Here is a 130,009-nt window from a genome sequence, read left to right as displayed (position 1 = left end):
ACAGACCCCATGCGGCGCGCCTCTATTGATGGCTCTCACAAAGTAGCTTAGACCAATTTTAGCGCAATTAACCAGTGGGGAGGGCTCTCTCGACCATTTACATCCATTAGATGGGCAGTTTCATCCATACCATTCCTTGAGTTAGGAAAGTTGCGCCCGAACTGGAATCAACAACAAAGTTTAAAGACAGGTAAGAGGAAAGAAAGACGAACACGAGTGAAAAACACGTTTTATTACAAGGATAAAAAAAAAAAAAAAAAATAGATAAGAAAATGATTCTTAACATCTGTGAATTGATCTAATCAACATAAAAAGACGCAAATAAAGAGAAATATACAAGAAAACGTGTGCAGCCAGTAGAGAAATTGATTAGGGATGACTGTTGGTCACACAGCATTACAGCAATTTAAGGCCTGTCATGAGCTCCTCTCCTGCACAATGGAGCCGGTTGAGAAGCAACAGGCGTTTTCTTTCTCCAGGTCATACTATTTATAAGCCAGACAAGTTGTGTTCTGCAAGGCGCCAGGCTCGGCAGGATCAAAAAGGAAGATACCTCAGGGAGAAAAAGGCAACAGTTAACTCCACTTAACCAATTGTCCTCCAAATATTCATAGTCCACTGCATGGAGCTGCAAGGAAGCGGTTAACTGTTTCAGGTCCTGGGCAAGACGAATGACTGACTTTAATTTATTTCATTTAGACGTACATATATTTAAATGCTGTAATAAAGTCTCTGGCGTTTTGGTGAGAACTCAGCTGGTGAGAGCTCACAAGCAGCCTGCATTTACTTTTTTATGTGAATCTGTTCGAAAATCATATGAAAAATGAGCCTTTGACTCCTTAATGAAAGTGCGTGAGATCAAAATTTAGATTCTTTGTTTAACTGTCATTCACAGTGTAAATTGTGTCAATTTTGTAGGAAAAATCCTGCAGATATCAGAAAAACAGGTGTAGGCAGAAACCAAAAGTTTTCCCCTTTTTATACATTTAACTCTGTTCATGTTTATAACATTAATAATCAGTCCTGTTGCTTGATATTTCATTATTATTATTACTGAAGAGATTGTATTGGATTTATTATATAATAAGTATTTTAGCATGTGTATTTAAAAAGGTTCCAAATCTCCATGACTCTTGTAGGGATCAAGCAGGAATCAAAGATGGATCAATGGATGGATTACTAATCTTCTTTCCGCTAAACAGCCTGTCAGGTACGTTTTATCCCACTGATGATGTCTTGATTCTGTTTCCTTTTTAATTCCATGTTCTCAGACTTAAAAGTTTAAAAATCCATCTTTCCAAACTCAGATCTTTTCAGAGAGATGTGTTTTCATGCGAGACCATGTGAATTGAGAATATTTAGATTTTTTTTTTTTTTTTTTAAAAAAAAGCAAATTAAATAATGAAACAAACTGTATTTTGAATTTCATTGTGAATGTCTGCTGGTTGACACTCTCAGTGGTACTCAGGTATTTTTGCAGTTGCTCACAGCTCTGCAGTAAATCCCTCGACGCTGTTGATGTTAATCATTTGAATTCTTCCGTCTCAACATCTCGGAGCAGACGTGCTTTAAACGCGTCAGCTGCGTTCTGTGGCCTCCAGCCTCAGCAGAGGCTCCACAGTCATCAAACAGCGGATTAGCGAGAAGATAAATGACACTACTCCTTAAACCCCTCGCCCTCTTACTCCACCACATTACTTTATAGCACCTTAATGACTAATTGCTCAATTGCATGAAACAATGAAGAATTAACCCATTAGACTTTCCTGGTTCAGCAACCACAAGACCTTTATGCTCCGCAGCTGCATCTCACGTCTGACTCAGCGTCTGACTGTCATGCAGCTGCGAGACTCTCTATCAGCTGCTGTTTTTCCCCAAAACAAAGGAGAAAATGCGAGATCGCCGATGGTTGGGCTTTCGAAAGAACAACTGGCTCCTCGTCAGGTGAGAGGAACAACTCTTCGGTTGATGTCTCAGCCTGAGTAAATCCTGATGTTCGGTCTTGCTCCCTCATTTCCTATCTGATGAAGCCAGCCCTCTGTCTCCTCGCACACCGCGGCCTCTCGTCACCCACCTGGTTCGTGTTTAGGTTTAAATGTGCCCCCCCCCCCCCTTCCCTCCGTCTCCCCCTCCATGCGAGGGATGAGGGAAACGTACTCATGCGGTGGTTCATCCGATACAGGTACATGCGAGATAAACCGGGAGACGTACAGATGCCACCCCACCCCTGGCGCTTGGTCCGGTATATTTAACTCCGGACCCCTTCTCCCTTCCCCAAAAAGACATTTCTGTAACAGCATGCAGGCGAGTGAACTGTGTCATGAGGCGTTAGTGAGTTTGAAAGCAGATCTGCTCCTCAAGGTTGATTCAAGCGCAATGGGAAGCACTCTCCCCTCAGCTGGCACCAGAAATGAAAACCTTTTCTTTTTTTTTATTTCTCACATGCATGAGCACGGGGCCATTTTCTCATTACTCTCATGCCTCAACGAAACCGTTTAGCCAAATCATCGAGTGTGAGGGCCAAGTGGTGGCACATTGAGCTACGTGAGAAAAACAGTTGGAGGCTACAGAGTTTACGTGGGAATTTCTAATCACATGTTTTTGATCAGCGATCCCTCAAAGCAAGATTTTAACGATGTTTTCCATCTCAGACCGCCTCTCAGTTTGCTAGCAACTAAACTCGGACTCTCCGCGCTTCCAGGTGAGCCGGTGTCCGTCTTCCATCGACAATAAAGCGAATTCCCCACTGCGGCAAACAAACACGTCATTTAGTGGAGCGAGCGAGCCGTGGAACCTAATCCCTGTGAGATGTGTCAGCCGCGGCACAAAGACCTGTAGCTACCGGCCTCCACGAGACGGACACTTTGCTGACGTGACAGACTGCGGAGCGGACAGCGACACGTGAGCGGACTATCACAACAGGTCTCTGCTCGCTGTCACCAGTGGAAGAGAGGCGGGATGTTAGTGCCTCATATGCACTTTTTCAACCTGTTGCACTGTCTGAGGATGATATTCATTCCTACATTAAAAAAAAGGAATTCATATCCATTCTTGTGCTCCATGTTCTGTCTCTGTCAACACTTCCGTATATTCCGCCTCCATGTGGAGGCCAGCATGGCACTCTCTGTTTAACGGCACTTTAAAAAGAAGTTATTTGTGTGGCTCGGCACTCTGGAAAATATCTTTGACCTTTCATTTGACTTAACAAGTTGATCCAGTCCACATCAGACCAGCTTCAATCCTGCACTTAAACGCTGGTTTGACATTTTCTGCCAAAGCCACTTCCTCTTGTGGCATCGGAGTGCCCTGTGCTTGAATGTCGGGTAATGAGGGAAATATTCTTGCCGTGCCGGCGCGAGGGAAGCAAATTGCCTTCATCATGGCTTCGTTTTTGGACTGTAAAAAAGCAATCAAGGCACTGAGCATCCTGCGGTGTTACTGCTGCTCTCTCTGACTCACACCGGTTCTATTTATTTGTCGCCGGTGGTGGAATTTGCATTTCGAACTCGGTCTTCAGTTAACGCTTCCTCAAGTGCAGATACCAGCTGTGTTTTCAACGCGCCGCCGAGGCTGTGCGCTCCCCTCCTGTGTCTTGAAAAACATGGAGAGTTCCTCCTGAGCTCTGCTGCCAATAAGGATTGTTAGGGAGCAAAAACCGCAAGAGGTGACAATGCAGTAGGCAATTACTTGCGGCTCGCCATCGGCCATAGAAATCCACATTCTTGAGGAAAGTCTATAGACAATGCGAGTGGGCGAGTTCGGCTGAGCACTTGGCACCGAGGAACTCTGTGTGGCTACTCTGCGGTCTCATTCACAAACCCAAGAATGTCGCCACAATCTCATAGACTCTTCGCAGCCAAAGCTGCGATGCAGTGTATCTGAGGAAAAAAGAAAAACAAGGCAGCAGCATCAATTTTCTCTTTTACTGCTGGCTTTAAAACTCAGCAAGGCCAAAACCAGGAACCATTGTATAAATTACAGCAATTTGGCAAAAGGTATACTTTTGGTACTTTTGGTTTCATGTCATAAAAAAGTATTAGGTGTTATTTAAACAGGATATATATAGATATAGTCACTGAATGATGTATTTGCTGCTGACAATTTAAAACAATTTAAAGATGGATTACACTTTGTTTCTCTGAAAATAGATAATTAAAGTAAAGACAATAAATCAGCAATGACTGAAACGGTTTTGAGCAACAACAACAAAAAAAATAATCCACAGTTTAATAGCATGAATACGTACTTTGCACCAGATAAATGACAATCTTGTGGCAATAAAAAGTCTCCATGACGTGAAGGCAGTCGCATTAAAAAAAAAAAAAAAAAAAAAAAAAAAATATATATATATATATATATATATATATATATATATATATATATATATATATATGTATATATATGTATATATACATATAGGTAAAAGCCATGAAGTAGATCCTGCTAGAAATTTTTTCCATTACATTGATTGTACGTTTATATTTTGGTATATTTAATAAACAATTTCTTGAATTTGCGATGAAACATAATCAAATTAAAAAGCTGCTTTAATTTTTCTAACTGTCAATATATTTTTATTTCATGCATTTCTTTAAAATCCTTGTCTTAACTGAAGCTTTTATATACGTCTTTATAGATCAATAAAAGTAGGACTCCTGAGTGAAACGTGGCTGATTGCACAGCGGATCGCCGCTCGTCTCATAGTAATAATGTTATTGCAGGAAGCAAAGGTCAGAACAAATGTGTGTGTTTGAATATCCTGAGATTACAATTTCAAAGTCCTCGCCATGAGACGTGGAACAATGGCGAGGGTGGGAAGTTAAAAAAGCGGGGTCTCTTTCAAATAAACAAGCATGGGTCGGCGCTGAATAGAGCTGCTACTGAGCAGCCGGATTGGTTCTCAGAAGATCGAGACCAGCGACTTTGCGGCCTTTCTTCCTCCTCCTCCTCTCCTCCTCCTCCTCCTCCTCCTCCTCCTCCTCCTCCTCTTCAGCTCCAAAACAAACCCATGTAGTAAACACAAACAACCCGATAGAGGCTCACAAGTATAATTGAAGACTTTGCTGCATTTCTTCATCCCACCTTTCATCTCTTCTCGCTCCCCTTTCTCTCGCGGCTGGGCAGAGCGCGCACGGGAAAGTAGAGCTCCCCTTTTTTCTGTGTTATTGCTTAATGAGCCTGAAAATACAATTGCACTGTCCTGACTGTGAAGGTAGCCTGCGGGCTCCTGTAAATTAGCAGCGCGAGGGAGCCTGCAGGGCCGAGTCTTGAATAGAGGGATGCGGCGAGAGGGGAAAATCCCGTTAGGACGGTGCGTGTGAAGGAATCGCGGTGCGTTTCTGACCCCGGCCGGAGCTCTCGGAGGCCACTTGTTGCAGGGCTGAACCCCACTCTCGGCCTCGAGGCCAGAGATTTATCGAGACCGGACCCTCGGTATTGGCGAGCATCATATGAGACGCCGGTTATTTGTTACATTTCAAACCCATAATTCCACGAAGCTCCACACAATGGGTCTTTTGATCCGCTCCTGCAATCATCATTCAATTTACTTTTCTATTCTTCTGGAGATTCCACGGAGAGGCAGCGGAGGCCGGAGTCTCCCACACTGCATATGTCCTCTCATGAGCCCGAGATGCTCTTTTGACCGCTCCGCTCGGCATCTGCCGCCCATAGCCGGATTATATCTGCATTCTAATGCCCATATCCTGCTGGGATGTTAACTTTAGGCCCTCGGTAATTGATGGCTTCCACACTTCAGCCGAGTCCCCCCCCCCTCCCTACTTCTTCCATCTCCCCCCGTCGATTGTTGGTATATCTCTGTGGTTTGGGGGTCTTTCAGTCAGCCATTGTTCTTTTATGGAGGAATTATAATAGACTAAAGGAGAAGGAGAAAAGACAGAGGGGAGGAGGGAGAGAGGGGAGGAGATAAAAAGAGAGTCGCTGCTGATATTTAGTGAACTCCGAAGGGGGAGTTTTCATTCTCATTCTGCAAGTTTGGCACATGCCTTCTGTTACTAAGTGGCAGCGCATTGAAAGAGCTTCTTGCATTTCCCATTCTGCGGCTCCGCTAGGTGCCTAGACTTACAACCCTGGCAGCTGTTGGGCCTTCTATGCAGCTATAGAGTCCTCTCCACAGGTGAGCCCCCCCTACCAAACTCCCAGTCTCCACTTCACTCAATAGGGCCTTTTTCAAGCCTTTCAGCAGCGGGCAGAGGGTGACTTTATGTGTGTGCCACTCACAGGAGGGCAATGCACCACTCTCCAGATAGCAATTAATGTTATTCATTGTGCAACACACAGTTTGATTCAGCGCCGGGGATGATTTATATCTCGTTTCAGCATCGTCTCCCCGAGAGCGTTTAGCTCCGTTTGATGTGTGTGTGTTCATGCTAATTGTGTGAACCATCAACAAACAAACAATCAAACAAACACAAGCATCATGCAAACACACCCTTGCTGTGGTAACAGAATTCAACTTTTTCTGAAGATCATCTCAAATAAACAACTCAGCAAAACCAAAACAATGAAAATAATATGTCTCATTTATGGAGCATTTAAAAAAATAAAGATAATTTTCACTCTAATTTCTCCCAAATTTACAACAATATGATGTTGAATACAACATGATTTTTGAGTAACATGTCAGCCAATGTGACTGGTGGTTGGATCTCGATTTTAGTAAGGGAACAATTAGTTTAAAAGCTATCGGGTGGACTGGTAAACCACTCTAAGTGGTGTTGTTGTTTTGGTTTGGGATGGTTTCAGCACCTTTTTCCCCCTCTGAATTCAGTGGCAGACTATCCACTTGTTTATTTTCTTCTACTCCCTTTTTTCCCCTCCTCTCCGAGATGTGAGCTGTTACATATTACTCCTAAGGTGTGGTGCCTCTTCCCTGAAAGGCCTCCACTGTTTCCCCCAAACTGCTGCCAAGCTGGGCTATCTATTCATTTGGTTACTTAAGTGTAATTGCTCCCCTTTGAAGCCTCAGAGAGGCAAATCATTTGCTTTGGCCCGAGGGCAGTAATGGTCACCGAGCCGGCGACCCCCTCCCGGTCCGAGAGCGTCGGAGAGACCGCGAGAGGCCAGCTCCCATACGGAGAAGAAATAATACGGCCAGGGCCGCTCAATTTCACCTCCCTTTTCATCCCATTCTTTGAAAACTTTTTATTAACAACAGCTTTCTCTCTCATACCAGGGCGCCAGGAGGAGGGGAGGGGGGTTGGTGGTGGCATGAGAGGATACCGGCCAGGGGAGGAGGCTGTGTCCCCCCTCCCCTCACCCCTCCACCCCCGCCGTAGATGTCTGCTGGATTCTCACACACTCTCACGCACACGCATGCACACATACATCAAACCGCGCACATACACACATCATCAATAGTGACAGGTCAAGGAGGCATTGAGAAAACAGCCCCCACCCCCACCAACTCCCCCCACGGTTTGCACTGCTAAACAGCGACTCATGTTTCATATGCTGCAGGAACCTCACACAAATACACACACACACACACACACACACACACGCACTGCATGTGTGTTTGCAAACAGCAGTGAGTAACTCCCGTGCTCCTGTATTTACACACATGCGTGTGTGTACCTGCTCGCCCCATTGTGCACATGAGAACGCGTCCGACTCCTTCCACCTTTCAGGCCGTGACAGGCCGCGGAAATACACGGCCACGGAGCTCACAAAGACCCCATTTAATGCCGAAAATTACTCCACCACTTACTGTAATTGTCACAATTCTGACCACATTGACATTGTAATCTCATAATAAGGTAATGGGGGCTGAAACTGTGTACAGGAGAGCGATTAGAAGGGTGTAGCTCAGGAAAAAAAAAAAAAAAAAAAACGGTTGAAAAGTGGTGGCTAAATTTTGTCTGTGTGTGTGTGGGTATATATGTGTTTTTTGGAGGGCCGTATCGATAAAACCATCCAGAAACAGAGGATCACACTGCGCTCTTCCCTCCTCATCTCTTCAGCATGTCATAACTTAAAGCATTACCACAGGTCACTTTCGAGAGGGAAACGAACAAATTTCACGAAGAACACTCCACTTTAAAACAGGAACTGTCATTCTTTAAATCTGATGCAGTATTCCAATCCTGCAGCACTTTCTGGAGGAAAAAAAAAAAAAGATTGCTTCTAAATAACCCACGTTATCTTCAAGACTCCGTGGAGCCAAATCAGTGTGGACAGGCGTCCATAAAACGCCAACCTGGTTATGAATGCTGCGTTCTCCTTGTATCATTTTGACTTTGAGGTTTTTAAGAGAGAAGCATTCCCTGCAGTCAAGCCAGATGGTAACAATTCTTAGACATATTACGAGCTGCTCTCTGCCAAATAGCATACCTTTGGGCTATGTTTTCAGTGGGCTATAAAAGCCAATAATGTAATTTTGATCTATTTTATCAGATATCACCCGAGCTCCAGCTACGTTTATATAAGACAAAGTTTAAAACAGGACAAGAATTCTTCCCCGCTTTGCTTTTCATTCCCTAAAAGTGCACGATTTCCAATATCTGACCTGCTGCGTGACTTTGCTTGTTTGACTTCTGCTTTGGACTGAAAATGCGGCGCGGCGCTCGCCTCCATGTTGTCAGGCATATGGCACTGGGTTTATGTAAAAACACGTTGAACTATAGGTGCTCTCCGGCCCACAGGATGACTTTGGAGCGAGAGAATAGGAGATTCTTTGTTGAAGCACTTAAAAAAGTCTGACCTTGACGTCTCTTAATGTAACAGTGACACAGTAGCGAACGATCCCAGCGCCGCACCGCGCTCCCCAGTGGACCGCCATCGGCTCCATGACTCACCGCTGACCTTGCAGTAACTTTCCAGCACTCCTCCAGACCCATTTAGGAAACCTTAAGGGACGCACATTTCAGTTTCCCTTATGACAAGCCATAGGAAACACTAAACACACCTGAAAAACAGCGCGGGTCTGCAGAAACGGTGCGCATACGCACAGAACCGCAGCGCCCTGGGACCCAATCCCATCTGTGGGCACTTCTCCCCCCCATAATGTCTCAAGAATGTAATTGCACCACAAAACAACCACAACAAGGTGGGACAATCGGGGACATTAGCTCAGGTTTTCCATTGTGTGGCTTGTTGTTTTCTCCTCGGCCCGATCACATCCACAACTGGAGGCCTGCTGTGCAGAATTACTCGCACTAATGGCGCTACACACACTTTTGTTACAGGAAATCGGACAGCCGCGCTGTAACTGCTAAAACGGTGATTAAAAAAACCCAAAATTGCATCATGATGTTGGGCAATTCAGCAGCGGTGAGAGGGGGGGGGAAGCTCTCCAAATGAAGCGAATGGGATTATTGACCAGTTATGGGATGCATAAAGTTGTCGTGTGAAGCTGCAGTCTGGTCTATTGGATGTCTTTGGAAAATTAAGATTTTAAAATAACTTTTTCCAAAACTGAGGGTGCTAGTAAAGCCTAATTAAGGTTTGCGATATTAACTCTGTAATTTGCTTGTCTGTGGGGTCATTAAGTGTCTCCCTGGCCGGGTTTAATGGGAAACAAACTGCAGTTAATGAGACAAATAGTTAGCTGTAGTTACGCCTGGCTGAGCGTCGGCTGCAGATGCGGCGAGGAACTCAATTTGAGATTTCTCTGCTGTCCGTGTGTAGAGAGTCACTGGCTGGATCATGTGCATCATTATGTGTTTTAGATCAGTTTATATAGGGTAATTGATGGCGGAGTGTGAATACCTGAGCCGTGAGGGAAAATGGGAGTGACTTGCTCGATTAAAAAGAGAACATCTAATGCTGCGTGGTTCGGTGCCACTGGGAACGGGGAAAAACAGGCTGTGATCAAATAGCTGCACCAGCCTGTATTCATATCTGACCTTTTAAAAATGTGGTTTTAATTTAACATCAGAGGGAGGAAAGTACAGTGTGGATTATTTTGAGGTTGTATCTCCTCGTAGTCATATCCCCTCATTGCTTGTGGTGCTTGTTAAAAGCCATTGTCGATAACAAACACAGTTTCCCCCGTGATAGAGTGAAAAAGACAGGCGAGCCTCGTCGAGCTGCTCCGCACAAGACTGTCTTTGTCTCTCATCTCCAGCGGCCGCTCACAAAGCCGAGCTTTTCCCCGATGACTGAGGCTTGACTTAACTAAACATTTTTTTTTTTCCCTCTTCATCCCCTTTTTCTCTCAGTGAATTTGTGGTCGTGTGCAATCCTTTAATGAGCTCCATCTTTGACCTGGGTTGTATGTTTCCAGAGATGTCATGTCTTGTAAGTCAAGGAAAGACTTTAATGTCCACATGATTTAACATTAAAGGGGAATGATTTCAAAAACAGGGCCCGGTGCCAGAGAGGTAATAATATCCCTTTAAATGAGAAATTGTAAATGCAAAATACATCCTACAGATGATGGGAACGGACCGGGAGCAACACTTTGAGTCCAGATACAGTGGACTCTGTGTTTCTCTTTCACATGTTTTACATGGAAAGAAACACGCCGAATGTTAAAACCTTCATTAAGTCTGATTTATTCAACTTTTTGACTCTTTTTATTTCCACCAAATGTTCCCAACATTTGAATCCTTACAGTACATCTACACAAAAGATGATAAATCTGCTGAATCAGCTCATACTGTTTTAATGTCTCTCAAAATTAGTGTTGCTTTTTGTTTACATTGCACATAAATCAGAGCTCATGGTCTTTTTCCAGCTAAGCTTAACTTCTTTTTTCTTCTCTGTAAATTTGTTCTGTGTGTTTCCTGTTAAAACACATGACTTATGTCTTTATTCTTAACTTCTGATCATGAGGATGAAAAGAGAGCGAGCAAGAAGGGAAAATAAAACAGAGGAGGACTTTGGCTTGTGACTGGAAGTGACATGCTTGCCACGGCATTGTTTGAGGTTTTTGCAGACCTGTAATCAAATTTGGGAAGGTTTGGAAACCTACCGTCATGGTGCGCTCTCCAAGACAGGATGATGTCCAGTAAAAAAAAAAAAAAAAAGAGAGAGAAATATTCACACATATGCACGTACACACATTTACTATGCTGAGAAAATATCTCTCTGAAAAAGAAATATGCCCCCCAAAAAAGCAATTTCCATGCACCATGAAAAACGTTCCTATTACAAATACAGTTGTTATGTCCTTAAATCTGTTTGTTTTGTCATATTGCTCCGGGGTTGTTTCTTTTTCAAGAAACCCTGCTTCAATTAAGTGTGATGGAACACATGTGTCCCTTATCGGGGGCCAGCATCTTCTACTGTTGGCCTTTGAAACGACACCGGCTCCACGGGGTAATTGGGTTTTAAAGGCCCGTCCTCCCAGGTTGCCACTTCTTGTGCCTGTCGGCGTGGATCAGCTGACGCCCGCCTCGTCTACGGACTTGTTATAAGTGATGGTAAGTGGTTGTGTATGTCGCTGTAGCTGCAGGGATGATAGTGATCCCAGGAACTCGGACTCTTTTATGTGAGGCCCCTGGCACACGCACACACACACACACACACACACACACACACACACTCAGACTGACACACAGACTGACACAATGCTCATCAGTGTGTGACTGAATCTGATCAAATTATATGGTCCAGCTTTGAAGTTCCACATTCCCGGCCGATTGTCGCGATGGAAAAGTGGAAACCTCACACATTTAAAAAAGCGGAGATTTGCTGTAGTTTGGTGTCTGGATGCGCCAACGTCGACATTTCGCCCTGTTATTTCAAAGCTAACCGCGGTGAATTGATGGCTGTAATAGAATACACGGTGAAATGGAAACGCTGAACAGTGAGACTGCTGCTTGTGTGAGACTGATGACAATGCATAACAGGAATCCAGTGTGCTTTTAACACTTTTTTAAAGCTTTAAATGTCATCTGTGTGAAGTAATGCTCTTCAGATATCACTCTTTTCATCGTTGCCCCCAAGTTTATGTCCCAAGTTTGCTTTCTGACTGACTTTGAATTAAACCCATGGAGGCAAATTTCTATCTCTACGGTCCAAAGTGAAGGAACGTAAAGGAGATGTGATGATTTGTAAACCCGGCACTGCGACTTACATTCAAGAGTTAACACAATGCTGGGTTGGTCCCTCCACATCCTCACACACTCACGTGTCCGCTCGTGACTCAGCGGCTTGCCGCTCTCCAAACATCCACGACAGAGATCCCACAAACGGAGCCGTGTTTACCGTCACGCTCCGCTTGCATCACGTCACAAAGACGACCGTCCGCCGTCCCAACAAAAGACTTCAGGATAAAAGTTTGTGACAGAGGAGGAAAGGGAAAATGATTCGAATGTTTACCCAACTCACTGGAGAAGATAGGTTTCCTCTCAGAGGCCATTGTGACAGAGCGCGGAGGGGAAAGCTGATTCCCTGCAATCATCTGCTGTCATCTTTGTTGCACCAGTCTGGCCCTCGCTCCAATCACTCGGGTGCGGAGCGCTCCTTTGAACACATGAACTCCTTCTAACCCGTTTTGATTTTGTTTACTTTTTTTCTTACTTGTTGTGTTTATCTGTACTCGTTCCAGTGACTTAAAAGCACGAAATAAAGGAATCAATCACTGCTTTGTGTTGTCTGCAGAGAGCAACACATGCTTTAACTTTTTTTTTTTAAAGAGCAATTTCTGCTAACTATGGAGATCTCCTAAAGCGCTCTCGTAATAACTCCTGGACTCAGAATAAGGTTTTGGAGCTGCCGGGGGCTCAGAATAACTGCGCGAGCCGTCAACAGGAAGAGCGTGCTCCGCCGCCGCCGGGGCCAAGAGCTTTAATTGGCTGTCTGCAGGAATTTCTGCTCCGGCAAACTAATTGACCCACAACTCCCTGGTGCTTCATCAACACGGGGAAATGCCACTGGGCCGATAAGCAGCCAGCCTTGTAAAGCCATCTATAACCAATGGCCAATTTGAAACACGTGTTATTGGCTATTTTACAACAGGTCCCCGCTCCGGCTTCACTGAGATGTGAGAGGTTCAGACGGAAACGCTCTGTGACTGACGGATTAAACGGTGGCGAGGTGAAGCCGGTGCGGGAGAAAATGTTAAATCCAGGTTTGGATAAAGCTCACGTTAAAGAAGGGACTTCAGATAAATCAAGATGTCTGTGTTTTACTTTGTAGATGTTGCTTTACTGGCGTCATCCAGCCACGTACTCAGACTGTGATGTGTGATTTACAGTAAGTGTTGTTTCTCATGCAAACAGAATAACAAGCTTGACAACAGCTTATACATTTTTTTCCATGGCTGAATCTAAAATGGCCTTGTTTTTTTTGTGATATTAAAGAAACAACTATGTATTTATGCATTTATTTTTAAATTTCTTTCTTTCACTGTTGTTCTGTGAAGAAAGTAATGTTTTAAAAGTGCAAGACAAGTTTTATTTAAGACGAGAATCTGACTGCCATTAGCCAGTTTTACTGAACAAATAGTCTTTTTAATTCTTAATTACAAATACATATTTTAAAATCTCTTATGTTAAGAGAAGGATAATGTGGTTTTTGGTAAATTTCAAACAAACAGCAGTAAAAGAGAAATTCAGAGGGGCTATCTTTAACTGGAAATGAAGGCATGTTTAATATCGACTGCAATTCATTGTGAAAAGTGAAGATTAAAAACAAATCAGTTTCAATTTGGTGAAATTCAGTTCAGTGAAAAGCAGTGTAACAGTGCGGATCACAGACTTTCTGGTTTGAAGGAATTTATGGACGCAGTCATTGAAATCTCAAAGCTTGAAGGAAAGATTTTATATTACGTTTTTATTAGTTTTCACTTCTAACACTTCTGTTGGGTGATTTTTTTCCAAGGTGTATTTTTGAATTAAGTTAAAAAAAAAAACTCTCCCAATTTAAGCTGCACTATTTCTTGAAAAGCCTCTCTAGCTTGCTGAAATATACTTTTGAAGTGAATTTTATTTTAAATCACATCATTTTCACTATAACATCTAAAAATAATTAGTAAAACTTTAAGTTTTTGCAGTGTTAGCTTCACCTTTTATGAGGAAAGACTAGATTTTTGGTAAATTCCACATCTCTTCCTGTCCAGTGAAAGGGCCAAAACATTTCATTTCAAATGTCTAATGTATCTTTAAAGTCATATTTAGGCTCCTTTGTTGCAAAGTGCACTTTACATTGTCTGATATTCTACTTCAGCAGTGTGTAGACAGTGACAGATCCATTCAGTGTTTTTGTCAGAATGTATGAAATGTCTAAGATTTTGTTCAACCTCTGGCTTTCTGACACATTTTTGCATAGATAAAAGGCAAATAGAGGCATTAATATTCAGTTTTGACTGTGTGGCTTTGTTTAGGAGCGACTGTTGGTCACTCTAAACTAGAAGCACAAAAGTAGTGAAGAAACTGTGGATCCTCTCCTGCTTCAAGGATCATTTAGTGTGAGTGGAGTCAAGTCTTTACCTGGCCCACTTCATGTGAACTCATGCGTGTGCAGCTACCTCTGCGCCGCCCGCCACACGTTGACACAACGCACGCTGTTAGACATGACGTGATGAAAAGACGCGGAGCGAAAAAAGGTCCGCTCCGTTCTCACAGGGCTGGAATTCACTCTGAGCCTTTCCAATTGACTTCAGAAATTATGCCATAAAATCTTTTGAGCGAGTTTGACAGGTCCTGATCAAGACCAGCTGCCAATTAACTTAATGACTGAGGCTATCACATTCAATTAGAGGGAGGCTATGAGCTGTCAATCCAGCCCCTCGGCCCGCTCATTAAACAGAAACGCAGCCAGAGCACGATCACTTCGGGAGGCATGTCTCTGTCTTTGTGATCCTTATCTGACGGGCCCTGCATCATATTTGAGCCGGGCGGCCCTGACAGGTCCCACGGATAAACCGCTGTATGAGAGGGGTCACCTCAACCTCTGGAATCCATCCTCAGCTTTCTGTCTTATGCAGCTGACAAATGGCTTCAAGCGGCATTCTGGGGGCTTTAGAGAGGTATTCCCTGATGTGTGTCTGTGGAAAGAACAAGGAAAGAGTGAGCAGAAACAAAGCGAGGGGGGGAAAGGGGGAGGGGGGTACGAGATGAAGAGAGAGATCGAAGCGAGATAAATGAGCCAAAGCAAAACAAAAAAATGAGAACCACTTTCACTCAATTGGCTCCTCGCTTTGGCAAAAGACCTACTGTAATCCCCCCGAGGAGGGGCTATCTGACAGGGGTTTGCTCCATGGTCAGTGTCTTTAACCCCAGATGATAACACTTAGCCTGGCCATAAAGAATAGGCCCCTTTAACTGATCCATTAGTGTCCGATCCCTGAGAGTGGGCCCGCTGGTGTCTACTGAAACTTGCCAGGAAGCCTTGAAGGAAAACAGCATGGCAGACATGCACCGAGATCAAAGACGGACCCCCTCCTCCTCTTCTGCCCCCATCCTCTCCTCCTCCTCCTCCTCCTCCTCCTCCTCCTCCAGCTCTTTACCTCTATCTCTCTCTCTCTCTCTCTATAGATCTTCCAAGACCTTTTCTCTGGCTGAAACTCCCAGGAATCAACATTGTTTTGAGACATCTGTGATTGGTTATGTTAATTTTTTGTGTTTATTTGGTAAATCATAAAGAATTACCAGTATAGAAGGAGGGAGGTTTGTCCATTATAGTGATGGAAACATAAAGTAGAGTCTCCAGAGGCACTGTGAAGTCCAGACCACACTGTGGTTGCAGCAACTCCAGTGAAGGTACAGTGAATAAATGATGACATTAAAGGAGTCCTTTATGGATTTATTGAGGCACACCATCTCAAAAGGTTTTCCACATTTCTTTCTATCAAAAAAATAAGACACAAGTTTGTAAATATGCCACCTGAGTTTTGAAGCATTTTCTTTCCTCACGAAGGACGACTTAACAAAGAAACTGCAGCGAAGCTCATAATTGATCTCTTTGGGAATCATTCTACCTTTTAACTTTTAGATTTATCGATTAAAAGAATGTAAACATCAAAGATAACCACTTTCTTGGTTATTGGACATTAAAAGATGAGCTGCTGGTTGTGGTCCAGCAGTGCTGTTTGGTTTTACTCCAACAATCAGTGTAAAAAATGAGAAAATGACACTGCCGCCTGTTCAGCACTGCTTTTTGTGAAGAGTCGTGGGATGTTTTTCAGGAAATGAATGGAAAGTGGCTTCAGACACAGCCTGCAGTAAACATGGGACACTTTAACGTTCCAGACGAACCATTTGCACTTGCATTTTGTGTTTCAGTCATGTTATGTTGGTGTTAAACATTAAAATATTAGTGTCCTGGGAGGCATCCTGCAGGTGGTTACAGGTGTTATGGGACAAGCAAAAGTTTATAAACAGAACAAGTCTAAAGTCATACAGCAGAATTGAAAGTTTTGGGTTTTTTTTTTTTTTTTGTCTTTTTTACTAAAAGGTGTTATTTCAGAATAAAACTGCTCAGTTCTGATTCAGCCTTTCTGAGAGGATAAATCAGCTCGGTTCTCGTGTAACGACACCTTTCAAGACAGCAGCAGAAAGAGTTTAACTAACTTCTCCGGTTGGCTCAGACACCTTTCTTTCCACTGTGGGCTGCGGAGCACACTTCTCCCGTTTGCTGAGCAAAGGAAAGCGAGACTGCAGGAACCGAGCAGTTTTTCCGCCTTGGATGCAGAATATTTTTCAGGTTTAGTCAGCTCACAGGGAGGCTGGGATCCAAACTGTCCTGAACCATTCGTCCACAGCCGCTGCCCCACCTCTCCGCAGTGTCCTCTCCTCTGGCATCCTCTTCATCCTGCCTCCTGTCTCCTCCTCTGATTTCCTTTTTTCCCCCTCTCAACATTCCTGCTGTGCTCAGTCTCTCTCTCTCTCTCTCCTCTCTCTTTCCTCCCTCTCTTTATGACCAACATCCCCCCCCCCCCCCCCCCCCCCCCCCCCCCACCTCCGTCTTCATCCCCCGGTGTTTTCAATTTAGCGCCACTACGAGGCAGTTCAGATTGTAACGCTATCAATTAGTCAGCGACTCCAGCACATTTATTTAACGGGGTCGAGAGTGAGCTCTGCTGATTTACAGGCTGCGAGGGAGATGTAAAGGAGAGATGTGCGGGCCCGGGCCTGATATGGTCGTTTCTGGGTCTGTGGGAACCCGGCCTGTGCGCTGCGCACCTTCAGGGTTCGGCCCCTGTGGTTTGAAGTCTCCGCAGTAATGTGGCGAAGCCCAGCGTGAGATGAAAAGGTCTGCAGAGGAAGAGGAGAAATGCAACAAGGAAAGAAAAAAAATGTTTAAGGTTTTCTGGACAGCGAAACGCTTCTTTTCTTGCGTATAGGATTTCAACCACAACCTCTTTTTTGGTCCCCCCACAAGAGCCGCAGTCTTGTGATATGCTTTGGAAATGCTTTAGACACAAAACAGAAGGGAGAAATGTTGCATTTTGATTTAAATTTCCTTTGAACTTAAATCAGGAGTATGGCTTCAGATGACAGTCGGTATGTCGGTCCTCACTGCCGACATTTGATAGTACAAATCGGGAAGATAAACAACAGTTTTGTAGACATTTGTCTTGAAAATGAGAATTTTAAAAAATCACTCTCGTCCATATTTCGCTAATTAAATATGATCACATGTTTGAAGAACGTGGAGACTGAGATACACAGATATGAAACGGCCTCAGGTAGTTTTATTGATGGAAAACATGTTGAGTGCTGCAGAGTCGACATGTTTCTGTCTGATCTGTATGTTTTTTTCAAATGATGCACGTAAAATGATTGTAGACTTTATGTCAATCGTCTTCAGCACAAACTGCAGCGCTGCTCAAATTCACATTTACATATTTGGATTTTAACGTTCGGGCCTGTGCTGGAAGTTTATTGGAGTGGATAAAACATGAGAAACAGACAATTCAACGAGACCACAAACTGCAGCCACAAAACTTACTGTCAAATTCAATAAACAGAACCGATCAATGAAATGTTGCACAGAATATATTGTTGATATTTTTTAGCACTGTTGATTTAAAGCAGGGGTGTCGAGCCCACTGTAGTCCAGGGGTCACATCCAGCCCCATTCTCTCTGGAGGGGGGTCAAATCACTAAAATAACTATTTACAATGAAAATTAAGTGTAACTTCAACATTATGCCATTTGTAATGATGCCTCCGAGTACAAAACAGAGCAATATCAGAAAACCAAGTCCTCTGATTTGCAGTTGTTATACATGCTTTTGCATGTTCATCCTCGCAGGAATGAGGATAGTTAAACAATATGGCCGGTGGGTCAATCCCATCATCCTTTGCACTGTGACGTTGCCCAGCCGTGACGCATGCACAGGATCCCACAGGCAGTTTCACACACTAGCCATCAGACGTCAGCATCAGAAATGGGTTTGTAAGTGAGACTAATCGAGTTTTTGGGTGTTTCTGTGTTTCTTTCGAAGGAAACGAAAGAACATTCTCCTTGTTTAGAGTTTGATCAGGAAGAAATGAGCAGCGTTGTCTCCAGCGTTGACCATACTGGCTTTGCCACTGATATTTTTGTTAACTAAACAGTCAGGGCGAATTTGAAAACACACACGCTGAAGAGTAGAAATCATTCGCCTGCAGAAGCAACGGTTTTTCACTTTTAGCCTCAAGAAAAACTTTGTGGTCGATGTTAATTAAGACCATAAACGCAGTCAAATGAAGCACAAAGTCAATAAAGTCTCATTTTAAAATTCATCTCCGTGGAATTACTTTGTCAAAATGGTACAATGATGAAATGTTGTTTTTCTTTAAACAAAAAAAAAAAATCCACAATATTCTACAGTAAATAGAAAAATGTTCCTATAAACAAACAATTCTTTGCACTGAAAACAAAGTTGTTGTTATTTTTAGGTCAATATTGCCGCTCCGACTCGCTTGCGATCCCATTGCGCTGCATGTGGCCGCTGCACAAAATAACTTCACGGTCCTCGTTACAGAGCATCCTCCTAATGGATAACTCAACTCGTTCAGCTCAGTCAGTGAATCAATCATCAGACTGAATCACACAGTGCAGACCACTCCGCTCCTGTGCCCCCGTGTTGAGGCAAGTCTAAGTAAGGGAATTAATTGAAAGTAAACAAGTTAATGCATCCTTTTTTCATGAATAGTAGTTTTAGATTAACTTGCATAAAACTGATCGCAACCTCCTAAAAAATGATGGCGAGTTTTTAAAAATGACGAGTAGGATGCAATAACCTTGAATGATCTTTGAGGGGATCTAAGATATTAGATGAAGCGGTCTGAAACGCGGTTAGTTTGGACGCGGCCGGTGTCTCAGGTGGATGGAAAGATCTCTGGCGTGTTTGAACAGAGCTGGAGTGATATTAGGGAACCAGAGGACTGGTTTGTTGGCTTGTCGGTACAACACAGCCAGTGCCCTTGCCGCCTGTAACCGAGCCCCCGCTGCGTCTCTACAGTGTCTTCCTCTTAATTACCCATCTTCCTCTCGCGGCCAGGCCCCTCCAATTACAGCACATTGTCTCCCGCCGATCGCCTGTCATCACGCGGCTCCACGTTTACAGAGCGCGGCTCATTGTGGATGGAGCCCAGAGCGGGGGGCCGGGGAGGGGCTTCTCTGTCAACACCATACACCGGCACGCACACACACACCACAACACCACACACACACAATCACAAGCGACACACAGGACCTTCATGTGTCTACGGTCTACGTTCTACCACACACACACACACACACCACACACACACACACACACACACACACACACACACCAAACACACACACCACACACAGATGGCAGGGCCCTTAGCTCTGGAGCCAGCTGACTCTGTGACCCAGACGCTTTTCTGCCATGTCAGCAGGACCAAATGACAGTGCTATGGTAGCAATACCCCCCCAACACACACAACACACACACACACACACACACGGGCGTACACACAGCGTTCTGATCCTCTGTGTTTGATCAGCTGAATGAGTGCGCCGCCCCCGGAGATGAGTGGAGAAGAAGATGACCCCCTGTTGTGCCGTCAGGCAGGTGGAGACGACAGCAGCTACAAAAGGTTCAGTGTCTCAGGCCGAACGCTCCGCCTGGCAAATGGAAGTTCAATTTTTTTTTTAATCCGTGCTGATATTTGCAAAAACAGTTGGCGGTTGCTTATTTTCCATAAAGTCTAGCAAGCCGTTTTCTTATAGTATTTTTTTTTTTTTTTAGCAAGCGTGGTGTGGGGTGTGTGTGTGTGTGTCAACTAACAGTAATGAAGTGTAAAGACTGATTTAACTACCCAGGTCAAGGTCACCAGTCCCACAGAGGACAAACACACACACACACACACACCCTTCAAAGATCACTGATTGAAGACAACGGCATTTTGCAGACTGTGGTAGGAAAGTGGAGTAACCGACACACACACGGGAAGAACATGCAAACTCCCCCAGAAAGGCCCCAACAAGACTGGAAATGTTTTATACAGACAAATACTGCGTTATTTCAAGCTTCTCACTGGGTCCGATGAAGGAAAACAACATATTATCAGCGTTTGACTTCCAGTACTGCAGCCTATATGAATATATGTCACCACTCTTGTAAAGCTGGGACACACATGACAACTAATATGGAGTCAAATGTTCTGATTCAAGCCCCCTGTGCTAGTTTTATTTATTTTCTCCAGGCCTGAACTGTTGTTGGACCTTTATTGCACTGAGCTTCTCTCCCTCTCTGTATAAACATGCATGTCTCTATATTGCTGTGTCTTTCTCTTGTACTCAGTGCTCTCTCTCTCTCTCTCTCTCTCTCTCTCTCTCTCCTCTCTCTCTCTCTCTCTCTCTCTCTCTCTCTCTCTCTCCTCTCCTCTCTCTCTCTTTCTATCTCTCTCTCTCTCTCCTCTCTCTCTATCTCTCTTCTCTCTCTCTCTCTTCCTGCTCTGTCCCTTCCTGCAGGATCAGTGGACCCGGGAGTTTTTGATCTGTTCTTACAGTCTGTCAGCTTGTTTGTTTGTTGCTTTGTCTCTGGCCAAACCTTTTTCTCTTTTTATCCTCAAAAACCATTCAGAGAAGCTGAAAACCTCCACCTCTCTTCTAAACAGTTGTTCCTGTCAAAACAGGATTTTTTTCTTCTTCTTCTTCTTCTTCTTCATTTTGTGTAAGAGCCGTTAGATGTCTATGTTATATTTGGTGTTTTATAAGAAATTCTTATTTAATTGAAAATGGCCATCTGCAAATTCAGAACTGCCATTAATAATCTACTGAAGAAGAAATGCTGCTGCTTTCTCAGGGTTTCAAGTGTGTTCCTGTAGTGTGGCTATGTGTTTTTTTTAAACAAAATGTCATGTATTGGTTGTTATCTTAAATACTCAAATCAGTACTAAGCACAAAGAGCAGACTTTGACCACGGAAAATGAAATTCTTCGATAAATCCTGGATGCACAGCACAGGGAACAGATCTAACAGGACTGTTCCAAATGAGCCCACCAGAAAATGTACGAGCTGCGCTCATTCAGTACATTTTTGAATGCCAGCATAGATATTGTGATTAATGACATCAAATCCAGAATAAAATAAAAGACAAAATGTTCTCAAGGCAAAAAAGGAGGGTAAAAAGAAGCCGTCAGGCTGAAGATCCGTTCAATCCGGTGACATTGAGACAGTACTGGAACCGTCTTTATACAGCCTGGAGGGCTCAGGTTCAATCACTCCTCTTTATGCAGAATATATAACAGAGTTTTACACCAATATATTTTACAAATGGAGTCTATAACTCTGCTGTACTGTGTTGTTTTGTATTGTACTCTGTATGATACTATTCTCCAATGCTAAACAGCATTTCCTGCTGAACAGACATCTATAATATACACTCAAATTAGGAAATACTCCATCTTTCCATTGATTAAACTCTTTTAACATTTTTTTTTTTTTTGTCATTTCACAAAAACTACAATAAGACATTGTTTTGTGTCTCAGAAAAAAGATAAAGGCACACATAAAAAAATAGTATTAAAAAAATGCTATCCTGAGAAGCTGTAGCAGCAACTTAACTTAATGTGATCGTCCTCAAACTATTTAGTGCAAATGAAATTACTAGCAAATGACATGGGATGAATAAAAATGATGAATTTAAAACAGGACAATATAAAAATGGCAGCCTTGGTGAAGATACGGCATTTTTACGGGGTGTCAGGTGTGGAGGTCTCAGCTCTTAATTTGATCATAATCTGTTTTTGGTTTGATCGTCCTCAATCTTCTGCCAGAGGGAAAGAGCTCAGACCTGACGTGTGCAGGGTGTGGAGCGGGCTTTCTTTTGGAGTTTATTCGGTGGCAAAACACAGCGGTGTTCATGTTATGAAGACATAGATGAAACAAAAGTGTCCATTGTGAACATTTCTCACAGTAGCATCGTCCCTGAGCCTTAATTCTTCTTCCTTCTCGCTCTTGGCTGCTGCGTTTGTCCTGCAGGAGAAACTCTAGCTGCTCGCAGCGTGCGCTCGCCAAGCTGTTGCATCAGCCCAACATTAAAAACCTATTGAAAAACAAACACATTGTAAACTTTAATTGTAGGCATTTGCCGTGGGTATGAGGGCGAGCAGCTTTACTGGTTCCCTTCTCTTATTAAAACGCAGGCAAAACACTAATTATTAATCGCTAGCATATGCCGGGCGACTTGAGGAATTCTTTTACTGTGGCATTAGGTGCAAATGAGATTAAAAGTGCAGTAATGGCCGTTCGGGTCCTTCATCCAGCATGTTCACTTCAAACGCCGGCTTGGTTGTGATCATAGCGTGTTGAAACTTTATTAAACTTATACTTTATAAAAGCATAAATTAGTTAATTAAAACAGAAGAAAACAGCCTTTCCGATCAATTTTTTAGTAAAGTAATACAAGTTTTTTCCCCTGTTAGTGCTGCTGATACAACACTGATCTGCCATGTGCGTGAAAGATCCAGCACCCTGCAGCGCCCAAACAAATACCTCTTAATTATAAGCAATTGGCCCTCTTTCCCACCAACCGCTGACTGCGACACATGAAAGCATCGGTAATTGTAAGAGTTGCTGCGTTTATGTGGAAGGTGGGGGGGGGGGGGGGGGGGGGGTGTAGAAAATAAAAATGGAAGGCTCTCATTGAATACAACGACTTCCTTCCTCTCTGGAGCGGCCTGTATCGTCCACACTTGGAAGTGAGAGGAAGAGAAAAAAAAAACCCTCTCCATTTGGCACTGATTAAGGAAGACGCAAATTGGAAGGAGGGGGGGGCGCTTGGAGACCACAGGGGTTACACACATGTATCTGAAGCCACGACAATCTGGGCCCCCTCTAATTTAGATGTCTAAGAATTTGCTGTATGTGCTGCCTCATGCCAGTAAGTCTCAGCCTCACTGTAAATAAAATGGCGCGGGGCAGTGTGCACTCACCCCCATTTGTAAGTCATTAAAATATTTTCTGTGTGACATATTAATTAGAGCGTCCTGTTCGTCCGTCTTCTCGGTTGTACGGAGAGTCGAACGGTTTGAGCATGTGTGTGGATGCGTGTGTGGTTGCTTCATTCACACCGCAGTGGACAGGGACCAGGTTCATCTGCACCACATTTAGCGATACAGACGTCTCAGAGCTCCATTTAAAATGGATTTCAAAGGAAGCGCCCAGCAAAAAAGAACCAAGTATCAGAATTATTTGCTAGCTAGGGAGCGACAGATAAAACAAAGAAAGGAAATCGGATAAAAGAGCATTAATACAATAAGTGGAGTGAATATAGAAATGTTGCATATATGGAGTGAATGTTGGCTGCTAATGTAATGCAGACAAATAAAATGTAAAACCATCGTAAAAGATGCAGACAGGCAGCAGCGACCTGAGGGTGTTGGAGGCTGCCGAGTGCCACGGGAGGATTTCCAAAGCACTTCTTTAGCAGTTAATGTTCGCGAGAACAGTACCCAATTTCGTATTTCTACTGTTCAACATTCACGACTCAGTCCCAAACTATTCGAGGAGTCATAATACACCCCGCAGTGTTTACAGATGCCGTGTGAAAATGAAAAGAAAAGAAAAGAAAAGCTTCTTCTTGGAGACGTTTACTGGCAGAACCTTCCTCATCAAGAAATTAAATACAGCAGTTAAATATGTTTCTGTTTTTTTTTTGTTTTTTTTTTTTTTTCATTTGAATGGTATTACTGGGGTTTCCCTGGACAGCAATCGTAAAACCTAAAACTAAAATGACAGATTTTTGTGACTTTTTGGAGGCAGCTGAAGACATTTGCATAACGACGCCAGCAAACCGTTGCTCGTCATCCCATCAGGCAAACACGAAGCAGCTTCAACTTTCTGTCCCACGCGTGTCTCTTTTCATTCACTAATGAATGCTAGCACAACAATCCTCTATCTGGGTTTGTATTTACCTCCCCCACAGAGAAATATTTGCTTTTCTGTCTTGAAAGCAGCTGCCCAGAAACCGAATCAAAACTGTGAAGTTCGAGTTCATAAAACCAAAACAATAAACTGAAAGATACTAAAGATCCGTATGACTCATATCACTAAAGCTTTAGTATATTTAACCAAAACAGCAGAATTAGGAGAAAACATACTAATAAGATGCTGAAAGGAGAGGCAGCAGTCTAATGCAATGTGGTGCAGATTTATTGCACTTCAGTCTGCAGGCCTTTAATGATTGTAAGTGTAGCTATGTAATGTCATTATGAGAGACATGAAAGGACTAGTCAGTCATTTTACTAATTACAAGAGCAAAAGCAAAGTCTATTTCTGCTCCAAGATAATAGAAATTGAATTAGTAAATCTCTGAATCTCTCTCTGTCGCTGACACAAACACAGAGCTGATTTGCCCGGGTTTATCTTCCCCCTCCTCGTGTGGATTATCTCTGTATCTCGTGGCCCGCTGGAAGAATTATGGCTCTAATAACTTTCATTTGAGGCCCCTGTAGCATCAGTAAAATGTTTACTACAAGGAGGCAGAGGGGTCCTTTGGTGAAGCCGTGCGTTTGTTACCGAGCCTTTGACTCAATTCAGTGTGTATAAATATATCCATTTCATTATAGGAGGCCAGTCAAATATTTGTTTCAGCGGTTTTCCCCCCATATAATGTAAATTGCTGCAAGCTGTTGCACTTGGAAAATGTTTTCTCATAATGCTTTTCTGCCTTCACATAAATCACAGCTAAATGTTGCATTCAAATGACTACAGACAGGCAATTTATTCTTGGCTTCGCTCGTCCCCCTGGAGAGAGGCTTGTGGCGAGGGGGTCGTTCTGGCTTTTAATAGCGACTGTCATTATTTGTTGACAGTTCTTCATCATCTTTTCCAAATTTATTGTGTTTTTCTCAAAGAACGTTTTCTCTGCACTTGTGACCACTGTCAAATGAAGTGAGGGGTGAAAACATGTCAAGAATTAGGCCTCGGCGAGGCAACCAGCACATGATGTGACCTCCTTTTTCTTTTCTTTAATACTCTGAGGTTAGAGGGTCGTCCTATATTAAGCTTGCACTGCTGAGGATCTTTCACAACTGAGAAGCTCATAAATATCTCTTCAATATGAGAGTTTATTGTCTCATATTTGGCTTAAAGCGCAGCCACGCAACAAGACCCAGCAAGCTCCAACGCCACCTCCAATCGACAGTGACGTTTTTATTTCCTTTTTAAAAAGCCATCGTTGATATATCATCTCTGAGCAGAGAGATGATCCTCTGGTGAGACGGCGGTTGTCTTGTAACATAAGAGCTGGATTGTGAGTTCAGTGTGAGCTGGATGTCAGCGTTGTTTTGCTCAAACGAGTCGCCCCCACTGAGTGGATTTTGGGGGAATCCGTCGGCAGAAACAATCAAAGTTAATCCTGCGTGGAAGCTGCCTGTTAACCGAGGTCCTACGTGATGTGGAGCCGAGGGAAAGGTTGTGCACAGAGTGGCCACACCTGCTCATTCATAAAGACCAAAAAAAAAAAAAAAAAAAGATTTAACAGACATCAAGCAGTTCGCCGACTTCAGATAAAAGTGAACAAAAAAGCATTAAACTCACAGAGATGAGTGAACCAGAGGGAGATTAAAGGTTACTGAATGAGTAACGAGGGTCCAGGTAATGCTGATGTTTAATTACATTGTTCATGATAAACAGATGACGACCATCTGGATCAGAGTGAAGACTGAAAAACAAATGCCTAAATGGAGACAAACATAATACGATGTGACAAAACATTTAAAGCAAACACAGTGAATAAGACACAGAGTTGAACTGATGAAGAGTTTTCAGTAATAAGTGCGAACAGACCCAGATTCGGAGCGTGGCGCCCCGAGATAACCTCGCTTCCAGTCCCTCACTTCTGCCTCTTCCCATTAGAAAACTTCCTGTAAAAAGCGGTTGTTTGTCTGGACTCAGAGCTGAAGTACAGACTCGGCACACACTCCAGGAAGACCATTGAACCTGTCACCATCCACACACACACACACACACATACAGTAACGATGGTTTCAACTCACATTAACAGTGGCTTTAAAAGACTCCAGGTGACTTTTTCAGTCTTACATTATTACTTGCCATATTGTGCGATGCAGATTTCATAAACTCGGGTTTGACTGCACAGTTTCTCCAGAGACGCCTGGCGTCCGCCGCTCGCGGCAGCAGTCACATTGTGCAATGTCGTGAGACACTGGTAGTAAAATTTCTGACACTGTCAGATGATGATCTCCAGCTGTCTCTGGTCACATGACCGTCACAACAACCCCACAGGAAACCCCTCTCCACTGCCCAGGCTGAGACCACAGACTCTGAGCCTGCGTTGAGACACAGGAAGCCACTTCTCTTCATAAAGGGTCGCAGTCTTGTGCGGTTCGCACGTGTCTGTGATTCCACACACTTGATTGTAATAAGGGGCGGTTGTGTTATCAGGTTTTCTGCAGAGCATCATGAAGACACAGTCATTGGATTCAGATGTGTTGGAGCAGGAAGACGGGCAAGCATGCAGGACAGAGGTCGTCCGGGACCTTTGCTCTGAGACGACCACATGGAAAACCTTTGCTAAGTATGTGTAAACAGCAATTTCACAGATTCACTCCGACGCTGCCTTTCGCCAACTGCACCGCTGAGAAGCAAAAAGGTTCAACTCATAATGTGGTCATATTTGTTTTTCATATTTAGAGCATTAGTAAAGCTTCTTTTTACATCCTTTCCAGCTGGTAATGAACATGGAAATACTTTTTTAAAAGAAACAATGTGTTTGCATGTAAGTTGTTACTCTTGGTTTCCTCATCTGCTTAACTCAAAAAAGGAAAAAGAGAAAAGCGGGAGAGAGAAATCCTCAAATCTGAGGTTGAAAGTTCAGTCCGTGTTCAAATCCTCTGGTACTTTGGTCCTTCAGTGTGAAAATGTCTTTCTTGCACTTAACTAGGTAGAAGAGCAACGAAACAACAGCACTAAAGCTTCGCTGATAAAGTCACAGCTTAGACTTAAAAATAAAAAAAAATTGCATCTGCTCTCCTTTAATGTGTCCCGAGCAGACTGATATAAGCAGTGAATGAACTCCACGGAGGGATTAGTGAAAAAAGTGTTTTTATGCGCAGTTCAGCAAACTGTGGTCAGTTACAACATGCTGCTTTAAACAGAGCATTTTTTCTACATGAAGTCTTCAAATATTCAACATTTCTTAGTCTTGATATGCCACTGAGTGGCTGCTCCAACATTACAAGTGACATTAAAATGCTTGAGACAGCGCACGGTAGAGAAATGAACATCCAACATCGTGCTGTGAGATAAAACTGCGTATTTCAGAGTGGCCTGTTGTTGCCGCCTCAGACACACCTGTCCAGCAATCCTGGTGTCTGATCAGCATCTTGATCTGCTACACCTGTGAGACAGAGGGATTCTATGAGCAAAGGAGAAGTGCTACAAAAACAATGATTTAAAGAAGTTTGTGAATGATGTTTGAGAGAAATAGGCCTTTCGTGTACATAGAAAAAATCTTCAAGAGAGACCGAGAGACAAAAATCATTAAACTTTTTGACACTCTGTTGTTGGGTGCAAATTAAACATATACATTAGTTTTGAACCATAAAGTTAAAAAAAATGCAACGTGATTACAAGAAACACATCAAGGGAGAAGATTTCATCCTCCAAGAGAAGCCCACAATTATTACGTAATAAATGATGATAACAGGCTGCGGCTCTGGGTTCAGTGAGTGACAACAGCAGCAAATTGTTACACTCCCATAGGTTTAGGGAGACATTTATAAACACACACGCATACGCACACCACTTTTTTTCATTTTGCAAAGTTTAAATCACATGACCACCGTGCCCTTATATATTTTTTATTTCAATTAATCTCTATTACATTTCCAATTACAATTATTTAACAAAAACTAATAGGAGTATAAACCAGGCATTCTGGTACAGTAAAGTATATTTTGAAACACAAAGAAATACATATTTTGAAATACAGATCAGCTCTTGGTTCCTCTTTAATACAAAATCGACCACACCGAATAGAAAAATAAATGTTCATCAGAGTGAAATTGGAGAATAAAATTCAATTTTGAAGTGAAACTTCCACCGAAAACACCTTTAGGTTAAATGAAAAGAAAAGGGCAAATCATTTAGTTTTTCTGAGTGTTCACCAAATAGTTACTATTAATTATGATGAACTGCAAACCTACAGACAGCATATTAATCTCCATATAAATCCTGATACCACAGATCTGGTGTTACATGACACAGAAGCCAGATCTCTTGTCTGGATACATTTATGTTGATGGGGAAACAAATGTCAGGCACAGGAAACCTATTGTGGGTGGAGAAACAATTTGTGGAGAAGAAAAAGTTTTATATTGAGTTTCCAGCACTTGGCCTTTCTGCTGCATCATGCTTTGAATTTTTTCGTGCAAATGTCCGGGTGCTGATAACTCATCCGCCGTCACATCTCGGCCGGTCGAGTCACAGATTCAGCAGATCACCATTAATCACAGAGTGACCTTCCTCTCAACCGGACCCATCTAAAGCTCATTCATCCCCATTTGCCATGCAGCTCTGCGGGTCGATAATTGGCAAAGCAAAACACAGATTAAACCCAATTTGGAGGGTTTCGACTTGAAGCTTAGCAGAGACAGGCAGGCTCGGGCTGAACCGGAGTTCACTGCACTCTGGTGCTCCCTGCCTGTCTGAGGCTGCACCAGAGGGGGACCGCAGAGCCTAAATCAAACCAGCCTGCTTTCTATTTGTGTTTGCGTGTGTGTGTGTGTGTGTGTGTGTGTGTGTGTGTGTGTGCTTGTGCAAAGCATGCAACGCTGCACTTTTGCCTGTATGCCATCACTAATAGAAACCATCTCCCAGCATTCAAACTTCATTTGTCTCATTAACCTATTAGCTTAAAGTTTAATTGCAGGATGTCGTAAAATGATTTGGTCTATGAGTAATGACAATATTTCTGCTCCGTAATGGCCAGAACAAAGCAAACTCAGGCTAAGCTAAGCACAGACGGTTGTTTTTCTTCCTCACGACATGTCTGGGCTGCAGCTTTGGGCCTTTACCTCGCAATGTCGGCCGGATAATTGTTTACTGGTGAGGTTTTTGTAGCATGAGGGCAACATCACGGCAGGATAACAAACTAATGACTAATTTCATGGCTATTGAGTCATTTTTAAAAGACTGTCCCGAGGATCGAGTTGAAAAAGGAACCGTGACTGATCTCATGTCGGGTATAAAAGGTGAGGTCTGCGAGGTATAATTACACTTTACAGGAAAAGAACAACATCAGCACATCAGTTTTTTCTTTTAAATGGTTTGGGGAAGTTTGAAAATATAATAATTAACTTTAAATCTGTTGTAAAATTAGTGGATCAAAACAAGAAATAAAGAGACTCCCTGCAACAAAGAGACACGACCCCTAGATGGCAGCGTATCTCATGAAACTCAGACCAATCTGACTACATGCTCCAATTATAAAACACCTTCAATTGAACTTGCGTCTATTTGCCCTGCAGGGCAACCGGAGCGGGCGACCGTGCACACGAGTGCTCGATAAGTTACGATCAGCCGCCCCGGCTCTCACTCGAAACCCTTTAAACAGCAGCTTGATAGGATCTGTGAGGCTTGCTGAGCATGTATAGTGTTACTCTCATCAAAGGGGGCTGAATGGGGGTGAATGGAGGATGATGTGTGTACTGCCTCTGCTTAGTGGAGGCATTTCCAGCTGGCGCCAGGGCAGAGGAAACCCACTGAGACACACAACAACACACACAGACACAGGGGTCAGCTTGGATTCACCCTCCTCCTCCTCCATGCCTCTTGGCCTCCTCTTCTTCTGCTCGAACCCCCACACCCCCCACCTTCACTTCCCAGGCCTCGCCGCCTCTCATCTGCTCTTTCTCTCTCGTTCACCTTTTTTTTTTCCCCCATCCTCCCCTCTTTTTCTCATTTTGCTCTCTTTGGTTGTTTTCTCCTCCTCGTTTCCTTTCCTTCACATCTGAGCAAAGAAAACAACAACAAAAAGAGCAAACTTGGAGTGAAGAAATAGTTTACTGAGTGCGAGCGAAAAGAAACTTTTATGAGAGACCTTTCTCCAAAGAGGGAGAGTGACCTTTAAGAACCACTTTTAAGTGATCACATGATTAATCACATGTGTGCTCTTGGAGCGGATGGCCTATCACGGTGAAGGATTTCTTTTTAGTCCAGCTGGGAACTGGGACAGTTACTGTTGGGAAGATCCCATTTCCTAGTTTACAGAGTTCACATGACAATCACAAACATGGCCGCCTCCAGCAGTAACTTTACAGCTGCAGAAAGGAGACAAACAAGATGAAGTAGCTGGAAGGCGTGTCACCATTGATGTGAATGTACATAAAAATGAAAGATGAAAATGGGTTATTCATGCACCAAAGATGCATATACATTAACTCTGATAAAGGCTGCTAACATGTTGATTGAGATCAGACACTCTTCTGGGAGCTCTCCCAGTTTGACTGCACTGAAATGGATTTTTTCCTCCTGGGAAGTGGGCCTTCTTCTACTTCCCAATTACTTAACAATATTAATTCACCCATAAGTTTGAATGATTGGATTCAACCTTGTAAAATAGAGACCGGAAACAATAAAGAAATAGCTGCCACTCTGATTTCAAAGGTAGCAAAATGCACCTTTTAACAGCTTTCAGGTTCAGAGATTAGTGATTTATATCTCGTTAAAATAATTCGTTCATAAAAACGGCATTGAAATGAAGAATTCCTGTTTCATGGAAACTTGTACCAGTTGGGTGGGGAAGGGGTCTCGTTGCTAGAATGACAGGGAAAAAGGTACCAGGAGGTCAGGAATCCCCATCGGCTGCCTGGTTATGCTAGGCTAGGCTAGCTGGGTGCCGCCTGAGTGGCGTCACTCCGCTGCTCACAGTTTGATTTTTTTCCAAATATGCCTGCAATCTCGTTATATTTTGATACCATGTAATAGAAGGTGTTTCTTCAGTGCAGCACACCTGACTGTACACGTGAAATAAAGACAGGAAGACTGGACGTACATCAGTGTGAAACTTTCAAGTATTAGTGACAATGGGCTTGAGTGGAATGAGATTCTGGTATGATGCTAAATGACTGTTGGCATCAACTCTTACAACGTACACTGGGAACGCTTTGGTGGTTGGGGGGTGCGGGGGGGCTGTGGAGCTGTTGGGACAAATTAAAAAGCCAGCCCGCTATTTTACTGTACAGATCTGTTGATGCTATAAAACAGGGAAATGGGCTTGGCGGCCTTTACGTGACTGCTCGGGTGATTTTACGTGATTTTCCTCCGGCCCTGTATCTAAGCCTTTTTGGCACAACATGCTGTGCCTTGACCAAGCGGGGGAATCTTAAATGCCCTAATAAATATTTTTTAGCACTTTATTTAATTCCATGCCGTGGGCCAACAGCATCTAAAGTATGTCACCCAGTAACGGTGGGGAGAAGAAAAGAGCCCTACAGGCCGAACAGGGCGTAATGTAGATTTAATTAACAGGCTAAGCATGGGTTCACTCGCTGCAACAGACACAAGGCGTGTGTAAACCTCAGCAGACACACACACACACACACACAAAGGTTTAAGTTAATGATTTCATAGTGACACACGCACACACTCGAAGCCACACATCCCTGGGTTTAGAGCGATGGTGTGAAAATATGTGTGTGTAAATGAGATGCAGACAGGCTCACAGCAGCGAACCCAGCAGAGAGGGAGAAGCAGATGTGGCTCGGCGTTGAAGTTTGCGGGAGCCATTCTTTGAATTCTGTGCATTCTGATCGTAACAAGGTGGATCAGGAGCCGTGCAATTCTGATGGCAATTTAGCATTAGATTTTATTTCAAATGAGCAGATATTTCCGATTACAGTTTAAAAATGTCGCACTCCTTTCATGGTAAAAACAGACCTTTCAATGAACTATCATAACTGTGACATATATTTTTACATATAATTTCATACTGTTAAAAGTGATAACAACTGCAGGAAGCAGGTATAACTCAATGGATCTAAGAACACTGAATGATCAGAAAATATCAAATCTGCGTTTTAAACATAAACTTAAGATACATTTATGTTTGGTGAGTGCACAGACGCTCCAGATCAGTTAAATTTCCTGTTAAAATTCCTTCTTAATTTCTGTAAGTAGCGTGTAGCGTTAATTTGCGGTCACGCAACACTGAAAAATGTCGTCCTCAAACAGAAGCTGGAGAATAGACCGTCCCAAAATACGCACGAGAGGTTAAATGGCTTGAGTGTGTGTGGTTGTGCGTCTCTCCTTGTTTGTCCTGTGATTGACGGTGGTGAACTCCTCCATCGTCAGCTGGGATCGCCTGCAGCACCTTGGTTTGAATAAAGCTGTACAGAAGATGTACAATTCATCTATTATAGTAACATTTCTTGCCGTAAAAACACCTCATACATTGTTTCTGTTGATGTAAACCGCCCAACTTTCATCAGCCCCGGCAAATCGTTAGTTCAGGTCATTGGAGGCGAGGAGTCAAGAGGCCTGATTGTGAATGAGGGAGCTCAACACTCGGTCTTTTATTTCTGTTCAGCTGCTGACTTCAGAGCAGATGGGCCTGATGTAAACGTTTGGCACTTGAACCCGGCGGACAGGCTGTGCTGTGATCTCACTCTGGTCCAGCACAGCTATCCTCAATAAGACGACCACTTTTGAACAATGAACTCTGAGTTAAACGTAAGAAAATAGGTCGGAGGAAAAAAAAAACAAGACTCACCAGGCAGCTGTGGGTTATTTGTAGTTGTACAAACAGTGTTTTCAGCATTTTTAAAAGATCTACTTTACAGGTGTAATACCTTTAAAATTGACAATTTAAAGGGAAAAAATACTTTCCAATAAAAATACAATAAACAATGTACATATAAAGACTAAACACTGTAGAAGCTGTTAGTACACTGAATAAATAAAATGTTTATATGATGATGATCAGCAGTAATTCTACTTATCTAATGAGGGATTAAAGCAGATACAAGATACATTCATATAAGGATTTACCTCCGCCGTTAGTCTACTGTACAAGTTCATTTACACGAGCGTTACAGAATACTTACAGCCACATAAATCAAAACCTGACCAACAAAACTATATTTACAGCAACAATCAAGTAAAATGGGCACACTCGGTTGCATCTACATGAACATACAGCTGTGTGCAGACATGTAGACTGTGTCTCTAATAATACAATCTAAACTCTTTAGTAGGTAGCTCACGTTATAATGTAACAGGAGTTATCGAATGAAGAGAAATGCAGTCTAGACAGTTACTTCAGAGTAACCAGGAACCTGTAAGTATCCAAGGTCACATTTTGCTCTTGGTTTGATGTTATCTTCTCTGAAAAATAACTCTACTCACAACAATAGGTATGGATTAAAAACCGACATCGCCATGAATGATCTCTATTTGATTAAGAAAAAAGAAAAAAAGAGTGAAAGTAGATTTTGATGATGCACTTTATCCTTACATTTTCCTCACAAAAGAGCAGATAAGATGTGGCATCAACTCACTCCAGCTGAATCAAGACGTTCTGCTCTCAGATAAAATGAAAAGACGCCGCGATAACGAGAGAGAACGAAGGGGAGAAAATTCACAGCAACTCATTAAAAACTTGACATATTCAATTCTCACTGCAAGTCTCACTCCTCTCCTCTCACCTCCAGCTCAAACGCAAATAGCATGTAGGCATGCACAGATTGCACAGGGATGCAGATATGTATGAGTTACAAGCACATAACTCACATGTTTATGAGTGTCCATCATGTCCACACACACACACACACACACACACACACACACACACACACACACACACACACACACACACACACACACACACACACACACACACACACAAACACACACACTACACAGATGGCACACTGCAGTCGTGACTCAGTAACACTGTGAAAGTCAGACAGGCACATTCCTGCATCTAACCACAGTAACTCACACCACACACACACACACACACACACACACACACACACACACACACACGCACACACATGCACACACACACACACGCACACACACGCACACACACACACACACACACACACACACACACACGCACATGCACACACTTCAGTAATTAATTCCAATACCTTTAAATATCTTGGCGTGCCAACTGTTTCAGTAGTAATAATGAAAAAAAAAATCTAACCAAAAACACAAAATAACTGTATTCTCATCCTAATCCTCTCCTCTTATATCTTCACTTGCATCGATGCCTCACTCCTCCCCCTCCAGCACCCCTTTCAGTGATTCGCCGTCTTGTTTTTCCACCTCGGCCTGCTTCAGGGCGCCGATGACTGGTAACCATGGCGATGGCATCACGGGCCCGGTCCTCTTGACCTGGTTGAGGTGGCTGAGAGCAGCGTACCGCGTACAGTCGTTGGTGCTGAGCTCCAGCTCCGCCGCCTCCACCCCCTCCTGCTGCTGCTGCTGCTGCTGCTGCTGCTCTGTGTAGAACATCTCCAGAGCTGCAGGCGTACAGTGCTTCTGCTGTTCCAAACAAAACACGAGAGGAGCATCCTCAGTCCCGCTGACTCAAAACAATCCACCCTGCTACAAAACAATCATTGCATTTCTCTATAATTGAAAGATCATTTGATACATTTTTAATCAGTGACTAACAAACTTGAGTATGCACATCTGTATGTTGCTGAATGCATTCAGCTCATAAACACATAGACAGCTTATTTAACTTTTCATTGAAATGTGATTCTGTATTCTGCTTCACGTCAGTGCAAAGCAATAAAAAGGATGCCATAAACAGAGACCTCATTGCAGTTGTTGACATGTCAGAAAATCCAGTGCAAATGAGTGCTCTGGTTTTCTGCTCCAGGGACCTAAAGAAATTCAAGGTAACGTGCAGCCCTGATCACAGACTCTGCTTGTCGTTGCGCCGTATGAGAAAAGTTAGGTTTAAGTCCTGGTTCAAGTCCCGGTTGAATAGTTGTAATGAAATTCAAAGGAACAGCTCATTGTAAAACTCAGATGAATCCAGGACAAAGTGTTATGAGAGAAAACCCTTTAAATCCATGCAGATAACTAACTATCATGTTTTAAAGTTAATTATGATTCTTAAAAAATCAGTTATTAAGACAATGACACGAGAGACTTTTGATAAAGAGCAACATCATGTGGATTCTTCTGCTGCTAAGACAGAACACGACTTGAGCAAATGTCAAATAAACACTTTGATATCAATATTGCAGCATGATTGACTTTTGTCTTTGAAATCAAGAAAATATACACAGGTGACGTTGATATATGCAAACTCTCAGACAGTATTAAATCACTATTTACAAAAATGAATGAGATCTACAAGTTAAAATCAAAATTAAAAAAATGAGGTAAACTGGTGTGTATAAGAGACTAAACTGAACATTGGCATGAAAGGACAAAACACAACATACACACAAATTACCTTCTGAATGCATTTAAACTTTAAATGTAAGGTTCATGTGTTTAACAAAGATTAAATAACATATTGTAAAATCACAGATGCACTGACAGTATTTCTCCGATTCCTTTTTTTATCAGGTTTAGTAGAAAACCAGATATAACTTTATACAACCCCCATGTCTGCAAGTTAAATTAAAAATGGAAGCCTCACTTGGAAAGAAGTATCCTTTACAACATTTATCATTACTTCTTTTTTTGTATTTTCTGTCGAAGATTTCGTCCATTGGTCCATCTTATATCAGTTTAACCACTTCAGGCCTTGTTAACTGTGGACCATCACTAACACTCACTATCACACACACTCACTGTCACCTACAAGTGACCGATCAAGCTCGCGGGCCAGTTTTTTGTATGCAGGAGTAAACTGAAGCAGCTGAAGAAAAACCCACACTTCGCACACTGAGAACATAGCCTTTCACGCCAAAAGGCCTGGTGTCAAACCCGTGGACTTCTCCCTGTGAGGCAACAGTGCTAACCACTACACCACAAGATATCGTGGACAATTTGAATCAAATCAAAGTGGATGCTGGTCGTGTTGGTGTGTTTAGAAAAGATGAGTGAACTATCCAGTCTGCAGGATCCACAGCCTGACCTCTCCTAGCAGCGAGGGGTCGAGCTTTAAAGGCACGGCGGCGGCGGTGCAACCCTCCATCCTCTTTGTATGTCTGCAGCAAAGAATTAGCAGGGGAAAAAAAAAAGAAAGAAAAACCAAAAGCAACTGTAACAGAGAAAACTTCAAAAGCCTAGCCGGAAGGTCCTCCCCGACTCCCCCCTCGCTCTCCTCGCTCCCCCCTCACTGTTAAGCCTTTAATCACAGTTTAGTCACGCTCAGTCCTAATTAAAGACCCCTCCGATTCACAGGCGGGCATCCCAATCTCTGCCTGACCAGAAAGCGGGCTCCGTCGCGCCCTCCCCCCTTCCCTCTGTCTCTCGCACTCTCTCATTTTCCTCTGCGAGACTCTTTAACTAACACGCGTGGCGGCACTGCTCCGTTCCACCGGGAGACTCTGCTGCAGGGCGGCAGTGAGCTTCAGTTTCCAGATTCGCTTTGAGAGAACCCTCTTCTAATAACCGAAGTAGGGAAAAGGAAACAGCAGATGAGACAGAGCGAGTACTGCGAGTGGGCGTCACGCAGACAGAGATGTTGAAGGGTGATTGAAGGAAACGCCTCCGAGAGAAAGTGTTTTCGCTGCTTACATGAAGATGATAGAAATGTTCTGCATTCTTGAATTTCTGTAAATCACATCAATCTATGCGGCGCGTGAGTGTATGCTTATTTAACTCATGTTGCGGAGACATAAATCTTTGCACGATGCCCTGATGTGGGAACTTGTCTGACGTCTGGAAACATAATGTAAGTTTTGGTGACGTCAAACAGCATATTTTAAATTCAGTTATCTTAGACGGATGAACCAATTACTGTTTATTTCACCCACACAGCCAGTTTGGTATTGCTGTCAGAACTGGTCAGTAGATCCTCCAGGCAGCAGTCTCCCTCTCCGAGGCAGCAGGACTCATGTCTGCCAGTCTCAAAACACTGAGGTGTGAAGATGGAGAGACGTCCGCTCGCAAAACCAACACGGTTTGATACATCTTTAATTCATGAAATAAGAAAAAAACGAGGTAAAGAGACCAAAAAAACCCACTCCATTGAAATAATCCAAAACCATGTCAAAATCAAGCATTTTTGATATGAGAGCAAAAGAAATGCTGCAAGAATTTTTAGCCACACTCATTCTAGTGAGACATATTTACACAGAGACACTGCGATCGCGCATGTCTGCCAGTATATTGTGCCTCAACACAACACTGACCTACACCCGATACATCTACCACTCAACTTTGTCCAAGGTTAAGCCGTCAAAGAATTAACGGCATCAATACAAGGTGCTAACCTGTTTAAGTTTTCTGGGTTTTTCACACTGATTGGAGTCTCACTGAAATCCTAGTTTAGCTGATGGAGAAATTAATTGGAAGGAATAGTGTAACGTTCTACTACAGTAAAAACTACTTTCTGGAAAAGAATTTTTATGACCGTGTGCATCTGTATGCCTGTGTGTGTCACGAGCCATGTGCACGTGCCACACATGCACGTGCGTGTGTCACGTGCGCGTTCTGCTTACCTTTAGGACGAACCCCTCCGGGCAGGTGAGCTGGTCATACCACATGGCTTTGTACATGAGCAGGAGCAGCAGGCTGGTCAGGAAGGCCAAAGAGATGAGGATCAAACCTGTGATCTGAGCAACAACACACACATGAACACACTATTTCTGACAAATATTCACTGTTTGTCACATACAGCAAAAAAAGCCCAAAAAGACACAAAGCTGGAACATTGATAAAACCATTTAAAACTGGCAAATTGTTCTGTTGGAAAGCTAAAGATCGTTATTCATTCAGCATCAAACATTAACCTTCAGCCTGACTTTAAAACATACACTTTTCTGCAGAGCAACAGCATTTCCTCTGCCAGTGTTCCCTGGTAATAAAGGAGCTTATCTGTTTGTCTCTCAGACATTTATACAACAATGCAGCTCTTTGGCACAGAGGGACGAGATGGAATAGGATTTGGAGCTACATTCATGATTTTGTTAGCACAGCAGAATCCCTTCATTGTTGGTTTTTCTTGGGTTTTATCAAGAAAAAAAATAAAATAAACACAGACGATATCACCAAGCTTACTGAAAAGCAAGTATTTGTTCAGATCTCCAGGAATCAGACTGTTGTACCTTTGCTTTCTCTGAGACGTCGCTGTAGAAGTTGATATTCAGCTTCTTAATGTTGGGGATGTAAAGCTTGCTCTTCTTCTGGTGCAGCTGGTACTGGGTGGACGTCTTCACAATGACCTGTGAAAGCAGCAACGCGCCGTCACTCCGACCGTCCTGGAAAAAGCTCCTAATTATGCATCATGACCGGAGGACGATGTGGTCCGAAGCGTTCCGTGTGAAGCAGTTTTTGCACGTCTAAAAATACACAATTTAATCGATTCCTCAGAAAGACATCAGGGAGTTCAGAGTGTTTTTATGTTAATGCTTCACCATCAGCTTGTGTAACATCCTGTGCAGCTAAGTGCATCATCCAACCATAAATATGAGAGCGAGTGCTTTTTTTCTTATTACATCATGCCTTTAAAAAGGTGCCTGCGTTGCGTGGACTCGTGCCAAAGTTTGAACTATATGGCAGGTGAGGAAAGGTAACTACAGCCAGCGCCGTGTGGAGTGGAGTGCAAGGCAGGATGGCGTTCCCATGTGAATTCTAACGGTCAGACGCATAAACAGATCTGCCAGCTCTGCTTACCTTGTCTGCAAAAGGCTGCTGGAGCTGGTTCACCTCCAGGGGTGTGATGAGGGGGATGTTATCGAAGCCATCGTCCGCAGATGGCTGCTTCTCCAGCTTATCGGACAGATTGCTCCCCAGTTTCACCATGGCTGCTCGGCTGCCTGAAAACGCCCAGGCGGATCTGGATATCAGACAGAGACGAATCTGGTCAGGGTGACTCAGACGGGGTGCTTTGTAACCAAATGTGGCAGGACACAAAATCAAACCGGCAAAGATAATGAGAAAAACAAAGCTAGTCAACCATCACTTAAATGAGGAGAGAGCGACAATACACTTTATTACGGAAAAAAAATGTGTTTTATTTATGCATCCATATAAACAGTCGTTGATTTGTCGGACTGAAATAATGTTTGATATTATGCAAACAAAATACAATGCAGGTCTGCTTGTGAAGGAGCTTTAATCATTATAAGGAGGAGATAGAGCATATATATTATATCCCTCCATGCGCAAGGAGGGACATACAGACCACATGTTCCTCCCATCCTCACTAAAAAACTACTTTGACTGAAAAAATTTTGACAATCATGCTTTTTTCCAGTCAGAGCTGCTTCAGGCTCCACAGCCACTCAGGGGGCGCTGTGTGAACGCAAGGTGGGCGTGTCTGTGAACATGGTGTCAAAAAATATAATTTAGAAAATAAAAATCTTAACATTATCTTTTCTCACATTAATTTTTTTTTCAACAGATATTTAATATTTTTGTTCTTTAGATATTTTATGTCATTCAGAACCTTCCAGTTGTCAAACAAGAGTTAATTTTAAACTTTTCAACAGTAAGTACAATTCAGACACACAGTATGCTGATGAACTTTAAGTTCTTCATTAAGTAGTGAACTATTACCTTTCATTCCTAGATAGGGTATTTTTAATTGTCACTTCATGAAAATGTAGGAAAATTAACCTGAATTCGACTTCAGGTTTCCTGGATGACACTGTGACCAAACATTCCTAACTGGTTTGTGATTAATTTAAACAACATTCTAATTTTCACCGGTCCTCAGGTCATAAGAAAGTTCATTTCTAAATACATCAGGAAGTGAAAAGGCCGCCACCAGGTTTCTGTGTGTGGATGATAATGGCACAGAGTAAATGTTAACGTGAGAAAAGATCAGAGATGGTGAACCTCATCGATTGTCCAGCCACACCCTTTGAAATGAGGGGTTATGTCAGACCATGACAGGCCTAACACTGAGAAACAGACAGTAATACACACAGTACAGCGTCACGCCTATCAGAGTAAATGAACTCAATAAGCAAGTATTATGACAGGAAGTTAGATCACTCATCAAAAATATGCAAACTCCACATTCAGACAGCTGGGCGGGTTTGAGAAACCAACATTTCTATTGAGGTGATAGATTCTGACCACTGTGCTGTTATGGAGGATCACTTTATTTACCAAATCGTCTATTTTCACTCTGAATTCTTTCTGACTGTATGGTTTACATGAGCACTGAATGAAGTGATCACACCCTCATCCCAATCAGTCAGTGGATCATTCCCATGATACTTTGCACTGTGACTTTGTTCATTTGTAACACGCTTGCTTCTCTGCCTTTTGGCGAAGACGGCGGTCGTACGGGTGATGAAATCCTTTTCCTGGATGCGATGGCGATGACTTAAAGCGATACTTCAACATTTTGGCAAATTGGCCCATTTAGCGCAATTCCTTAGTCATTTCGAACAGCATACTTACTTTTTTTGTGAGGGCGAGCTGTTGTTTATTCAGAGGTGAGTCGGGGAAGGTTTTCGGGACGGACACAATGGAGGTGAATGGTATTTTTTTGTCCCCCTCGTCAAACTCATTAAATACAAAATCCAACAACCCCAAAACACTTTGGTGGACACGTTATAATCTGCACATTCACTACACTGTGAAATATTAATGCAAAATTATGAGATTGAGTTGTTTATGCGAAGATTGCTAAGACGGAACTACTTGCATCTGGGCGTAGTGATTTCAAAAGAAAAAGGAGTTCCCAGTATTTGCTTCAGTGTCGTAACGCTACAATATTATTTGTTGGTGTTCCACAGCGTAGTGAATGTGCGGATTATAACGTGTCCACCAAAGTGTTTTGGGGTTGTTGGATTTTGTATTTGATGAGTTTGACCAGGGGGAAAAAAAATACCATTCACCTCCATTGTGTCCGTCTAGAAAACCTTCCCCGACTCACCTCTGAATAAACAACAGCTCGCCCTCACACAAAAAAAGTAAGTGTGCTGTTCGAAATGACTAAGGAATTGCGCTAAATGGGCCAATTTGCCAAAATGTTGAAGTATCGCTATCGAGGACATTTATTTTTTCCGGACGTAAGTTTCTCATCTGCAACTTGTTCCATGTTGGAAATATTTCCTGATGGGAAACAGTTTTGTAGCAGATTGAAGGGAGCTGTTTCCTATAGTTTCCTTTCAGTCTGCTTTTACTCTTTTATTGCTGCTTTTTGAACTGTTTTTATCCTCTTTATTTTTTTTAACCTATTCATTGTGATTTTGACAGAAGGTGTGTTTGGTTCCTCTCGGACAGATCCGAACTGTGTCCCGATCCTGCCGTTAAGCAAAGAACTTGATGCAAGTTTTTTGTTTCAGTCTCCTGCACGGGACTCCAAACATCACGCACGAAGCTTTGCTTGGTGATTATTTTGTAACAGACGTGCAGAAAGCTGTGAATGTGGTTAAAGCGTTGCGATGGGTCATTTACATGGACATAAATACAGAACTAGGGTTACTCCCCCTCCTCCGGTCACCTTGTAACTTCAATCAGATAGAGCCGATCCAACCAAATAAATGTGTTTACGTGATGTAATTTAATCAGAACGGCGTTTGACTGCATTAGATTGAGAATCTTCGCGTAGAGCATGGTCACTGTGAGCATACAGCTCCAGAATGCTGGACTTTTATCTCAAAATCACATTGAATAAATTCATGTTTGACATCTTATTTGCCAGTAAACAAAGTATGCCCACAGAGTTACAATATTTAAAGTGTTAAAAGGTACAGTTTATACATTTTAAGTGATGCCACTTTTTTCTCAGAGACATTATTCAGTCTGTTGAGTTTCAGCACTTGACAGATTTCTCAAGTCAAAATTTTCTGCTGCTTCTTCTTTTCTTGAACTGAACAGACAAAAAGTGACTCTGCAGCGTTTCTGTTCTGCGATTGACTGATGAGCTTCGTCATTTGGGATTTCTCAGGTATATCGCAAGAAAATATAACACACTACACCTTTAAACCCTCGACTGTTAAGTTTTTGGCATGAGTTCAGCAGAACGGATCGAGCGAAGTCATTGGTATGCTTTAAGAGATGCATAGCAGTAAATTGTGTTGCCTCTCGGCTGAGCGGCTCCACATTTTCCCTCCGTTCTGAGTGAAGAAACAATAAGCTATGACATATTATATGACTCAACAAGAAAGCAATCAAGCTTTCCAGCGTCAGTATGCCAAGCTGTTCCTTCAATAATGGCCTGGTGAATAATTTAGAGAAGTGATGGTAATTAGCAATGTAGCTTGGGGACACGTTCAGACGACACAGGGGAGTCTGTTTTGATCCCGTTCATCCAATCCGACCTCCTGGAGAAAACATGTTTCATAACTTCAGTGTAATATCGTATCGAACTGAGCCCCATCTCCTTCTCCTCCGAGTCTTTCCTCCTTATTATTTGTAATCAACATCTGAATCTGACTGCCTCTGAGCTCTGATAGCACTTCGATTTTCTCTGCTCTCATCAAATAGTCCCAGTGAGAGGAGGGAAGAGGTGAGGAGCCACTTACCTCATCCACACACTGCAACACAACACTCCCCCCAAGCAAAGGGCCCCACCGCCTGCTGACGCCAGTGACTCACAGTGATGATACACACACCAGGAGGCAAAGAGCTATAGCCTTTTTTTTTTTAATGAAGACATTCCTGGTGCAAAGAAAAGGTGTATTTGATGAAGGCTGATTTCCTGAGGCCTCTATTTCTGCTGTGAATGAATGAATGAATGACACCACTGAGAAGAAAGGAGGCAATCTTAAAGAAAAAAAAACATGTATAAAAATAGAACAATTCTGAAGTTCTGCACTTGTTTGTTGGGCAAAAATTGTTATATTACTCATGACAAGAGCAAATAGCTCCCCACGTGTGGGTGGTTAAAGTGGTCATCTGCGCAGACCACCGTTTCTCCTCCCCACAGTTGGAGAAGTGTGGGTACGATGAATCATCCTGGATCTGTGATTAACAAATGAGTGGAGTGTTGCTGTCTAACACTCAGTGTTCCCACACTCCAGTCAGGGAACAAGTCCAGCAAAGGAAATGCACAGCCACTACCAGTGAGTCACATTTAATCTGCTGTCAGATAAAAATATTGATGCTCAGAGATAGAAATTGTCTCTAAAAGGCTGAGATGTGTGACAGAGCAGGGTGGTTTCTGAAGGGCTGCTGTGGGGAATAAAAAAAAAAAGGTATAAGAGCAGAGTTCCTGCACCTGTGCTTGTCAAGTTCTTCAGGGTTCACTGCTCATGCATAAGAAGTGACTGCATTGAGGGCTGCTGCAACAAATACAGGCAGGAGAGCTGACATGAGCAAACAAATGTTCAGGAATTACAGAATCCTTATCCTCTTTGTCATTGTGCAGGTTTCCTAAGTGACTTCAACACTTGATTAATGTCTAAAAAAAACCTCCGGGATGAACAATGCCTATTTAATCGCAGGCTCTTATATAATGTGGAGTTACATTAACGCGCATTAGAGCGCAGGTGAACGGGTCGCAGCCAAACACAGCCGAACAACCGGGACCGAGCCTTCCCCGTCCGGTCTCCGGAGCTCAGCTTTCAGCCTCCTCAGCAGCTTGTGATAGAAGTGATTCTCGCTCAGAATGAAATATTCCGCAGCACGGCGCTCAACCACATCTATCCGTGCGCACGAGCAAACAAACAAACAACAAACAAACAAACAAACAAACAAACCTCGGGCATAAAGGCGAAGCAGGGCGCTGGAGGGGGAACTTACCGTGGCTCCGGCTGCTCTGCTCGGTCCGGTGTGGCAGGGCTCGGGTCTCCGGTTGTCGTGGTGATGAGTGATTCACGGCAGGACTGCGCATGTGAAGCAGCCCGGAGCGGCTCCGTCCTGCCCGCCGCCGTGAGGGCTTCAGGGACCGGCGCCCCGCAGGAAATCACGCTTCTGCCGACAGTCGGAGCGGATTCGCCGAGCTTTCAAAAGTGAAAGGAAAGTCCCAGACTGCGTTTCCTCTCATTGAGCAGAGGTGGAGAAAGTGCTGAAAATCAAAAAGTACAACTACTGCTTCATTAGTTTGAATGTGCTCAATCATGACTAAAACAGCCGCTTGGAGAAATGTTAGAAAGGCCACAAATAATTCGATTAAATCTAATCTAATTTAATATAATCAATATATTATCAGTGTCAGACACAGCATCTCTTATCAACCAGATGCGATTTTAAATAATGTAGCTTTTATGTAATTAAATACATAAATATGACCGTGATTTTTTTAACGTGACATCTGATTTTTCTCAAAGTGACCAAAAACACAGTAAATTATAAAATTCTCTTTTTTTTTTTTTTTAATAAGATTGTGCTGGGGCTACTTTTTCAGGCATTTCCAGGTTAAGTTTGAGTCAGATGTGTGACTGATTCTGGATCCACATCAAATTACACAATAAGCTGATATGGATATTGGCAGGTTAAAAGATGTTTTTTCACATAAGTGCAGGAATATTTGAAAACACAAACTCTGCTAAAACTTTTTTTAAAGGATTAATCATCATTCACTTAATAAAGCTATACAGTATTTAAAGATAGTATGTTTTTCACCAGAGTGAGTGTGTTTTTGGCCTTCGTGGTTTCATTGTAAGGAAATCGCAAAATATGAACAGTATATAGGGATTCAAGCATGGTTTGAGTTTGTGAAGATAAAACCAAAGTCAAATAATAACAGACACAGTGAAGCCCAGCTGCTTTTGACCTACTAACACATATCCCATGACCTGGATGACCCGAGGAGTCTTCAAAGGCATATTTAAACATTATTTACTCTTGATCCAAAGGTATCTAGCTGTGAGCAAGCGTTAGAAGTAGGGTTTTTGTTGTTTTTTTGTATGGTTGTTCACTTTTCTCCTTCACAGTGGAAGTGGGGAGGAGGTGACGACGGTGATGATACGGAGGTGTTTTTTTTGAAGGGAAGTGGGAGTTATTTCTGAGCATGTATTCATGCGTGTGTGAGCGTTGGAGGGGGAAAGAAGGGGGTGATGTGTTGGTGAAGGAGTGGGAAGAAGGAGCCAGCCTTGCCTGCAGATTTAGACCAACCTTTTCATGGAGAAAGGACTCACGCTGCTTTCCTCTTTGACCGTGCCTGACTGTATGAATTCATTAGGCCTTTAGGGAAGCGCTCGTCCAAAAATCAGCGGCGAGCCCCCCACGCCCCCCTGCCAAACCATCAATTGGGCCTACATTTATTATTTTGACCTTTCCTTTGAGGGGGAGTGACATCAAAGTGGATCCTGGACTGGGTCCTCTGCGAGGAGACGGAGGTGTCATCCTCACAGTGTGAGAGGCAGACTGCCGGCCTGCGCTGGTTTTGTTTTCCGGGGAAGAGGAGAGACAGAGTCTGGGTCAACATAATTAAAATGAGAATCAATTAGGTCGCCTGTATGGAGGGGAAAACGAGTCAAACCAGGCGTGTTAATGTGTTTACTTGTGTGTTCCCTGTGTGAAAACCCTATCTATCGTCTGATTTACCCCTTTATAAGACACTCATCACTGCATGTATTTGAAAATTATACACATCATATGAAATTTTGAGGGGTTAAAATACAATTTGACTGTACTTCGAGACTTTAAAGTAACTTTAAAGAAGCATTTTTAATATTCCAAATACACAGTCTTTCAAAGTGATGTAAAGCTGACCAAAATCGCACACGCTTAAATACTTGTTAATAAAAATGATCTGAATGACTTTACTCCCCTTAACTACATTCTTTACACACTTGAGCATTACTGTACTATCCCTGTGTTATTTAAAATGTATTCTGTCTTTTACAGTAGTTTTCTGCTTGCAATATGTTTTGATATTGATGAGATAAATTCATCAATCAGGTGATCTAGGAGGGAATAGGAGAGACTTTGTGAAAGGAAATTGATGAAAAATACTGGCGTTATTTCTATTGTAAGAAACACTACAAAAATAATGCCTATCCTGATAATTATAGTTGATCTTTTTTCCTTTGTTGTAGCATTTTCTACAATTGTTCATCACCAGCACCACACAGCATTGGCTTGCGAGTTCGCTGTTACATGATGTAAGATTTCAAATGTAAAAAAAAATTAAAACATAAAGCTGAAACTGCAAAAAAACCTTTACGTGACTCAATTCAATGTCATTTCTCCACAGCATCGACCTGTAAATCACAGCCTCAGCTCTGCAGTGGGTTCAGGAGGGTCTGTGAAGCTCTGCGCTTCTCCACCCTCCTCCAACCAAAAACCACCTTCCAGACAAACATTGCCTTCTTCCAACAAAATCACTCAACCAGTCTGTGGCCTTCAAAACCAACTCATCTGTTTCTCTGCTGCCGTCTGGAGCTTCTCACTTCTTGCCCTGCAGTCACACAGACATGACTGCCTTCTTTGATATTGGTGTTTGTGGTTCTTTGTTGCAGCAAACACAGCAACTTATTCCAGCATCTTTTAATTGTGTATAAAACAAGCATGTTCCACTGGGTTGGCTCATTTCCAGTGAAGATATTAATGTCAAACAAATATCATGGAGATAATACAGACTTTAGTCTGCACTGTAATCGATGGTAATAGTTTTTTTTTTTATTCTAAAAGCTTTTATTAGTCAATTTCATATCCTGTTGGTTTGAAATTAATAGTACATAACATTTATATTCACACCTGGAAAAATTATCAATACATTAGTATTTGTTTCAGCAAATAGTCTATGATTTCATTTGAAGGCCAAAGCGTGTTTTTTTTTTTTTTTAATCAAATGAATAGCCACAATGAGTTACACAAAAAGTTAGAAATGTATTAAATGAAAATTGAAGACATAAAATTGTTTCAGGTATTTGAAAAACAAAGAGTAAATTATTTTTGTTATTTTTGCTAAAATATATGTAGACAGAATAAAGTCATGAAAACAGAAGTTAAAACAACTGAAACAAACTAAAAAGCACAAGATAACAGTAACAAAGTAAATTTGACATGTGTGACTGAATTCAGACAAAAGAGGAGGTTCGTGAGACAAAGCCTTTGTTCTTCCATTAAAAATACACTACATGACAAGTATGTGTACTTGAAAAAAAAAAACCATGAAGGAGAAAAACTGTTGAAGTAATAAAACGTGTTCACAGAAAAACAAGTATCTTTACAGGTAGCGCCATCTAGTGTCTGGATCATCACATGACTACCGCAGCAGAGACAACAGCAGAGTCAGGGACTTTTCCTTTGGGAAAAACAGAGAAGTGAGCAGCTTTATGATGGGATGCAGGAGATTATATCAGGTAATGTAATGTAATAACATTCAGTAATGTAATAAAAAGGCAAATGATTATTTTAGTATCATTGTTGAGAGCGTTGCTGAGTGTGTATCTCCTATGAATAAATATGACTGTCCCATCCACAATGTCTATTTTTGATAAGCAAACTGCACAACACCTACAAGAAGCTATTATTTTCAAGAAATGCAATGCATTATTACAATATTGGCAATACTTTTTTTCTCTTAAAAGCTAGTCCTTAGTGTAATAATGTATTAGATTATTTTTAAAATGTTATTACAAAAATAGTTGAAATATTCTCTTAGTATGGGCACTGGATTACATTATTAGCTCTCATTACTGGTTGCTACACCTACTATAAGAAGGCAGCAGCAGAATGAACATTATGCACAATATTTCCACTGAAACTGGTTTAATTTGACTTTCCTTCTCTGACGTGTGAAACCAAAACTGCTGTAAAACAATCCAGACATCAGCTGTTCATGACAGACATTGAATTCTTCCTCTTTTGTGTTAATCATTGTCATGTGACCTCAATGTTGAAGTATAGTTGAGAATTTTACCCTTTGTCTGCAAAAATACAGAGAGCTTGATCTTTGTTTTATTTAAAGATGTTACTGTTCCGGTTGAAAGATGTCACACTTCTTTTAAGATGAATGAGTCATTCAAAATGTGAAAATATGATTTCAAAAGTCACAAATCTGAAAACAAAGCCCACTACACATTAAAATGACAAGACTTGATGTGGTGATTTTACCACCTCTATTTAAAAGAAAGAAACAATCGCTAATAATGCAGCAACATGACACAGCTGGTATTCATGAGAGTTGATAAGTTTGATGATGATAACCTGAATATTTATCAACGAAAGGCCAGTTACAGGGTTGAGAAAGTATTCATTTCAAAATTCCCTTAAGTTTCTGTCTATTTTTGGGTACATTTTTGAAGGAGAAATGAAAAATAAGCCTGTATCAAACTGTACCAGTTTGATTTCTTGAGTAGTTTTAAAAAATCTAATCTGAAAATGTGCAATAAATTCAATTTGGAACAAACTGGTAGATGAATTTGATTTGCATTGAAACTTCATAGTTTGCATTAAATTTGAAATAAACACTCAAAAACTTATCGAAGTATTCTGTATGCACAGTGAAATTCAGTCATGTACCATGCCTGCTGCGTTGGGGGCCTCGGGGACTCGCTCACGCCTCCGATTAAAGTCTGATAACACTTGAAACCACAAGTGACTTCCAGTCAAAGGTGTTAACAAACACACTAAAGAACAACACATGATGCAACAATATCCACATCGATGCACTTGCATCTCAAAAGCATGGAGTTAAATCTGCAATTTAAAAAGTGAAAGCGACTTTATCTTCACTGTATGGTAGTTGAAAACTGGTCCAAAGTCCCTTCATACAAAGAGACGAAAAAGAGAAAAACTGATAGAAGCTGAACATTATGACAGGTGCAGGTGAACATTACTCCATCACTCCATTACTACATCCATTGCGTTGGATGGAGAGCGTCTGTGAACAGCTTTTTTTCCAAGTCTTACCAGAGATTCTCAACTGAATTAAGGTCTGGACTTGTGGACTTTGACATGTTCATTTTAATACCTGGATATTCTTTGATCGGAACCTTTCCATTATAAACTCTTGCTGTATGTTTAGGGTCATTGGTCTCCAGTCTTTTGCAGACACAAGTTCCTGTTATTCCATCTGAACTGTGACAATAAACAAGTTTTTGACAATCAGCTTGGATCGAAACAGGACCAATGCCTCCATGGAGTTGGTTGTTTGTTTTTTTTTTATGATGAAGTGAGACGTTTTCTATTCATTTTTTGAAGTGATGCAATGAAGTGCTTCCTCCGCTCATGTAGAAATTATCATCATCATCATCATCATCATCTGAAGCGAGTCTGTTGTTTGTGAAGATACCGGGAACAGCATGACGTGTGGGTTTCTCTAATGAGAGAACGTACATTTATGGGTGATTTGGAATGAGAAACACCAATGTGGGAAAATGCAAAGTAAAACTGAGGCAATGAAATTTAGAGAGTGTTTGACTGTTGACTAAATATGCCCTGCCTTGGCCAAAGTTTGTGTGTGTCGTTGTTGTGACAGACCAGTGATGGGAAAGACTGTCCCATTCAAGGCCACTGCTGTTCGGACTGAAGGAAGTCAAGACTATACTTTCAGGGATCATTTCTATAGTTCTTGACTTGAGAAATGTGTTTCTAAAGTGTCTGGTCTCGCTACCCACGATGATGAGATGTAATATTCCCTCCCTGAGCATGAAGACGGCAGAGAGTAGGCCTCAGTTCATATGCTCTCTGCTACTGATGATTGCTCTTTGCTTTCCAAGTGGGCATTGAGGGAGGGAATATGTTCAGAGTGGAAACAGAACTTACTCGGGATGTTATGTTAAAAAAGAGACTGAACCATTATCAGAGTAGCTCATCACAGGTCACTCAAAGTAGTAATGCTCACTCAGCTACAAATGTTAATTCAGTGATTGTTGAAGACAGAATTCCATTCAGAATAGCCAAAATTCATGTGTGAAAGAAAAGTTGTACTTCCAAGGACAGTGGTTCTCTGTTCTTGTATTTGTTTTGATGTCTCACTATAGGATATTCCTCTGCATATGCCTCAGAAGCATTTTTTCTCATGACGCCAACTCTCATTGGCTGGTGATCATGACTAGAATGGAACCACCTGTTTATAGATTGGAGCTAACTCAGCTGCTGCTCCATCGCTGAACGCTAGCAGCCACACCCACAACCCTCCTGCTTCACCACAGCCTGGACAGTCGACTGCCGACCACACCTGAGGGAAGGATTGTTATACGCTTTAGGTCAGCAGCTGATACCATCCTGGTCAATTAGCACACCAGCTAATTCATGGCGCCTCAGGTCAACTAACCAGCTTAACCATGAGTTAACTATCCAGAGCTCCTGGCCCTTTGGGCCTGGCCCCTGAGTGGTGTTAATTTAAATACTGCAAGGTTCTCTCAAAATGTAATTGAGACTGTTTCAGAGTGCTAGAGCATCCCCTACTAGGTCTTTATGACTGATAGTGGAGGTGTTTTTGAGGCACATGTCCTCTCAGTGCATTGACATGATTGACAAATAAAAAGTCACTCCACAAGAAAGGTGTTTCTGGCTGCTGTTCCAGTTATGCCACTTCCTACGCTGACGTCAGATTTTAAAAAACTCTACTTGACATGAGAATGAGTGCACCGCCATACACTAGTTTTTAACCCTGGTGTATGAAGACCCGACATGTACAGATGGTGAGGTGGAGAGTTGAAACCAGATTCATCTCATTCATTTATTTCATCACATATCGACTTGTCAAAGTTCCAAAGGTTTCATGCAGCTTTTATAAGAAAACAGCAGCATGTTTCCAATTTTTTTACAGCATCTTAATTAAGCTGCATTTCAGACAGACATCACACCGCGACTCCAATCAGGACTTTATATAGCTGTTAGAGAAGTTTCCCAGATTGACAGTGTTTCCCTGCTGCAGCGCTGTTTACATATCAGCTTTCTGCCTAAATAAATACTTTTGTTTTGTACGTTAAGTGTTCCCCAACTTGTATAAATAGTGCTACCTGAAAAAGTATTTTCCTTCTCTTTCTTTCAAAAACAAGTGTCATGTTGCTCGGAGCTCAGAGTGTCATGATCAGGTGTACCCCATAATCTTGATCGTGCTGAGCTGGGGGTTATGTTATGTAAAGGTAAGGTTAAGGTTAAGGTTAAGGTTAAGGTTAAGGTTAAATCAATTTTCATGGATGTCTGAGCATTTTCACATGCGTTAATATTTTAAAATCATTGTGTGAATTCTGCCGTTAGGAAGTACTTTTGAAATTTGTCTCAACTGGACCTCACTCTTTACTCAACAAACAGCAACCCCGTTTAAATTACATAAACACATGAAACACTCTGACATTATGAAGCATTAAATTTCTGCAAATCATTCTGGGTCATTTCAGTTTGAACTGTGATAACAGAGTTTCCCCTACATACACTTTACTTGGGCGGGCCGCCCAAGTAGATTGACACCCGCCCAAGAAGATGAATGAAAAAAAAAAAACGCGCGGTCTGTCTCTCACACTGGGTGTCAGGCTCGCGCACCCCCGTGTACTCTGATCTCTGGACACATAGCATGGAAGCATGCTAGTTTAGCTGCTACCGGCTACAGGCTAACAGCCTGCAGGCTGCAGATTAATGCTGGTCGACCGTCCCGGACAGTAAAACTTATAATCAGCTCGATTGGCTGATTTTTCCTGCAGAAGCTCCTCATGCTGTTTTATTGAGCAGGCTGTATGTTCTGGTGTTGTGTTTGTTTATATGACGCTGCGTGTGCAGCTCCGAGTCCTGCTCCGTGTCTTCTTCTCTATTTTGGAGTTGCTGTGTCAGAGTGACAGCGCCATCTGAAGGCCTGGCGGGTGAACTACATCGTTTTGAGTCCTTGTTATGTTGCGTGGATGTAGATATTTCCTGAAGCGATGCTGTATGGACAGGAAACTGAGAAGGAGATTGTAAACAAATAAGTTGGGCTCATTTGTAATTCAGGGACAGGTAGACGTCCAGTTGTGTTCCATTCTCAGCTTTTCAAAACACCACATCACACTGGAATCATCTGGAACCACGGAACATTAATAATTTTCTATAGTCTTCCAGTCATCGGATTTTCCCTAAAGCCCACAGAGAAGACATTTACATTACCAGCAGAGTTCTGTCGGATTTGGACGTCTGTTGCTGTGAAAGTTAGGATACATAGATATGTTTTGTACCCTAATCTTGATAAATGTAATAGCATTTCATGAAAATTGACCCCATTTAATGAGAAATAAAATAATAATAACGTTTGCACCACCTGAGCCCACAGTAAGCTGTCATAAATTTAATACAGTACAATAAAAAGCTGTGATTAAATGCCCCCCCCAAGTAGATAATTATCATCCATTTATCGTTATCGAGGTGAACTGCTTAATATTATCGTGATATTGATTTGAGGCTATATCGCCCAGCTCTAGTAAGTGATTTAAACCATAATGCATAAGAGCACAATGTGAATAATTTCAGTTAATTTTCTTGTGCTCTTTTGCATTATGGTTATGCAAGTTTTTTTTCTCTTTTAGATCAAAACTGAACTGAGGAACAGGCTGCAATGGGAGCATCTTGCTGCATGCATGCGCATCAGCATAAATGGACCTGACCCCCGATCCTTTCCTTACTGAAAGGCATTGGAGATCTTTTTTACTAAACCAAGAAAAATACACTGCTCTGACACAAACGGTCAGCTTTGCAACTAGCTTTGCAAGTGGCTTTAAATGGCTATTTTTCCTTCATTTTTTTTTATTTCACTTTTCTTTTGGTTCTGTTTATGTTAAAGCAGGCTTAAAATGTATCTAGAATAAATAATACATGGTTCATAAACCAGTTTGACTAGGCTATTGTGAATGCACTTATCAAAGACCGCAACGTCCTCCTACACCGCCCGGCCCACCACCACAAGTAATTCTCAACCTAGGGGAAACACTGGTGATAATGAATGGGGCGTTTGTCGAGCGGGCTGTGTTTGTGTTGTTCGAGTTTGTATGTTGTACTTTGACAGACCAGTGATGGGAAAGACTGTCCCATTCAAGGCCACTGCTGTTTGGACTGAATGAAGTCAAGACTATACTTTCAGGGATCATTTCTATAGTTCTTGACTTGAGAAATGTGTTTCTAAAGTGTCTGGTCTCGCTACTCCCGATGATGAGATGTAATATTCCCTCTGAGCATATGAAGACGGCAGAGAGTATGGCTCAGTTCATATGCTCTCTGCTACTGATGATTGTTCTTTGCCTCCAAGTGGAGCATTGAGGAGGGAGTATGTTCCGAGTGGTAACAGAACTATTCTGATGTCATGATAAAGCAAGAGATTGAACGTTGTCGTAGTAGCTCACTGCAGGTCCCTCAAAGTAGTAGTTCTCACTAAATTTTCAGATGTCCAATTCAATGGTTGTTGAACATGTCATTCTATTCAGAATGATCAAAACTGATGCTAGTCATGTGGTGGAATGAAAAGTTCGCTTTAAAAACAGTAATACTCACTCCTAGCATTTGTTTTGATGTCTCCTACAGGATACTCCTGCAGCAACAAGATATCAAGCCAACAACTCCCAAGTTCTGGCTGCACGCCGGCAGGCTGTGGAGGTGCCTGGGGTCCCAGAGCTCCTGGCCCTTTGGGCCTGGCCCCTGAGTGGTGTAATTCAATACTGCAAGGCTCCCTCAAAATGTGATTAACCGCTATTCAGAGTGCTAGGCATCCCCTACTAGGTCTCTTCATTTCTGATAGTGGAGGGTGTTTGAGGCACATGTCCTTTCCCGTGCATTGACATGACGACAATGGAAAAGTTTTCTCCACAAGAAAGGTATATTGGGGTATATGTGGGGTTGCCAGTTTTTACAGTATGATTTACTGGCTGTGTCAGTTGGTCTCATACCGAGGGGGCGGAGCATTCTCCACGGGCCTTATGATAGTAATTTACCATTCAAACAATCTTCATGCTACCATCAAACAACACACTAATGCTCACTTTTATTGAACCAAGCAAACTATATGCTCAGAAAGCAGAATAAAGTCCCAACCAGTTCACAAACTTGTTCTGAAGGTCAAAATCAAATGCACACCACGCGCACGCACACACACCACACACACACCACACCCACACACACACACACACACACACACATACACGCACAGTCTTGTATTTCTATCCTTGTGGGGACCGTCCATTGACTCCATTCATGTCTAGCCCTAACCCGGACCTTACCCTACACCCTAACCCCACCACAACAAGCCTAACCTAAAGAAATGTTTTGCACTTTTACTTTTTTCAGTAACAACAACATGGTCAAGAAAACACTGTTTTCTCCTACTTAGGACTGGAAAAAGGTCCCCCACAAGGCACGTCTTCCACGTTTTGCTACCTTGTGGGGACATTGGCCCCGACAAGGATAGAAATACAAGAACACACACACACACACCACACACACACACACACACACCACACACACCAAATACACACAAATACACAAATACAAAGACGGCCTGGGCGGGTGTCAATCTCAGAGCATGCCTGTCCATGGTGCTGAAACGTATTTAAAAAAGTCACGAGCTAAATCTGGACCATCTTTGATACAGCTTAAATATAAAATGAACACAGCTGGTCTAAAATTACACAATCTATTCAGATAGATATAGACACAGCTATCTATATCTTTTGGAATTCACGTATATTAGAAAAAAATAGACTCGGCGTCTCTTATAGTTAATAGCAACACAAGGCACATTCAAATATCCAGGTGTTTAAGACCACAGCATTCTGATAAAGATGATATTTTTGAAGGTTTCACTGACTCACCAATGGCTCCGATGTTAGGTTTTGGGTAGTACCGCTAGCGGCTAGCATAGTGTTTAGCATACTGTTTAACTTCCCTCCAGAGAGTTCAGATCAAGTGCAAAAGAAAAAACTCGTTCATGCCGCACAGCCAATCAGCGCTGGCTTACAGCTCTGATGCATTCATGGACAGTCGTAATGTAAGAACTTGAAAATTGGAGCCCACAATCATATGCGTATACCTTCTCTCACACACTGCACATTTATTATAATAATTAATTTCTGATTAAATGTGAACACATCACATGAAACGGGGGCCCTATGACCTTGTGGGCCCTGCGGCGGACCGCCCCCTTGCCCCCATTCTGGCTCCGCTACAGGGCTGTTTATGATGTATTATGACCTTATATTATGACCTTTTGTAACTCTGGTTCTCAGAGTAGCATGAGTCAGATGTCCTCACCAGACAGTCCTTGTTGCTGGGTGAAGCAAGAAGATGCGCTTCTTGTGAGCGATGCTGCATGGTAGCATAAGCTATATAAGGGCAGGTGGGGTCCATCCTCAGCAGGGTGTCATGATCGTCAGCAATCAGGATTGGGGAAATGAGATAAACGCTTCTGAGGGATATGTAGGGGGTGTACCCCATACGAGGTATCTGATCATGCTGAACTGGGGTTTATGTGGTGTTAAGTTTATGTTCAGCAACCTAAAATTTTCTACTGGGGTAAATCAATCTTCATGGCTGTCTGAGCATTTTCACATGCATTATAATTTGAGATCATTGTGTGAATTCTGCTGTTGTGTTTGTGTTGTTCTAGTTTGTATGTTGTAGTTCTGACAGACCAGTGATGGGAAAGACTGTCCCATTCAAGGCCACTGCTGTTCGGACTGAAGGAAGTTAAGACTATACTTTCAGGGATCATTTCTATAGTTCTTGACTTGAGAAATGTGTTTCTAAAGTGTTTGGTCTCGCTACCCACGATGATGAGGTGTGATATTTCCTCCTGAGCATGAAGACAGCAGAGAGCATTGATTCAGTTCATATGCTCTCTGTCCTTGATGATTGCTCTTTGCTCTCCAAGTGGAGCATTGAGGGAGGGAATATGATCTGAGTGGTTGAGAGAGTTACCCTTGTAACAATCATGTTTTATCTCTTGAACTTCTCCACACTACCCCTGACATTACTGAAGAGAAGCATAATGTTGGGGAACTGTTCAGGGTGATGTGCACTGTCATCCTGAAGATACAAGAGCAGAACTCTTAATAAGTCTTCATTTGTTTCAACAAGAAAACAAATCTTAAAATTCAGGAACATGTGAGTCACATCATCAGATATATATATAAGGTGTTGTGAAAGCTTCAACTTCTTAAAAGTTATGATTTGATGTTTTTTTTTCACACAACGGAGGAAAACAAAGGTTTTGGATATTTTTTTTAAAGGTCACTCTATCCTTTTTGTAACATCTCTCAGACGATATAAAAGTAAATTAAAAGTAATGGGTCTTCAACTTAAATACAAAATACACTCATCCTCTGTTTACTGCTGGATATTGCTTATGATCCCAGAGTGGATAGGAGCAGGCTGTTCTCTGGGATGGCTTTTCTTCTTGTCCAACATAATGTGTAAATCACTGTAAAAATCCATGACTGTAAAATTGTTTTTTCCCCAAAATAAACAAAACCATATCCTAGCTGGGAACCAAAGCCCAGTTTCCCACATAACTGGTGAGAACTCTGCCACTGGACTGCAAGCAGCAACCATCATAAATTCTGACTAGGCTTTCCTTAGTCTGTCGCAGAAGCCGATAGAACCCACACACAAATAAATAAGTTAATCAATTAATAAATGTCCTGAGAAGCCGCTTCCTGCTCTCACTTCACAGATCCAGATACTTTTAAACCAGCTGTCACAGCTTCTTTTACAGCTTTTCACACCTTATACAAACTGTTCGAGCATTTTACTAAGGACCCTGTTGACAAACCCACTAAGTCACAGAGCTTAGTGGGAAACTCTGGGATTTCAACCACACATTGATTTGAGGAGCCGCTGACTTTTATATGTAACTTTATAGATTATGCAGTACTCTATAATCAATATATTCAATATCTTCAAGTGCTTCCAATGCACGAACAAATCAACTGAATAAACAAGGCAATTGTGTCATAGCAGGTCATAATCTACAAAAAACAAAACAGCAACGCACATCTGCCAACACTGGCCGAAGGAAAAGAGGGGGATTTTCTTGGGCGATGGTTGGTAAGCTCCACTCACAGCAAGCCCACCGCGATGTGAACAAAATCACTTTTAATGAGCTTTAAATCCACAGAGACACATGTACTGCAATGTATCTAACAAACTGACTCTCCAGAAAAAAAATTGCAAATTTGGAGAAGGGTAAGAGAAAGGGTTGAATATCAGGAGACTCCCACATAAATCGGGAGTGTTGCAGGAAACTGTGAATGCACATTTTTAGGGGCCGAGCAGTGACGGTGAGTAGGATCCAATGGGTGAATGTGGCATTTATCATTTTTCCTCTTTTGGTTTTTCACCTTGGCTACGCTTAAAATATAAAGCTCACAATCAGCAGCCTCCATAAAAGCTGTATTATCTCAGCAGAAGCCCTTCTTCTCAGAGTGCTGCTGACTGGAGGCTCCTGGATACTGTAAAATGGGAGGCAGAGCTTGAAGTCAGCAGGCAACACTGGAAAATTGCACTACTTGATAACCGTTGCATCAAGAGTTTATTATTTATAAAACAAAACAGCAAAAACATTTGTACATTTATACAGCCTTGTATGATGGAGAACTGAGGAGACGAACTGAACAACTGACACTATGTTTGCAAAGAAACAACAAAATGAAATTCTGTGAAAGTCAACATTAAAAAAAATATGAAATAAAAAAAACAAATATGATCAAAAAAAAAAGAAGTTGTTGAGGAGGTCATCTTTTGGACGAAGACTGATGCTGCGGGAATTCTGCAATGAAAAGAAAATCACAAAAATTATGAAGATTCAACGTTTCCTTTTATTCACAGTGGAATGAATGGTAAATCAGATCTTTTTTAAACATTAAAAGTATTCAGTTACAGTGTCAAATTGATACAGTTTAGCTTTAAATAAAAGTAACATATGAATTATTATATTAATAACCAATAAATTAATCAATACCTGGGATTTCATGGGGCCAAAAGTCATCACATGCTGGGCACCGAGGCTCCACTCTCCCTTTGAAGTATCTGGCCACACATGGGTTGTGGATTTTGATGCCACATGCGGGATTGTCACAAATTTGGCACTGAGGAAAAATTAAAATCAGACAAATCTGTGAGCTGACAATAAATCACATTCAAAACATTTATTTTCTACAACACAAGTTGGTAGGAGCTGGAGATAATAAACTTTATTTGTAAAGCACATTTCATATAATAAATGCAGTTCAAGGCACAATATGCATGTATAAACACTCTATAGCAGACAAAAGTACGAACTGCACTATTTACTGCAGCTGATTGCACTCAGTCAGAACCATAAAAATCAACATCTTTAGGAAACTTTAACAGTAAGGACATGTCAGAAGGCAGGTGAGATCATCACAAAGAGACAAAACAAATCATGATGATTGTAAACATTCAGATCTGTGTGCCATAAGTCCCCACTTTCCATTGAAAAAGCAATGCAAAATGGAAGAAATAAATACAATGAGAAAGCAGGATGTGATGCAGTACCTCTACTTCACTGAAGGGGGCAGTGCAGCTTTCAAAATGAAGAGGGAAGGTGGATCAATGGACTCTATGCACAACTTCACCACTTCCTGAACTTCAGGAGGCTCCTTGTTTCCTGTCTTTCATGATAGGATGAGCTGATTAATGCAGGTGTGTCTGACCTCTGTAACAACTTCAGACACACCTGCATTAATCAGCTCGTCCGATCATGATCATGAAAGACAGGAAACAAGGAGCCTCCTGAAGTTCAGGAAGTGGTTGAGATGTGCATAGACCCTATTTCCCTGAGTCTTTGGATTCTACATCTATCATCCATAGTCAAATTTACATTTAATATTAAGACTTGAAATGTTAAAGAAAAAAAAAAGCCTAAAGATTTTTATGGTCACAACAAAAAGATTCAATAGTCTTTTAAAATTACTAAAAATAAAAGTTTGCTTCACAGGAATTATAATGAAGACCAGTAATCACAGCTGATTATCTTCAAAGTAAAAGGAAGATGACATTTACCTGGAAAGCAAAGTTGTGACAGATGTGGCACATTTTGACCTGGTCCTGATACATCGCACGGATATAAGGCTCCATCTCGATGATACACCTGGTGGACAAGGTGTATTCCCCTTGATTCTATAGAGAAAAATGGTGTTAAAGTCCACACTGAAGAAATCCAAGAGAGGGAAACAAGTGGTGCTTATTATGTGAAACACAAAATATACCAATTCCAGATTCATCTGAACATCAGACTTCTGAAAGTCTTTTAATCTATTTTGTTAATGCAGAATAACTACTGTGCTGGAAATGTTCAATTTGTCTTCTTCAGTCAATACAGTTGAAGGAAGTGACACCAACATTACAAGAACACAGTCCTGACAGCCTTGTTCATTTCTACCATTTTGGAGTTAAAATCCTGTAAACACACAAAACATGTTTTACTCACATCCAACGATTCACAAAACTCAGTTTGGTTCTACTAATATGTGACTTTTGGCACTAATAAAAGTCTGCCAAAAGTCACATAGTTGCAGAATTATTTTGGGATTTGAAGAATATTTTTTTGTAATTGAAGAAATATGTTTCTTTGTATGTGTACAACATCTATCTGACACATGACGTATTTATTTTTTAGGTTTTTTTCTTATTTGCAAAACAAAATGCATTGGTTTGAGAACATTTTCAATTTGCAAACTACACTGATTTTGTTTGTGAATCACTGGGTGTGAGTAAAATGTGCGTTTGTGAAGTTTTGGCATGATTGGGAAGCTTTTCAAGTTTCACAAAGCTCTAAATATTCCAAATGAGATCCGTTTGCTTTATAGATGACCCAACTAAAGGATATATGTTCTAAAGTTGCTGAGACAAATATCTGTCAGTGTTTGAACTGCGTTTACAAATCAAACCTTGTGGTAGAATCGTCCTTAAATTGCTGGGTTTTACCTCACTGAGCCACTTGTCGCACACAAGTCGCTTCAGGAGCTGCTCCGTTTCAATCTTCTTCAGTTTTTTGGAGGTCATGGTGTCAGTGCAGTTCAGTATATCAGTGGAGGAGGCTTTACCATTCTCAGAGGATATGATCAGGTCCATCTGAATCGCAGCAGAGTTCAAAGTATTAACCTCTTTACAAACGAGTCTCTCAATACCATGAGTAATGCAGAAATAGTAAAGAATGCACAATATGGATGAGAGATGACTGCTTTAACTGATCAATAGTGACATGAACATGAAGATCGATTTATAGAATTCCCATTCAACATTTAAATGGCCTTTGTCTCCAGAGCATCGAGTGAAACTATGATGATGTTTCACGCCTTCATTTCTGGAGGAGCCATGTGTGGAAAAGTGTCTGTGAAGTTTCTATAATCTTTAAATACTGCGACTCACCGTTTTTCTGAACAGTTCCAGTTCATTGTCGGCGTAATCTGAAGACATCCTGGTGACGTCAGTTTCAGCCGTGTTCACCTGGACATCATTAAAGGGAAACAGGCGGGTTACAGTTTATCGTTACGCTAAAACATCTAAAAATATGGATAGAAATAAAGGATGCAGGTGATGGTGCTGACCGGATAAATCACAGTTTTTTTTCTAATTGTGCTCTACCTGATGATGCAAATTTGTGAAATAAAATCCTGATTCTACAAACACGAGGAGAGACCACTTTGACACTACATCCCAGAGATACTCACTAAAACATAATACTGGTTCCCGTCGTCTTCGGACATCCCTTTTCTTATCTGCATGAACAGAGGCTGCAGCTTTGAGTTGATGGTGTCGATGAAAGAATCCAGTCTGTCAGGCGAATGTTGGGCTGCAAGAGAATCACCGTGTTCACAAGCTCATCAGTCCTGGTTTAGATATTTTGTAGTCATTTTTTTTATTATTGGAAAATGAGGACAGAAAGGTGGACATTCAGTGGAATACATAAATACAAGTTTGGGTGCTCAAACCCTTGAAGACAATCTGCTCTACGACTCACTTTTATGTTCTTCACAGCACCGTCTATGCAGAGTCTTTGCTCCTTGACGGTCGATGACCCCAATGGTCATCATGGCCTGCAGAAATCTGCGGTGACTGTCTTCCATCCGCTGCTGAGACATGTTCCTGTTCTCCTGCACACACAGCAACAGTAGATAGATAGATAGATAGATAGATAAAACTTTATTAATCTCCCAAGGGAGAAATTCAGGTGTCCAGCAGCACACAAATCATTCACATGCAAATAATAAATAACAACAGTACAATAAATAAAAGTGCTCGTAGTGTACTTAGTTTGGCTCAGGCACATCTGTTATACAGCCTGATTGCCGAGGGGATGAACGACCTCTTGAAGCGCTCAGTTCTGCAGCGCAGTGACAGGAGCCTGTTACTCCGCTCACTCTTTTGAGCTGCAACTGTGTCGTGCAGTGGATGTTTGGAGTTCCTCAAGATACTCTGCATTAGAGCCCCCATCCTCCTCTCCAAGACTGCTCCAACAGAGTCCACCTTCCTCCTCATCACAGACACACACCTCCTGATCAGTCTGTCCAGCCGATTGCTGTCTCTTTTTGTCATACTGCTGCCCTAACAGACAACCCCAAAGAAAACAGCACTTGCAACAACAGACTGGTAGAAAATGTACAGCATGTCACCACACACGTCAAAGGACTTAAGTCTCCTCAGGAAAAACAGCCTGCTCTGACCTTTCTTATACAGGGCCCGAGCCTGCTCTGACCAATCCAGTTTGTGGTCAAGGTGCACACCCAAGTATTTATAGGTGTGAACAACCTCAATACTCTCTCCGTCGATGATGACAGGTTGATGAGAGGGCTTCCTGCCAAAGTCAATGATCATCTCCTTCGTCTTAGTGGTGTTTAGAATGAGACCATTGTCCCTGCTCCAGGTGGTGAATCCCGCGATGAGCTCCCTGTACTCTTTTTCATCCTTACCCTTCACACATGCGACAATTGCAGTGTCATCTGAATACTTCTGCACATGACACAGTGGCCGTTATTCATCACTCATGATTTCAAAACATGACTGTTGTCAGATTTGGAACTCTTAAAATCTAGAAATGGAAAAGCTACCTGAATGCTCATTCAAACAAAATATTAATGTTAACTAAAACATTTTTAAGCGATAATAATTCAACAGTTGGAACCACGTTACGTCTTTAGTCAGAGCGAGGCGTCACTTCAAACCAAACGCTTTTCTTGACTCTCTGTTCGGCTTCAGATCATTTCTAATGATAACGAACAGTATAAAACGAGTGTTTTGGAGAGAAAGAGTAAATAAAGTAGAATAAAGTCTACCTGCACTTGTTTTGCCGCGCCTTCCGCCTTGTGGAGGATTTCTTCTTCTGCTGCTGCCTTGAAGAGTCGCTGCAATGTCACAGCGCCCCCTGCTGCTCTGGAGGACCCAGAGCGCCAACACTGCCAAACTTACAGCGTTTGTGATAATCATGATTTGTTTTGTGTTATTGTGAAAATCTCATCAGTTTCCTCACATGTCAGTTTGCCTCTTTAAAGTTTTTTCATGTATATTCACTGTGAAATACTTGTTGTTGTAGTCACCCTCCTTGACCTGCATTTATTATATGAATGGATATGGGCTTGACAAATAAAGTTTATTATTTCAAGCTCCTATTGTGGAGAATAACTGCAATGAAAAGTATTTCAAATACAATACAAATCTGAAATATTTTCTTTCATTGTCAAAAAAAGGAGAGAATCCCATATCTGGCTTAAAAATCCACAACCCGTGTGCAGCCAGACACTTCAAAGGGAAACTAGAGCCACGGTGTCCAGCATGTGATGACTTTTAGCCCCACGAAATCCCAGGTATTGATTATTTTATTGTATATCAATATAATGTTTCAGTTAATATGATGTGTGTGTGTCTTTTTAAAAGAAAGTGCCACTAGAAAAATTACTGCCACTATTGTGGCCTAGACATCAGCTGACTTGACTTTCTTTCAGTAAGAATTATGTCCTGAAAGGATCTTTTTATTTTTCTAAACACAGATTTTATGGGTGGCAAAGTCTTTTCCACATTTTCACACTCTTTTTCGCACATCTCTCTAAATTTTGAACCCAGTCCAGAAGGAATACACTGTATTTCTTCATCAAGCATCTTATTTTGTTTTGTGAGGGAATAATTGTTGGCTCTGTTAGCCGAGATGCTGGATCCAACCAATATTGTCATAATGCGACCGTTTTTGATGTAATAAAGCCAATAATAACAGTAATTCTGATTGGACTCAGGATTTCCCAGTGACACCCTGAGGACCAGCCAAGTGAAGCTAAAAGGCCACATTTGGCCCTCGGGCCTTATGATGTTCTGGTCTGATGCAAAGCGCATCAATCTGCCACTGGAACTGAACACTGGAAAATAATTTAGATTTTGTAGTTCATTTCACTGTGAATAAAAGGAAACATTACACTTCCGCGAGCAGTGCCAGTCTCAGTTTAAAAGATGAGCTGCACTGAATTATATTTCTTTTCAGGTGTTCCCTGACATGCAGGGTTGTGCAGATATTTTCAAATAAACTCGATACAACAGTTGTCAAATTTATTGTCGTGCAGTTTTCAAATCATAAGAACCTGTTCTGAGCTCATACCCTCCATTAGAATTTTTTTTTTTAATGTTTGTGAGTAATATTCTCTCTGAAATCAGTAAATAAGGGTCAAATATATTCACATGAATACATAATAATAAAAAAGGCCCACTTGAGTACAAGAACCTCTCATTTTTGTCTGGATTACAGTAATATTTCAACAAAGACAGATGAAGATTGAAGAAAGGAATAATCAAAAGCCTTTAATAGTTCCATAGTTAGAAATAAGAGCAAGACCACATCAGCTTACATAAACATTTTTTTTAATGATCTTCAGGATGAAGTTGATCATGTTTCACCTTAACCAGCAGTAAAACTACTCTGAAGACATGGAGTGACTCGATTTAAAGAAGCTGAAACTTTCACAACGTCTTATATCTCATGACGTGACTCACAAGTTTCTGAATTTGAAGATTTGTTTTCTGACGACAGTTAAAACAAATCAAGACGATCACAAACTATTAAAAAATAAAACACGATACTTCACATCCGGTCACCATTACATGCCATTTAAGACATTTTAAGCTTCCTCCTCTCGTTCGGTCCGTTTCATGACAAACGCTTCACGGACACTTCAAAGTATGTTTGCCTGACAGGAGTTCTGCTCTCGTATCTTCAGGGTGACGATGAGCCACGTGGCTTTTCTGAACCACGGGTAGAAGAAAGCATATATCAGAGGGTTCAAGCAGGAATTAAAGTACAGCAGCCAGGACACGACGGTCCAGGACGAGCTGCTGTTTGAGATGTCCTGTCCTGCAAGAGAGGGATAGTAATACGGAAAGAAAGTCATCAGAAACACAAATATGACAATGCCTAGAGTCTTGGCTGCTTTCTTCTCAGACTTCTTTGCAGTCACCCTCACTGTCTGGGCTGTGCCAGCGATCTGCAGGTGCATGGAGCGGGCCTGAGACGCGGCCACGACGAAAACCCTCATGTAGAGCAGGATGATGACGGAGCAGGGCCCGATGAAGGTGAACACCAGGTCGACGGTTCCGGAGACGTAGGTGATCACCACCAGGCACTCCCCGTAGCAGGTGTTGTACCTGTCCGGCTGCCGGAGATGGTCCTTCAGGATCAGCCCGTTGTAGAGCAGGGAGCAGGCCCAGCACAGACACACACCCGCCGCCGCTCTGCCGCTGGTGATTTTGGAGGGGTACTGCAGAGGGTAGCAAATGGCGACGTAGCGATCGATGGATATCAGCACCATGTTTCCCACGGAGGCCGACGTGAGCGTGAAGCCGACGATGTAGGACAGAGCGCACATGAGGTCTCCCAGCAGCCAGCAGGTCTCTATGAAGCGCAGCGTCTCCACCGGCATCACCAGCAGCCCCACCAGCAGGTCGGAGACGGCCAGCGACAGCAGGAGCACGTTGGTGGGGCTGCGGAGCCGCCGGAAGTGGGAGATGGAGACTACGACCACGAGGTTGAGGAGGACGGTGAGCACGGTGACGCAGGAGAGCAGCGCGTAGAGGAGGACGGCCTCGGAGCGCGGGCGCATCAGGCCGCTGCAGGAGGCATTGGCGAGCTGCGGGTAGCAGAGCTCGGGGCCGGCCGGGCCGTCCATGGATCGGGACAGCGGCGAGGCCGAGTCCCAGCAGCTCTCTGACGCACTCCGGAATCATTCTCTTCATTTATGTCCGATCAGTCTCGTCTCCTCCTCCTCATCTAGAATTAACTTTTTTTTTTTTTCCTCCTCTGCTGCACCCCATCTCCCAAACCTGTCCCCTCCTCCTGTTTACAACTCCTGCCATCACCCTGCTGTGTGATGCATTACGGGAGTTTCTTACTCTCTCTGAACTTTGAGGAGTTCTAAATTCAGTAGTAGAAACAGTCATTCAACAGTATTTAAGTTTTCATTTTAAAACGTTCTGACTCGTTTCCCATGTTGTCAACAAATTAAAGCAATATTCCTGGACTCAGCTCAGGGATAATGTGCAGATTTTCATTGTTCATTTCATAAAAAAAATCATTCATTTCAATAGCTCTGATCTAAAATCATTTGCAACTTCATAGTCTAAATGTTATAACTTTTAAAACTATCTTATCTATTCAGGGAAAGCTGACGATTTTAAAATACATCAATGATTACTTAGCATCCCACTGGCATTCAAAAGGTTAAAACTGATCATTATTCACTGTTTGACTGGTGTTAAACAAACGAACCTCTACTATTGTTACTTGACATTTGATCAATTCTATATTACACAAGAGGGTGGAGTTTTTTAAATAGTATTCTATTCATATATTGAAAAAACCCAAAGCTGAATACCAACATTTGTTAAGAGACTGAAGAACAAACAAGTGCAAACAGCCAAAACGAAGGTCTGATCTGGATTAAATATGTATCCAAATGGAGAGAAAAGGGTCATAATAAATCCAACATAAAGCTGACTTTATGATCAGAAGGCCGATTTCTCTCATGCAGTCTCTACACTGACACTTGATTTGTATTAATAGTGACTCTGAACTATAAAGGACCGACAAGGTGATTGAACTCCAGAAATATTCGTTTTCTCTTGTTTTATTTCTTTGAAGAACTTTGGACCAGTTATCCACTTTCGTACAGCGAAGACAAAGTTTACTGAACTTTCCGGACTCCTTACTTTTTAGACACACGCGCATCGATGTGGAATATTGTTGCATCATGTGTTGTTCTTTAATGTGTTTATTAACACCTCTGACTGGAAGTCACTTGTGGGTTCATGTGTTATCAGACTTTAATCGGAGGCGTGGGCGCGTCCCCGAGGCCCCCCGACGCCACAGACATGTTTCCGGAGTGTTTATTTCAAATTTATTGCAAAAAATATGCAACAACGTTACTGCAAATCAAAATACTCTACCAGTTTGTAGAGGATTTTATGGAGTGTTTTGTGGGGTTTCTGTCAAACAACACACACAGGATTTATTCTAAATGCTTTATTACTCTAGCAAATTAAATAAGAACTTATAATACAAGGTGGCTGAGTCTTTGATTACAATATAGCCTATTATTAACAATATTTAAATACAGTATCCAATGTCAGAGTTTTAACTGCAGCATTTTACCTAATGATCCTCATCGTTATCCCAAATCTTCCGAGGCTTCGTTTTCATCCAAAACTCATCAAGTTCAAAAGGTGACGGAAAATGGTCGGGCTGTCACAACTTGTGCATGTCAGGACAACGGGGCGCTCAGTGTGGTTGCATCAACACAAACAACTGGTTTCATTTAAATTTAAGGAAAGCATTTCCACGGTTTGAATTTGAACTCCTGTTGATCTATAAAGGAACAGATACGTATAAAAAGGGAATTCATTCAGCTTTTTTCTGCTCCAAAAAAAAAAAAAAAAAAAAATTACCAATAACCGCTAACCATGTTAGCAACTTGTTTACTCGCGACCTTCAACAAGCTGAATATAAATACAGTAAATCTTAAGGCAAACAACAGTCGTTAATTTTTCTGCTATTTGGTTTATGCTCACTTTGAATCAATTGAAGTACAGCAGATGCGTAATTTCGGGGCTGTGAGACTTCCGTCTCCGCAAATTATCAACGTTTATGCAACATTACCGATTTGCAGGCTTCTGGATTTGCTCAGTCAGAAACCCGACAGCCTGATGAAGAATCATCCAGTTTCCACCATTAAAATGCACGTTGAGGTCTGACAGCCCGAGTAAAGGTCTCTCCTGGACACCGACCTGACCTTGCTTCTTGTGTCTTTTGGTAAATCTCAATAATATTTTGATATCTTTCAACCAGGAATGCGATTGATTTCCACTTACATTTTCCGAATGTGCACGGGGAAATTTCTGCACAGTACGAGTGAATACGTGAAAAGAAAGCAAGGACCGGTCTGAGCTCTCACAGGTGGACAGGAGAGACTTTAGCAGGTCACAATCACTTTATAGTGATATCAACTACATGGAAAAAAAAAGGTTGGGAAATACTGTGCTAAAACAAAACTCAGCTTTCTTCCAAATGTGTTCACATCCACAACCACTCTGTATAATTCAGGTGTTGAGTACTCCACTGAATAATGGGACACACGTCCCATTGGAAAAAAAAACCCAAAAACATAACTCTTTGTCATCACCGTCAAGTCAAAACTGGACAAACAGAATGTGCAATAAAATTATCCACAATGTGATCGATCCTTAGTAAGGAGACAATAGAGACGAGTGTCTCCCCCAGTCGCTCATTCTCACAGTTTTGGCCTCATGTGGTGACTTCAAAGGTTTATCCATCTTTTTTTCTGTTGCAATTCAACATCAACAGTACTTTTGTTACTTTTTTTTTTTTATCTGTCAAATCTGGACACAACAGGCTTCTTATTTTACCCCAGGATTTCCGTCGGCATCTCCCTCCTAACCCAAAGTGCCTGCCGTTGATTCAGTGTGCTTGTCTGCCCCGATAATGTCTTTTCCTGTGATATTGGCAGCAGTTGGCTGAAAAAACACCAAACCTGTGGAGTAAAGGTCTGAGGTGAGGAGAAGCAGCGAGACGGAGCAGATCACCAGCGACAGCAAACTGTCACATTACCCTGTGTTCTAATGACTGGTGGGAAACTGTCCGTGTGTGTTGATGGACTGTTGCAACTTCTCCTCTTTGGCCCGTCTGCTGTGGCAGAGCTGCAGAGAAACACAACCAGCATCAGCATCCTGACTCCACACATCCAGAACAGACGCTACACTCCCAACGTCTCACCGTTCTCTTTTCCATGAAGCTGGTCAGGAACTCGTCGATGTCGGTGCGTCCTTCCAGGAAGTTTTCCGCCGTCTCCTCTGACTCCTCCTCTGCCTGGTGGGCTGCGACTTTTAACCGAGCCTGTAGAGTGCTCAGGCTGCAGCTCTGGAGGGGTAAAAACAGCAAAAATGAAAGACTGCAGATTACAGACCACGGACTTGACTGGTCTCCTTCAGTGGCGAGGAGTGAATGCACAGCTTCATCTTTTGTTCCTGGCTCGTCACAGCATCAGCAGTTCAGGCTTTAAGTCTCATGTTCGCTTCCAGACTGCTGAGCAGAGTGATGGGAGTTAACAACTAAAGCTGTGTATCAACTTTGGACGTGACAAAGAGAATAAAAAAAGACCTCTCCAGAAAGGAACAACTGTAGGATGCTGACGAGGGAACAGCATGCGTTATTTGGAGGTTGCATCGGACGAGGGCTGAATTAATTATTAACCTACCCAGATGTGGGACTGACTTTATTTTCCTCAAGTTGAAACTAGGACAATCACACATGGGCTTCCTGGTGCACACAGGTGTTCAAGTGATGGAGGAAATGGATTTAGGATAATTACAACCCACACATCTGTTTGACCGAGATTCAAACCAACAACACGACAAGCTAGTACAATGCATAATTTTACATGAAAAGCATAAAAGTGCAGCAGAAGCCTCAATCAATGGCAATATGCTCATAAATAGGATTCATTGGAGTCATTTACCTCACTGAGCTCATGCTGTCTCTGCATCTTTGTCTCAAAAGCCTGCTTCATCTGAGTCAGCTGTTCGTACTGTTGGCAGACCAAAAGCAAAAAAACTCACGTGAGTAAAACAGACTGTGGCGTGGATTTAACGTGGATGAAAAGAGAAGAGACAATAACTCACTTTATAGAGCATCTCTTGTCTTTTGCCTTCCAGCTGGGGCTCCATCTGAAGGTTTTTCTCTGTGGAAAAGACAAAGCCCTTAAAACATGGTCTTGATGGCAGCCCAGGGAGTTTGGTGAGAGGTGGAACAGGACAGAAACTTACTCGCCATGTCCACGATATTGGTGACCAGCTCTTCTTTGTCAGTGGTGACCTGTTTGAGTTGAGGCAAACTCACAAAGAACTCCAGTAAGACGTCCTCGTTTTCAGACATGTCTGACAGCTGGGTGACGCTGCGGCGAGGCGCAAAGCAAACACAGAGCAGGATGATAAAATCTATTAATCACAAATATGAAACACGTCTTCTTACAAACAAAAACAGGTTTTTATAGTTTAGGGCTTATAGTATAAGGAAGAACTTTACTTCATGTCAGAGAGTTCAGGAAAAGACTCGGGGATCTCAGGCATCTTGTACATGTGTCCATTCAGTCCAGCCTGAAACAAATCAAGACACCAGAACAGTGGAAATTCTGGTAAAAAAAGAGTAAAACTGATGCAGCCTGGCCCTTCATCCAACTTCAACACATTACAGCACTGTCACACTCTTCACATGAAGCCACTTCGCAAAGTAAAAAACTCCCAAGTATTAATTGAGGCATTTCTATGTTATCATCTGTTCATGAGAAACTGATGTGGGATATGAAATGACTTATTTCTTTATCCAAGAAGCAGAGGTGCTCAGTTTTATTCTGTCATGTTAAAATAGCAACAAAGCCAATGGTACATCAATTAACCTGGGAGTCCACGGTGGGTACAGGCAGCGGCAGGTCAGAGATGAGTCCGTAAGGTGCCGGGGCTCGAGGGGGTCCGTGGGCGCCGTCGGCCCCCGGGTGAGGCATGGGCGTGGGAGCTGGGCCCGGGCCAGGAGGCGGCGTCTGACTGGGACCCACATGGCGTGCGCCGTAGTGGAAGGACTGAGCGGGATATGGAGCCATGCCGGATGGCTTGTACATACTGCTGGGAGAAACCACAGGGATGAGTGTGTCAACAGAGGCAGGTCACCTGAACTTCCTGAGAACGTGACGGGCAGTCAGAGGAAACTCACTATGAAAACCCAGCGGGCCCAGCAGACATCAAGGCAGGAGGACTTTTCCAGAACTCGTCCAGCAGACTCTGAATAACTTTCCCCAGATCTGAATGCATCCCAAACTGCAAAACATTCAAATGAAACTTAAAGAATGAACTTGGAAAATTAAAGTAATATGGATTTCATTCAATACTGTTGACCCTGAAAGAAACCCAGTATCCCTGTCATCTGATTCAACAGCTGTTTCATTTAGGATTCCTATTTCCTATTAATGCCAATAATTGATTCATTTTTAAAAATTGCATAGTGAGCTGTAGGATATGTGGATAAATGTCCATGTAGATATTGTCTTAAAAAGCTCAGTAGATTTGATCAAACCTGCTGTTTACATGTGGTGTGGTGTGTTTTTTTTTTTTACTGCATCTCTGTTTTAGCCAGGTATATCTTAAATGTTTATTTACACTACTAAATAATCAGGGTGTCACCTAAATGTCAAGAACATTGCAGTTCTGAAAGCATGAGTAGAATATCTTATTTGGGAGTATGGCACATATATTAAAGGCTGTGTTTGAAAGATCAAACTTAAGATTGACAAACGATCACATATTCCAGGAAAGGATCATGAATACAGAAGGAAAAATAAAGTTTGTTGCACAAAAATGTATGAAACTATAAAGGCTCTAGTCACAGCACCTGGACAAAGATTGCAGAAAAAAGAAAAGCTTTGTTCTGAAAGAATTTGACACATTTATTTCAGCTTCAGTTAAAATATATTCAATTTTATTGACTGTGACACTTCATAATGATCTTTACTTTCAGTTTTGCTTATTGCTACCACGGTTTTTATTCAGCTTTAAAAAAAGTGATGTTGTGGAGGATGAAAGCCCAGAGGCCAGGATCGCTGGAGTCTCAGTGGCGTTTATTGAACTCCAAATCAGCCAAACAGCCATGACATCACCCGGAACCAACACCTTATATCCCCATCAACACCTGGAAGGACAACCCACATTTTCTGTCCTTTCAAAATAAACTCCTTTGTGTGTGACACCTAAAACATAATGTGCACCACAATATATGTCTTAGTAGTCAAACTCGTGTCCCAAATATTCCTTTACCAAGACTGACTTCAAATATTATTGACCAGATCATGAAATACTAACTGATATTTGCTCTTGCCATATCTCAACAACAGTCTGAATGTTTCATTTCACGTAAGTGGGAAGGACGACACACTCTCCTTGACGCTAGATGAATACTCACATTACTGATGAGGGGGCTGGTGATCATGGTGCCATTATTGCTGTCAACTAGATGATGACCCACAGGAGGGTAGACGCTAACCACGGGCTTCTCCTGGGGGAACTGAGGAGGCAGCAGACTGCCAGAGGGAAAAAAACAAACAAAAAAACCCCAGAAAATTAATTTAAGGGACAAAAGACAGATGACGTGACACACAAGCTCATAAATACGAAATTGCATTTTCTAAATTAATGTCTACTGAGGAACGGACGACTGGAGAAAGGACAACCAGACCAGAGACTGATATTTTGAAAGCAATCAATAAACTTTGGTAGACACTAGGTCGAGGCAACAAATTACACACGAGGAGTAGAAAATGAACATAAATGCATGCCACATATCAGAACAGTGTGCTGACTGTATTTCAACACTGTAAACGATGCTCAAGCTTTCAGTCAGAACTCCGTGAAGCATAAAGGTTTCACTCATGAGTCATGCTGTACGACTGATGACTGGCTTCGCTAGTTTAACTCGTTTCTTCTTGAGAAAAATGAACAATACCCGTCTTCTAGAGTAATGCTTTGAGTTTTCACGATGTAACAGTGAAAAATGAGCCTGCAGAAGCCAGTTAGCACGAGGTTATAGATACAGAGCTGATCACTGTCCAGCAGGTGTTGCTGCCCGGAAGGAAAGCTGGTTCTGACCACCACCGCCGTCACCTATGAAGTCAGTTCGGTGATGTGTATGCAAGATGGAGTGCCTGTGATATTTGCTGAAAACCCTGATTACACGTGTCAAAAAGAGTACTCACATGTTAACACTGATGGTGGAGTTGTTGACTGTGAACGGTATTCTGTACTCCACATCTTTCTGGATTTCTGCAAGACTGAGGAGAAACAGGAATGCAGGGATGTTACGACAGTGAGACAAAACAGAGTCAGCTTCATAAGACGAAATATTTATGGAATATTTTTATTTATTGCCAAAACAATTGCTTGAGCCAATAAAGTGTTGAGAAGCAGAAGATGAGCTTAAATGTGACCGCTTGTCTTTTTTGTTTGCTTCTTGTTTTGACTCAGCAGCAAAGTATACAGAAAACTTTGTTTTGAGACCCTTTTAATCAGATTACAGGTATTTCAACACTTATCAGGCTGTTTTAAAGTTTACCAATTTAACAAAAAACAACTCTTGTTCATACATCTGCTTCATGTTATTCAAAAAACAATTTATATTCATGAAGATAATCGGTGTATCTCAAGAAATCCTCACTTCATCCTAAATGACTTCCTCCTGAGGTTTTATTTTTTGAACACTCGCTGCCACGGTAAAAGCACATTATCACAGCATATTAGCTTCAGGAATCACATGAGCTCTCACTCACAAGTGAGGTTACTTCAGCAAAGGTTTATTAGCTGATGATGTTGCTGAAACCTGAAAGTTATCTAACAAGTTACAGATGTTTTAGATAAGTGGATACTTCTAGAGCAAGATCTGTAAAATCTCTACTGCTTGAATGAAGCAGCTTGGGTTTGGTTGAGGATTACAGTAGAAACTGGCTGGACAGTCTGTTGTTTGGTTGATATCAGCCTGGATGCAAACAAGTTGTCAACAGGGTATAGCACAACAACTGGGTGAACAAAGGATTATACTTTAAGCTGCACATCTAAGTAATAAGCTCACCCTTAACCTACGCGCGTGACAAACACTGCAGTTATCACACGACAAGACGAGTGTCCAGTCAGCTACAACCACAGTCCTCAGCCCTAAAAATAGACCCACACAACAGTCTCAGACTGACTCCATTAGCCAGCGGCTGAGCTAACAGCACACTGACGAATCACTTCCAGCTAACTGTCTCCGGGGATGTTTTATTGAGTAATGGAATGAGTCCGCTGAGCTTATTCAAGTTGTCGATGTCGGTAAACTGAAAGTATGAGGCGATATAAAAATCTTAGCAACAAACGATAAGCTAGCAGCTAGCATGACGCTTATCCAGGTGGCTAGCCGAGTAAACACCGGCTGTGTACGAGTCAGTGTGTCCTGCCATAAGGCAGAACCGATGAACGTCTGTGTAAAAATAAGGCGGATGTAGCACCATAGTCGTTTTTTTTTTTCACTTTACCTGGGGTGAGCGGACTTGAGCGACTCGATCTGCCGCTGTCTTTGTTGCTGTAGGCTGTTGAGAGGGGGGAGAGATCCGGAGCCTTTGGACAGGGGGAAGAGCCAGTTCATTCTCACCCGGCGACACCGCGGACTGACAGAGTACAAAGGCCGGCCACACACCAGGGAGAACGTGGAGGAAAAGCGAGCATGAGCGGCGCTCGGTGTGGAGATTTGCGGGGCTAACCTCCTGTTAGCGGGCTTACTGAACACTCGGCTTGTTGTCCACACGAGGCTGACTCTGTAGCTACGTTACGAAGTCGGATGGCATATCCTTAAGCGTCGGATTAAATGTCAGTTCCGTTTTTTATTTCGGGGAGTCTGTGTGTAATCTCAACCCCGTCATTAATATTACTGAGGCGAGTCCACGAAGGAAAACAACCCAGGCTAATAACAGCTTGATCAACTTATTGACGTGTTACGTCACGCAACAAGTCCACGTCAAACGCAACTTCCGCTTTCCGCGTTTCTTCACGATAAAATATGGTATAAATATATATATATATATATATATATATATCTATATATATATATATATATATATATATATATATATATATATATATATTTAAAAATACTACTTGATATAAAATGCATTAAATTACGGTACTTTAAAAAGTATTTAAAGTATATTTAAAATTTGGGCCAACAGGATATACAATCAGTCAACTGAAATCACACACCAAACACACAAGGATGATAAACATGTCCAAAATGATTACATCCACAATAATAAAAATGACTTTCGTTAATTATGACGACTTTCGAAGAATTGGAAAATTTGTCTGCTCTACATTTCACAGTCTATGGAATGTTTGGAGACCCTTCTATGTGGAGTTTCAATGTTCTTGCTGTGCTTGGATTGCCTCAAGATGCACCTTTTTTTATCCCACAGTTCAAAAACCTGCATCAGGTTGATTGGAGACTCTAGTGCTCTGAAATTTGTCATTGGTAATGGCCCTTGGCTTCCGTGTTGAGCAATGACATTGAAAACAAGTTAACAGTTGTGATACGATCATGCTATGAATAGAGTAAAGGTTTTATGTCATCTTTTTTATATCCATTCATCTTCTTTCTCACTCAGTCCACTCTGAAATATATATTCAACTTAATATTTAACACCATGTTAAAAATGAATTGTTGCAGTAACACTGGTAGTTTCCTATGTTAATCCCCCTGAGCAGAAAAAAAGTCCCAAACACACACACACACACACACACACACACACACACACACACACACACACACACACACACACACACACAACCAGCATATACAAGTATTCACATTCACTTTTGACTTGACTCTGAAAGGAATATCACAACTCAAGAGAGTTCATATCCCAATGTTATGCTGACATTCACATAACAGTATGATGGCATCAGAAACAAGAGGGACATGTGGAATGTCATCTGACTGAGCTGGTCACACATCAGTTGTGCTTAATGAGCACTGACTTACAGTAATCAGACTAAGGAGGAGAACTCTGGGACTTTCTCTTTCTGTTTCTTTATTAATGTCTTCTTCTCTGTGTGTGTCTATCGCGCATTGCTTTTAATGCTGCCACTTTGACCAGGCCAGGTTTATAAAAGAGATCATCTGATCTCAGTCAACTATCTGCCGAAATAAAGTAAAAAAAAATAAAGAGGTTATGAGTCCCACAAATGCACGTCCTAGTTCACTCAGAATGATCTGAAACACACTTGCAGTCAGATGGTCACTGACCTTCAAATACTGCAGCAAAATAGGCATTCCATTTTTAGTAAGTTTGTACTGGGGTACATCACTCTCCATTCTGCGTGTCTGAGCTTTTCACAAGTATTAATATTTTTCGTCATGAGGTAAGTAGTTCAACGAGCAGCGTAGATGGACAGCAGGACCAATTACCTATGTGGAGTTGGATGTTCGTTTGATTTGTTGTGTATGATAGGGAAGATGTTTCTATAGTTGGTGTTGTTCTGACAGACCAGTGATGTGAAAGACTATACCACTCAAGGCCACTGCTGCTTGAACTGACAAGATTTAAGACTATACTTTCAGGATCATTCTATAGTTCTTGACTTGAGAAATGTGTTTCTAAAGTGTTTGGTCTCGCTACCCACGATGATGAGATGTGATATTCCCTTCTGAGCATGAAGCGCTCAGGGAGTAATGATTCAGTTCATATGCTCTCTGTTCTTGATGACTGTTCTTTGCTCTTCTGACAGAGCAATGAGGGAGGGGATATAATCAGAGTGGTGTTGTAAGTTTGTCTAATATCAATTTTCTCTGAAGATTTAAGAGAGTTGTATGATACTGGAAATACATTAATTCAGAAAGGTAAGTGATCCTAAAATGAATGCCAAATTTTTGAAGGAGAAGTTTGGTTTAAACAGTTTTCACGTTGTTTATAGAACGAAGTAGAACAATATACTCACCCAGAAGGGTTTTCTGATCCAATAAGTGGTTTGGGAGAAATTTAGATCCAGAGTTAAGCTGCAGACATCCGTATACTGTTAGCCAATGGGGCATGTGTGGCGCTGGCTCCCAAAACGGCTTTAATCGTCCAAAAACTCTTTAGTTATATTTCCTCATGGTCCGCTCACGCCACTCCTCCATGACAGCCCGGTGTCGCAAAATACATGCTGTTGCGGTTTTACAGATCTCTGAAGTGAATACGGCGATTTTAAATGTAAACTGAAGTACATTCACCAAGAGACACAGTAAGTGGCGCTGTGCACCTAAGTGTTGGTTGCCACCTGCTCCAAAGAAGAAGAAAATCTCTGAACTGCAAACATCTTCTTCTTCTTCTTTGGAGCGGGGTGGCGACCAACAACTTACGTGCACAGTAGTAGACGAAAGGGCCATAAACCAAATGAAGCTGGGGTCCACATAATCTTAACAGCAAGTGTGGTGAACATTTTTAGACTTTGCCCTCTAGCATGTTGTTTTTACGCGAGTCTCTATGATGTGTTTTACCGAATTTTATAAAAACAAAAAAATGACAATATGACAATCACAATGCAATATAACATTTAAACGTTCTTGAAATGCTGTTCACGTGTGTGTGTTTAACTCCTAACATTTGCCACTTGTACAGCAGACCACCTGTATTAATAACACAACTGTGCTTTCAATGGCGCCAATAACATATCAATCTATTGCCCTGTATTATTCATATTTGACAGGACTGTGCTACCACTCTGATCATACTCCCTCCCTCAATGCTCAACAAAGAAAGCAAAGAACAGTCATCAATGACAGAGAGCATATGAATTGAATCATTACTTTCTGCCCGCTTCGCGCTCAGAAGGGAATATCACGACTCATCATCGTGGGTAGCGAGACCAAACACTTTAGAAACACATTTCTCAAGTCAAGAACTATAGAAATGATCCCTGAAAGTATAGTCTTAACTTTCTCTCGTTCATGGAGGGGAAGGAATCCCCGGACAGTCCACTTCAATAACGGTTCAACGCACTATTAACTCACATTCAAATAAATCCAGAGAAACAACAAATCATAACCACATTACACAATATTATGATGTATGTGCTGGTTAGTTCAAAAATTATTTATTTGATATTCACAATTCTCCTTAAGGGAACCCAGAATGCTTTGCAGCATTCACAGCTCCCCACAAACCATTTCTTTTTAAAGTTTCATTAAAAGCATACTTTGCTCTGCTCATGTTCAGATCATGTTCACATTAATTTTGCTTAGAACATCATGAGATACCGCATTGTTAGAGCTCATAACAATATAAAAAAATTGGCCAACGGAGATGTTTCTATAGTTTGTGTTGTTGCTGTGAAATACCAATGATGGAAAGGACCGTCCCATTCAAGGCCACTGCTGTTTGGACTGACGGAAGTTAAGACTATACTTTCAGGGATCATTTCTATAGTTTTTGACTTGAGAAATGTGTTTCTAAAGTGTTTGGTCTCGCTACCCACGATGATGAGATGTGATATTCCCTTCTGAGCGTGAAGCAGGCAGAGAGTAATGATTCAGTTCATATGCTCTCTGTCATTGATGATCGTTCTTTGCTTCTCTTGTGAAGCATCTGAGGGAGGGAATATGTTCAGAGTGGTAGCACAATGCTTTTAAATGTTAATAGCATAGAAAGATTATCAGAGTGGCTGCACATTCAGTCACTCAAACAGTTGCTGAAAGTGATTTGCGAAATCGGTCTCCAAAGAAAATGTCTTTAGTTTCGTTCAAACATTTGAAGGCCAGTGACCATGTGTTTTTAAATGTTTTTTAGTCATTCTGGAACACAGTTTAGAATAGTTTGTGTATTTCAGTGGAAAGTGTGACTTTGAGCATGTTGAAGGAAGTATCAGTGACACAAGAAGAAACCTGTGAGACACTCAGTACGTTTACATGCAGCCAATAACCCTTTTCAAACCCTTTTCAAACTCGAATGTTGGCAATAACCCAATTGCGCGTGGCGATGTAAACACCCACCAAAACCCGGAAAAGCTCATTTTCGAGATTTGTAAAACCCGATAAAGACCGCTGGGTTGCTCCTTTTCAAACTCAAATGTGCCGCCGTGTAAACAGATATCGAGTTAAGGGACATTGCTTTTGGTTCTGTGCATGCTCCCATCTGCAATGAATCATGTCTTTGAGTCCAGCAACAAGTAGGGGCGAAACTCACCACACTTTTGTCCGTGTGAGGCTTCCGTAACGCACGATATGAACTGTTATTCTGAGCGCGCGCATCAAATCAAATCAAATCAAATCAAACTTTATTTGTATAGCACTTTTTCATATTTATAAAAACAACGCAAAGTGCTGAACAGTAAAAACAGTCATAAAAACAAAAGAATAAAAACTGCACCATCAATAAATATACACCACACACACACACACTCTGAATTATTTGCATACAGCAGAGGAGACATGGCATGGCACTAAGCATCATGGGAAAACACTACCAGTGGGGCCGTTCACACCAGGAGAAGGTGTAGGTCAATAATATTGGTGCCCCAGCGCTCGACCCCCAACCCTGCCAGACCAAGGGGACCCCACACACTGAAGTGTGGAGACCCCCAGGCCAGTCAGGACCAGAGGACTCGAGCGCAGTGACCCCAGCAGAGGACCAGGACCAACTCCCGGTGTGAAGGACCCTCCTCAGGAAACACTGGAGTTAAAACAGCTAAAGACATAATACAAAGTTAATAGTAAGATAAGATTATAAAGTAAAAAATTAAAATAAATTAGAAGTACATAATAAAAATAGAATGAATAAATAGGATAAATAGATTAAAATGAAAATGATAATAAAAAATAAAAATGATGGAGATAAGAACTATAAAGGTTAATTTAAAAGCCAGATTAAAAAGGGTGGTTTTTTAACCTCTCTTTAAAAATATCAGTCTCTGCGTCCTGAGGTTCTCTGGCAGGCTGTTCCACAGGCGGGGGCCGTAATGGCTGAAAGTCGCCTCGCTATGCGTCTTGGTTCTAGCTTTAGGAACACACAATAAGGCACTGCCAGAGGACCTCAGGGCCCGCGAGGGTCAATACGGTAAAAACAGATCAGCTAAATAAGAAGGCGCAAGGCCATTAAGACATTTAAAAACTAATAAGAGAACTTTAAAGGGGCTGTATCACGCTTTTTTAGCTAGTCCAAACTCTAGAAATGGCATTAACATGGTTATAGTTTATTTTTGGCGCTAAGGAAAAGTCATTTGTGTGAAATAAAGATTTTCTGGGGCTAATTCTGAAACCCGGAAGAGAAAACGCTCTGTTTCACTGAAATCCCGCCTCTCCCCCTGTGGACTTTGACTGACAGCGTACTTCAGCCAATCAGCACTTCAAAACAAATACGCTAGCTAGCTTTAGCTCTTTAGCTCTAGCTTCTCTACACAAAGACACGTGAAAACATCTTTTCCTGTTAGAAACTCACCAAGCGCAGACCCTTCAGACTCTTGCTCCTGCTTGATTGTTGCTTTCAGACGATGGTTAAAGTTTATTTCCGTAATCGGAGTTACAAAAAGCAGGAACGCTGATTGCCGAGGGCCTGCGGGAGGGGGGGCTCAGGGGAGCCATCTTCACCGTGTGACGTCAACGTGGGAAACAGAGCGTTTTCATGGGTGCGGGAGGGGCTGCCTCTCTGAGCAGCACAAACACGAGGAAAGCTCAAACACGCAGGCACGAAGGAAAAAAAAGGCTTTGGGGGTGTTTTTGGTGAGTACATAACTATATAACAAGGTTAAAACATACAAAAAGTGATACATGATACAGCCCCTTTAAAATCGATCCTGAAGCGGACAGGGAGCCAATGCAGCGACTGTAAAACCGGTGTAATGTGGGGCCGCCCCCTGGTCCTTGTCAGCACGCGTCTGGCTGAGTTTTGTAATAGCTGTAGGTTTGAAATATTCTTTTGGGAAGACCAGAGAACAAGGCATTACAGTAGTCTAATCTACAGGAGATAAAAGCATGCATGAGCACCTCTGTACTGGCCTGAGAGAGAAACGGGCGGACTCTGGCTATATTCTTAAGATGATCAAATCCAATCTTAGTTATGTTTTTAATGTGTGGAATGAAACTTAGCTCAGAGTCAAAAATCACGCCCAGGTTCTTAACTGATTGTGCTGGTTTAAAATCTAATAATTTGGGTAAAATTTTCTCTCTCTGACCTTCGGGACCGATGACTAAAACCTCAGTTTTGTCCTGGTTGAGCTGTAGGAAATTCACTGCCATCCATGACTTGATGTCTGAAATACAGTTAAAAAGGGTTTCTATTGGCCCTGTGCAATCAGGGGACACGGCGATGTACAGCTGAGTATCGTCAGCGTAACTATGGAAACGGATGACGTCCCCAAGTGGAAGCATATAGAGATTAAAAAGTATGGGACCTAAAATTGAACCTTGGGGAACCCCACACCTTATTTCATGGGTTCCTGAGGATCAAATATCCATACTTACATAAAAACATCGATCTGTGAGATAAGAACTGAACCAGTTAAGAACGGTACCAGAGAGGCCCACCAGGTGACTCAATCTGTTTATTAAAATGTGATGGTCTACTGTGTCGAAGGCGGCACTTAGGTCCAGCAGAACCAACACAGTGAGTTTTTTATTATCTAAATATCATTTAAAATCTTTAAAAGGGCCGTCTCGGTACTGTGGTTCACTCTAAAACCAGACTGATGTCTTTCTAAAATGTTATTGATCATTAAAAAGTCATTGACTTGGTTAAAAATCAGTCTTTCTAAAACTTTACTGAAAAATGGTTAAGTTGGATACTAGTCTGTAGTTATTAAGAACATTGGGGTCTAAATTGCTCTTCTTCAGAAGGGGCTTCACCACTGCCGTTTTAAAGGCAGTGGGGAAGACACCCGTCTGAAGAGAGCAATTCATGATATTTAAAATCCGTTCCTCAAGGAATCCATAAAGTGATTTAAAAAGTGGTGTGGAGATAGGATCTAAAAGGCAGGTTGTTGATTTTACTTGGTAGAAAACTCGACCAAGAGTCCTCGCGTCAACCAGGTCAAAACTGTCCAGTGTTTCCTCAGGCATAGACAATGGTTCAGCAGTATTCACTGATAAACCTGTTGGGGTAAAAGACTAGACCTGACGTCCATAATTTTAGTTCTGAAGTGGTCTGCAAAGTCTTCACAGGGAGTGTCTTTCGGCACCTTAAAAGCTTTGTTAAAATTAGTGCCAGTTAAAATGTTGAAGGTGGAGAAGAGGAACCGGGGGTTGTCTTTATTGTCTGAAATAAGTTGAGAGAAGTGGGAAGTTCGGGCCTGTTTAACTGCATTATTGTAAATTTGAGTTGTTGACGTAGAATCTTGTGATGTACAGTCAACTTGGATTTCCTCCACCTTCTTTCAGCACTCCTGCATTTTCGTTCAGTGTGATGATTTTATCAATCTTCCTCCACGGGGGTTTGGAATGGCCCTTGATTGTTCGCACATCGCACATGCTTCCTTCTGAAAGTTGGCGATTTGTATGGCCTGCAGAAAAATCATGTACAACAGAACAACCGTTCTGTCTGCGTTCTGTCTACAGAACAGAATCACCGCAGCACTGTCTGCCTCTGCAGTCCAGTGGAGGAGGTTGCCAGGTCTGTCGATCTAGCCAGTAAAAAAAATCTGAAACTCGTAGAAAGCAGCCCAAACCTCCATCTCAGTTGAAAATGCACGTTAAAACCGTATTTGTACGACACAAAAACACGTCATAAACACATAATCATTTAATCAACCCATCCAACGTGTTCAAAAAAGAAGCTTGCTTTGGCGGAAACCCCACCCAATCTGGCAACACAAAGCCGCTCCGGTCAGAGCTGTTTTGTTTTGAGAACAGCATGACGTGCGCCGTGGTTTGGAAAGGGATATCCCGATTGAATGCGCTGACTTGTAAACGGGGTAACTCTCTGTCTGTTAAAGCCAGGGTAGACGATGTTGTCCAAAAGCACATTTAGTCATACTGAGTGATATGCTCCTTGCCCTCTGGGAGAAGTCAATACATTATGTGGACGGAAAAGGGTGCGGAAAAAAATCTGACAACTGTAGCGGCCAAAGGACAGTAAAAACTCCGACCAATCGGAAGGCGCGGACCGCTCTTCAGGAACCAATCAAATCCCTTCGCCGTTCTACCAGCCCCTGCGCGTACATTTCAATGGCGTGCACTGGCCCTGGTTCAGTGCGCGCGCGCGTTGCCAAGGCGCTCTCGCCGCTCGCGTGAAAAATAGAAGGAAGCGGAGCGGGCGCGCTGCGCTCCTATGCGCGTTGTGTGCGGGCAGTCAGAAAGGTTAATAACACTGGAGGTGATCACAAACTCTGTGCGAGTGGCGCTCCCGCGTGCGCGCACGCGGTGCTTCCGCGTCCAGTGCGTTCGCTGCCAACGGGAGCTCCTCCAATGGGGTGGGAGCTGGGCGGAGCCTTGGGAGATGCTACATTCGTGCTACATGCTAGTTTTCCAAGATCGTCGACCCTAGCTTTACAGCATGTAAACGGGATTTTCCTAATGTTTCAGAAACCCAGATATTGACCTGAACCTGAATTTTAGCTGCATGTAAACGTAGTCACTGAGTCATTCTATCCAAGCAGTTCACACATGGCTGAACTTCCATTTGTTCTACTGCGCCATCAAGTGGACCATGAGTATAAAGCAGGTGGTGATTCAAACTAGGGGTGTGCGATATGACGATATAAGATCGTTACGGATATTATAACGTCGGAATGATCTCATAAATCCAGAAAGATTGTTAAACCGTCTATAGGGCACGTTCTCCTCGTTGTTTTTCACCTATATAATATTTTTTGGAGTGATGATGTTACCTGAAAGCTTCAGATAATATCAACTAAATATTCCCTCTCGTGCAGTTATCCACATACATAATAGATACATGCGGAGCAACATTAACCGATGATTAAAAAAAAAACAAAAAAAAAACACGCAGCCACAGCCGTGCTGCGTTCGGGACGCAAAGGCAGCTACAAGGAGCGGAGCGCTGTGGAGCTTTTCTGACTGGAGCTACTGCTGGGTGGAGGCTGTGTCAGGCAAAGCTGGTTTACAACAGCAGTACGGGATCTACAAGAGATCAGCCACCATAGAAACACCCCGAAAAGCTGGAGGGAGAGATGCTGAAGCTATCACCGATGCTAATGCTAGCTAGCGAGCTACCGCTAGCAGTTCACAAGCTAGCATGAGGGATTTTAGATACAACAAATCATAGAAATGTGAAAAGACACTTAGTGAACATAACATCAAGTTAACAGCTGAAATGGCCCTTTTGTCTAATAACTAGTGGAATGTCTTTGATTTAATGGGATAGAGCCCTCTAGTGGTCATATAGCGCAACTATTAAAACTTTATCCCATTAAACTGTGCTAAAAAGCTATTTGATGTATTTAGTTTTTTGTGTTACAAAGTGTACTTTATTGTTCATTGTCTTTTACCTCATTTTAAAAGGAGATAAAAGCTTAGATCTCTGAACAAAAATTGTTCTCAAGCAGCTGTGTTATTTACTCAGGTTATAGATATTAAAGTTAAATTGTTTTTGTTCTAAATGTTGCCCTTTAAGAGGTAACAAGCTAAGTTTGCATTTTTATTGACCCTTTTTAATAATCTATTTGGTGTGTTTAGTTTTTTGTGTTACAAAAGTGCACTCTATTGCTGTTCATTACTTTTTATGCTTGTGTTCATTGCACATTTTGATTAGAAAAAAACCTGTACTATTAAATTAAAGCCAGTTTCTTTAGCTTAAATTGTCTTTTTTTTCTTTTAGGGTTTTACATGTTTAAATACATTTTATACATTTATATGTTTAACATTGGGGGAAAAATGGTCAACCTTGCAAATTAGTCTAGAAAAATCAATATAAAAAAAGAATCGTGATAAAATTGTGATCGTGATATTAATTTAAAAAATTGTGATATGACATTTTTGCCATATCGCCCACCCCTAATTCAACAACAACGTTACTTCACTAAAAGCTCTGACAAACTGTGCTTACTAACCAAAATGTGCTTGTGTACCTTGTGTTTACGGGTAGTTATTCTTTATTTCAGGGCAGCAACTTTTCAACAGTGATTTGGCTTCAGGTGGTTCTTTATTTTTTGTGAGATTATTACACCAGCTTTAAAAAAAAAAAATCCTTTCACAGGTCCAAATGAAGCTGGGCTCGGACATAATCTTAACCAGCAAGTGTCGGTGAACATTTTCAGACTTTGCGCCATAGCATGCTGTTTTTTTATGCGAGTCTCTATGATGCGTTTTACCGAATTTTTTAAAAGCATATATAGAAATATGACGTCACTCACAATGCAACATAACTTTCATACGTTCTGAATTGTAGATCGTGTGTGCATGTGCCTATTGATACGCTCAAACAGCAGAGTATCAGTACTGGCATCTCAACTTCATCTACATACCGCTTTCTGCTACTAACCAAACAAGTAGTAATCATTTTTGATTTGACACAAATGTGCTACCACTCTAATCATATTCCCTCCCTCAATGCTCCACGAGAGAAGCAAAGAACGGTCATCAATGACAGAGAGCGTATGAATTGAATCATTACTTTCTGCCCGCATCGCGCTCAGAAGGGAATATCACAACTCATCATCGTGGGTAGCGAGACCAAACAATTTAGAAACACATTTCTCAAGTCAAGAACTATAGAAATGATCCCTGAAAGTATAGTCTTAACTTTCTCTTGTTCACGGAGGGGAGGGCATCCCCAGAACAGTCCACTTCAATAACGGTTCAACGCACTATTAACTCACATTCAAATAAATCCAGAGAAACAATAAATCATAACCACATTACACAATATTATGATGTATGTGCTGGTTAGTTCAAAAACGATGTATTTGATATTCACGATTCTCCTTAAGGGAACCCAGAATGCTTTGCAGCATTCACAGCTCCCCACAAACCATTTCTTTTTAAAGTTTCATTAAAAGCATACTTTGCTCTGCTCATGTTCAGATCATGTTCACATTAATTTTGCTTAGAACATCATGAGATACCGCATTGTTAGAGCTCATAACAATATTAAAAAAATGGCCAATGGAGATGTTTCTATAGTTTGTGTTGTTGCTGTGAAATACCAATGATTGAAAGGACCGTCCCATTCAAGGCCACTGCTGTTTGGACTGAAGGAAGTCAAGACTATACTTTCAGGGATCATTTCTATAGTTTTTGACTTGAGAAATGTGTTTCTAAAGTGTTTGGTCTCGCTACCCACGATGATGAGATGTGATATTCCCTTCTGAGCGTGAAGCAGGCAGAGAGTAATGATTCAGTTCATATGCTCTCTGTCATTGATGACCGTTCTTTGCTTCTCTTGTGAAGCATTGAGGGAGGGAATATGTTCAGAGTGGTAGCACAACGCTTTTAAATGTTAATAGCATGGAAAGATTATCAGAGTGGCTGCACATTCAGTCACTGAAACAATTACTAAAAGTGATTTGCGACATTGGTCTCAAAGAAAATGTCATGTTCAATTTTGTTCAAACATTTGAAGGCCAGTGACCGTGTGTTTTGAAATGTTTGTAATGCTACGTTCACACCGAACGCGTCGCGGGCGTCGTCGACGCTCGGGACGCCTCGAAGCTGACGCTTGTGACGCTTTTAAACACGACGCTTGACACCGGGTGGTCACAAAGCTCGCGACGCTCGCAACGCTCTTGATGCACGCAGTTAATTGGCGCTGGAGGCTGATTGCTGTTTCCAGCTATGGCGGATCGCATCAGGAGAGCGGCTTGGCTTATTTGTTAAATAAAGCTAGGCCGCGTCGTCGTCGGAAAAGTCGCTATTGGCTGGTCTGCTCCTCTCTTGCTCTGCCTGCAGCGGGGACGCTGCTGAGACTGACCGCTTGTGAGAGCTTTGGGACGGGGGAGGGGCTCACGCAGCACCCGCTGCTCATTGCCGACAGCAACGAGACGTCCTGTCACGTCTCCAGAGCACCAGAGAAGGTTGCTAGATTTGTCGCTAGTTGCTTTTGACAAAAAACCGTCGCCAAGAGGCTTTGGAAAGTCGCCAGATTTAGCGAGAAAGTCGTCAAGTTAGCAACACTGGCTGGCCCGCATCGGTGCTCGGATCACTCGTAGTGACGTAGCACCGGAGGGATCGTCTCTGATTGGTTGACGCTCAGCGGCAGCGCGTCGAAAGTTCAGTTTTCCCAACTCTCAAAAAGCGACGCTCACGACGCTCCTGACGCCGGAGACGAGCGTCGTGGGCGTCGACGCTCGAAACGCTGGAAAAGCGACGCTCCATGGACGCTCCTGATGCGCCGCCCCGCCGCCCGCCGCTCCACGACGCTCGTCCACCATCGACTTTGCATAGAAAAGCGACGCTCACGACGCCCGCGACGCTTTCGGTGTGAACGTAGCATTAGTCATTCTGGAACACAGTTCAGCATAGTTTGTGTATTTCAGTGGCAACTGTGACTTTGAGCATGTTGAAGGAAGTATCAGTGGCACAAGAAGAAACCTGTGAAACACTGAGTCATTCTATCCAAGCAGTTGACACATGGCTGAACTTCCATTTGTTCTACTGCGCCATCAAGTGGACCAAGAATATAAAGCAGGTGGTGATTCAAACAACAACGTTACTTCACTAAAAGCTCTGACAAATTGTGCTTACTAACCAAAATGTGCTTGTGTACCTTGTGTTTACGGGTGCATTTTTTTCTTTATTTCAGGGCAGCAACTTTTCAACAGTGATTTGGCTTCAGATGGTTTCTTTATTTGTTTGTGAGGTTATTTCACCAGCTTTAAAAAAAAAATCCTTTCACAGGCCACAAACGAAGCTGGGCTCGGACATAATCTTAACAGCAAGTGTCGGTGAACATTTTCAGACTTTGCGCCGTAGCATGCTGTTTTTTATGCGAGTCTCTATGATGCGTTTTACCGAATTTTTTAAAAGCATATATAGGAATATGACGTCACTCACAATGCAACATAACATTCATACGTTCTTGAATTGCAGATCGTGTGTGCATGTGCCTATTGATACGCTCAAACAGCGGAGTGTCAGTACTGGCATCTCAACTACATACCGCTTTCTGCTACTCACCGAATAAGTACTAATCATATTTGATTTGACACCGTTGTGCTACCACTCTGATCATATTCCCTCCCTCAATGCTCCACGAGGGAAGCAAAGAACGGTCATCAATGACAGGAAGCGTATGAACTGAATCATTACTTTCTGCCCGCTTCGCGCTCAGAAGGGAATATCACGACTCATCATCGTGGGTAGCGAGACCAAACACTTTAGAAACACATTTCTCAAGTCAAGAACTATAGAAATGATCCCTGAAAGTATAGTCTTAACATTCTTTCGTTCACGGAGGGGAGGGCATCCCCAGAACAGTCCACTTCAATAACGGTTCAACGCACTATTAACTGACACTCAAATAAATCCAGAGAAACAGCAAACCCTGACCACATTCCACAATATCATGATTTATGTCCTCGTAAGTTCAAAAACGATTTATTTGATATTCACGATTCTCCTTTAGTGAACCCAGAATGCTTTGCGCCAGCGACAGCTCCCCACAAACCACTTCTGTCTAAATTTTCATTAAAAGGAACAATACGAAGAACTTCGTTCAAAGATTCAGAATAGCGCGTGAAATGAAGAAAACCTTTAAATGCATTGGATAATGGAGAGTGTAATCGATTTATGAAAAAAATCGTATTTATAAGGAAGAAATGCAGAACGGTGCGTCGCTTTTCACGTCACTGACGGACACAGGGGAAATACTAAAAGGTTCCGGGAAAATATCGATCCGATCACAGCGGACCCGACTAATTTCTATAACTCTATTTAAAATCTCCACTCATATTAAAATAGTACCTAGCACCATAGTAAAAGACCCATCTCAATATGCCAAACGTAACTCAGCCACGATCCCACCGTGATGCTTTTCGGAAGCGGTCACCTCAGAGTTCCTGGATTACCGTAAAATCGGTGACACGTCGCACCTCAAATAGCATCGTGTCCCGCACGTGGCAAGATGGACTGAATTACCGTAATGACCAAACCATGATTGATAATGTTCGAGAAACATCGACAGCATCACGTGCCTGCAATTTTCACAATGCCAATATATTCCCTCTTTAAATAATGTATATATTTACCGACGGTACAAGAAGCAGTTGCATTCTAAAGGAATGAAACACCACAAACACAATTATGATGTATATCCACTTCACAACTAATGAAGGCGACTTTAACAAACTCTATCTTCTACAAGCTGCATCTCTAACTTTAAAACTCGATAAACTACCAGTGAAAACAACAAATTAATAGTTTGAAACCACATTTAGGTTATCCCCTTAAAAAGACATTGGCTATCGTGTTGAGCAGCTAAGCTATTAATTAATTTCACCCACAGGGCTGCAAATGTCCTCAAGCCTCTCTTACTGTTGATTTTCTGTTCTTAAAACTGCTATGCCAACTTTCTTAAAGAAGCTTACCGTGACAGCTGGTCTGTAATTGAGATAATATTGCATTCGACGAAAAACAAAATGCATGGAAAAAGTGAGCGACTTCCGTGAGCATGCGCAGTAACGTCCACGTGCTTTTTGAAATAGTTTATTCATGCACATAAAATTGTTCACTGATAAGAGAAATGCATGATTATTGCAAACATATTTGTAATTTACAATGTACAACAACAATGGCAGGCTTTAAACAATCTTTCCTCTCTTCAATATCCATATTTAGATAATCTGTCCTTCAAGATCTTTAAAGTCCAGTATGTGCTATTAGGGCTATCAATAAAAATAATCTAAAAAATGTATATATATTTTCAGTTTTCTAACAGCTGCACATGGTTAATCAGATTGCTGAAAATCAAGACAGCTTTGTGGATATATGAAAAACATCCATCCTGGTCAAACACATAAGCCGAACTGACTGCTGGGGAGAGATTATACAGCATTTATATTAAAGCAATAATGTTTTCTTGTTGCATTCAAAAGCAAGTGGCTGAGTAGGACCAAACACAGGTGTAAAGGCAAAACACAAAAACTGGAATAATTCAAACATGGAAACAGGGAAAGTCTGAATTCACACAATCGTCAAATATTGGTAGATGTTTGAGAGTTTAGCATTTTGTATTCACCCTTGCCGGTATAGTTTTTTGTGGACCAGGCAAACATCAAGAAGAACTCATTTAATGTGTTGTGCACCTAACTTTTTTTTTCATCATGCAAAATACCATTTGATTGGTGATGCATAATTTATTACCGGTAATTCAAAAAATTGCATAACTCTCAATTAAATGCAAAAAAAAAAAAAACAACTTACAAGAAACATATAATGAAATGAATTTCTGATGGCTGTGAAGGTCCTATACAATGACACTGATGTTTCATTCTAATGCTACTTTGTTTTTATTACATGATAAATCATCAGTTATATGACTGACATTAAATGATGGAAAATTGAAGGGGAAAAACTATGATAGATGAAATAAATGATCAGCAGAGGGAACAGAGGGAGCATCAGTCAGCTGTGTGCCATGCTTGGAGTCATGATACAGTTTGGAAGTCAACTTGAGGTCTGCCTTTGCACCGCGCTGCTACACCCGTCAGTTGACAGGTTAAAGTCGGAGGTCAGTCGGATTCAGTCTGTCCTCTACGGCTTCTCGGTGTCCTCGTATCTTCTCCACAGCTGGCGCACTTGTTTTCTGGCCTCAGAGCGAACGCAGCTCGAGAAGGAGGCGTGACGATGGCCCTTCACCTGGTAGTCACAGAGCAAAGACAGGCAGCTCAAGTTACTTTGTCTCAAATCACATGACAAAGTTGTGACACGACTATGAGACATATCAGAATATTAGTGCTGTAGTTTACAGATGTATATGGCTTTTGATTAAAAGGGTTCTCTAGTATATAAAACTGGAATAACTGCAAAAAAACAGCTGAAACTTGTCAATGTTTCTGCCGCAGTGAACTTCTACTAATGAGACTGTACACTGACAGTTTTAGCTGTGTGGGATACTTATCTGTTAGCCAGTTCCCTCTTCAGACAGGACTTAAAGGAGGTAGCTTTCTCCACTGCCTTATAGCCCTAAGATACCATTAGATGGTCATCAGGAGCGAGATAGGACAGGAGGAGCATTAGGAAGGACATAAGATGGGAAGAGTGGGGGAAAAATGACAATTGAGAAAGAAAGTGCTGGTTAAAAATGAGAAACATTAGGCAGCAAAATCAAGAGAAAAAACAAGAGCAAACAGTTAAAAAGCCAAGACTGTGAGGCCAAGACAGCATCAAAAGCAGCCTACAGGAAAACAAACAAAAAAACAAACCCCTGAGGTTTAATGATGTGCAAAATTAGAGAAGTTTGTAGCCTATCACGTGAAGCTGTAGCAGCACTGCATCCTCTGTGAAAGTCTGTGATGCTCTACGGAAAGACGCCACCAGATGGCAGAGCAGGCTTGAGAGAGGAAGGGAAACTATGGCTCTCTGCTCCAAGTCATTTTTTTTTCATCACTCCAAGTGAGTCATTGAAGCAGTTGCCATTAAAAAAATAAAAGATTACTTTCTGAGTTTAATCCACGAAACCTGCAGATTCCAATCTTTGCAACGCACTTTGACATTACATGCATGGTTTTAGGAAGTCCAGTTTTAGTTTTCCAAAGGTGTCACTATAAAACAAGTCCATTTGATTGCTTCGTTTGACAACAGGACTCATTACAGAACTTCAGTGCAACTCAAGCCGTTACATCAAATTAAGCAAAAAACAATTGGATGGTTTCTTCTCTCATCCTTCAGTATTTGGAAAATATGTTAACCTATTATTCATATGTTCAACACAGATAAGGCAAAGTATTGCAGATGTGATGTCATTATTTTAACGTTTAATTGTTCTAAACAGAATAAGTCTTAAAAATGCACCCATTCATTTGCTGTTTAGGAAACCATTTGAAGTTGACTTTTTCACAACAAAGTGTCCATACAATGCAATGTATATGTTCTGGGAACAATTTGTCTGAATGAGCCAAAACATGTCTACCACAGCTGGTGATTGATGTCGCTTTTTATGCTTCCCAATAAAATGACTCCGTAATATTTGGAAATCAGAAGACATTGTGCAGAACCTGACCTGTCTTTCTGATTCACGGCCCCACCTGAACACGTGCGTGGTAAATATATATTTTTGGAATCACTTTTTCTTCACGTCTGCACTTTTTTCCCAGGGTTCCAGAGTCCCTCACCCGAGCTCCCCTGCGCAGCCGGTCCTTCATGATACCGATGAACTCCTTGTAGGACAGCTGGTCATCGTGATCAACGTCAAAGATCTTGAAGATGGTGTTTACAAGGTGACGCGTCAGCTTGAGCCCCGTGGCCACATACACAGCTCTCGCAAACTCATCTGAGAAGAGAAAGATTAAAACCTATTTATGCACATTTGATCGCTTATGAATGAAAAATATCAGAGCCTGCAGAACTAAATCTTACTACCTTGTCCAATAGAGCGTGAAGCAAAATTGTACATCTGCATGGCAATGGCAAAGTCTTCCAGGTTGTTGAGAAACTGGAAAAATGATCTGAACTCATCGAAGGTGATTCCCTGAAATATGAGGAGAGGCCACATGTGAACATCTGAGAAAATATCCAAAGGGGAAAGCACAGAAAAAAAAAGTCAAAGTCTTTTAAAACTATGCTTTAACAGATGTGCAGATGTGCTTGGAGTCGCATCCACTCTGGAAAAATCACAACCGTGAATACGAAAGACCAAAATTAGTGATGTAGAAAGTCATGAACTGTCTTTGCATGATATGGAAAATGTTAATCAGCAGCTTTCTTGCAATGTATCACCCTATATTAGTGCATCAACCGCTGAAGCCATTCAAGAGCTAACAGGATCATATTCCAGATGAAACGGTGACGCCGAATCTGTGCGTTATCGTCTCTTCTGCATTTATTAAATACATGACCAGAGCCCACATGAGTACACAGCAAGTGATAATAACTTTCAAAAGTCCAAATCCACATGAGATAAATCAGTAAATTATTGCTAAATAAATTTGCATGTATAAGTACATAAATAAATGCACTCTGGTAGGCTGACATGAATAAATGCTACTCATGCTGAAGAACCTCGCTGTGTGTCAAGCTACATCTCTCTTATACGGCCAAGCAAAGAAGATGGAACGAGATTAACTGACAGATTGTAACTGCAGGTTGTGGATTGTATGAGGCAGAGACCAACCTCCTGCTTCTTCCACAGCATGAAAAGAAAGAGGGGAGGGACAGAAATAGAGTTGGGTTGCATAAGCACAATAAACAGACAGACAGACAGACAGACAGACAGACAGTTAAGGCAGGAAGAAGTTAAAGTTTATCTATTTAAAGGCCTTTTTTCATCTGCAATCAACGTGGTGTTGTAGGCTTTATTTGAAAGACAGTGGACAGTTTTTGCTAGGCAGCTACACCACCATTGGTAAGCGTGTGTGTGTGTATGATTGTGAAAGTAACTTACAAAGTACATAAGCTGGTGAAAATATGGTTCATACCTCAGTGAGGTCGAAGCCCAAGGTTTTCTTTTGTCACAGATCATTAATATTACAGACCAGAATAACTGCTGATTTACTTGCAAGGTGATTGATTTTTGTCAAAGGTTTTTTTTCACCACAAATGAACTCATCAATATAACACCATGTGTGATAAAGACACTGAGTCTTCACAGCATAATGAACCATGTGATGCTTTGTGTCTGTTTTCTCAGATAAGATGCTAACATCCACGGACGGGACACGAAAATCCCCCCATAGACAATGGTATAAATACTGTAGGATATTGCTGCAGCTCCTGCACAGGGCAGCATGACTCCTTTTCCCTTTTTTGTATACATTAAAATAGAAAGTGCTCAAAGTCTTCTCTTTGAAGAGGATTATGATCGGTATGTTTTTAATTCACAATTTATTAAAGAAGAAAAGAGAGCAGTTGTTTAGCAGTTGTTTATCTGTTTGGAAAAATCCATTAAAAGAATGACACATTTACTTGACAATTAGCTAGAATGGTTTTGAGGTTAAATTTTCTCCGTTCTCAGTTTATATGCATTTTTATGTTATTTATTCATCATATGCCAGATCTAGGGTAGAAAAGTAAATCAATGTGTCCCTGACGTGTTTTTGGTGGAGAACGCTCTAATCCTGAGGGCTCAGCTGCCGGGTGAATACTGAAATACTGGATCATTCATATTTTTCACATCTTTTGGTTTTTTTATGTTTGGATTAGTTTCAGGAAGGCCTTTAGCGCTGATGATTTTGGATCGTGTGCAGTTCTAGGAAACACATAAAGAGACAAGGGTCAACAAAGACAGAATCTCAAGCTTGCGTGTGTGTATGTGTTTGTGTGTGAGGTCAATTAAAACAAAGGAGCGCTGATGTGTGGAGAAGCGGTCCAGCCTCAGGCTCAGACATCGGTGGGAAATTACAGGCCCACTGGACGGCCGCAGGGCAGGAGCGCCCAGAGAGGGGGAAGAAGGGAATGAAAAGGACAGGTGAGGAAACTGAGGGTAGGTGAAGAAAGAAACTGCTGCATGATAGCGTGCACATGCAGCTGTACTTTTTCATCTGGTATGGACTGGCGGACGTTCTCCAGGTAGGCGCTGATGTTCTCCACGTTGGTGAAACGCAGCAGGATTTTGGCAAAGTCTTCCTCGCTGATGGTGGTCATGCCTTTGGAGTAGGTGAGAAATTCGATTTCTAACACCTCGGTCTGGAGGTTATCCATAAACCTGAAGAGCAGAGAGACAGAAGAGGGGATGGTGAAAGTCAGATCTGAGAATGTCAATGCACATCTTGTCGTTTTCATCGGGGATTTTCTTGTACCTGTAGAAGTCATCAAAGGTGAGCTCTGCCTTCCCTTTCTTCCCAAAGAAATGGACCAAAAGAGTCGTGTCGATGGTGATGCTCTCGTCTGCCCGCTATCAGAGAGGAAGCACCACAAGAGGCGATCAATGACTAATCAATAAAGCACATCTTCGGTTGGAGTAGAAGCAGTGGGCAGGACGAGTCCATCATCAATCCAACATGGCCACCGCTGCGGCAGGCTAGCGAGAAGCAGGTTGTGTGTGCGTGTGCAAAACGTGTGCCGGACTGACAACAGCAGAAATGTAAATCGGGATCCAGCTCAGACGAACAGTCAGCGGCCATTGTGACATCAAACGGACCAGTCTAGGCAGCAAAAAGGTATAAAAACTGTTATTTCTGTTAAATCGGCCACATCGTCATGTTTGAAATCACAGCATGGAAATCAAATTGGAGGTCTGTTGCAGTCTAGACTGGTGAGGAGGTGAGGTGCCGGAGCAGCATAAAACACAGACAGATAGACAGGTGAGGACAACAGGGGTGCTCAGACAGCAGGCCAAATAAAGACACGGTGACAAAATGAAAACGAAGACATGCCTACATTCATGGAGCCGGTGGGAGGGTAGGAATAGGATGAGGAAGAATCTAGAAGGAAGGAAACGCACGTTAAGAGTAGATCAAAAAGAGAGAAACAGACGAGGTGAGAGGAAGAGAGACGAACTGATAATGACACAAACACAGATAAAACACCGAGCTGCCACACGGAGACACTGAAGCCGCCACACGTCATGCATTGATCTTCAAGTGCCGCATTGACAGACCTGGACAGAACCTCAAATCACAAACAGCAGCACGGAACGAAACCCACAGAAGCACAAATGCAGAGAACACGTGAGCCGATTCCACCTTTTTCCGTCAACAGATGAGAATCTCGGCTAGCTCTGTTGAAAACTTTAGTGGATTTCCTTTCTTTTTCCTGTGTAGTTTTTTCTCTCTGTGCTCCCTCTAGTGTGTGTGTGTGTGTGTGTGTTTACACCGCTGACCCTGGTTTGAAGCACTTTCAACAGGCTTTAGCTGGTTAGTTCTGTTTGCATTCCCCATAATCCTCTTAGTGACGACACTAAGTGACAAAAGTAATTGTTTGACTCTGATCCTAGTATGGATTTCAATGTTCGCTCCTGTGACAAATCCATCTCAGAAAAAGGTGAGCGTTGTTTTCAGCAGTTCCGGCAGATTACTCGGCCAGCGCCGGGGCAAACAGGGAGGACCTCGGGAGCTGTTTTTTTTTCTTCTTCTCACTGCCTGCCATGCCCATGTCCTTGGCCATGCTGAGGAGTATGCAGACATCAGATTGAACGAAATCTCATGTCCCTCTGACGAGGAAGTGCATTTTATGCCATTTCCATCATCATCACCACGATGCCACTCGTGGTTCTACCTCAAGTGTAAAATCCTAAAATCCAATGTGGGACAAGGAAGAGAATGACACAGGTTTACTTCAGAGCAGAAGTCAAGAGGTTGTTATTTTTTTTGTTAAAGTTGTTTGGTCTGACAGTTTGTGTGTGTGTGTGTGTTTTTTTAAGCTGAAATGCAGATATACACACACACAGTAGAGGGGGTGATGAAGAGGAGCTTGTGACATGAGCGGATGCTGCTTCAAAATTTTAGGAAAACCAGTAAGATGATGGTGAAGTTAAAATAAACAATGATCTGTAGACATGAAAACTGATGATTTTTGTTCAACACAACATTTTTTTACTGGTTTAACAGCTCTTCTGACCAAACTGTATTTTAAGACATTTGTAAACTAATAGTTTACACGATTAACCCTTTGATCGCTTTCTAGCTTAAAAAGACTTCTACAAAGTGGTGCAATGTGTTAAAAACGAGCAAAGTTTCAATGACTTGCTAAGTTCACCTTTAAGAAAATAAAGAGCAGCTGAATTAACTGTCATTATGTAAAACAGGCGACTGCATAAACGTGGGGTTTAAGTGAGGCACTGCGCAGATTCAAAACATGTCCTTCATATCCGATCTGAAATGACTTCTTGGAAACAAACGAAAAAAAAGTCACCGTCTCCGTTCAGCCTCCTGCTGTTTCATCTGTTTCTGATTCATGTCCCAGTCTGGTCGTCAGCGCTTTGATTCCAGACAAACTGAAACAATTACAGACTAATCATTTCCTTCTCTGGTGTACATGGGGGTCCTTTTTATTAAGTCTCTGATTACGGACAAACAGAAGGAAAACAGCTTTTGTTCTTTTAATTTACAAACTGACGCACTGCTGGTGTCTTTATGACACACGGGCTGTTCATGCATGGAGACTGCATCCAGGTGGCGAGTCTCTGCCCCTCTGCCCTCTGACACCATCTCCCTCTTAAAGCTGTTGTTCTGCTCGCTGTCATGACCAGTGTACAAGAGAGCAGCTAAAGACACGATGCTATAAATATGAGACTATTCATCACAAACTGGATCAATAAATCCCATAAAAATGCCCAAAAATGACAAGTAATGCTGGCAGCAACAATACAGGCTGCCTTTGGTGGATATCTGAATAATTCCACTCTTCTTAATGGAGATTTTTTTTAGGTTCCTCATATTGGGAAAAAAATAAAAAAAAAAAGTCACGCTGACATGTGAGAGTGTATCTACCAGTGCGTCGTGTTTTTGTCCAAGTGGTGAGATAAGTGCAGACGTAATGTCAACCTGATCAAAACAGTCCAATTATTCCTGGAAGTGTGGCAGCACCAGTGTGAAGTCACCAATGTAACCATCGCCACGCCCACCGTGCACGAGCCGACACCTGGTGCATGCATGTGTCTATCTGAGTTTAATAGTCTTTGATCTCAGGGTAAAAACAGTAATTACTCGTGTAAACGCTAAATGTTGATCCTCGCCCTCCCAATCTGTGAGTAATGCTCCGGAGGAAGACTTCGCCGTCAGTGTTTAGGAAGGTCAGACTTGTCACTCAGCCGAACCCTCCAGGGTTTCCATTCCTCTGCATTTTTCTGCATCAACCTCCACCTTCATGCATTCTCTCCTTTTTTTTTTCTCCGCCCCAATCTTATCATAATGGTTTCCTTTCTCTTCATGCTACCCGTCAGTACCTCCTTCACCTGACAAACACAGAGGTGATGTGCTCTTCCCTCCCCTCCCTCCCTCCCCGCCTGTCAGTCAGTCCCTCCTCCTCCAGACAAAAGCAAAGAGGTCTAATGGTGACTAATCTGTTGAGTAAACACATCTCTCTCTAAATACAACCTGCCTGTTTCTTTCCCCTAAATGTACTTCCCGAACCTCTTTTCTTCTCACCCACTTTGTTCCTCGACATTTGTTCTGTCTGCTGACCTGTGTCATCTTCTTTTGGCCTCTCTCACGTGTTTGTTGACTCTGATTTTATCTCCTCCTTTTATGTTCGCCTCCTGGTTTTCTATTCACAAAAAGTAAGAACATTTCTGATTAGACGATTGTTCCTTTGTTGTGACAATGCTTCTTCACAGTAAATTTTAAATTAATGGAAAAGCTCATTATTTTCCTTTTTAGGACATTTGTAGGGAAGATGCATTCGTGTTCATAGTCAGTAAATTTAATTCATCGTAACTCTGACGTCCAGTTCATTCTTCCTCCTTTTGTCAGATTTGCTTGTTCTGTCCGTCTCACCTCTCACCAGATGAAAGGCTGCTGGGTGTAAATACAAGGTCAGACCCATTATGCTCCACTGTCATTAGCTGAATCTGAGCTTCCGCTGCCGCCGCAGCGCGCAGCCTGTCATTACTCAGCTAGTCTGTTAGCACGTTAGCTGCTACTGATCGTTGCGCTCACCTTCACCCTGTATTGTGAGCCGCACTATTTGAGTCGCGTAAGAAGGAACCAATTGACAACTCCAGTTTTAAGAAGTGAAAATGTTTACATTTAATTTACCACAGAATCTATTATGGAAACCCTGAATGTTCTTAAGCAACAAGTGAAATCAAGTGTTTCTCTTCAGACAAAGCTTCCAGAACTCTTCATCAGATTTCTGCAGATATACCAAGTGGTCCTCTCGTCATAACGCTCTTATGTTGAAGCTATTTCACAGGCAAACCGGTGGAGTTATGTCGCTGTCACTGACCATCTAGTTCTGTCTGTGGCCACTGCTGTAACTGAAACAGTGGGACCCCCCTGTGGACAAATCAGGAACAGCAGCTACATGGCAAAAAGCTTCACCTGATGTCGACTTTGCTCATTTCATCTTGTAAAGTCATCCTGCAGCCAGATTGAAGCATTTTGCAGGCTGTTTTTTTTCTTCCCTACAGGCTACATGTTCGACATCTCTGCTCCAGACAGGAGCAGCACAAACAGGTTGGTCTTGAGGTTGTGTTTAGGAACAATATCAGGTTTGGCACCATTTTCAGGAAAAATACTCGAAAAATCTATTTTGATATCTTTTGTTTTCTAAAGATTTTTCCAATAGCACTTTGAATTATCATTATTAAAATCTCCACAAGCTAAAACCATTTAACTGGTACACAACTGGCTGAACTGAACATTTATCATTTTTGCAACCTGCCATGATAGTAGTGGACTTTCAGTCTTTTCTCGTGATTCCACTTGAAAATATTAAAGTGTCCTAAATGGTATTTAACCAACCATACACGTTTTAAAGCTACATTACCACAGTTGTAGCTAGAATATGAAATGTGTCTCTAAATGTCTTCCTATTCTAATTCCATGTTTTTCAATTAAACCAGTTTCGTTAAAAAAATATGTGGTTAAATCAACATGATTTCAATGCGAATGCGGCCGTAATAAGATGTTACTTTTGTATGTGCCCTGCAGAGAAACCTTATTATCAATGTATAGATGTAACATTGTAGCGTTTTTGGTGTAAAGAGAGACTGACACCAAAGCTCCAACACGGATAGCCACAACACGGCACAGATAACAAGGCACAGATACACATACAAAGCGGACTGAGGAGGCCGGATGACAGGAGGCAGGTAATAAACAAAACAGGCTATTACAACACAATATCAGCATTGATGAATCAGTAGCCACATCAATAAAAAGAACCGGAATGAAAAATACAGTTTTAGGTATAAACAATTAGCAGGAATAAATATTAAAGAAAAAAATTAAATTAAATTAAATATGATTATAATATTTGTTCACTGAGGAACAAAATGATGATGGAACTACGGCATGGATTGAAACTTCCAATATTTGGATGAGGCTCTGAGCATCCCTCACAGATATAAGAAGTGTGAATAATTATATAAAAAAAGATTGTCTGTCAAACTCAATTCAAATAATAAAAGAGGGAATACAGCGGGTGTTGCAGGGAGTTTATTTCAGAGCTCATCCAAACAGGAAGGGTATCACAATGGTGAAAAATGACAGAGGAATTCACTAAGAATGGACGCTACTTTATACATGTTACTGAGAGATAGCAGCAAAACAGAGGAGAAGATAACAGCACAATGATGTGGGACAAGAAAAGGAGAGCAGAGAAAGGGAATGACGTAAATCTGATAGATCAAGATAACAAAGACAGAAGGAGAATGACCTGTGAGATAATGAGCAGTTCCTGTATCAGGTCAAGCCAAAAGGAAATTATGGTGACAATATTGTTCAGGGGTGTCAAACTCATTTTATTTTAAGGGCCCATTTGTTCTCATTAGGCCAGACTGTCAAACGACAGCATATAAACCTAAAAATACCCAACAGCACTGATGCTTTTCCTCATTTTGGTGCAAAACGTTAAGTAAGCAATGTAAAACAAATAATGCTGAGCAAATATGGATTAGGAAAAATAAGTCATTGTGAAAAATATGTTGTGAGACTATTATTTTATACACTGTGGGCTACAGCTGCGAACAGCAATGCAGCGGATAATTATACAATATTTAAAACAACATCACCAAAATCAAAACGGTCGGCAGCAGAAGGAGGAAACATAAACCATGAACCGTGTCCACATTATCTACAGACTTCCATGTCTATCTTTGTCCACGTATATAAATGCTACTGTTTGATTCTTGATTCATTTAGTCTTTTTCCTGAGGGCATCGGTGGATGACGTGCAGGATAACTCTGTTATTCTCGCAGCGTTCATCACTTGTGATTCAATCCAGAGCAACAATATGCGATGGAGCCCATTGTTGTGTCACAGTTTATGAAATCCGTGCTGCACAGTGTAGCAGCTACCGTCTGTCGGGGCGTTTGCACAGTCCAAGGACATCCTGTGTGCCAGATTAGACCCTCTGCTCGGCCAGTTCCGGAATATGGGCCATATGTTTGACACCCCTGTTCTCAGAGAAATAGATAAGTGAATCGCTATGAGATCTGAGAAATAACCGTTAAAAAGCAATATTTTCTTGTGAGTATTACACATGGCTGCATGTGCCAATAAAATCCAAATATCTCTTGTGTCCAAACTTAATGTGACTGAATGACTGTGAATCGACTGAGATATTTAGGGAGATAGACTTGACAGAACTGAGGAAAGAGAAAGAGTGAAGGAGAAGAAAAATGGAGGGAAGAGAAGGACAGCGGACAGTTGGGGGTGTGTACCTCCGCCAGGTCAGAAAAGAGGACTTGACTGGCGCCTCGCCTCAAAACGTCCCAGTAACTCCGCGCCACAAACTCCTGACTGTCTTTTTTTAGCACCTGTAGGAGTGGTCAAGCAGGGCCAGGGTCAGTTCAGCTCCAAGTCGCCCAAAATCAAACAGTCAGCTTCCAGTATTCACTTGGTACTCGTCACACTTCATACAAAAACAGGTTGTGTTTGCTGTGCTAAACCTAAACTGCTCGGCAAAGAGTGGACTGAAGACAACTTGGTACTTTTTCCTCATAGAAACTAATCTGCTTTTTACAGTTTCCATCACAACTGCAAAGGAAGGAGGGTCCAGATTACAGACTACAATCCAACCCTCTTTACAAATCAATGAGTTCAAAATCGTGATTCAATCAAACATTTTGATCAATGTCAGTATTATAAATGAGTTAATAGCGCATGTCATGAATAAAATTGCTCTTTCATTGCATATTATTTGTGCTCTCAGGGTCAAACACTTGCACAAATCAAAGGGAAAAAAAAAAAACAACTGATGAATTTCTGAAATAAACATTATTTGTTCCTTCGGCTTTGAGAGGATTTCCCTCTTTTAAACCTTCAGTATTATGTTACTTTTACCACTATTGTTGAAAAAAAAAAACCCAGCTGGTTCAGTTGGTGTGTATTTTCCCTTAATAAAAGCTAATCACAGTGCTGAGCTCCTGACCACCCACCTCGTCTTTCTCTCCAGAGAAAACACATGACCCCACAGCGCTCCTAACTGCACAGTGACAATGCAGCTATCCATCACAACACTGACAGCATGACCAGCGTGTGTGTGTGTGTGTGTGTGTGTGTGTATGAAAGGAAGAGGGAATGCTAAGTAAAATGCAAACTACTGGTTTGCAGCCTACAGTGTTTAAATAATATAATATATAATAATATAACTTATTTTGATGACACTGAAGACCATCATTCAAAACAAAAAAAGAAAAAAAAAAACATTACTCAGATCAGGAAACACAGTGAAGATTATCCTTTGTTATCAACGATCAAAGGTCCACAAGTGTCCTTTATACCATTCAAATAAAGCAAAAGCTGTTTTTTATATTAAATATTGAGAATTGTTTTGGTATTGATCAATGGCCAGTATGCCCAGTGTTGGCTTAAACCTTGAACCTAATTCAGATATAAATGTAAATCAAATCTAAATGTAAATCTCAATGCGTTCAAATACAAGATGATTTAGATTAATACCAGGATAACATACCTCCTCCACGCAGTAACTCAAACACACACGCCAAACAAGCAGCACGTGTCCTAAAATGATCTGAAACGGACGGAGTGTGATTGTGTTTGGAGGCTCAGACTGTCTCGGGTCGTTCTAAATCACATCACTCTCTTTTTGTTCAGAGTTCATCTCTCCTGACCCCTTAAATCTATTCTTCCTATTCTGCCATTCCTCTGTCCATTCAACGACCCCCCCCCCACACCCCCAACACACACACACACACCATCAACCCTCAATCTATCAATCAGCCGAGCCGACAGATGGACACCCTGTCCGGAGCTTTTCTCCCTGTTGTTTTCTATCCATGCTTTGAAGGAGCACAGAGGACATTTCACTGATAACAGAGGATCAGGTAGACTGGGTCAGGGTTAAGGCTTTTTCAAAGAGCAGGTCAGGACGCAGGACGGGGGCATTAAATGCTGTCCTGGCTGCAGGGCAGCCTGATGCAGTTGACATTTACACCTGTGAAAGCTATATTCAGGATATAAAAGACACACCCAAGCATGATCTAACTTCTTTCATGCTCCCTCATTAATTACTGTGAGCTCATACAAGAAGATTGATTGTGAGAATATGTGTGCACAGAGCTTAACTATAGCTCTTTGCTGTCGGTTCCTGAGCTTTTAAGAGAAGAAGAGGACACTGCAGTGTTCAGGTTTGGGATACATACGCTGTTCATGGGGGCAACCTGATATCCATACAGCTGCATACTCTAACACACAGAGAGAGACATGAGGAAGAGAAAGCAGAGGACAGAGCATGCAGTCAGAGAGGAGGAGAGAAGGCAAGAGACATGTTAGTACATGCGAGGAGAGTGGATGTGTCATTTTCAACACGTCTGTGATTACGTTTCAGAGAACACGCTTCGCTGCACCGCCACTGCGCCGCACTTCCCCCGAGGTCCGGTGGGAGAGGACGCACGGGGCCTGGAGTATTCACATGATTTTAACCGTTTCTAAAGATGATAGAACTGACAGTTTTGTGCAATAAATTTCTGCATTCTGTTTTTGTAAAATACTCATAATGTGATAAAGGCCTTACAAATCAAACGCTTCGATCATGCACGTCCAAATGGCGCATCTTTATATAGGAATTCATTCAGGAGGACAACTGCACCACATCACAGGACAGCAGTAGTGAATGAGATGTGTCAGCATTATTTTATAACCTCTACCTGACAGATGAATCCTATTTATACACATCTTTTAACCTACAAATCAAGAAATATGTGCAGTTTTGATGAGTTAGACATTTTACCCATTGATTTTAAGATAAATGGCACAATGTGGTGATTTTAATGATTTTACAATGATAATAATTTTAACTTGTGCAGCATTAAACATCCTGGCAGACAAACTGACCTCTGAAATATTCTTCAAAAAGTCAGCAGTTTCAATTTTCCATTATCAAGTATTTTTTATTAACTTTCCCATAAAGACTTTGTGTTGTTAGTCTTCACAGCTGATATTAACATGCAAATTTTTGAAATAATACATTTTAAAACAAAAGATTAAAGTTCAAAACTACTCTAATTACTGTTTACATTTTAAATACAGTTAATATCACATTTGACTCAATTTACCTTTATAAAATAACTACCTTTAAAGCACATTTTGAGGGCAAATATGAATGTACGTACAATTAAACCTAATGGCTAAAATAAATTAGCTGATTAATCTGAACATCACCTGGAGCTATGAGCGTACTCAGGGCTGACTCGTGCGTCCCAGCCACAGGCAGCGCGGTAAAGTCAAGCCTAAAGTGTCGTTTCTGATCCTGAATCACTACAGTGGTGAAAAAGACACATCATCTGAGTGTATCAATATAACAAGTACACGTCAGGGGATAACTGTGACAGTAAAAACAGATGAGATACCACGTAGTCAGAAACAGTTCCTATCAGGCAGCATGCGCTCTAAAAGGTCTCGTTACGCCTGCTTTAAATACTGATGGCAACTAACTGGAATGACGACGTGCCATTTTGAACGCATCCACTTGAGACAAGGCTTGATCCACCCTCCAGGAAGTGAGAAGGGAGGTGTTGTGGCGCTTTAAACTCGTGGATGCATTAAAATGTCATTTTAAAAGGAAATCCTTCACAGCAACGTTTAATTTTTTTCCTCATTAAAAATCGACTAAAACCGGGTTATTGTTTACCAAATTTACCACACTGATGAATGCAGAAAAACCAAACTCCATGGCCTTGGTTTTTTTTTTTTAACAGTTGGCTGCATGAATATGTGTAAAGTGATAATTATACAATCATAACTGTGATCCACATAACGTTATCAATCGCCTGGTCGGCATCCGTCCCGTCTTACCAACTGCGCTGACTTCTCAGCATCTCCTTTCCTTCCCTTCTTCTCATTTTTCTTGCGGAAGATCTCCTGAAGCTGTAAGGAGAGAAAAGGTGAAGATCACGCCCACAAGTTGAAGCCAGATCTGAATCGCCTGCGTGTATCAGCGAGGTTCAAAAGGTCACTGGCTCTTTCATGCAGGTGTGTCAGGGTCTTCTGGTAATATGATGAAGAGCGTGTGGCTTTCCACATCTGACTTTCAAGGTGATTTATGTTTGAAGCATATTAAAGGGGAAATTTAAACTGAATTCAATATAACTTCTGCACGGCTATCAGTGTGAAATTACTGGACATTGTGGTTCCAGTATTTTCAATGAACTGCCTCTACCGATTATCTCTTCTTACCAAAATAGAAATTATTTGGAAGTGTAAGCTGACCTCCTTTAGTTGAAAATTGTGACCAAATCAAACATTACTATTCAATTCAACTGATAAACTGTGATCTAGTCATGCAATCCAGGTGACTGACATTATTCACTGGATGTGAATAAAATGCTCCTTCATCTGACTGTTAGCGCCACTTCTTCAGGATCCTCTGCCAAACAGTCAGCGTGGGAATGGTTCCCCCGTCCCACACCTGCCTGCTCCCTCAGGATTTAAAACCCGTCACCACTCCCTCCAGCTGACGTGCCATCCCACTCCCACCAGCCTGCACGGATACTCTGATCCATTCCCGCCCGCAGCCATGTTTTCAGTGGAAAATCTGTCGGCACATCCCAGGGGCGAGTAACACATGTGCGGCCCTGAAGAGACGACACAGGTAGACCACCGAGCTCATAAAAGAACACACTTTCAGAGGAGCTGGACTCAAAATCAAAGGCTTTGATGTAAAAATAACAGCTTCAGCTGAAGGCGGTGGATACTGGAGAGAAGAATATTGCTTACAGTGAAGCTGGAATTACAATTTACGCTTGAAAACAACAGCCTATTCCACTTTCTATTCCATATCATTTTTCTAATGTGACAGTGAGCGACACATGTTCAAAGCTTTTAATAACAGGAAGGCTAGTTCCAAATTTAAAACGGACAAAAAAAAAAAGAACCTTTACCAGATAATAGCATTCATATGTTAATTTTGTGCTTGTATGGTTATCATTACCTATAGTTTAGATTGTTCAATTTATTGGCTTATTTATTGCAATTTTCATTTAAATGACCTTAGTTTGATAAACGATTTATAAAACTAACTGAATAAGTCTCATCTGACTGCCAGCCAGACACTATTGAACACAGGGTTTTTATTTTTTCTAACATGAATGCAATTTTTCAAATGGCAGCTTTTACGTTTGTCGTCGGTGTGTGATCACACACACATCACACGTGCCATGTCACCGTTAAATATCCGACAAAACAGCTCTCAGTGGTAAAAAAAACAGGATGCTAACATCCGATTGTAAATACAGTGGGATTTTCCATCGGTATCTGCTACTCACCACCATGAACTCCCTCTTGTCCACCATCTGGTTGCCGTCTGCATCAAACATATTGAAGGCAATCTTAAAGCCAGCATGAGGCTCTGGAGAACAGACAGGACAACACACAGTGTGGCAGTGAGTGTGTGCATGTGTGTATGCACATGAATTGGTAAAGGCAGTTTTTTAACCATGCAATTAAGACTATTTTTCAGGACTATTTTCCTCTATTTGGCAGTGATCAAATAAAAGAGTGAATTTGTAAAATTAAGACAAAGCTTTGAATAATGTTTATTTTCAATATATATTATCAAAATTTACTAACAGATGGACTTTAGCTTCACCATGAGCACATAACGAATTTGCATTATACAAAACATAAAACCTGCTGCAGCAGTCCTTCAAATGAACTACTGGAGTAACACGAGGAAACATATTGTGATCTCAAAAATTTAAACGCATGTTTTCGTAAGTAGGCCAGCATTTGTATCTGCATCTTTTTGTCATCTTTAAACTAAGATGAAATTAGACAGAATAAACATTTGCCTATTTTCAGATTTCAAGTCATACTACTACAACAAATAATGTCACTATATGACTACCAGATTCATGCGAAAAAAATTACTTTATTTCTCAGTAGAAATTGTACAATTTGAAGTGCTTGGTGCAATAAACAAAAAAAGTGTGCTTCATGCCATCATTTATGTCCTGAAATATTATAAGCACTTTTTTCCTCTTCTGTTTTCTGCTTCCTCGATGGAAAACCACCAGATTTATCAGGCAGTTGCACAAATTCCTCACTTCTATGTGAGCCTGAGTGGAGGCATTTTTGATACATTGCTCTCAGGAAGGGAAAGCGTCTCTTCGGTTGTTTTTTTTCTTTCACAGCAAATCACTGCACCCTGCATCAGAAATTAGTCTACTTTTATTCAAATCGGACTCCCGAACCCTCAAGGTCAAGACTTGGCGAGATGTGCCAGCAGCAGGGGAAAGTGAGGCGAAGAGATTTGCATTTAAAATGTAAAAAAGTTGAAGTGAAAACAGTGAAGGCTGAAGTGACTCACTTGTCAGGATGCAAAGCAGGAACAGGTACTCTGTGTATGAGATGATGCCTGGTAATGAGATCAAGACAAGAGAGTTACAGAGAAGGTCACACACACACACACACACACACACACACACACACACACACACACACACACACACACACACTGTTTACAGATGTTCAAAGAGCGTGGGCCTCCTGAGCCTCACAAACAGACATGCACACTAACACACATAATCCTTCCTTTCATGAAGATAGCATCTTAAAATGTGTCTTCTCCGAGCCGAGCCGCCGACAGCCATTCGGCCACACACCGTTTCTTTTTCTACACCCAAAGTGTCCAAAGTAAAGACACACAGGGGGTGTGGGTGTGTGTGTGTGTGTGTGTGTGTGTGTGTGTGTGTGTCCGTGTTTGGATAAGCAAGTGAAAAATGTTTCAGGAGGTGATCCTTTCTTGCCTCAGGCACATTTAGGGATCTTTGTAGCTCTGTCTCGGCTCCCTCTCCCTCCTTTTTTCGCTTTCTGCCTGATCATCCAGATAGTTCAGGGTGACTCGCCTGAGTGTTTCGGGACACTGCTTTTCCATTTGTGCGTATGTCCAAAGGAGTGCATGTGAAGGTGAACACGACACCAGCCAGAGCCGCTGTCAGCCCTGTGGTGTGTTGATGCTTGACTGCTTTGTGCAGAGGAGCTGGTTTGGAACTGACTTCTCTATTCTCCGTGTAGCCCGAGCTCTGCAAACACCACATATACACTGCGATGCCACTCAGGTTTCTATATAAGAGTCTGCATGTTTACACCACCCTCTGTGTTATACTCCCTAACAAAAAAGTGGATTGCTGTTAATCATGATTGCTGTTAATCATCCGAAGATTAACAGCAATCCGTTCTACCTATATTTGTGTCATACACTATATACTTGTTCTACAATTATTTCATCTTTTTTTAATTTTATCTTTTATATTTCACATTTTTGCTTCAATCGATCTGTTTTAAATAATGCCTTTATGTTTCTTCCTTTTCCTTTCTCTTTTTATCTTAATTTATACTTATCAGCATTTTTTTTCATGTTTATTAACGCAAAACACACTGAACCACCATGTTTACAAACTAAAACATTGTGCCAAGCAACTGAATGTCTGTAAACGTGTTTAAAATACAACTAGATACTTATACAGCACTTCAGGAGCTGCTCTGTGCAGCTTCCAATGACAAAATTAATGGACCGTTTTTTATTTTTATTATAATAATAGTTTTGGGACAGAGAAGGAGGGAATGGGAGTGAGCGGTTTGATCTAAAATGATCTGTGGGTCTCTGCTTTGTTACGTATCCCAGCGTCCCAATAAGGCATCCAGACAGGACTTTTCCTCCAGAATCATGAAGCTTCAAGCACCACCTGAAAGTTCCCGCCAAGCTGCAGTGTGAGTGACTGATGACCTTCAACAAACTGACAGTATCAACTCAGTTCTGTACCGCAATCAGTAGCGACTGTCTGTCCAGTGAGGTGGACGGCAGTTTATAGTTTTGATGCTAACGTTCAGCATTGCTTTGCAACAAACATTCTGATGAAATGTCCTCTCTCTTGCTGAACCATTACCCTGATCATAAGCTCGCAATAAACCATACTCAGAAACAGTTGAGGTCCCAACCAGAGCGGAGAAACAAGGCCAAACGTATGCCCACCCTCAAACACCAGCGCATGGCATTAAGGCAGCACCACGCATTCCTCTGTCTGACACGCAGCGCTGTCATTCTCAGAAATCCGACTCCATTCCAGGGATTTCAACTGTGTTCACTCATCGTGGCGTGAAGAGGCGAGCATGTTCTGGCATCGGCGCACAGTTTACATGAAGGAAGGTGCTATTGTGTGAGAGGGAAATTACATTCACGTCAGTTTGCAAATCAGTGGCTGGACAGAGCGTACATAGAGTCGTCTTAAAAAGGTAATTTATCAACTATCTTTCACCTCAAACTATTTACACCATCAGTATTTTCCCAAATTCTCACCAAATCCTCTGTCACATCTCATCACTAAGTCTTTTTCCTTTCATAATCTTGCTCTCTCCATCTCTGATTAGGAAAATAAATAAATAAATAAATAAATAAATAAAGCAAGCAAGAAGGCCATCCCCTATATGGAGCCCCACCGACAAAATCAAACATGCTCCCATAAGTTACAAGCTGAGGAACATACTTCTGTTAGAGGGAGGGGAAGAATCACACATGGCGCGCTATATTTAGCATCCCTCAGTGTGTGTGTGTGCATGTGTGTGTGTGTTCAGCGTAATAATTACTATGGGGGCTCAGTACATGACTGTGATTACTATGCTACATACTTCTTCCCCTGACACCCTGACGCTTAATTAGGATGAGCTTCTCGACATCTCTGCCTTTGGTGTCGCCAAATTCTGCTTTTCCAGAAATCAATGAGGAGAGGAAGAGCGAGGGCAGAGGGGGGAGGAAGGGAGATGTATTTGTTTGGCAGCGAGGAGGGACAGCGTGACACCAAGGCCCGGATTAGTGACACCTACAGTGACACACCAACTCACAAGTATTAGAATTTCAACACACACAAAAAGGCGCACAGCCCTGCTACACACTGGCACAGTGTTAGACAGCGACAAAGGCTTAGAGAGCTTAACAAACAGGTTTTTGCTCCTGGTGCTTTTCAAATATATTTATAGCATAAAATATTACTGCGAATGACAGGTCACGTTTGCTTTGACAAAATAAAAAAAAGACTATAGAGTTTGTAAATGTCCATTTGTGTGTATTTGTGTTAGTGTGGAAACACAGGTGCTTCAGGTGGCCTTCCTCCTGATTGATGTGGGTGTGTTTTTTTGCCGTGCGCGCACTCACTCACCTCGTTCTCTCAGGTTGCGAAACAGTTTGGAGGATCCTCTCCAAACGGGCGGCGTGTCTGACAGGATCTTCTCCAGTTCCTGACAGACACACACAAAAACACAAGACCTTAGGTAGGAGCCAGTGCAGCACAGCTGACCACCTCGTATATGAGACCATATCATGTCGTAGAGCCTTTATCATCCCAAATAATGTTTTATTTTTTTTTCTCTCTTTTCAAGGGAAAATCATGCTTTTAAATGGTTGATGCTGTTTAATGTCAAAACTCAACAATTAGGCTAATTACCATGCAAATACACAAAGCACGCAGACACAAGCTGGTCAACTCAAGTGTTGCATTTGTGAGTGAAAAGCAGGTGGAGGCCAAAGATGGAGGATGAAACAGTTTTATTCAGTGAAAACTATCTGTTTCTTCAGTGTCTTGCATCTATAAGAGCAGCGGCACAATGCTAATTTGTCGACTGTGAAGGAAATTAATTGAAATACCACTAAAAATGAGTCTGGTCAAAATCATACATATGCACAGTACTGCACACAACTGTCGTTCTTACAATATGCAGTGCACGTGCATACAGCTTTTAAATCAAGAAACTGCAAGGCAGATGTAAAAAAAATAAACTCTGCAGCCCGAAACAGATGTGACATGCAACAGATGTGTGATTGCGACCCGGAGGAGCAGGAGAGAGGAGGATTCAGCAGCGTGTGTCTCCCACCTGTTTGGTCAGGGACCTCCAGGGCCTCTTGTCTGCCAGGGAACCAGACAAAAGAAGAAGGGAAAGAGGAGAAGAGAGTTTGGGTGGGCTCGGTCAGATAGCATCTGTATGATCTAGAAATGGGTCTTAATGTGCCGGGTACAGTCACAACACACACACACACACAGACAGGCTCACTGTATACACACTGTCATCATCACAGGCCCATTTGTACCATCTAAAGTGCCCCGTGCTCGTCTTTGTAGTGCGTGGAATGTTCCTGTAAAAGCACATACTACTTTTGTTCTGTTTTATACAACAAAGTTCATCTAATTCAACTTCAAAGGGGGCATTAGAGGATGTCGGCTGCCGAGAGGCTACGTGAGGCTGTATCGTATGTCAGCCAACCACGGCGAGATGTAAACACACACATACAGGTGCACAGTTTGCACGCAATTCAATCAGAGGCAGGAGAGAGAAACAGTAGTTTTTTTTTTTTTGGTTCGTGAAAAACTTTTAGACCTGCGGTCATACAGGAAAAATGTAAGATTGTCCCGTTTAGATATTTATTGGATCGGAGAGAAGGGTGCATGTGAACACATGGAGTGTGTATCTGTGTGTGTGTGTGTGTGTGTGAGTGACTAACATTAACCACAGACTAAACAAAAGCTGTAAAGCCATCTGCTTTGAGGCTGGCTGGCCGGGGCTAATCTGTTACGACTGGCAGCAGGCTGACAGAATCTGCAGAGATGTGTTTAAAGCAAAGATCTTATACTTGGCACTGACGTCCTTATTGGGAAATCGAGCACAGATCAGAGATGTGCAAACACGAAACGCGCCGCGTTCGGTTGACTAACCAATTAATCTTTAACCTTCAAACAACAATCACTAAAAATGATACTGCCAAGACCCCTAACGCCAGCCGATGCATAGCAGTTGGAGGAGCCAACATTTATTGGATAAAGGTGGGATTTTCGTTCACAGTATGTTTCAGAAAACTTATTTTACCGCTGACATTACTCCAGTTATATCACATATTGCAGCCACAGCAATGCTCATCCACTCGAGGAGACACGGATCGATACGTACTTCTGGGCTCACTCATGGTAACCGACTCGATGAAGTTCTGCGGCGTCATGTACAGCTGTCCTTCGTACTCCACAGAGCTGAACATGCGGAAGCGATACTCATGGGAAGACATGTACACGTCTCCATCCTCGAAGTCAAACGTGCGTGCCTGCCGACACACACACACACAAAAAAACAAAACAAAAAACAAAGGGCAAATTACTTGAATTGTTTTCAAATTCTTGTTAGTCGTTAAATTGTGGAATGGTGCAAGTTGTGCAAATAGTGGAATAAAGTGAGATTAATAAATCAGTGATAAGTCAATTGTTAAAATAACTGAGAATCATAATCAATGTTATTAAAAGCGTATAAAAGATTAGTGCTGGATGTCAAAAAGACATGTTTCTCATCAAAATTTCAGAGCAGAAAATCTCTCCTGGCTGATTAATTTCTGGCGGCGGTCGCAGTTTGAGAGCGACTCTCACAGATGTGACAGTTCTCCGTGCAGATGGAGCTCCTCACGCAGACGGCTGAACCTAAACTCAGTGTGCCTCTTCACTTCTTTTGAACCTCTGTAATGAGGAGATCCATCTATTCCTGGCATCAACTCTCTCCATTTAGCTCTCCGGGATTATAAATAGAGTCAGCACCTCTGGCTCAGAGCAGGAACACCCGACGGATGCGCGCACACAAATACTCTGTCACCACTTTCTACTTGATTAGTGTCTCTCACTGTGTGTGTGTGTGTGTGTGTGTGTGTGTGTGTGTGTGTGTGGGGAGCCCGGGCTCCATCTTGATTAGCTGCAGAGTTGGAGAGCTGCTGTGCCGCCAGATTGTGCGGCGTGGAGCTGCGTAATTAGCAGAGAGGCTTCCAAATTTAGACCTGTTTGGAAGTCGGGCACCAGCTCGCAGAGGTTCCCGCGCCGCTCGGCTGGCGTGCTAATGAGAACACGGATCCATTCATGAAGCTTTGATGGCGCTCTCACCGAAGGGGCGTGAATAGCAGATGAGTGCCTGGCTTCACGGCGAAGGCACTGTAATCACCGGAGCGAGTGCGGACACCCGTGGCTCTGACTCCTGCTAATGAATGAAGTTTGTAAAGTTCTGCAGAGCCGCGCTGTGCTCCAGCGTGCGGTGCACGGTGAAGTTTGTGTAGCTGGTAATGTCATATATCCACAACTGTTTCTTGCGGCCTTGTCTGGTGCCTTTGACTGCGCAGCAGATGCTCCAGGTGTTTTCCCCTCCGGCAACTTTGTGTTTTCCCTTCACAGCTGCACCTCTTTCACCCTCTCCTCAGCTCCCCAGCTAAACTATGTCTTCCTCTCTGTTAAACTCTCCCCGTTCCTTCCTGATAATAGGTTTTAAGCTATCCCAGCGCAGTTAAATTACAGTACAATCCAGCCAGCAAAGGTCCAAGCAGATATAAAACCTGTTCTCAAAACAGAAACTGCAGTCACTGTTTTTCCAGGTTATTCTCTTAATTACTGGGCATCGAACACTTTCACTGAGGAAGTAGCCATTTTCTCACTTCTGATAGTCTGTTGCTTTAACTGCCCTCTTAAAGGGAAAATCCACCAGTTTTGCACATCAAAGCCTGTTTACAGGTGGCGAGAAATGCAAGTCAAATATTTGCGGCTGCAGCTGAAGCTGAGAGAAAAACTTGCCTGGAGTGTTGTTGTAGGGCCGCACGTCTCGAAGGGCCGCTGCCCTGCACGCTTTGGATCCCTCCCCGCTTCAACACACCTGATTGCAATGGAGAGCTGCTTATTAGGGTTTTTATAGAGTCTTGTAAAGACACAATAATTAGATTCTAGTGTGTTAATGGAATTGGAATCATCGATTGACCTCAACCGCGTATTTTTGGATTGCGAGAAGAAATTGAAGTACGCAGAGAAATTCTCTCCATGAGGAAAGAGTGCTAACCACTACACCAAATCCCATCCAGAAGCAGCTCCTGATCCTGTGGGGGGATTTTTCTCTGAAACAATGAGCCATGCATTTCATTTTTTCCCCTCATTTATGAAGGAAATCTGCAGTTTTTTATTGTGATTTTTCACAACAAATAATGCTTAAAGATTAAGACTGGAAACCTATTAAGATGATCAAAATAACACAACGTCAACAGAAAATGTCATTTAGAAAGGATGCAGTTCATGTCAAGTGTGTCAACATGACAAGATTTATAACTCAGTCTGTATAAAATAGTTGAGGTGAGATCAAGAATAACTAAAGCTGTATTTGTTTGGGACAAACTATCTTCCACAAAGAGACAAGGTTTTACGATCAAATCTCCTAAATGTTTGCATCATTTCTTACAGTTTTTTTAAAGAATTGCTGCAATTGTTCTCTTCTAATTTCTTTGGATCCAAAATCTTTTCAACATTTTTTAATTGTCTCATTGAGTGCATTCCTGATCATATCCAGCTTCTCCTTTGTTTGGTCACCTGTCAGGCATAAAATGTTTTCCAGAAATCTAATCTAATGTTACCCTTCACTTGTATTTGTAAGAATTTGTAAGAATCGTGCTTCTGGAATTCTCCAGTGCCTTTAGCACCACCCAGCTCCTCCTGCTCACATACAAACTACCAGAGATGGATGTGGGCACACACCTGGTGCATCATATGGATCTTTTTGAGGGGACGTGTGACTCAGTGAAATGTAATACATTAAAGGTAAAAACTGAAATTTATAAAGAGTTGAAAAGCTTTGAAATTTCCAACAACATTTCTGGGTTCTAATTTAGAATACTCAAGCATTTCAATTCGTTGTAAACGTCTAACGACCAACAATGATGCAATGATTTCCACAGAGGTTTACTGTCATACAACACTGTGTAAACGTTCTCTGTCGCCTCCTCTCCTTTGTGTTTCAAGAACAGGAAGAGCAGCTCGAAACCTCCTCAGTTTCAGTGATACCGTTGATAAATTGGGGTATTACTGCATACATGGATGATGTTGTGTTTCTTGCATAGTGACATTCCTGTATTCGACAATGTGCTTTCTGCACATAGTTGACGTTCAGGTTTATTAGATTTATGGTACATAATTTAACTCAAACACATTCAAAAACTTCATGGACTCTAAAATCTCAGTAGAGACGTGACTTGTAATTTTCTGCTTCTTCTGTAGCTCATTAAAGCCATATGAGATCCCTTTGTGGTCATTTTGCATCATTTTGGATTGTCTAGCCTCTTTTTGGCATCATATGTTCATGTGTTTGTCATAAATTCATTCTGCTAATTGTGTTTGCAATACTCAGCCTTTTGTGTTTTTTAATGGTCATTTTGTGCTTCTTTGTGTTCATTGTTGAAGTGGCTTTTCGGTACTTTGGGTTCATTTCGTATCATTATATACTTTACTCACAACGTTGATAAATATATTTCTTTAAAATAAAGACTGCCGTGCTGCTTTATTGGCAGTTTGACCATCACTGAAGTTACATTTAATTCATTTGAGGTAGTTTTGTTGTTGTTGTTGTTGTTGGAACTTTACATAATGAGCCATATTTTGTGGTAGTTTAAAGAGTCTTTTGTGTTCCTGTGCTCATGGTGTCTCTCTGGAATCATTCCGAGCTTGTTTGCGGTCATGGATTATGCTCATCTGGTTGTTTTGAATTGAACAGCTTTATTGAATAGAACTGAGTCTTTCATGTTTACTTTGTAACACTCTATAGAGATTTGCCCTGTATTATTTTGGAGTTTTCCATACCTTTCTGATTACTTTTGCCCATTTATGATTTTCTTGTTTGCTTTGTAACCATGTTGCATCATATTTTATATATTTAAGTGGTTATTTTGATTGTTTTTATTTTTATTTTGTGAGTTTTTTGTATTGCAATGCTAATTTTGTGTCTCTCTGATGAGACGTTCTGTTACTCTGTGGTGTTTGTTTACATAGTGTTATGTAACACTATATGGCATTTTTCAAATTCTATTTGAAATTCTGAAAAGCTTTGAGCTTCTGTGCCTCTTGTATTCTGGTAATGTTGCTGTCATTTTCTCCCCCTGACTTTTCTGCTTTTGCCAGTCTGACTTTTTGTCTTTTGCTAGCTGGTATTTTGTAACTTTGAAATCAAATATGATCTATTTGTAAATACAAGCCAGAGAAATGGTGAATGGATTTCACTTACAGTCGCGTTAATGTGGTTACAGGTGGATTCCATTGCAATGCACTCAAACCATCCATTAGGAGCAAGCTGGAGTTCAGCGTCTTGCGCAAGGACACTTTGATGTGGAGTTAAACCTGCAACCTTCCTTTTGTTTGAGAGAATATCACTATCCCAACCCTGCAGGATGGTTCCATCTGATTGGTTGATACCATGAATGCCTCCATTTGCCATTCTTTGAAGTATTGCTGTGCCTCTTTTTGAAGTGGTTTTTGTGTCACTTTCAGGTCAACCCGTTACTGCAGGGGTAATCCACCTATGAATAAAATAATACCGCATATACATTGATCTAGCCCAGTCAGTGTTTCCACCTGGTGCTTTGTTTCGGCGAGTAACGCCTATGTGCTTTACAGTTTGATGTGACAGCATGGCCTTCACGAGCCCTGACAGGGACAGCTGTGTGCAGATGTGAGCGTGCAGCAGGGTGAGGGACTGTCCCCTGCTCAGCTTGTTGTCATTTCAGCACCAGCTCCAGCGGAGAGCGCCTTCTCCTGCCGCTGCGCGCGCGCTCACGTCGTCCTGCGGCCAAACAGTGAGCGCAGTGTTTCCACTGGGCGTGCTGGGAAAGCGGTGACACACTTCACCCGCCGGGGAGGTGGGGGGGGAAAAAACATTAACCAAAACTACCATGGAGACTGGGCCTAATCGAAAAATCGGGAAATCTGAAAACAATCCGCGCCTCTTGCCAGAGTCTGCTCCACACTGACCCCCTCCTCCTCCTCCTCCTCCTCCTCCTCCTCCTCTTCCTCCCCTCATTATGTCAACAATAACAGTTCAGGCCGGGGGACCTCCTCCACGGCGCCCCCTGTCCTCCCTACCTTCTCCTTGGCCTCCACGGTGGGGATGGAGGGCAGCAGTCCGTTGATGCTGTGCCTCCTCATCCTCTTCCTCCCTGCGCCGCTCGTGGCGTCGCGGTGCAGGTAAAGCGCGGCGGCGGCGGCGGCGGCGGCGGCTCCCCCCGCGGCCACGCACAGTCCGACAGCCGGCCACCTCCGGGCCCGCACCCCGCCCAGGAGCTCGCCTCTCGCAGCGGGCCAGGGGTTGAGCCTCCCGGCCAGAGCTGCCACTCTGCGGAAAACGGCCATTTCTGCCGCGTCTGCTGCCGCTGGGATGATAAGTTTACTGTGGCAGCGGCGCCAAACTCTCGCGTTTTTCCAGGGATTATCGCGAGACGTGGGGAGGCCGAGAACACAGTCCCGCACGGAGTCCCGCACAGAGACCCGCACGGAGAGGCTGGAGATGCGCCACCAAGGACAATCTGCACCGCAGTCAATCATAAACACACACAAACAAGTCACAGCTGTAACTTATCAACCATTCTCCATGTATTACACTGAACATTTAACCCCTCAGCTCTGCTGATGCATCAAATATTTCAGTTCAAAAAGTAATGAAGCGAAAAAGATGAAAGACTTTTCATATCCTATTATAAATACTGATTAAACAGGAAAGAAAGGTTTTGTGTGTATTTCTTAATTACAAGTATAGATGAATTAGACTTTATTTTTCCATGTTGCTTTTTAACTTGCTGTTTTTTGTGATCTAAGAAAAGAGAGAGAGTGTTTTTTTGCCTTTCTCCATTATTTTATTTTATTGGATTCTTTAATGATTGCTTCAGAGTGATCTTCCTAATCACCTTATGTAAATGTATTTCCTTTGTTTCCTTGTCAAGCACTGTGAATTGCCTTGAATCTGAATGCTGAAACACATTTGCCTTGCCTTGGTTGACACTCTAAAACATGTTTTTACGTTTTTATGTCCTTATTTTGACAAAAAGGAGTGATTTATGTCACTCAGTCACTAAATAAGAGAACCAAAACAACTGAGAAATTTGTAAAACTACAACTGTAGAGATGTGACATTCAAATGTTTATTTCACATCTGAACATGTTGCACACACAGGATACATCTTGTTTTTATTCTTTTGAAAGGTGTGTCTCACTCCCCCCAGAAAACAGTCCACTTATGCCCCATGACTTCAAAGCCATATTGTCAAAGTGAATTTGGAAAAACATGCATGAAGGCTGCTAAAATCCCGTGCCCCGAGGAGAGCCATGCATTAGCCAGCATTAGCCTGAGGAAAAACACTGGTTGGATTTCAGATCCTTCAGAAATTTTGGTAAGTGAAGTGGAATAGTCAAGTTATTTGTTTTATATTTGGGAAAAAACAAAGATAAAAAAAAAAAGCTTATATTTTTTGAACATTTTACCATTTTTCACCAAGACAGTATTTTGTGAAGTAGATTTACATTTCTTACTCATTCTTCTTTACAATAAAATAATGTATATTTACAACTATTTCAGTTTATCAGTTATCATCTGTGTGGTCATTTTAACATCCTACTGAAAAATCAAGGCAGGCTTTATGTCCCAAGCATGTCTGTTACAGAGTAACAAGGCATTGAAAGAAAAATAAGAAAAATGAAAGGTCAAAAGATCAAAAGTGCTGCAAAACACACAGCAAAGTTTCAGTCATAGTCAAATGTGTCACAATTGGACTTTCTTGAGGCTTAATCAGCTCAGCATAGCAGCACTGAAAAGTTGGAAAATACCATACCATATCTCACTTTAACGATTGGAATTTGAGGCCAAAACGACCAATGATATCAGCATTTCTCTGTCTTCACTTTTCATTCGGGGTCAGTATTCAATTTCTCAATGCAAGCTTGAGATGAAAGAAGTCACTGAGGAGTAGATATCAAACAAATATCAAAGATGAACTCTTCATTTAAGTCTTTACAAGTCGGACTAATGTTAACCTGACGGGACTTTTCTGTTGACTTTGATGCTGAGAGAATAAAGGGATGAGGTCTAATAGATGGGTCGTCACCTGTTCACACATGAAGCAGCATGGATCACTCTGCCGTTTAGTTGAAGGCAGATCAAACAATGACTAAGAAAACCTGCAGGTTGAATTAAATCATTTAGAGAGCAGAGCGCAGCTATCGAACCCTTGATTTGTTTCTTTGATTTATATTTTGTTCATAATCTAAACTAGATTAGTGCATTGTGATGTTGAATCATAGCAACAATAGCTGACTGGCTGACTGATAGTAATGGAATTAATATTTAATGAACCATTAGGGCTACATCTTGTAAAATATAAATGCACACAGTTGTTTTTGTCTTTGCCAATGTTTCAGGTTGCTGCATAAAATCCAATCATTTACATTAACCTTTAATAGGGCACTCTGAAATACTTGTGAATTATTGAAGTCAGTTTGAAAAATGATAAATGTATTATTTGTTACATCTAATAACATCATCAAACCATCATATTTCATTATATTTTCTTTTTTCTGTGACTGCCCTTATAGTTTAAGAGAAATGTAGAAATGTGGAAGGTTATAAAAATGGTCTGGTTAAGGGTTGAGTCGGAGTTCCAAGGATCAGATCCTTTACAAAAAATCTTAATTGAGAAAACAGTCTTTATAAACTATTTAAATAAAATGATATTTCACTCTGTTTATTTTGTAATCACGACATAATTGAAGTCCTGCTTTCAAGGACCTCTGGAGTTCCCCAGACCCCAGTTTGGAGACCACTTGCATTAATAACCTCTAGGCTACTTATTCAGTTATTCCATTATCCAGGCATTCGATTAGGTGTGTGTGTGTGTGTGTGTGTGTGTGTGTGTGTGTGTGTGTGTGTGTGTGTGTGTGTGTGTGTGTGTGTGTGTGTGTGTTTTGGGTTGAAGGGGGCTATAACCTAAGGGGCCCCCTCCTCCTCCTCCTCCTCCTCCTCCTCCTCTTCACCATCATCATCACTCTCTTCTCTACATGACAGCTCCACGCGCTTTGCTTTCCTTTCTTCTTCCCCAAATGTGACAAACAGAGTTGACATGACTGAAAAAGCAGAGCGTGTGATCCTGGGAACTGTCCCCGTGCGCTTTCTGTGAGAATGCGTCCTGTAGTTGACGTCTTCATTGCGGTCGGGTCGATATCCAATACATCTGATCAGCCCGAGGCGATACCAATCGATACTGTCGCCTTAAAAGAAAAAAAAAGTCCGTTTAGTTCTGGTCATAAATACTAATGAAGCGAGGGAAAGCGGGGGAGTACGCGCGTCACACAGATGGATGCCGCCTCAGTTTATTTTTTCCTGCGCAAAATCAGACTCACAACAAAACAAGCATGGATAAAATCATACATCTAAATTCTCATATGCATGCAGTCGAGTCTTGCTGCAGGAAATTAGGAGATTATGCAACATGACAGACTATGTTGTGGCCACACAGGCGGACACACACCAACACCTCTGCGCCTTCAGCTCATTCATCAGCGGGGCTCTCAGGGGAGAGCAGGGCTGTGTGTCTGGAGCTGCCAAAATCAATGCCACAGTGGCTGAAACATGGGACCGCGAGCCCCTAAAAATAATCTAAATGAACCTTTGCAACTGCTGTTTGACACCACAAACTCAAGGTTCTAATAGTGAGCTGATTTTAGTGTCATAAAACCGATTTTATCATCATGACGCATACAGCCAACTTTCAGGGGACATCAGAAAATCTGCATGATTAAATCAGTGTATTTAGGCCCACGTGACGAATTAACAGCTCCTTCATTTTTTTGAAGTCCTGTAATAAAGTGTCAAGTGTCGGGGTATTTTCTGAGCCCGCAGTTCAAACAGGTATCTCGCCTTCTTCTGGTGGTTAGTGCCTGATCCCCTTACAAGATCCCTGCGCTTTGAAGCCTCTGTGTCTTTGATTCGTCTTTTAAGACCACAATTAAGAATATATATGGGCTCCTGCGCTGTTCAAAGCGACGTGGAAAGATCAATGAAGGGATTGACAGTCAAGTGATGTCGTTTGCACAGGTGTGTGTGGCTGCAATGCTCTACGACTTGTGTGCAGGCTGCAGCTCATGTTTGTGTCTGTGCGGCTGGGTTACATAAAACAAGAGCAATAAATCAGCGGAGTGCGAAAATTACGCAAATGGGGGCTTTCCTCTGCCTTTCCCACCGCCACCTGAGTCATTTAGGAATAAGGAGGGGAGCGAGTTGTAAAGCGTTTTGGGATGATGGCGGTAACACCTTCATGTTGTTTGACATTTACACACAGAGCGCGTTTATTTCACACACAAGCTGTTGCTTGCGCGCTTCGCCGCTTGTGCACTTTCAGCTGAAGTGATCATGGGCAATCCTGCAGAACTGGTCGTGTGATGGGATTAAAGTCTGTTACATGCATATTGGGGGGGGGGGGGGGGGGGGGGGCTTCATTTCACACCAGTGCCACCCATCGAAACTGCGCATCAGGTGAAACTGGAGGAGTGGGGTCGCTGGAGAAAAGACAGAGAGGACCGGTGTGCAGGGCCGGCGCGGGCTTCTCGGGCACCCTGGGCAAGCCTGACGCCCCGTGGTAGTGTCGCGGAGAGTTGTTGAGCGGGGGGGGGGGGGGGGGTTTGAGTCGGCAATATCTGACGAGGGGCGCGAGCAAGCGAACCAAGCAGTGCGCTGCTCAAACAGCCGTCACAGCAGCGCAACTTGGGCGGTGCGCCTCACGGCCACATTAAGCGCCCCCCTATGGCTCGGCGCCCTGGGCAAGTGCCCCGGATGCCCAGCCTAATCGCCGGCCCTGCCGGTGTGTGTGTGTGTGTGTGTGTGTGTGTGTGTGTGTGTGTGTGTGTGTGTGTGTGTGTGTGTGTGTGTGTGTGTGTGTGTGTGTGTGTGTGTGTGTGTGTGTGTGTTGGGGGGGGGGGCGTTTCCATAAGAAGGGACATTGGAGGTGACAGTGCATTGCGCTACACACTGCTGGAGGACTGCAGAAATAAAGGACAGAAGTGATACTGAGGAGAGAGAGAGAGAGAGAGAGAGAGAGAGAGAGAGAGAGAGAGAGAGAGAGAGAGAGAGAGAGAGAGAGAGAGAGAGAGAGAGAGAGAGAGGAAAACCCTGACGTGCGTCGGATCGAAGGGGAGTATCCCGAGGTGAGGAGGAGAGAGAGGGAGCGGGCACTGAGGAGGAGGAGGAGGAGGAGGAGGAGGAGAGGATAAATAGCAGAGGAGGAGAGGACACACGGACTGCTGCAGCCGGGGATTCACGCATCAAGATAACGCTGGACTTTTATTTCGGATGACACACTGCACGTAATTGACGGTGCGCCGAAACACGCGCTCAGCTTGGATTTTCTCCACCTGCAACTTTTTTTTTTTTTTCCTTTTTTCCCCTCTGCGCGTGGCGGACCGACCTTCGCTCGTTTGGCCCACACTGAAGCTCCCCTGCTCCACACTTCCATCTCCTGCGCTCGCGGACTCGGGGCTGTGATGGGGGCCACGGCCGAGGTCGGGAGCTTCGCCAACGGATTCTTGGACAGCTTTGGTCCCGCGGGCGCCGCTTCGGCTCCCGTCGGCTCCCATTTCGTTCTCACCCCAGCCGGGGCGGTGGACTACAACTCCGTGAACGGACTGATCATGGGGGGACAGGGGCAGGATCACCTGGTGTCCGCGGAGAGGCTGTCCCGGAGCCTGGCGGACCTCAGCCACCTGAAGGGGATCCTGAGGCGGAGGCAGCTCTACTGCAGGACCGGCTTCCACCTGGAGATCCATCCGGATGGCACCGTGCAGGGCACCAGGAAAGACCACAGCAGATTCGGTACGAACCACATTTTAGCAAATATAGTTATGATCAGTGCTCCAGAGGCAGCAGGAGGAGCAGGGGAGGAGGGAATAGTAGTAGTAACTGTAGGTTTTGTGCTTTTTGCGCTCTTTTGTGAGACAGATTCTTATTGTGGCGGAGGACTTGGCAGAGACAGCCAGGTGGAGCATGGGAGCTGGTGTTATCCCTGCCATGATTGCAAATACATAAACATGAGAGTAATCAAGGAGTCCGATCTGCATTAATCCATCTCCTCTTTATCTAATCACTGTCTGCACTTCAGCCAAAGCCGTCTTCTTGTGTTTATAATGGATGCAAATGGGAAACATACTCCTCTTGTTTGAACACTGAGCTGTTATTTATCATTAGTTAAATTCATTTCAAGATTCGATTTACACGTGGATTCACACATGGAGTATTTGTGCTTGCATGTTTACACCTCCTTTCTCCACTGAAATTAGATCTGAAGCATTTAGCCTGCTTGTTTCCAGTGATGACAATGAACAGCTACAGCTTGCTGATCAGAAGTGGGCTGCTTTGTTATTCTTTTCTTCAGCAGTGTTGTTGCATTTCCAGTTAATTCATCCCAATTTGCGATTTGGATAAAGACGTAAAGCCACAGAACAGTCAAGATTTGTTAGTCGGTTGACCGAGAAACTGCACAGAGCTTTTAACTTACTGAACTCAATGGAGGGAATGTTCAGGAAAACATTCTCACAAATGCATGTTCAGCTTTACTTCACTGGCAAGAGATTTTAGCATAAGTTTATGCTCTTATTGGAGTTCTGTTGCGCAGTAATGCTGAGCTGGATTGCGAGATTGTTTTTAACATTGTGATGCAAAATCGATTTGTAAAATAACTGCAAACACGCTGATTACTAATAAGTCAATGGTACATGTGTGCAGGTATTCTGGAGTTCATCAGCCTGGCTGTGGGACTGGTCAGCATCAGAGGGGTGGACAGTGGCCTTTACCTCGCAATGAACAGCAAGGGAGAACTGTACGGATCGGTGAGTACACACCTCTGCACACAGATGATGTGCCCCCATGACTGTGTGTGATATATATACCCACAGCCAGCAGATGGCACATTTTGTACTCTGAAAATTCATGTTGTCTGCTGGTCTTCCTTCTGCAGGAGAAGCTGTCAGCAGAGTGTGTCTTCAGGGAGCAGTTTGAGGAGAACTGGTACAACACCTACTCTTCCAATATTTACCGTCACGGAGAACGAGGAGCGTTTTACTTTGTGGCTCTGAACAAAGACGGGACGTCGCGGGACGGGACAAGGTCACGGCGGCATCAGAGGTTCACTCACTTCCTGCCACGGCCGGTGGATCCAGACAGAGTTCCTGAGCTGTACAGAGAGATACTGGGCCAGAGCTGAGACTGGAGGAGAATCGCCCGAAAACCCCCGTCGAGGCTGCTGTGAGCTGCAAAAACAAATCAAGTGCACATAAACTCAATCTCTGCGTGAAAGAGGTGGAGGATCTTACTGAACTGGACAAAACAGGATCGCAACAAGTGCACGGCATCAACGGCAGGCATGAAGGAAGGAAAGCGTACCGGGCCGGCCGGGTGGTTCGACTGGAAAGCACCGGGAGTCCTCTGTGGAAGTCGTGACGATAACAGGGACAGAAACTATCCGGACCCCAAAATACGATCCTTTTATCGGACTATGCAAATGCTCTTGAGGCTGAGTAGATGACTTTTGGATTTTCTTTACGATTCTACTGATGAAATTCACCTGTGTGACGGTCCAAACTGCATGTTCAAAAGGATCTGACAGCTGAGATTAACCACTGGCTGCTACATGGCTTTTATCAGCTTTTCAATTCTTGTCATTCCACTGATTAAACTAGGACTCCTTTTTTTTTTTTTATCCCAACGTTGCTATGGCTGCTAATTTAATACTTATTCAAAATGCATAATCCACTATACAATGTGGTCGGTTTACATTCGAAAGGTAGTTTTATGCACTGGAAGCAGCCATGTTACTGGGAACGGGTTTTAGAGGGAAATCGATAGAACTGGACTGTCTGTTTGTGACGGGACAACGGACTCCTTTTGAAACCAATCCAAAGACCGATGCTGCTGAGACAATGTGACTTTTCTTCAGAGTGCACGGGGAAGATGAGGAGAAACGCAGCTCCAGTGGAGCTTCAGCTTGACTTGTTCTTTGGTGTCTTGTTGAGGAACATAAATATGTGCGGTTGGGACTCATTCTGGGACCAAGTGAAGGAATTTTGTTGTTCTCTGACTGATACGGGTCAAGCAACAAGGACGGGACTGAAAAAAGACACCTTTTAAAACGATTTCACAGATTTTATTCTTATTTATGAGTTTTGTTTTCTAGGACATACAGTATATTTATTTCATATACTTATTTATTTTGAGAATATATTTTTGCAATTATGAGAGAAAATAAAAAAAAACCGAACAAGTGATGAGAGATGTTTCCTGTTTGCTGTTTGAAGTCCGACTAAAGGCGTTTTTTTTTAATATATTCTGGTCATACTTTGCATTCATACAGATAAACTGTTACCAGCTTTGCAACTAAAAACACATTTATCAATGAAAATTTGTCATAAGCAGTCTCTTATTGATGGGTACAGCTGTTTAATCAGGAAAGATGGAGGAGGGAGTTTTTCTTTTAAAGGTTTTTTGAGGTTAATTTTCCAGCCGATGCAAAAAAAAAAAAAAAAAAAAATCATGAATCCTTAAAGCTCTCATAATTCAATTTCACATATAAACATGTGTCCCCTTTCTCCAAGTCAATGCTGCCACATCTGTTTTTTGCATTCATTTCTTCATGACACTCATCCAGAGAGACACAAATTCAACGCGTGCCAAAACCTAACAGACTTCCATTAGTCTGCAATATTACTGGAATGTCCTTCTGTATTCTGCACAGTGTGTTCCCATCATAGCTGTGCACACACTGCACTGCCTCTTGCCTCTTAGAAAATATTCATTGGGTTGTTGAGTCCTGCCCTGCAGTTCACATGAGCCCCTGAACAACAGAGCGCTTCACTTCTTGTTGTGCTCAAATGCATCAAAATAGGAAGTTCAGGCCATTTAGCAACTTAGAGAAATAAACAGTGATGAGAGTTAAAGAAAAGGACAGGGGGGGAAAATAACATGAAATTGTGTATGTGAAGAGACATGTTCCCCCTGACAGACACTGCAATTAGACGAGTGACTGGCAGGACGAGCGCTTCTCTTTCATCCTTCCTATTTATCCTCCCTTTATCTCCTTTCCACCGCCTGTCTTGTGTGAGTCACCCCTTGTTCTTATCACACCGGATACTGAATTGGCCAGATGTCACCCGAGAGAAACACATTTCATATAAAAAGGGCGCCCCGGTCGCATACTGGCTTGAATTATAACTTAAATGTGCACAGTTAGGCCCTAAGCCAGCTTTCTAAATCACTGCTGTACCATCAAATAAAATCTAGCTGTTTTCCAGTTTACGGGAAATAAGAAACTGAAATCTGAACGCACTTGTAAAGGATGTTTACTCTACTTAAAAAAATTGGTTCTGGAAGCAGCATCCCAAAATGAAGAGCCTTAAATCACACAATCTTTCCCAGTATTCAGAGTTTCAAACATCCGTGGACACAGGAGACTCACTTCAAGGTCCAGTTCAAAAGCTTCCAAAACATACGACGGTGATCCTACACCGAAAAGGAGAATCAAACATCGAAAAGTGGTTATTTTGCTAATAATATCTTCTATAGAGGTTGTCTAAACACTTGGCAACTGTAACCAGGCACTGAAGGCCAGTAATTTAGAAAAGAAAAAGGAAAGAAAGAAAGAGTGTGAATGTCCATGTGGTTGTGAGGGGAGCTGCTTTATGCACGCATAGTGTTTTGAAATTCAGTAAGATTACGCAAAACAAAGGTAGGTTTTTAGCCTCCAAAGTGTAAATAAAAGTGAAATGATGTTAAAGTTTCCCTTTTTGAACACGTCTTGTCACAGCAGTTTTGCTCTGGAGGGAACATTTGTTTGCTCTGTTTGGGATGACAGAGAATATTTGCACCATTTTCTGTGGCCATGTTCACCTTGATTTGAAAAATAGGAAATAGCCCAACACAAGTAAGAATGACAAGACGAAAAACTGAACAAAAATAACACAAAACCATGAAAATTCATCAATCCACCTCCATCATAACTGAGAATCATAGATGATAAGCCAGACCTAAAACACTGATATATTTTAATGCATCATTTGAATTACTTGAATTATGCGTGATAGTAATTATTTGACTTCACAGTTGAGAGTTCAAACAGGTTTTCTGGGGTTTTAAAAGATAATAAAACTCTAATAAAAATTTCCACAAATCAATTCTACAACTTACAGAACAACTGCGGCACGCTATACTGGTACACAAACAGGTTCTGCAGAATTAACACCATATATCCCGTACTTCAGCTGATGAAGACACGCTTCATCTGTCCGGAGACGGAGCCCAGCCCTGCCTCGCTCTGCTAATTTATCAACATCTGGCCCCATATCGGTGCTGTACTGAGGCAAACGCCAGCTCATCCAGATCTGTCCCAAACGGTTTAGCCGTGGTCCACATAAAGGAGATGTTGTTATGCTCAGGGTGGTGCCAGCATGAGATAAGATTACAGAGCACTACGGTTCATATCTGCCCAGCTGTGCAGCATTGCTACAATGTGTCTGGTTTGGACATGGCTTGATGCGTGCATAATCCTCTGATAGGGGTATAAAGTATAGGATGAGAGGGCGAGAACACCAGACAAACAGCAGCTGAGTACCAGCATACACACTGTGGCTGAGAGTGTGTGCGAGACACAGCCAGAGAGGGAAAGATCTTAAAACAGGGCGACAGAGAGAGAGAGAGACTCGGACGTGTTTTAAGAAACAGGTGGGATCCTGAGAGGAAAAAAATTGGAGAAAAAAAACCTATATGGGTTCTGTTTTGCCCGCCTGTCAGGTTACTATCTCCCTTTGAAGTGTGTGTATGTTTGCAGGGAGGGGGAGACATGTTTATGTGAGGCAAAGTGACTGCATAGATTCATGTCAGCACAACTTCTGTGTGTGTGTGTGTGTGTGAGTGTGTGTGAGTGTGTGTGCATGCGTGCGCACACGTGTGTGTTGTGTGATCTGCGAATCTGTGTGAAGGTGAGCCAGGGGTTCTCCTGACTAGAGGGCTGTCTGACTGATGTGTGAAGACTCGTGTGTGTGTGTGTGTGTGTGTGTGTGTGTGTGTGTGTTTGTGCAGTGTGTGTGTGTGTGGGCATGTGTAGCGCTGTCCCTCCACCCCCTCCCTTCTTTCTGTCTCTCCTCTGTGGGGTTTTCCATTGACTGCAGGATCCTATAACCACAGCAAAAGAATTAGAAAAGAGAAATGTTGTGGCATTAGTCACATTTGCTTTATTCTTTTTGAGTTTGTGCAGCTTATTTCAAATATTAACTCATGGGCTGAGTGTTATTTCAGTAAAATATCAAAAGAATCATCAGTGTGTTTAATTTGAAGCATCAAGTATTCGTATCCCAAGATGATACTGAAATCGTGAAAACAACATTGACAGCAAGGTGAACAGAAGACGTCAACCAAATCAGGAGCAGCGAGCATCATCAGCAGCCGTTCAGGCTCTTTTTGGCTGCTGCTTCTTTTATGACTTCACACGCTGTAAAGTGTGTGTGCGCAGCAATGTAGCTACGATGAGCAGAGTCCACACAGGTGTTCTTCCTGCGGTCGTCAACACACACACGCACACACACTTGCGAGGCATGCGTACACACTCTGTCATCTGCCCTGTGCATGAGATCAATGGCTCTGCAGGAGTGACTCAGCTGTGGCGAATTCAGATAATTAGAAAAAAAAAAAAAAAAAAAAGGAAACAACATGTCTTCTCTCAGATTCTTAGACGTCTTAGACAGCTATGGACTCATCCAGAGTTTGACTAACAGCTGACTTCATCGTTCAAACTCTGACGCAGTATTTTAAGTTTGAGATGTTCGAGGCTTCACTCCAGCATTTGATGCTCAGTCAGTAACTATCAGATTTTTGATAGTACACTGACATTTGTTCAGTTCTTTTTATTATATTTTAAGAAAGATTAAACTAGGAAAGTCAGTCTCAAGTGGATGTTGCATGTAGAATGATAACATAATAAATGTCCTAAACTCGCATACCCCTGTCGGTTTGTTTCTCTTTAGACAGACGCCGGCAGACGGTTTTCTTCTCCCAGGTAAAATGATGTGTGCAGCCCTCATGGACTCTCTCACAGATATCGAGCTGTATGCTTTAAATACTGTATGTGCGTGATGTGACATTAGGAAGTTAACGCAACGATCACACAAGGGTTCATTTTGGTGAAAGTGAACACTGTGAGAGAGAAGAGCCCAACAAAATAGTGCATCTGTGAGCCAGACAGATGAAAAAATAACCCGAATCTCCCTGTGAAACCAAGGACGGCTGTATATTTAGGTAAAAACTGTCTTTCAATGCTTTGTATGCCAAACTTTCAAATCACTTTTGGACCTCAGAATTAAGACGTAGTTGTTTAAACTTCCATTATTGAACATCTGTTATTCAGATGTGTTTCAGTGGAAGGTGTCCTCTGCTAGAAGACCCATTCAGTCTCCAAACTACACTTGGCCGAAAGTACTGAACCATAAATAATGTTCTTTCTGTTCAGTGCTTGGTCACTACGGCCAAAATATATGACTTTAGTTCAGTTTTTGTACTGATATCAACCAAATATGAATCCAGACAAAAACATAAATGCTCCTCAGGTAGCTGGGAATATGTGGAGCTCCATGTGTAAATTCTGCAGGGGTGAGGAGAGAACTGAGACTACATACTCACCCTGCAGCATTGCTTAAAGTCTACTCTATTACAAGTACAACTGTTTAAAACCAGGACATGTAATATAAGCATTTCACATAAGATTTATATTGCAATTACTACTTGTTCAATAAACAATGAAGAAGCAGAAATGTTCAGAATTTAGCAAAAAAAAAAACAAAAAAAACTTAATAGATATTAATGTGCAGATAAAAAGTTTTTAAAATGAATTGAAATTGTGGATGAGCTCAGTAGCACTTATGATTTTGAAAATGGTTTAACTTGTACTGAAATATGAGTAAAAATTAGATAACTGGAAAAGAAAATCACAAAAAGTCACAAGTTTTCCAAAATACTTTTTGTTCACAAGAACATATTGAAAATGTTAAGGTCTGTAAATAGAGGAAGCAAAATTATTTATTATTTAATTTAAAAAAAGTAAAATAATGAGAACGGATAATCACTTTTTAAGGCATCCTGAAGTGTCAGAAAGCCTAATTATTTCAAAAATGTTAGAATTTATCATCTTTAATTTAAAACATCTATTAAAGGTATTAACCTGGACTTCATATTAAACTGTGAGAACTGTTGAACAATTTAAATGATCATTTCATTTAACTTTGTAATGGTTAAAAGATGTAATGAGCAAGTTTAAAGAATATAAAGAGAAAAATGCACGGAAAAAGTACAGATACCTGAAGAAACCACTTAAACACAGCAATAGACTATAAATCTTTTAGTGTTACGTGAAAAAGTAGTGACTGTGTCCCTGTTACAATAATGAGTTATTGTTGCGTTTTCACTAGATTTTACAGTATATTTTTGTGATTGCAACATAGAACCCTATTTGAATTACAATTTCAACATACAAAGTTTAGACTGAAATACATCTGCAGATTAAGTGTTAAATTAAGTCAGAATACAAAACAATACATAGAGAGGACAC

The 130,009-nt window shown here is 42.0% G+C and overlaps 6 protein-coding genes and 9 non-coding genes across 25 annotated transcripts; 7 read left to right on the top strand and 8 right to left on the bottom strand.

Moving 5' to 3' along the window:
- Nucleotides 1-34,582: 34,582 nt before the first annotated feature.
- On the bottom strand, nt 34,583-44,315 carry caly (calcyon neuron-specific vesicular protein). 3 transcript variants are annotated; one of them, XM_030093822.1, is made up of 5 exons: nt 44,193-44,315; nt 39,162-39,324; nt 38,594-38,710; nt 37,988-38,101; nt 34,583-34,898 (listed from the first exon to the last, which is right to left on the bottom strand). In XM_030093822.1, exons 2-5 carry the CDS (start codon nt 39,288-39,290, stop codon nt 34,626-34,628), a joined length of 633 nt encoding a protein of 210 aa, XP_029949682.1. In that variant the 5' UTR covers nt 39,291-39,324; nt 44,193-44,315; the 3' UTR covers nt 34,583-34,625. The 3 variants fall into 3 exon arrangements, with proteins under 3 accessions (XP_029949682.1, XP_029949684.1, XP_029949683.1); XM_030093824.1 differs by having other exon boundaries at nt 34,583-34,895; XM_030093823.1 differs by lacking the exon at nt 44,193-44,315 and adding an exon at nt 43,669-43,749.
- Nucleotides 44,316-49,880: 5,565 nt separating this feature from the next.
- On the top strand, nt 49,881-50,096 carry LOC115391174 (small nucleolar RNA U3). The gene has a single exon (XR_003931735.1). It is a non-coding gene; the product is annotated as a small nucleolar RNA U3 (small nucleolar RNA).
- A 3,282-nt stretch (nt 50,097-53,378) lies between these two features.
- Nucleotides 53,379-53,593, top strand: LOC115391175 (small nucleolar RNA U3). The gene has a single exon (XR_003931736.1). It is a non-coding gene; the product is annotated as a small nucleolar RNA U3 (small nucleolar RNA).
- Nucleotides 53,594-55,990: 2,397 nt separating this feature from the next.
- LOC115391169 (small nucleolar RNA U3) lies at nt 55,991-56,207 on the top strand. Its single transcript, XR_003931731.1, has one exon. It is a non-coding gene; the product is annotated as a small nucleolar RNA U3 (small nucleolar RNA).
- A 1,616-nt stretch (nt 56,208-57,823) lies between these two features.
- On the bottom strand, nt 57,824-62,655 carry nsmce1 (NSE1 component of SMC5/6 complex). The gene is made up of 8 exons (XM_030093821.1): nt 62,597-62,655; nt 61,285-61,417; nt 60,995-61,116; nt 60,693-60,770; nt 60,249-60,395; nt 59,325-59,441; nt 58,261-58,387; nt 57,824-58,068 (listed from the first exon to the last, which is right to left on the bottom strand). Exons 2-8 carry the CDS (start codon nt 61,403-61,405, stop codon nt 58,034-58,036), a joined length of 747 nt encoding a protein of 248 aa, XP_029949681.1. The 5' UTR covers nt 61,406-61,417; nt 62,597-62,655; the 3' UTR covers nt 57,824-58,033.
- Nucleotides 62,656-64,474: 1,819 nt separating this feature from the next.
- Nucleotides 64,475-65,464, bottom strand: LOC115389804 (trace amine-associated receptor 13c-like). The gene has a single exon (XM_030093378.1). The coding sequence runs from the start codon at nt 65,462-65,464 to the stop codon at nt 64,475-64,477; it is 990 nt and encodes a 329-aa protein (XP_029949238.1).
- A 2,501-nt stretch (nt 65,465-67,965) lies between these two features.
- Nucleotides 67,966-74,370, bottom strand: vps37a (VPS37A subunit of ESCRT-I). 4 transcript variants are annotated; one of them, XM_030094827.1, is made up of 12 exons: nt 73,916-74,370; nt 72,605-72,679; nt 71,815-71,932; nt 70,573-70,676; nt 70,262-70,484; nt 69,892-69,962; nt 69,633-69,760; nt 69,489-69,547; nt 69,326-69,394; nt 68,584-68,727; nt 68,419-68,507; nt 67,966-68,341 (listed from the first exon to the last, which is right to left on the bottom strand). In XM_030094827.1, exons 1-11 carry the CDS (start codon nt 74,023-74,025, stop codon nt 68,427-68,429), a joined length of 1,182 nt encoding a protein of 393 aa, XP_029950687.1. In that variant the 5' UTR covers nt 74,026-74,370; the 3' UTR covers nt 67,966-68,341; nt 68,419-68,426. The 4 variants fall into 4 exon arrangements, with proteins under 4 accessions (XP_029950687.1, XP_029950685.1, XP_029950688.1 ...); XM_030094825.1 differs by having other exon boundaries at nt 69,633-69,767; nt 69,893-69,962; XM_030094828.1 differs by having other exon boundaries at nt 70,262-70,481.
- A 1,607-nt stretch (nt 74,371-75,977) lies between these two features.
- LOC115391173 (small nucleolar RNA U3) lies at nt 75,978-76,192 on the top strand. The gene has a single exon (XR_003931734.1). It is a non-coding gene; the product is annotated as a small nucleolar RNA U3 (small nucleolar RNA).
- Nucleotides 76,193-77,129: 937 nt separating this feature from the next.
- On the bottom strand, nt 77,130-77,346 carry LOC115391172 (small nucleolar RNA U3). Its single transcript, XR_003931733.1, has one exon. It is a non-coding gene; the product is annotated as a small nucleolar RNA U3 (small nucleolar RNA).
- Nucleotides 77,347-77,808: 462 nt separating this feature from the next.
- LOC115391166 (small nucleolar RNA U3) lies at nt 77,809-78,026 on the top strand. The gene has a single exon (XR_003931728.1). It is a non-coding gene; the product is annotated as a small nucleolar RNA U3 (small nucleolar RNA).
- A 6,856-nt stretch (nt 78,027-84,882) lies between these two features.
- On the bottom strand, nt 84,883-85,099 carry LOC115391171 (small nucleolar RNA U3). Its single transcript, XR_003931732.1, has one exon. It is a non-coding gene; the product is annotated as a small nucleolar RNA U3 (small nucleolar RNA).
- Nucleotides 85,100-85,562: 463 nt separating this feature from the next.
- LOC115391167 (small nucleolar RNA U3) lies at nt 85,563-85,779 on the top strand. The gene has a single exon (XR_003931729.1). It is a non-coding gene; the product is annotated as a small nucleolar RNA U3 (small nucleolar RNA).
- Nucleotides 85,780-87,515: 1,736 nt separating this feature from the next.
- Nucleotides 87,516-87,732, bottom strand: LOC115391168 (small nucleolar RNA U3). The gene has a single exon (XR_003931730.1). It is a non-coding gene; the product is annotated as a small nucleolar RNA U3 (small nucleolar RNA).
- Nucleotides 87,733-89,944: 2,212 nt separating this feature from the next.
- Nucleotides 89,945-116,770, bottom strand: micu3a (mitochondrial calcium uptake family, member 3a). 6 transcript variants are annotated; one of them, XM_030094562.1, is made up of 17 exons: nt 116,472-116,770; nt 111,511-111,658; nt 110,443-110,474; nt 109,731-109,809; nt 106,886-106,933; nt 105,843-105,925; nt 104,374-104,445; nt 102,723-102,764; nt 100,779-100,874; nt 95,668-95,682; nt 94,251-94,345; nt 93,985-94,156; nt 92,627-92,635; nt 91,876-91,984; nt 91,629-91,786; nt 90,416-90,480; nt 89,947-90,156 (listed from the first exon to the last, which is right to left on the bottom strand). In XM_030094562.1, exons 1-17 carry the CDS (start codon nt 116,736-116,738, stop codon nt 90,150-90,152), a joined length of 1,497 nt encoding a protein of 498 aa, XP_029950422.1. In that variant the 5' UTR covers nt 116,739-116,770; the 3' UTR covers nt 89,947-90,149. The 6 variants fall into 6 exon arrangements, with proteins under 6 accessions (XP_029950427.1, XP_029950422.1, XP_029950423.1 ...); XM_030094563.1 differs by lacking the exon at nt 95,668-95,682 and having other exon boundaries at nt 89,950-90,156; nt 111,511-111,661; XM_030094567.1 differs by lacking the exons at nt 95,668-95,682; nt 100,779-100,874; nt 102,723-102,764 and having other exon boundaries at nt 89,945-90,156; nt 111,511-111,661.
- Nucleotides 116,771-121,910: 5,140 nt separating this feature from the next.
- On the top strand, nt 121,911-124,625 carry LOC115390407 (fibroblast growth factor 20-like). Its single transcript, XM_030094267.1, has 3 exons — nt 121,911-122,238; nt 123,148-123,251; nt 123,380-124,625. Exons 1-3 carry the CDS (start codon nt 121,911-121,913, stop codon nt 123,623-123,625), a joined length of 678 nt encoding a protein of 225 aa, XP_029950127.1. The 3' UTR covers nt 123,626-124,625.
- The last annotated feature ends 5,384 nt before the right edge of the window (nt 124,626-130,009 follow it).

The sequence above is a fragment of the Salarias fasciatus genome, chromosome 6, assembly GCF_902148845.1.
Source record: "Salarias fasciatus chromosome 6, fSalaFa1.1, whole genome shotgun sequence".
Taxonomy (NCBI): Eukaryota; Metazoa; Chordata; class Actinopteri; order Blenniiformes; family Blenniidae; genus Salarias; species Salarias fasciatus.
This window is presented reverse-complemented; position numbering and strand designations above follow the sequence as displayed.

Excerpts from the sequence above, each read along its gene's own strand:
- caly (XM_030093822.1), bottom strand. The coding sequence starts at position 39,290 with ATGGTGAAACTGGGGAGCAATCTGTCCGATAAGCTGGAGAAGCAGCCA. Across the intron at positions 38,711-39,161 it reads AGCAGCCTTTTGCAGACAAG|GTCATTGTGAAGACGTCCAC; the intron begins GTAAGCAGAGCT and ends CTGCTTTCACAG. Across the intron at positions 38,102-38,593 it reads ACGTCTCAGAGAAAGCAAAG|ATCACAGGTTTGATCCTCAT; the intron begins GTACAACAGTCT and ends GTTGTTGCTCAG.
- nsmce1 (XM_030093821.1), bottom strand. The coding sequence starts at position 61,405 with ATGTCTCAGCAGCGGATGGAAGACAGTCACCGCAGATTTCTGCAGGCC. Across the intron at positions 60,771-60,994 it reads GGAACCAGTATTATGTTTTA|GTGAACACGGCTGAAACTGA; the intron begins GTGAGTATCTCT and ends AATGATGTCCAG. Across the intron at positions 59,442-60,248 it reads GCGACAAGTGGCTCAGTGAG|AATCAAGGGGAATACACCTT; the intron begins GTAAAACCCAGC and ends TTTTCTCTATAG.
- LOC115389804 (XM_030093378.1), bottom strand. The coding sequence starts at position 65,464 with ATGGACGGCCCGGCCGGCCCCGAGCTCTGCTACCCGCAGCTCGCCAAT.
- vps37a (XM_030094825.1), bottom strand. The coding sequence starts at position 74,025 with ATGAACTGGCTCTTCCCCCTGTCCAAAGGCTCCGGATCTCTCCCCCCT. Across the intron at positions 70,485-70,572 it reads GGGCCCGCTGGGTTTTCATA|CAGTATGTACAAGCCATCCG; the intron begins GTGAGTTTCCTC and ends GGTTTCTCCCAG. Across the intron at positions 68,728-69,325 it reads GACAGCATGAGCTCAGTGAG|AGCTGCAGCCTGAGCACTCT; the intron begins GTAAATGACTCC and ends TTACCCCTCCAG.
- micu3a (XM_030094562.1), bottom strand. The coding sequence starts at position 116,738 with ATGGCCGTTTTCCGCAGAGTGGCAGCTCTGGCCGGGAGGCTCAACCCC. Across the intron at positions 110,475-111,510 it reads TACCATGAGTGAGCCCAGAA|ACAAGAGGCCCTGGAGGTCC; the intron begins GTACGTATCGAT and ends GTTCCCTGGCAG. Across the intron at positions 90,481-91,628 it reads GGCTGCGCAGGGGAGCTCGG|GGCTATAAGGCAGTGGAGAA; the intron begins GTGAGGGACTCT and ends ATGGTATCTTAG.
- LOC115390407 (XM_030094267.1), top strand. The coding sequence starts at position 121,911 with ATGGGGGCCACGGCCGAGGTCGGGAGCTTCGCCAACGGATTCTTGGAC. Across the intron at positions 122,239-123,147 it reads GAAAGACCACAGCAGATTCG|GTATTCTGGAGTTCATCAGC; the intron begins GTACGAACCACA and ends ACATGTGTGCAG. Across the intron at positions 123,252-123,379 it reads AGGGAGAACTGTACGGATCG|GAGAAGCTGTCAGCAGAGTG; the intron begins GTGAGTACACAC and ends TTCCTTCTGCAG.